Raw genomic sequence first — 144179 nt, forward strand, 5'->3', positions numbered from 1 at the left:
AAAGGAAGAGATCCTTGCTTCTCAGTTGACCCAGAACCAAGAACTGGAAAAGCCATTCACTTCCCTCTAACCTGAATGAGCTTTCACATTCTTCCTCCATTGTTTTCCTATCCCATAGGGTTGAGAAAGCAAAAAAAAAGTTTACCTTTGTACTTGAATCAAACAACTTTCAGAAATTCATAAAGAGCAACAGGAGCAACAATCATTATTCATTCACATTCTAGATCATAAAAGTCTTGCATATTTGTCACTCAGGGACTCCAAAGAGCTTAGAAGTCTGTGAATTCAATGCAATGAGATGAAATGTTGGAATTGTTTAAACAGTCCAAGCATCCAGTAGTGTCTGAATGAAGATATTAAATACACTGGAAGAACTACAATGTTGTTATTTTAGTCAGCTTTTACACTACTGTGACCAAAAAAACTGACAAGAACAATTAGAGGAAGAAAAGTTTATTTGGGGGCTCACAGTTTCAGAGGCCTCAGTCCAGAGAAGGCCAGTTCTATTCCTTAGGGCTCAAAGTGAGGCAGAATATCATGGCAGACAAGTGTGGTAGAAGAAGGTATCTCAGGACATTACCAGGCAAAAGAGAGAGGAGAGGAGAAGGCTCTGCTCAACAAGGACAAATTCCCCCAAAGGCATATCCCTAATTACCTCCTCCAGCCATACCCTACTATCCTATAGTCACCACTCAGTTAATCCCTATTAGGGATTAATTCTCATATTGGTTTATGGCTCTCATTTTACCTCTAAACCTTCTTGCCTTGTTTCAAATATCAGCTTTTGGGGGACAATTCACATCTAAACCATAACACAATTGAGCAGGAAAGAAAAGACTAAGAGGAATTTTTTCCCTCATTTTTGCCTAGCCAACTCTCCTCTGGCATTCTCACTCTCCTCAGCTTCAAATCTGAAAATATGCTCTTCCATTTTTTTCCCCACTTTTTTCACTGGTGCACTATGCTTCTGCGTATTGATGGGTTTTGTTGTTACCTATTCTTACATGCACACAATATAACTATATAATTTGGCCAATATCATTCCTCAGCATTTCCCTGCTCAGTCCCTACCTCCCACTCTTTAATCCCTTTCTTTACTGATCTCCCTTTGATTTTAGGAGCTTCACCCCTCATTTATGTTCCTTTTTTCTCTGTAGTCTTTGAATATTAGAGAAAATATCAGACCTTTAACCTTCTGAGTTTGTTTAATTTAGCTTAACAAAATGGTCTCTAATTCCATCAATTTCCCTGCTAAAACCATAATTTTATTTTCCTTTGTGGCTAAATAAAATTCCATTGTGCATATACACCACATTTTCTTATCCATTCATCCATTGATGGACACCTAGGCTGGTTCCATGGTTTAGCTATTGTGAATTGTGCTGCCAGAAACATGGGTATGCACATATCACTGTAGTAAGATGATCTTAATTCTTTAGGGGAAATACCAAGAAGCATTATAATTGGATCATATGATGGTTGCTTGCCTAGTCTTTTGAGAAGCCTCCATACTGATTTCTACAGCAGTTGAACTAATTTACAGTTCCACTAACAGTGTAAAAGTGTCCCTTTTTCTCCATATCCTCTCATTTATTATTATTTGTATTCTTGATGATTGCCATTATGACTGGTATGAGATGAAATCTCAGTGTAGTTTGATTTGCATTTCCCTGATTGCTAATAATGTTGAACAATTTTTCATGTATATGTTGGCCATTTATATTTCTTTTTTTGAGAAGTGCTTGTTTAGTTCATTGGCCCATTTATTAGTTGGGTTATTAGATTTTTTAGTGTAAAGATTTTTAAGCTCTTTGAAACCAAAATAATAAAAAGAAAACAAATCGTTATCATTATTATTATTATTATGAAAAGTTTCAAAAAAATTATCATCCTATGACACTCACTTTCACTTTTCTAAGGACAGACTACCTGGTCAGACTCCCATCTTTCCTTCTCTCGCTTCAGCCCTATTTCTCTCACATTCGAATTATAAGCAGGCCTTCCCTCTCTTGTTTACTCAGAAGTATTGTGTTGTCACAGAGCTCAGGTTATCCTTGCCCTGAATACCACACTCTTGAGTTGTCCTGAACCAATGGGTAGATGGGAGGCTACTGTGTACTTGGTGCTTTTGTAGGACTCTCTTCCTAGTTTTTCATCTGTTAGCTTCTGCAAAGTGTAGCTCAGTGAGAAAGTTTCTGTGTCTGATTTACCACCCTTTGTCTCCTCAATAGTTCTTCAGTACCTGTCCATGGATAAAAAATAATTAAATGAAATAATAGAGCAAATGTGTTTTTCCTCTTTGAATGATTACAGGGGTCAATAGGGCCCAAAATGGTGACCCCAACAGTGGAATCCAACTCTGTCACTTGGTTCATCAGACTATAGAGCAAAATCTGAAAGAGAATGTGGCTAATGCTCTCTGTGACATAAAAGGATAACTGAGCAGATATTTTTGGATAAATTTAGAAAATTCCCAAATATAACTTAATATTAATGACTTCAAAGGCAGAAGTTTGAGGTATGATGTGATATGATTTCTGATTAGGTGTTTCTGTGGGATTCTGAAAGTTGTGTTAAAGTTCACTGGAAGTTTGGAAATGTCATTCTCTAAAATGAAAATTGAGTGTCTGTGGTCATGTTTATTTGCCAAAGGCATGGTTGGTGATATAAAAATATGATTTATTTCAGCTGACTGTAGGGCCTCTTAATAAATGCTCTAACTCGTACTGAGTTTCCAGCCACTTGAGATGAGCTTTTTGGATTAAACCCTTTTCCCCTGATTCAAGCTCAGTTTTTACTTATCTTTACTAGTTTCTACAAATTTATGTCTAACAGTCAGTGCAAATGGTGGGAAGAAGATAAAGAAACCTCTTTTGCTATGTAAATTTGCATTTTGATTTCTATGATATTAAAATTGTTCAGAGATTGTTTAAAATAGGTTAAGCCTTCAAGAGGTAAGGCCTTGAGTGAAAATGAAACAGTTGGGGATATTCACTTATTTCCTCTGTAGGTATTCATTGGAATAAGAAAGAAATAAGGCAAAAAACAATTAGAAGTTTGACATACCAAAGAATTCTAAATATTGTTCAAAATAGAATTCTTTCATTCCAAAAGTTAAGAGGCATTTATCACCAGTAATTAAATATTAAATGACTGCTTGGGGAAACTAACAGATTTATAAACTATGACTTGAACTATAGCATCTACAAGGAGTGAAATGATATATTAATTAGTTAATCCATTCATTCATTCAAAAAAAAATTACAGAATGTGTTATATGACAGGCATTGGAGTTTCTGTGAGAAACTGACAAACTGGTGAAATTCAAAATAAGAATGAAACACATGAATAAACAAAATACTAAAATATTATGAAAGTTTCTCCAGGAGGTATTATTAGCAGATGTTTAGATAGAGAAAACACATATTCAAAGATAGGAAATCTACTCCAGATAGGATGGTCATGGAACATCTCTCTCAGGGTGTGACATTGGAGATCTGAAGAATGAGAAGTTCTGTGGGAAAGTGGTCCAGGCAAATGTGAGCATAGATACAAAGGATCTATACCTTGAGCAATTCATTGTCTCTAAGAAAGAACAGTGCAACTGAAGAAAAAGCCTGTGGGAAGATGATCAGTGGAAATGAAGAGCCTAATCAAATCACATAGTGTCTTGTAGACCATAAGAAGTTTCAATTTTACTCTAGCATGTCCAAAAGTGATTGAGAGGTTTTAAAAAAGAAGCTGATATGAACTGAATGGTCTTTCAAAATAATCAATATTGTAGAAAAATTAGTAAGAAGGACTGGGAATATATTCACACTATTTAGAAGGCTCTTGTGATGATCAGACAGGTTAGAAATGATTAGAACTTAAAAAGTGACAGAAAATGATTTTCTTTGTTAAAGAACAAAGATATTGATCTAAGTCCAATATCATATCCAGAATAATATGCATTTTAGAGGTAGACCTGTACAGAATTTTTTAACTGAGTAAATATAGTTTTGAGAGAAAGAGAGGAATTAAGGGTGATGTTTTGCTTGAGAAAGTGATGGTTCCATTGTAAAAATGGTTAACAGCTTAAGAGTAGAGACGTAAATCAGATGGTCTGCTTGCTTGGGGTTGTCCTTCCTCCCTCCCTCCCTCCCTCCTTCCTTCCTTCCTTCCTTCCTTCCTTCCTTCCTTCCTTTCTTCCTTCCCTCCAATTCAGGATTGTAATTTCATCTTTGAAGCATCACAAATGAGTTCTAGAAATCATGAGTATCTTGTGGTTTCTGTATTTGAACAACTCTTAGTTCTTACCACCGAACTCTGAACTCTTCCTTTTCCAGACACACAAAATGTCAGAGATCAATTTTTTTCTGATATCCTTGTTTTTAACTTCTGTGATATAATGAATAAAAGCAGCTGGATGTGATACAAGTTGAATGTAATTTTCAAGAACTAACTTATTTTTCAAGACTTAAGATACTGAATAAGCAATGTATGTTCTTATCTGAACCCATTTCACTAAGAAATTTCTTAGTGAGAATTACAAAAGACCCATCTGCTCAATAATGATGTTGGTGAGGAAGGAAGCACATACAGATCTCATCCTCTAATGAAAGACCATTGTAACATCCTGGACCATTCTGTCCATGACCACAAATGTGGCAAACAGTCGCCAGTTCTTAGATATTTCCCCACTGTTTTTCAACCCAGATCTTTTTTTTTTTTTTTTCCCAAGGAGACCAACCTCTATATTGATGTGATTGAAGTTTCTCCAGAGTTTCTCATGAATCATTGAATTTCTTCAAAATCTTTGAATTCCTTCAGTGTGATGTCAACATTTTTGGGAATGTTAACAATTTGATTGCTGTGAATGATCTTCATTCTCATAGTAGATGTGGCAAAAAGTTCAGATGATGTTTTGAACATGTTATTCTTGAATTACTATAAGGAACAAACGAAAATAATTAAATGTATGTGAATAGAGCTTAGAGATACCTAAACTGAAAATATGGTCATGATATTATGGAAGACCATCTGAAAACTTGAAAGAACAGAGGTAAACCACCTGTGTGGACAGAACCTAAAAAGTCTTTTGAAGCTAAAACCTAAAAGTTGAAACCTTTTTTGCTAAAGAAATCATTACAGAGGAGTGAGCTGCACTAAATTTAGATGTTTTTAATTAACTGAAATTCATTCCATTTAGTTTACAAAAACTTCATCATTCTTCAAAGTCCCTTTATATCTATCATTGTTTGATATTTTGAAAGAATGAATTAAAATGTTAATTATTTGAATGATTTGCATGAAAATTTCTCTGACACACTGAATTTAAAAATGACAAAAAGCTGGGTAATGTTTCTGCAAAAGTATGGCTAAAATATTGAATTACAGAAATAGCTTCCATCAGAACTCAGTAGATCTTAGAGTGATTAGCCTGGAATGTTAAAAGAAATGAAACTAGTATAAATAAATTTATACAATATTGTTGAACCAATTTGTTCAAGTAGAAGATGTAAGATACTTATATATGTAATTTTTACTTTTAAAAAATGAAAAATTTAAAAATAAAACTAAAGTTCAATTAACAGTGTAATATAGATACTTAAAATGTAAATTTTAGACATGTGATAATCTTTTTGAAATTGGATTTTTAGTGTTATATGATCACTATCAGGAATGTGAATATAGAATCTTAATGTCTATCTATGCCATTTGTCAAATTATATAATAAAATAATATAGAACATTTCTTATATTTTTATATCATAAATATTTCTTTTTGTACACTAAGATTCTCTTATTATTAAACATCATAGAAAATTATTTTAATGATTGTCCAATGGTCCATTTGCTGAAAGTTCAGAGCAATTATTTACCTCACTATTATCCTCTTGTTGAATATTTAGAATATTCTCATTTATAGTATTGCTATTACATGGTTGGTTGTGAATGTTAACCCAAGATAATTGCACAGAATTTCTACTGCATTCCCCTAGTCTACTTTCCATACTCTTATGGATGTGTGTTTACTCTCTACTCCTTTAACTCTGTCGACTCTATCCATTTACCTACAGGACAGGATCTTTTTCCCCTCATTCTGCCATTGCTTCTTCTAAAAAATAGAAGAAGAAAAAAGAAAAGAAACAAATTTTAAAAGAAGCAATTAGATGAGAATGTCCCCAGCTGCTAAACTCCTATCTATTCACTGGTTCATATATTTTGATTGAACAGTCTGTGTTCCCATTGAAAGACATCCTTTCTACTTGAGCAACTTTGCTTTAGACAGTTGTTTTTTGTTTTTTGTTTTTTTTCTCATGGTGTTTTCATTCATTTTCTGTTTCTATAACAAAATGTCTGAGGCCAGGTAATTTATAAGTAACAGAAGTTTGGGGCTTATGTTTCTGGAGGCTGTAAAGTTCAAGAGCATGGTGCTCAACATTTGGTGAGGGATTTCATACCACACTTCACATGATGGAGGGCATTGCATGGCAAGGCACAGGAACAGTGCTAGTTGAGGTTTTGTTTTGTTTTGCTTTGTTTTCCTCTTTCATAAAGCCACTAATGTCTCCCTGGGGGATCCAGCCTCAAGTTCTCAATTAATCCTGACCACTTCCCTGAGTCCCTACCTCCAAGAGCATTAACATGTGAATTGGGATTACATTTCCAACACATGAACTTTGGGGGGACATATTCAAGCCATGCTTATTAATATTTTCCCTTTTTGACTAAATTATCCCAATAGCATGTAAGTATCCTATTTCTCCCATCTTTAACAAAAGTGGGGAAAATACTTAGTGTCACGTCCTTCACCTACTTCCTCTGTCTCCTTGGGAGGAAAACTTCCCATTTTTTTTTCTTTATGATTTTTTTGCAGTTCTTTTTTTCCATTCTCTTTTGAATCCATTCCAATTAGGATTTCACTTCAGATACTATCAAAATATCCATCAAGTTTAGCAATGATTTCCACTGTGCTCAAAGTTAGTGATGAATTCTCTATTATAATCTTACCTGTATATGCAGCAGTTAACTTACTTGACTGTTGATGACTTTCTTTTTTGAGACATCAAGGATTTTATATGCTCTTACTTCCCTACCTATTTTACTAGTTGCTTCTTCTCATTTATTATTATTATTATTATTATTATTATTATTATTATTATTATTATTATTATTTTGCTAGTTTTACTTTTACCACATATACATGACCTTCAATACCTGGAAAACCCAAGCAAGAGTTCCGAACTACTTAGAACCTCTTTCCTTCTATAACATCCCACCCTTGTGTTCTCATCCATGGTTTTAAATACATCTACATGTCCCAAGTGTCCAAATTTATATCAATAATCTATACTTCTCTGCTGAAATCCAAGATCACATGTGTTTCTACCTATTAGATATAGCTGTTGGCCTTTTTTAAGGAATCTCAAAGACTGAATTTACAAACTGTATTTCCAAATCTCCAAATATACTTTTCTACAAATGCTCTCAAATAAGTAAATGACAAATTTGCTGTTCCTATTGCTCAAGCTTAAGAAGAAAAATAAAATCATTCATAATTATTACCTTTTTTTTGTACTTTCTTCTGTCAATACATTCTTTTGACTCTGTTATCAAAACATATGCAGTATCTGAATATGTCTCAACATCTCCACTATTCCTACCCTGATTCAAGCCATCATTGTGTCTCAGGTAAATTTTTGCAATGAACTTCTAAGTTCAGGGATGTACAAACATTTTTCTGTAAAGGGTTAGATAGTAAGTTTTGGAGGTAATGTGTGTAGGCCATAGGTCCTTGCTTGAACAACTTAACTCTCATGTGTGTGAAAACAGACAACACTGTGCAATTGAGTGATCATGTCATTGTTCCAATAAAATTTCATTTACAGAGCAAATAGTTCTCTAAATTTGATCTTTAAATGGCAGTTTTCCAACACCTACTAGTTTGTCTTCCTGATTCCTTTCTTCCTTTTCAACTATACATTCTCAACACGTGAACCACAGTGGTCCTTTTGAAATGAAATTCATATCACATAATATCTCTATTCAAAACTTCTTGGGCACCCCATTTCAAACACAGTAAAACCCAAAATCTTTACTATGTAATACAGAGCTTCAAAATAATATTTTCCACACTTTTTGCTCCCTCTGGTCCAGCCACAATGATTTCTTTGTCATTGTTTTGTTGTTGTTGTTTTATTATTGGGTTTTGCTTTGCTGGTTGGTTTTTGCTACAAACAAGAGGGCATTTGTCTTATCTATGCAGAAAACTTGATAGGATACATTTACTATAGAGCTATGTCTCCATCTTCCTTGGTTCCCTGATCAAATGTCACATTTTCAGTGAAGGCTTTCCTCCCTGAGAAACTACAGTCAATGTCTTCTCGATATACTTTATCCTCTTTCCTGCTTTATTTTTCTCCATGGAAAATTTCATCACATCTGTCAACATGCTAAAAGGTTATCTTCTAAATTTGTTTGCCCCCTCCTTAAAATATACCAAATTAGGATATTAGAATATACTTCAGAACAATTTTAATTTAATGTTTCCTTATTTCACTCCAGAGTTCAAATAAGTTGGTGGTATGTTATTGGGGATTAATAAATATTTGGCTAATTAAAGTATCATAGATAAACATGAGAAGGGTGAGAGATGGTCTTTGGCATAGATACATAAAAACTAAGAATTTCAATAATGTGTTTAATATAAATTAGCAGATTTTATCTGTAAAAAATTAGTTACATGAAATTTTGACATTATTTTCCCCTTGTATTCAAAATTAAATGACTTTATTTAAAATGCTTTCCATGTTATCCAACAGAACCACAGGCACATGCCCAGATGATTTTGTATTTTCTTTTTTTAATTTATTTTTTTACTTATATATGACAGCAGAATGAATTACACATATAGAGCACAATTCTTCATATCTCTGGTTGTACACAAAGTATAGTCACACCGATGTGTATCTTTATACACATACTTCGGATAATAATGATCATTACATCCCACCATCATTTATAACTTCATGCCCCCTCCCTTCCCCTCCAACCCCTCTTTCCTATCTAGAGTCCATTTATTCCTCCCATTCTCCCTCTCCCTATCCCACTATGAATCAGCTTCCTTATATCAGAGTAAACATTCGGCATTTGTTTTTTGGGGATTAGCTAACTTCACTTAGCACTATGTTCTCTAACTCTATCCATTTACCTGAAAATGCCATGATTTTATTCTCTTTTATTGCTGAGACATATTCCATTGTGTATATATGCCACATTTTTTAATCTATTCATCTTCTGAAGGGCATCTAGTTTGGTTCCCCAGTTTAGCTATTGTGAATTGTGCTGCTATAAACATTGATGTGGCTGTATCCCTATAGTATGCTGTTTTTAAGTCCTTTGGGTATAGGCCGAAGAGAGAGAGCTGGGTCAAATGGTGGTTCCATTCTCAACTTTCCAAGAAATCTCCATACTGCTTTCCACCAATTTGCAGTCCCACCATCAGTGTATGAGTGTACCTTTCCCCCCACATTCTCACCAACAATTATTGTTGTTTGTATGCATACTAGCTGCCATTCTGACTGGAGTGAGATGAAATATTAGAGTGGTTTTGATTTGCATTTATCTAATTGCTAGTGATGATGAAAATTTTTTTCATGTATTTATTGATTGATTGTACATCATATTCTGAGAAGTGTCTGTTCAGGTCCTTGGCCCATTTATTGATTGGATTATTTGGTTTTTTTGGTCTTTAGCTTTTTGAGTTCTTTATATACCCTAGAGATTAGTGCCGTATCTGATGTGTGAGGGGTAAAGATTTGCTCCCAAGATATAGGCTCTCTATTCACCTCACAGTTTGTTTCTTTTGCTGAGAAGAAACTTTTTAGTTTGAGTCCATTCCATTTATCGATTTTTTTATTTTAATTCTTGTGCCACAGGAGTCTTATTAAGGAACTTGGGGCCTAATCCCACATGATGGAGATTAGGGCCTACTTTTTCTTCTATTAGACACAGGGTCTCTGCTTTTATTCCCAAGTCTTTGATCCATTTTGAGTTTTGTGTCTGGTGAGAGACAGAGGTGTAATTTCATTTTGTTGCATATGGACTTCCAGTTTTCCTAGCACCATTTGTTGAAGAAGCTATATTTTCTCCAATGATGTTCTTGGCATCTTTGTCTAATATAAGATGATTGTAATTTTGTGGGTTAGTCTCTGTGTCCTCTATTCTGTACCATTGGTGTACCAGTCTGTTTTGGTGTCAATACCATGCTGTTTTTGTTACTATTGCTCTGTAGTATAGTTTAAAGTCTGGTATAGTGATGCCACCTGCTTCACTCTTCCTGCTAAGGATTGCTTTAGCTATTCAGGGTCTCTTCTTTTTTCAGATGAATTTTATGATTGCTTTTTATATTTCTATGAGGAACATCACTGGGATTTTGATCAGAATTGCAATAAATCTATATAGTGCTTTTAGAAGTATGGTATTTTGATAATATTAAAATATTATCTGCTTATCCAAGAGCAAGGTAGATGGTCTTCTTTGATTTCTTTCTTTAAGGTTCTGTGATTTTCATTATATAGATCTTTCACTTATTTCCTTAAGTTGATTTCCAAGTTTTGGGTTTTTTTTTTTTTGAGGCTATTGTAAATGGGGTAGTTTTTCCTCGTTTCCCTTTCTGAGGATTTGCCACTGATAGACAAAAATGCCTTTGATTTATGGTATTGATTTTATATTCTGTTACTTTGCTGAATTCACTTACTAGTTCTAGAAGTTTTCTGGTGAAACTTTTTGAGTCTTCTCAGTATAGAATCATATCATCAGCAAATAGTGCAAATTTGAGTTCTTCTTTTCCTATGTGTATCCTTTTAATTTCTTTCATCTGTCTAATTGCTCTGGCCAGTGTTTGGAGAACTATGTTAAATGAAAGTGGTGAAAGAGGGCATCCCTGTCTTTTTCCAGTTTTTAGAGGGAATGCCATCAATTTTTCTCCATTTAGAATGATTTTGGCTTAGGGAATAGCATAGATAGCCTTTATGATGTTATAGATAGCCTTTAGATATGTTCCTGTTATACCTAGTTTTTCTAACATTTTGAACATAAGGGGGTGCTGTATTTTGTCAAATGCTTTTTCTGTGTCTACTGAGATGATCATATGATTCTTATATTTAAGTCTATTGATGTGATGAATTACATTTATTGATTTCCGTATGTTGAACCAACCTTACATCCCTGGGATGAATCCAACTTGATGGTGATGTACAATCTTTTTGATATGTTTTTGTAGGCAATTTTCCAGAATTTTATTGATTTTATTGAGAATTTTTGCATCTATGTTCATTAGAGATATTGGTCTGAAGTTTTCTTTTTTTGATGTGTCTTTGCCTGGTTTTGGAGTCAGGGTGATATTGTCCTCATAGAATGAGTATGGAAGTGTTCCTTCTTTTTCTATTCCTTGAAATAAATTGAAGAGTATTGGTATTAGTTCTTCTTTAAAGGTTTTGAAGAACTCACCTGTATATCCATCTGGTCTTTGGTTTTTCTTGGTTGGTAGACATTTGATGGGTCTTCTATTTCATCACTTGAGACATGATTTGTATTCCCAGCCATTTTTGTTTATTTTTGGTATTTAATGTGAGTTGGTTTCTCCTCTGATTATATTTTCCTTTAGCATAATCCTTCCCTCTGCTGATTTTCATCATTCTTTTTCATTTCCTCTTCTTGGAATATTTTGCTGAGGATATTCTATAGTGCAGGCTTTCTTGTTATAAATTCTTTTAACTTTTGTTTATCATGGAAGATTTTTATTTCATCATCAAATCAAAAGCTTAGTTTTGCTGGATATCAGATGCTTGGTTAGCATCCATTTTCTTTCAGAAAATGTTGTTGTTCCATGATTTCCTGGCTTTGCGGCTCTCAGTTGAAAAATCTGCTGAGATACAAATTGGTCTCCCCCATATGTGATCTGATTTCTGTCTCTTGAGGTTTTTAAGATTCTATACTTATTCTGTATCATAGGCATTTTCATTATAATGTGCCTTGGTGTAGATCTGTTGTAATTTTGCACATTTGGTGTCCTATAAGCCTCTTGTATGTGGTTTTCCAATTAGTTCTTAATGCTTGGAAAATTTTCTGATATTTTTCTCATTGAAGAGATTGTGCACTCCTTTGGTTTGAACTCTGTGCCTTCCTGTAGCCTAGTAAATCTTAGATTTGGTCTTTTGATGCTGTCCCATAATCCTTGGATGTTCTGTTCATGGTCTCTTACTATCTTCACTATGTGATCAACTTTATTTTCCAGATTGTACACTTTGTCTTCATTATCTGATGTTCTTTCTTCCAAGTGTTCTAGCCTCTTGGTTATGCTTTCTAGTCAGTTTTTATTTGATTTATTGCATCCTTCATTTCAAGGATTTCTGACTATTTTTTTTTCAGAGTCTTCATCTCTCTGTTGAAGTAATCTTTTGCTACCTATATTTTCTCTCTTATCTCTTTGTTGGAGTGATCTATTTTTGCCTTTATTTGCTCATATAGGTAATTCTTTAATTCACAGAGCATTTTAATTATGAACCTTCTGAACTCCTTCTCTGATATTTCATCAACTTCTCTGTCCTTGGGTTCTGTTATTATAGTGTCCTGGTTTGTTTGGGGCACTTTTCTCCCTTGTTTTTTCATGTTGTCTATATGTCTTCTTTTCTTGCAGTTCGAATGTGAGCTATTTCAGTGTCTTCCCTATATTCTTGGCCTATCTGCACAGACTGTCTGTACCTGACCTTGATGTTGGGCTTCCAGACCCTGCTGGTATCTCTCAATGTATGCTACTACATCTAAATTTGGTGGCTGCAATAGCAGAGGTAACGGGAGATAACAGTTAAGGTACCCCAAGATGGAAGCAATGTATTACAGAGATGGGGCTGAAAGGGTGGGCCTCACACTCCCTTTGGAATGCCTGTTCTGAGATGCAGCTGCTTCTTGGCCCTGTTTGTTGTCAAAAAGTTAGGGGATACTGCGTGGGGAAGGCTATGGAGATGACTGCAGTGTCCCAAGATGGAAGTGGATTAGGCTTAGGCTCCCAGGTGGGGGAGGGTCAAACTTGGACCTACCCTGGACCTGGGTCCTGAGCAAGTTGGTGTGGAGGGATCTGGGCTGGGTCTGGACTCCTGTGGTAGTCTGCTGGTCAGAAGAGGCTGTCCTGTGCCTAAGCTCTGGCAGGTGTCTCCTCTGTGGGTAGAGGGGTGAACTCGGGCCTACTGTGAGCCTGGGTCCCACATGGGCTGGTGTGGGCAGTCTGTATTTTTTTATATGATGCCCACAAATGAAATAGGCAGGTCAACTAATTTACTCATTTTCCTTAGGATCAGAGAACTTAGTCCTATTTCTATAAAACCTAATGATTAATTCTCATTGTTGGCAATTTTCCCAGCCCTCATGCTGTTGACTAGGTCTAATTTAACTTCTAACACACAGATCCCCAGGTATGAGTAAAGCACAGAATGAATGAATGGTTCATAGAGCTAGAATCAGAACTTAAGACTTTTTTACTCAAAGAGTAGATTTTGTTCCATTTCAGCATACATTCTTTTAAGCACCATCTTTAAATAATTAAAGATATAAAAAGAATTAGGACTCAAGTTTAAAGAACAAAAACCAAAGCCCTACACACACTCAATTGTTATTCTAACCAGACAACAGAATCCATGACATGAAAAGGCTACCACAAGCCAACCCCAGAACCAGTTTCTCAAACTTAATTTAAAAACAAATGCAATAATACATTTGTCCATGACTGGGTTTGGAAAGAGAACCTGAACAAACTGGAGATGAGCTAGTAAAGAGATCTCTTTCATGAACCTACGATAATCATTCTCAAAAATATGGAGTTTAGTGCCTGGACCTCTGGCATGAATATAAGAGATTACTTTCTAGGAAATTTGAATTTGTGGGCCTGCTCTGATCTCTGAATCTCTGGAGCTAAGCCTAGAATCTGAAGTTTTAACAATTCCCCAGATTCTTATATATCTTTTAGTTTCACAACCAAAACCAAATTACTCCAGAACCAACAACAAGGTCATTCTCATGGAGTATGTTACCAATACATATCCTCAGGCCTTTAACCCAATCTACTGAATGAGAGTGAGCATTTAAGTAAAACACCTTGGAAATTTAAATGCAAGTTTAACAAGCACTACTGTTGAAAACATATTCTATAAACATGAACGAAATATCATCTCACCTATTAGCTAGTCTTTCCTTACACTCTCCCCTAATCATTCTCCTGCTACTTTGGAGATTTTGTGGAAAATGGATTGTTAGTTTAAGTAAAATGGATTATGTAATACATACAAACAGAATGTTAGAAGAGTAAAGTGCCTTAGGGAGCATCTTCTTGTTGAACTTCATTTATGGTTACAAAGAATCAAGCCCAGAGAGATCACCTAAACTCACATAGGTACCCAATGGCTTTGCCAATGATATACTTCAAGTCCCCTGCTTTTGATATTCTTGCTACTTTAACTATACACTTCTTCCCATAATTTAACCCACAATTGGAATTTTACTAAAAAATTGCTCTCATATTAGTTAGAGCTCTATAAAGGAACAGAAATAACAGGATATGCATATGTATGAGTATTATTAGATTGGATGACAAGGTAGGGGCTCTATTGTCTCAAAATGATAAACTTGCATGCTGAAAAACCAGCAGAACCAGTAGCTTCACAATCCAAGAAGCTGAAGCTTCAGAACAAGAGGAACCAATGATGCTGTCCCAGTCTAAAACTGAAGGCCTGGAAACTCCCTGGAGAATTGTTGGTAAGGATTGATGTTGGAAGCATGAAGGAGTTGAAATCTGACATCCAATGGTGAGGGCAGCAGCAATGGAGACACCCACCTAAGAAAAACTCAGCTTATACCCACAAGGAGCTCTCCTGTCTGTTGTGCCAGTTGGCTCCCAGGGTACTATATAGTGTTGCCCACCTTCAGGGCAGGTCTTCCCCCTCTCCATTTGCAGTCCCACATGTCAGTCACCCCTGGAAAAACCTGGTCAACAGATTCAGTTGTCTCTGAATTCTAGGCATCTCTTAATCCAATCAAGATGACAATCCAGATTAAAAATCACAGGCATAGTGCTGGGTTGTGGCTCAGTGATATAGCACTTGCCTGGCATGTGTGAGGCACTGGGTTGGATCCTTAGAATCACATAAAAATAAATAAACAAAATAGAGGTATTGTGTCCCTATACAATTTTAAAAAATTAAAAATCACAGGACTAATATATTTAGTTTCTTTCAAAGCAAATCAAGTAGTTAGTATGTAAGAAATCCATTGTGCTACTCTCCTATGATAGCATCATACTTTCTGTAAAGGAACTAATTACAAAGAGGGACTAGATTCTTATATAATCTGGAAGATTATTTCTTAATCTAATTCATTTTTCAAGCTAATAATTCAAAATCAATCACTGTCAGTTTGCAGCAATAATAAGAGAGAAGTTAGAGAATATTGGTGCTATTACAGGGTTTAATTTCTTCCCAAGATGGGAAGATCAAATCAATCCAGCAACTGGGAATTGCATTACAACTATTTCTAAATGGAGTTTAGCTGCATCATTTTACATTCCAGGCCCTTTGGTCTCAATGTTCATTTTTTGTGTGTGTGAAAAATATATGCACAGTGGATTTAAGATGGTATTTTAGAACTAATTACACTCCTTTCAGCTTTCCTGAAGGAGGCTTTCTTAGCTTCAGCAATGCCTTCCTTTCTTTCTTTCTTTGCTTTTTGTCTAGTCAAAAAGGAATGACAAGCAACTAAGTCTTGAATGATTCTCCTTTGAGTTTCTGAAAGGGATGAATAAGAAAAGAATGTGCCAGTAAAGCAATAAGATAGTGAATTTACATATTAATGATTTTCTACTCATATACAGAATTTGTTTCTCAAACAAACAACTTAAACTCTTCTGCCATTCTACCCTAACAAGTGTAGAGTCACTTAGCCTACTGCCTAGCATAAGGGTTCTAAATGTTATTGTTAATAGTTTTCATAAGTCTAAATCATAATATAATCATCTCCCCAATTATTAAGTCAGAATTCGAAAATTCAGTTAAATTCTTAAGAAGATAATGCATTGCATAATTCAAAATGTAACTATTTTTATTTGGAAATTGTTTAGTAATGTCAGGGTATAAACAATTTTGACAAAGAAATTCAATTGAGAATATTAAGATTGCATGTGGGGAGAAAAGGAAAAAACTATGCTGACTCATGGTCCATCTGACACTGTTTTTCTGGCCAAATGCTTCATTATATAAGAATTTCTTCTTTGGAGTGGCTACTCACTGTTGAAACTTCTGTATGTCAGTGATCACATTGACCTCAAACACCACAAGGAACAATGTAAACATAATGGGTTTCCAAGGATTAACAAAAGACAGACTAAGATGGTCTTTTGAAGAACTGATTTGAGATAGCGATTAATAGCAATTTAATGAATACATCAGCCTAATTTAAGGAGCAGTTATTTCTTTAAATTGAAGATGAAAATATTTTCCTTAGAAGGTTCCTGGAAGGGATAAATATAGTGCTGTAGGAAAGTTTCACATTTAGTACCTGACAGATGTTAGATACACACTATTACTGATTTCTTTCATCCTTTACATATGCCATGCAGCTGACTTCTTGTATACATTCTTAAAAACAGTAAAATTTATAATATTTTAGCCTTATTAAATCCGAATTAATATATATACCCCAAAGTATATCAGCTCAATAATGGGCAGAACTGCCACAAAGGATGGTTGGCAATCAAGATTTGGATTATTCCTGGCTTTGTGTACTCAAATATGTCTGGAATTCAGGCTAAAGAATATCATAAGTGTTAGGGTCTGCAAACAAGTCAAGATGGCGCCTGGCATTTTGCCAGGGGGAGTGGTTTGTGAGGTAATGCCAGCAAGCCATTAAGTGTGGAGATTCCTTATTGGTTGACTGCTGTATCTAGTTTATGTTAATGAAGATAAGCTGTGTGTAATGTATATATACCCCTCTTGTCCTACAATAAAAGGCTCCCACTCCTGCTGTATCAATGTACACAAGTTGTTCATCATCCCCCGGCTATTTTGCTGCAGCCGGACTGCAGCAATAAGAAATCTGAATTTTAAAGCTTTTATTGCAAAGATGAAAAATTATCAATGCTTATGTCTTGAACAGGGTTTTTTAATGTATGAAAATAATGATCAATTATTTGTCAATGGGCAATATCAGATTTTGAAAGTAAAAAAATACCTGCAATTTTTCAGTGATCATGAATAGCCTCAGACCAACATTAGGTAAAATAAATTACTGAAAATAAATACTCCAAGAGGGCATACAGTCATTTTTTTTTTAATTTCCTGCATGTACATTACACTTAACTGAGGTAACAAGGCACAGTATTAAACCAATATTTTTGATCAATATTTGCATTAGAATAATGGTTCAGCTAAAGGTTCATAATGGGAAACTTTGTAGTCTACTAAGTCCATGAAATATTGTTGAGATATTTGGGAATGTGTTCTTCAGCTATGCAAAAACTATGAATTTAATTCATCAAAACTTTTTCTTTTGCTAGATTTATTCTCTGCTACTGAGAGTTTCAACAAAATGAACTTGAATTTTTGGCACGCTATAAGAATCAAATCATTAGACCCCATGGCACAAAAAGTTGAAGGCTGGATTGCTAAAGAATTCAGAAATCATTAGGCCACTGCATAAATCTAGTATGTGTGATCCCTGCTCTACATTGGACACTTGGAAACATGAGAAAATTAACTCTACCATAAATAGTGGTTTGAGTATACTGTGGCACACACATGCAGAGAAATAATGTAACGCATACAAATGAAATTTAAAAAGCACTATTATGAAGGAAAAAGCTTTGGGAAGACTAGAATTCCATTAATTTATGAAGAGTATCTTAATGAAATTCTATAGACTGGGTGGATTAAACAACAGAAATTTAATTTCTCAGAGTTTCGAAGGCTAGGGCCCAAGATCCAAGTGTTGGAAAGTTTGGTTTCTCCTGGGGCCTCTTTCCTTAGGTTTCTGTGTCCTCACATGGAATTTCCTCTCTTCTTCTTTGTATGCAGGTATCTGTGGTAGGTCCTTCTCTTTTTATAAGGACATTAGTCAGAATAGATTATAGAGTCCCACCCTATGGCCTCATTTTAACTTAATCATTTTTTTAAAATTTAATTTTGAGACAGGGTCTCACTAAGTTGTTTAGGGCCTCACTCAGTTGCTGAAGCTTACTTGGAACTTGCAATCGTCCTGCCTCAGCCTGTGGAGCTACTGGGATTCATTTTTCGAAAGCTTTATTTCCACATATATTTACATGGATAACAGCCTACCCATATAACCACACTTACTCTCAGTTACTCTGTCTGCAAATAAGGGTTTCTAAGGTATTATAGATGCAGCTTCAACATATGAATTTGGGGCCCACACAATTCATACCATTTCGATAATCTATTTGCATACACCAGTTCCTTCATATTGCAATTCTACTGCAATTAACTTGATTTCCTTTTATGAACACATTGACTAAGTTTACTTGTTTATTTTGTTGTATATACATCATTGTAATATTATCCTTAAAGGTTCATAGGTTGGCTCTTCATGTGACATAAGATATTTTATGTTTATTGGACCTTTTCACTATGACTACAACTTTTCCTGAAGTCTCTTACTTGGGAGAAATTTAATGGTAGAGCATGAGACTAAACTTACATTGGGCAACTTAGTCTCCTTTAACATTTTCATTGGAACATACTAGTAGGTCCAAACAGCACTGTAATTTCCTCTTTCTTCTGAAGCAAAGGATGAATTAAAAGTGTATTTATATAAATGTAATTGCTAGGTTTACATAAATGTAGAACATTCAGGTTTCTCAAAAGAAATATTTAGTTGGTATTTCTCCACAGAGTTTACTTTGAATAAATTAGGTCAATTTTTGAAATGTAAAACTAATATATGGAATAATAAATTGACTCAGTTCTCATAATTTTGGAGCCCTAAAAGTTAAATATTTTCAATCCATTGTGCTACAAAGTGAAGAACTTTTCCAGGTTTTGATGCCACTGGAGAAAGCATAATTTGGACATCAGTTATAAGACAAATCCTTTGAAATATTTATATTGCCTTGATCAAGTGAAGCCACAAAGCCTGTTTCATATGGATTTGTTTCTCCAGTCTTCTTCCTGATACATGGACTTGTACAGCCTGACACTTAAAGCTTCCTCCTGACAATCCGCCATGGGTTTGTGCAGGTGGAAATCTGGGTTTCATTCTTTCAAAAACAAGAAGGGAATTCCTTTGCATTTTCCATGGCACTTCTTTTTTTATATCTGCTTCAATTTTGTTATATTTATCATCTGCTTTAATTTTCAATCCTCATTTTATTCTTATACAAACTATTGACAATAACTACTTCTAAAATATTTTAATATGGGAAAAACAAACTTCATATATTTATTTATTTATTTGTGTACTAGGAATTGAACCCAGGTGCATTTTACCACTGAACTGTGAACTTGGTCCTTTTAATTTTTATTTTTGAAATAGGGTCTTGCTAAGTTGCAAAGGGTCTTACTGTATTACTAACACAACCTTGAACCTGAAATCTTCTTGTCTCTTACTCCTGAGTTGCTGGGATGACAGGTGTGTGACACCTCATGGGGTAAAAAAAAAAAAAAAAAAAAAAAAAACTTTATTTCAAGAACAGACTGATTAATAGTAAAGACCAAGTTTTGGTTATATAGAAGCACTTATAAAATGATCAAAAATATTTCAAGATATATACATGCTGTGTAACTTTTGTAAACATCTAGATATTTTTTTTTTCCAGGCTTAGGGATTTTAGTTTCATGGTGGTTGTTTGTTTGTTTGTTTTTAAGGATAAGAACTATCTTTTAATTCTATTTATAACAAGTGATTATTTGCTTTAGAGCAATAGAAACCTACTCCCAAAGTGAAAATATTTGTATGAGATTACAGAAAATATACAGAATTGAAGAACCTAGAATTTGGTTCTAAGAATGAACAAGAATAAAGATAATTCTGAGGAATCTGGTTTCTTAGAAACGAAGTTGTACAGATAGTAGAAATTCTATTAAGAATTAAATTTGCAAGGAATTATGAGATGATATTAAGATATGGCAAACTTTATGGTAGAAGGATGAGAAAATAAATGCCCCTTACTTGAAATGCTGGAAAAAATTATCTATTGACTAGATCATTGGAAGCAGAAAATGGAAGAAGAGATTTGTCCCATGTAAGTATTGCCAAAATAAATATGGATCCAAAACATAGCTCAATTTTCTGATTTTCTTCTAACTTCCACATCATAGTTGGTAGAAATAAAGCTTTGGAAAAATTCATAGATACAATGGGCTAAACTACAGTTATACCAGCATGTTTTAGAAATGCATTAAAAAAGAAGAAACCATAAAGCAAAATAAATGCAGAAACAACTTTGATCTCAGCTTGATTTATGTCATTAAGATACTATATTTTATCCCTTATATAAACAAAAGAGGTTGACACAATCAATAGTAATCTAATCAGGTAGGAGCACTGAGTTAGGCAAACAGTTTTTCTAGTCAACCTACAAACTGTGTCCTTCATATTCAATTCAATATCATATAAAGTTGAGGGAATATATTACAAAGAATGTATTTTATATGAAAAAGTACATATTTGAGGTCCTTGGAAATAAAGTAAAAGAAACATGGGCCAAAATATATATTGAAATTACGACTGAAGAGAAGTTGTGAAACTAAGAATTTAAATGTGAGAATTTAAAGAAAAACATAAGAAAAATCATATATATATATATATATATATTATTTAGCCTCTTTCCAAACACTTGGCTTCAAATTACAGTGGAATAATATCTTAAAAATTCTGAAAAGATGGCACCTTAAGAAATTTACATGCAGGAAATTTATCTTTTAAGAAAAGAATAATAAAGTGACATTCTAGCAAGCTTCAGCTAGAAATACAAAACAGAAAAAAAAATTAACATGAAGATAAACAATATTAAACTAAAAAATTGATCAAAATGAAGAATTCAAGAATGGTTATGCTGAGGTGAATGTATTTTGAATTCAGGTAACTACAAAACTAATACTCAATAAAGGTAGGAATTAATATTTCAAATGCAAATAATTGGCATATATCTTTACAGTATAAAATGAAACAATACAAGTGAGCTAATTTTGTCAAGAATTCACCATGGCTTAAAATTAAAATACATTGTTAAAAGAAACACACATCATAACCTTAAGGTTCTTCATAATATTTCTTTATCACTTTCTTTAGAAACTATATCATTTCTTTAAAAAAATTATCTAAAATTTAAGCATCCTTAAATTTGACCTTATTTTTCTTTCGTAAAGTACATTTTATTTGATGCTTTAAATCTGGGTTTTGTTCTTACATTTTTATAGAGAAGTCTGAAACAAACTGAACTAATTTTTTAAAAAATGATTATATTTGTGGGACTTTTTTTCTTTTGCTTTTTTTTAACTTTCTCCTTTGCATTTTTAGACTTTTTTGACTTGTTCAAAACAGCTAAATATATGTTTAACAAGACAGAAAATCTACCATTCTTTTAAAAAGTATAATCTAAATCATTACATATCTTTGGAATATACAAAATATTAACTGCTAAGACTGTACACAGAGGAGAATAGAACAATAGTTTCTATTTTAGAGTTGACTTGAAGATCAATTATAAAAAATAAAAATAGTTTTTAGCACATAGTTAAGTGTACAATGTGTATTAACTATTCTTTCAAATAATTGCATTTGTACTAAATTGTTGCTTTTCTTAAGAGATAATTTGATAAATTAAAATACGTAAGTAGTACTACTATATTTTCCCTTGAAGGATGGAAATAACAGCATCTACTAAAGCATTAGTACAAGGGTTAAAAGAGATCTTCTTTAAATACAGATGCTGAGCAACTACTAGACTAACTAATTGATTCAGCTTACATACCTCTTCATTGTACTCAAGTTTAATTTAATACCAGTTATAGGTAAAGTATTGTGCTAGGCACTGAAGACACAGTGATGAATACAACAGATGTGCTCATGGACATCCAAGGTTTCTCATGAATACTTAAAATTTTGAATGTTAAATCTTCTAATATAAAATTTCTAATGTCTTGATTAGCATATCCAATATATTTCAATGGTTATTATGAAAGAGTTTAAACTGTTAAACTATACTTTATTGAGCTAATTTGTATCCTGTTATAAATTAATTCTGACATAATTTCAGTTATAATTTATTGAAAGCTTCAATAAATTGCTAAGATGTTAATACTGATGCAAATAAGGTTTTGACCTAAATCTTTCTGTGTTCCATACTGTTTCCTTCAGTAGCCTATGAGGCCATGCTAAAGAAAAAAATGATTGTAAGGTTAAAAGATCTTCATTAATTGCCAACTACCAGTGACTTCCCCAAAGAAATCATTGCATGCTCTTATAATTACTTAATCACATTTTGAAAAATTATCTTAGTGTTTTGTAAATCAATAAATTATTTTAATTAAGTCAATGTACTTCTTTAGTAAAAAGGCATTATAATAATTGGGTACAAAATAATAAATTACTAACTTTAAAATGTCAAACACACAAACAAAAAAATCCAATAATGGATACATTTCCTAGAAATTATCTGCTTAATAATGTGTACAAGTCATTATCTAATAGATTAAGCACATTTTTATGTTATCTTAAACATAGGTAGTGCTTTAGATATAAAGTTGAATGCTTAAGCTAAGTTTTTTTTTTTTTTGCAAATCTTCACAAATATAGTAAGAAAATGGTGTTTTAAATGTTCATCTTAAATAGTAATAACAATAATTTGTCAGCTTATTGTCACACATTGTATACATAAATGTACCAGTATATTATTAGTAATTTAGGGAAATTGCCATTTTTTATAATCACAACTCTCTACCATACCCTTAGATATTAGAGTATTATTGAATGTTTGTAAATATAAAATTTACAGACTAATTCTGAAATTGTAAATCAATAAAATAAGTTCACTATCTACAGAAACTTTATCAGAATGCCATCATGGTTCTAGCCAAGCCTTTCTGAGAAATATTTTCCTAGTCATGAAGGTGTCAGAGCTGTATAAACCAATGAAAACTGAAGTGGCATTAAGTGACAAGAGAATAAGAAATATGTAAACCAGTAGCAGAATGTCTTGTCATACCAAGTAGTAAGTACTGTAAGGATCAAAACAGCAATAAGATTGCTAAAGGGCAGCTTTTATCAAAATGTTCTAGCTGAAAAAAACAAAAAAGATAAAACAACTACAGATGAAAGCAGACAGAACAAATTGTCTTTGAAGCAACTTTACTACCACCATAAGGGAAATGTGTTCACTATTATGGACATGTTTACCAAAAGCAAACTGTCCAGACTAGAAAAGTCTTGTCACTCTCAAATGATTCTGATAGGAATACAGGTAAATATTTTCTGAACATCAAATTCACAGTACATAACAGAATATTCAAACACATTAATGCCTTATGATTTACACGCATATGAATTTGTCCTTTAGAACTTAATGTGAATATGCAAAAGAACTTTCCTCTATGAAACACTTTGAGCATGTTGATCAAATATTTTTCTAAATATAATCAACAAAATAGTCACAAAAATAATTGACTAAATTAATTATGGTAAGCTCATGAAATCATAAGAATTCTTTTGAAAGACTCAAGTCAATTGATATGTACATATGTAAGTATACATACATATGTATACTTATGAACTTATATGTACATATGTGATTGTATATGCACATATATACTTATACATGTATATGTACAGATATTTACATATTTACATATATATATAGAAAGATGGCCTCCATATATAATAAAAAGCAAGTTTTAAAGCTACATGTATAATGTGATATTTCTGAAGCAATTAAGTAATGAGACATAATAAAAAGCTTATGGTAAGCCCATGAAATCACAAGAATTATTTTGAAAGCCTCTAGTCAATTAATATGTACATATGTAAGTATACATATACATGTATACTAATATATATATTTATTATATAATAAAAATATGTCTTTATAGACTGATGAGGGAAAAGATGAGACAAACTCAATAATAGTTATTGATTATAATTTGCCAAAATTGATAAAACATAACCCATAGCAGACATTAGAAAATATTTGAACTGTATGAGTGATAAGTATATTTTAAAAATTATGATCAGGCACAATTTTACACTCTGGCAAAACTGTTATAAAACAAAGACAACAAGAAAAAGAATAGGATCAATCAAAGGAAACGATAAAAGAGATTATTTTCAAAAGAGCAACAATAAGACTGCCACCTGACTTTTCAGTAAAAATATTAAAAGCCAAAGGACAATGAAATGACTGGTTCAAATGACTAAAAATACAAAAAAAAAAATCATTTTGAATATATATTCACTAAAAACACGCTTTTAAATACAATAAATATTGGCATTTTTGGACAAGTAGTAAAAGTATTTTAAATGGACTTATAAGGATGGATGTTGTAATCTCTGAATCTAGTAATTTACTTCTAACAATTTATACAGAGTGAAATTGATACTGTATGATACCTGAACCTAGGTTATTACAGGTAATGAGTGTATCTTCCCTCTCCCTTTCTCTCTCTCTCTCTCTCTTTCTGTGGTGTGTTTATGCTTGCTTGTGTTCACCAGGCATCACACCATGATGAAGCTACACTGCCACATATATGTGTCAATAGTCAACATCTTCCTTTAAACATAACTTAATGAAGATTCACATGATTTCTGTCATCAGCCTTCAAGTTGACCCAGATAATACAGATAATACTCAGTGAATTTAGACCAGGTGTTGCAATAACTTTGCTTAAACTAGTTATGTCAGATCAAATACCAAATGTTGAAAAAAGAATGTAAAGGAACTGAAACTCTCATATATTTCTACTAAAAATATAAATTAGGACATACACTTTCAAAAATTTCAGTATGTATGTTGAAGTTTAATAAATATATAATATATGAATCAAAAGTTCAATTTAATTGTATACTCAAATGAAATACATATACACACATATATATAGAGATATTGAAAGACATACACAAGAGTATGCATAGCAAAATTTTCATATTATCTATAAAAGGAAAATAATCTAAAATGTTATAATGGATAAATAATGTGAGGTTTATTCATAGGATGCAATGTAATATAATTGACACCATAAATGTAACATTATTAAATAGTAATATAAAACAAAGAACTAAGGATTCTGTTGTAAATGGAAAAGTAAGTCCTCCTAAGAAGTTTTTTTTAATTTATTTATTTATTTTAAATTAGACATATATGATAGTAGAATGCATTTTGATTCATTGTACCCAAATGCAGCACAACTTTACATTTCTATAGTTGTACACAATATAGTGTCATACCATGTGTGTCATCATACATGTACCTTTGTAACTATGTCCATCTCATTCCACCATCTTTCCTGCACCAATTCACCCTCCCTATCCTCCCTCACCTTTGCCCAATCAAAGTTCCTCCATTTTTCCCATGCCTCCCCTCTCTTGATTATGGATCAGCATCCATTTATCAGAGAGAACATTTGGCCTTTGGTTTTTTGGGATTGGCTTACTTTGCTTAGCATGATATTCTCCAACTTCACCCATTTATCTGCAAATGCCATAATTTTATTATCTTTTAATGCTGAGTAATATTCCATTGTGTATATATACTACAGTTTTTAAAAAATATTTTTTAGTTGTTGATGGACCTTCATTTGTATGTGGTACTGAGAATCAAACCCAGTGCCTCACACATGCTAGGCAAGCACTCTTCCAATGAGCCACAACCCCAGCCCATACTACAGTTTCTTTATTCCACAGTTTAGCTATTCTGAATTGAGCTGCTATGAACATTGATGCTGCTGCATTACTATAGTATGTTGATTTTAAGTCCTTTGGGTACAGAGTGGTATACTGGGTCAAATAGTGGTTTCATTCCAAGTTTTCCAAGGAATCCTCATACTACTTTCCAGATTGGTTGCACCAATTTGCAGTCTCACCAGCAATGTATGAGTATTCCTTTCCCCCCACATCATTGCCAACATTTAACATTTATTGTTGTCTGTATTCTTGATAGCTGCCATTCCAACTGGCATGAGATGAAATCTTACAATAGTTTTAATTTGCATTTCTCTAATTACAAGAGATGTTGAACATTTTTTCACATATTTGTTGATCGAATGTATATCTTCTTCTGAAAAGTGTCCATTCAGCTCCTTAAGCCAGGTTTTAAAGATTATTTCACCATGACAGCAGAAATTAATTTGTAGAGGTATTTAAGTAAAAGGATTTATTAGATGTACAGATCCTAGAAGATGGAGGTACATATCTCACAGTGAAGAGCTGCCAATGAGTAAGCTCAACTACACAGGTGGTGAGCAATACAGCATGGGCCTATGAGGAAGTGCGAGTCCAGGGAAGGCATGAAGGTATTTGGTAATTTTGAATGCTCTCAGGTGGTAGTCAGGGGAGAAAAAGAAGGGGAATTTGTGGCAACCAATCACATTGATGCACCTGGTTGCCTGGGAGTATTTAGTCTACTTATGAGGAAGTTGAGGCACTGGGGAAATATGAAGTTTCAAAAATTTATAATACAGTGACATATTCATCAACATGACTAAGTTTTACAAACATAAAAATGGAAGCTAGATACAAAGTATATAAGAGATGATCTTAAAATATATAAAAATATTCTAGTTAACCCAAATAAAACAATTATAGGTAGTTCACGTGAAAGGGATTTAATAGTGGGAATTAGGTACAAATTATTGAAAAGGTTAAGAAAGAATTAAAAGTAAGATGAGGATGCTCAGAGAATAGTAAATGCAGGAAGGTGATCCAAGATCTTAAATAGTAAAATAAAAGGAATAATAATACAACCAGGAGTCAAAGACCTATATGATAATTTAACTGCTATAGGAATCACTACCATGGTGGATTCAGAAAAGGCCAAAACCCACAAGTAACCATTCTGATTCTGCAGAAGACACGGAGAGCACCCACTGCTGCTGTGAGTTAGGAGGTTGTGAGAACTGAGTCACTGCTGGAGTGAAGGATGTCTCTACCTTTCACAGTGTTGAAATCATGCTCGTCAAGGAGGTGGCCAGGAGCCTACCTTGCCACTTCTTATCTGATGTTGCCGAGATTTTACCAGTAAGAAGTAAAAACTGCTTTTCTGTGATTTCCAATTTTCAATGTCCTGAGGATGATTCCCGTTTGAAGATTTTAACCAGAAACTTACTGTCAGGGCAGTCTATTTAATCTTGCCTCTAACTCCCTGAGATACAGAGGAGAGGATATAAGACAGACCAATTTGCCAGCACACTTTATCTTATACTCATTCAGAGCAGGGATTTTATATCACATCAATGTCTTGAAAAAACTGGAAAACAAAAGCACATAAGAGATTATGCAGCCATTAACACTAATAACAACAACAACAAAAAAACTACTTGTCATCCTTGGATCAGGAGAAGCAAAAAGGACAGTAGTGTCACTAAGAGTCCACAATCACTGTGCTCCTCAGATCTTTGGAGCCGATGGATTACATGTGGTAGGGAGAAAAGGGAGAATTCTGATTCATCCAACCAAGAGAATGGGGGTGTTTTTCACTGAATTTAGGCAAGACAAGGAAATGTAATCATCCCTGCCTTGCAGATTTGTGTCAATTGTTGCTGTAGGAGGTGTGGAGCTTTATGATAGTAGTAAAGGGATCCATGGACAGGCTGGAATGGTAAAGAAAGCCACTGATGAACAACCTGTATAAGAAAGTAATTTTTGCGACAAATATCAAGTAGTTAAAATAAATTAGACTTACAACTGGGAAATCAATCAATGTTCTATAAAATTGCATTGATTTGAAATCTATATCTATTAAAGTTTCCAGAAAAACAAATATTAACAAGCACTTAGAATCCTTCAGTGAAAATGTACATTTAAAGCGTGATAATACCAAATTTTATGCAGGTTGATGAGACCAATGTTTAACCTAGAGATTATAAACAGAACTAACAAGGAAATTTAAATATAAACACTGCAGTTCAAGGTAGTACGAGGTACTAAGTGGTTTCCTAGTGTAACTCCTTGAGAGAGTAAATACCTCCAGATAATGCTTGATTCAAATCATACTTCTCAACAGAGAGCTCTAATTTAAATATTTACCAAACAGCAGTTTTTTTGTGTGTTCGTTTGTGTTACCCCAAAAGACTTCTCTGTGCTCATAAAAGAATCTTTGAGAGATCTTTCTGACCTTGAATATCTTCTAACATTATCCTTCTATGACACTGATACAAACGCCAAGGGGAGAAGAAATGTACCACACCAAGTACATTTTCTCCAGGAGCATTTATTGAAAATCCTATGTTACTACACTCTATGTTTTGAGGGTGGCAATAAAAAATGCATTGGTGGAACAGTAAAAAATGATAGGTCTTCCTGCTCAATAGAAATTTCAATCTAATGGGTAACAGAAACAAGTGTATTTGGAAAACTCAAAGGAAGCTAGTGGGACTGGATTTTAATGTTTGGAGAAGAAAAATGACAAATAAAGCTGGAATGACATGTAAGACCCAAATCATCTGGGATAAGAGAGCCATATCAAACAGTTCGGCCTTTATTCTTTAGAGAACTAGGATGATATGAAAGTCTATTCAACTGCATGGTGCTGAGATCAGATATCTGTTTCAAAAGCTCTCTTTAACTGCTAAGCAAAGAACAGATTGAATGATGTTATTGCAATGATTAAGTATAGAGACACTGGCTGACCTGAATTAGAAAGAGTGTTATGGAGTATTTGAGGTTGATGGATATACTAATTTTCCAATTTTCATCATTATACATTATACATATATTGAAACGTCATAATGCACCCAATAAATATGTACGATTACTGTGTCCATTAAAATAAATGCACATTGTATAAAAATAAAAACTCGGTATATAGTTAAAAAACGGAAAATTGTGATGGGAATGAGAAAGTAAAAGGGTGGACAGATTCAAGATATATTAGTGACTAAAATCAACTAAAAATTATTGAAGGACTGATTGTGGAGGGTAGTGAAAAAGGGATGCATAATCGAGCACAATGCCAAGGACTATGACCAGAGGTGATAATGAGCACTTAACACCATTCACTGAGCCTGGGAACACAAAAGCAGAGTATCTCCATATCCTTTCATGTGTGGCTTCCATATCAGTGCAGCACCAAAAAGGAGTTTTCAAAGGCCTTGGATGTTCTGCCTTTAAAAGCAGTAGTTAACTTTTTGGGTTTCCTGCTTAATCTTCAGCGCGGCTATTAATTAGTGCTCTTGGCTTCCCATACTTCTCCAATCTTCCCTAGTACCATTGAGTTCTTTTGGAGGCTTGATTCTTGGTCAATTTTTTGATAATGTCTCCATATTTCCTCTTTTTGTTGCTAGCATATGTCTTAGTTTGTTTAAGCTGTTATAATGGATTAAATAGATTGGACAGCTTCTAATTTTATTTTCTCTGAGAATTTTTCTTCTCAGAGCTCTGGAAGCTGGGAAGTTCAAGATAAAGTTGCCTGCAGATTCAGAGTCTAGTGAGGAGCTGCTTTCAGATTCATGAACTGCCAATTATTTGCCCTGTCCTTACATGGCAGAAGATGCTTGGGATCTCTTTGGCCTTTTCTTTAAGGGCATTAATCCCATGTACCATGACTTAAGTACTTCCCAAAACCTGACCTCCAAATACTATCATACTGGGAATGAGAGTTCAACACACCACTCTCAACACTGGTTTCTGTTTCAGCTATAGATGATTCTGCAGTCAGTCTGTTCTCTTTGGTGGTATAAATAGCCTGTCTTTTTATTAACCCTGCTGTTTAGATATTCTTTTGCCTTTGCTACTTCTAAGCTTCATTATAGTATGTCAAGTAGTATAATTTACATTCTCAGGGATTTGAAATTTAAAAAATTATCATCCACTAAATTTTTGCATATTGATGTTTCGCTATTTATGTGTTTCTCTTTTTCAATTCTGTAGCCTTATCTCTCCTCCCTCTTCCCACCTGTCTCTCCATTCTGGGTAAATATTTTAAATCTTTTACTTCATTTGGCTATAATCTGCCTTTAAACAACTTACTATCCTTAAAAAATTCAATTTATTATTTCTTATATTTTCTGAAAATTATATATTTTCTTTTAAAAATTTGCCCACTCTTTTTAACACTCGTTTCCTACTCATAAGCAAACTCAACATTGATAAGTTAAAATGCAACTTGTGACTTCAATGAAAAGTTGAATAAATAGAAAGATGTACCTCCTTCTGTGATATAAAAGTTAGATATCATAGATATAATTTTTAAAAAATCTATAAATTTCATGAGATCCCAACAGAATACAATAGAAGCAGGATTTTAAATTTGTCAAAGGAGCTTATTCTAAAGTTTATGTGGAAAAAGTACATTGGTGAGAATAAGGAGAACAGTACCAAGAATGTAACGACATAAGGAAAGATTATTTCTGTCATATAATACATGGTAAACCTTCATTCGTTTAACTAGTGGACATATATTACTATTAAATGAAACAGATGAGTATCTGAAAAAATGATGAACATATAGAATAATGTTTAATTATGAAAATAAAATATCAAATAGAAGAAAATATAATAGAATTGTTTCATATTCTCTAGGTAGAAGATAGTTTTTTAAGTGCTATGAATAAATTTCTTTTTTTAAAAACTAGCACGCTTTAGTACTTAAAGTCATTTCTGCCCATGGTAAATATCTTTCAAACTGGAATAGAAAATTAAATCTATATTAAAGAAAATGAGTAAATTTAATTAATATATATTATGATGTTCTAATAGTAATAAAACTTACATTCCACATTTTAATTTTTTCAAAAGATATATTTCTGTAAATACGTAATTATTTTTAGAGACTTACAAATGCTCAACCTCAATCATAATATGAGACATCCATGTTAAACTTACAAGATGCCATTTTTTACTCATTAGAATTATAATTTTCAAAAAGTTTGCTAACACACAAAGTACAAAACGTGGAAGAATATACATTTTTAGAGTACTGATAAAACTGGTTGAACCCATATGGTAGACAGGTGTACTGTATTTTCTGTTATGTTTTTTTCCTATAATAGTTATGAATTTTTAAATGCACATATGTTTTAACACAGCAATTCCACTTCCAAAAATATTTCCTGAAGACATTTTTTCATGTGTAAGAAATACTTATGAGAAATTATATTCATTGAAGCATTTTTAGTACTAGAAAAATATTAGAAATATACATAAAGTTATAATCATGCTATTATTAAACTATATTCTATAACTTTTAATACAAAGTATCACTTACAGAGATCCTGTTAGGCCTATGTCTAAAACAACATGAGATCAACTACATGTAAAAAGCAGAGTAAATGATTGTACATAATCAATAATACTTATGTTTTAAAAAGATATGTGTGTGTGTGTGTGTGTGTGTATACTGTATGAATAAGTCAGACCATTAGTTGCATCCATGAATAAAATCTGTTTGCCTTAGGAATAAGTATGAGAGACTTAGATTTTGCTATTTTATATTTTATATTTTTACCATGTAGCACATAATATTTCTTGAAAGAATATTCAAATCATCTTTCCAAAGCTAAGCCATTCCAATGGCATTTTTATTTCAAGAGGCACACTATTTAAAGATCACCATTTATCTTTCAACATTCAGATAATGAGATTATATTTAGCTTGACAAAAAATCAGGGTACCTCAAACCGAAAGATATGTGCTAAGCAGACTTGGGAACCATGTTGAAAACGTGTATTCTTTGTATTTCATAGAAATAGTCTACTTTAGAAATGTTCAAAGCAATACAATTCATTTAGATTAGTAATAAATTTTAAGCTGGACCCAAGATTTGAATTTCTATGTAATTAGTATATACTTTAAATCATGGCAATCAGCAGAGGGGAAGATTTCCATTGGCCTGTACAATTTTTTTTTTTTTCTCAGTAATTGTTTTCCTGTTTCCTGATTTCTTTTGTTTTTTTTTTTTAAGCAATATCTCAGTTTTTCTATAGAGAATCAACTATTATTTGAAAGAGTTCATGTAGTCTAAGCATAGCAGACTCTAGGCATTCCATATATGTGAAATTACCTACTGGGGTAAGCAAGACTCAATCAATGTATTTTTTCTCTCAAATTTTCCTTTTCATTACTGGCAGAGAGAATACTTAATGATGGAGATAAGTACCTCACTTCAAATTCTCTAATGAGGGAAAGAAACAGAATAAAATGATAAATACTGAATTGTCATAGTTTTGAATTTGGATACCACTCATGATACTTTTAGTTGGCTAATCTATTTGAGCTTGTTTGCTCAATAGTCTGTCAGAAGCATGATACTTTCACATATTTTCATAATTATGTTTTCTTGTAAACTTGGCCAGCCTCATTCACTACTTCAAGAATATTCTAAATTGAAATTGTTGATAGTGCACTAGTAGAAAGAAAATTTTTTTGCTGGTTTTTAAGTGATTTAGAACTCTTAATTATTGTCATTTTAAAATTTTACTATGCCCTGAAGTGTAATGAAATGTAGCAAGATTATAATAAATAGAAACATAAAATTATCTAATTATGTTATATGCTCACAAAAATGCAAAAAATGTGTTCTGCTGTTTAGATGGTATCAATACCAGAGAAGCTTGAAATAATCAATCAACGCCCCTCTTGCTTCAGGCCCCACAGAGCCACAAGGCTCTGAGGTTATATCCTTCACCTTGAAGGGAGAGAAAAAGAATGGCATGCCATCTGACCACTCCTGTTCTGACAAAGAATTCCACCCCATTTCTTCCCAGATACTTTCTACCTAAGCAAGTCTAAACCTATTTAAGTGGCTTTCTTCCTATGTATATACAATCTACAGCGTTTCTTTGCAGAAATAATTGGAACTTCTCCTAATAAAAGTATTCAAATTTCCTAAGAACTATCAAAAATATTACTGCTACTATTACATATTAGTTATTACTACCATTATTGGTATAATAAAAAAGCAACATCTGCAATAAAAAACAATAACAAAAAATATTCTTAGCTTGTATGCCAAATATTGCATAAAAGGAACCAAATTGTTTTGTTAGTTTTCAATTCTGGCCAAAAGCAGAACAAAGATGAACCAGCATTTTTTTTTTGAAACACCAGCTCTCATACCTAACACGTCTACAAAGCCCTATAGTAGATCCCATGAGTTATTTAATCTGATTCATGTCCTGCCTTATAGTTGAAGACGTGCTACTTTAACATAAGATCATATTTTATTGATATACTCAAGTTGAAACCCAAGGAGAAATGACTTCCATTTTATGAAATTTTCCAAGAAAATCAATGTCCAGATTTTTTTGACACATACAAGAATCTAAACATAGGGAGAGAACATAAAGATGGCAGTTAAAACAGACACCATTAGCATTCAAAGTTCTAAATATTTCTATTTCCTTAATGGAGTGGCATTTAACATTCAAAGAATAAGGTCTTTGATCCTACACTATGGAATTTTAAATATGTTCTATGGTATCAAGAGAACCATGTTCATTCCCTGGCTATCATCATAGACCATTTACTTACTTCAATAATTGTTACTGTATTTGTTTGTTCTACTCACACTAAAGAAATTTTACATGGTTCATAGGACAAATTCTCTTGTTAAGTATCAGTTGAATAATGGTCCAGACTTTGTCATTCTTGGTGTTTCTAATCTTATCAGCTCACTACAAGGGTGTCTGACTGGCCACTGTTGGCTTTCTAACTGATATTCAGTGGCTGAAGAGTTGGTCAATCAATTCCTTAATAAATGGTTAAAAGTCATTCACACCTGAACAGTATCAGTTGGAATGAAGATATGAGTTCATATCAGTATGGATAAGGAATCAAGCTTAGGTGAGTCACTTAAATGAGCCACAGTGATTTGAAGAAAAGTAAGTACAGTGAATTCTCCATATCCTCAAAGTTCTGCATCTTTGGATTCAAGCAACAATGGATGGGGTTATGGTTTAGATAGGATGTGTCCCCCAAAAGTTCATGTGTGCAACAAGACAAGAATGTTCAGAGATTTAATGATTAGATTATGTCAACATTAAACCTAATCAGTAGATAAATCCACTGATATGAATTAACTAAGTGGTAATGTAAGCAGACAGGATGTGGTGAGAAGAAATCACTGGGCTTGTGCCCTTACAGTTCCTACTTTTGTCCATAGCAAGCAGAGCTCTTTCTGTTTCCTGATTGCCCTCTTCATAGCTACTTCCCTTTGCCATGCCCTTCCACCATGATGTTCTCCAGCTAGAGCTATGGAGTCCACCAACCATGAAATGAACCTCTGAAACCATAAGGACGTAAATACACTTTTCATCCTTTAAGTTGTTTTTGTCAGATCTTTTGGTCATAGCAACAAAAAATCTAACTAAAACACATAGAACATATTTAAAACACAAATTGTATCCATAATGAACATGTACAGACTTCTTTGGTCATTATTACCTAAACAATAAAGTATAACACTTATTTACATAGCATTTAAATTTTCTTAACTATTATAAGCAATCTAAAGATAATTTAGTCCTATTATCTAAAGATAATATCATCCTATGCAGGACAATATGTGTAGGTTATTTAAAAATACTATGCCATTTTATATAAAAGAGTTTATCATCCACAGATTTTAGTGTCCTTAGGATATCCCGGAACCAATTCCCCACTGATACCAAGTGATGACTACATTAATTTTTGAGACTTATATGTTTGTCAATATGATGAGTAATTTTTTCAAATTTATCTCTTACCCTTAAGATAGTTATTTTATCCCCATTTTATAATTAAAGAACTGAACCTCAATTAAGAAACATGCCCATGGTGGTATATTTCTATGTGCAAAGCAGTTTCAACACAACTTCATCCAAAATCAGCACCTCTTACATCACACTGCACTGTTCTTTCTCACAGTACTAAAATTCACTGCCTGCCTAAAATTGGATGGTTGAAAGGAAGATGATGAGGAAAAATATGTCAGTATGATTCCTATTATAATAAAAAATAACAAAAGAGTTTTTAAAATTTTATGATTTAAATGTTTTACATGCATTTCCTCATTCCCTCCTAACAATTCTATGCACATACCTTAGTACTAAGGCCATTTTCAAGATGAGAAATTTACACATAAAAATGTCTAAGAAAAAAATGTATATCTTTGTTCTTTATGATAATAAAGAATATATAAGCCCTATATTATGATTTCCAAACTATTTTAATGTACCTGTGTCAATATTGTTAAAATATTTGCAGACTTGGAAACTCGGAACTTAATGGGTTAAGCTCTCCATGCTTCAGAGAAAAATGCCTGGTATATGGTAAGCACTGTGTGTTAGCTGGTATTATTTCATTCTAATCCTTTTATTGAAATTCTCTTTAACATTTTAATAAAGATTTCTATTTGTTTTTAATATTAAAAATGTCTAAGAAACTAACCAAAGCTTTCTTAGCCAGAACATTGCAACAACCCAAAGAGACAGCTGCCAACATTCATGGGTGATTTTGTGTAACTGATTGCTTTTCTACAATTCCTTCATCATAGTATATATTTTGTTAAACACTGCTTTATTGCCTCTAGTAATCCTGTGTTACTGTTTTCTCATGAAAAACAAAAATAATAAGAAGTATCTTTCTAAAATGTCCAACTGATCACAACCCAAAAATAAAACACTGTGAGATGCCACCCGTAAATTATGAGCTTATTTATCTAAGCGTCTTTGCAAAGCCTTGAGCCAGGAAGATTTAGGTTTGGCACTGCAAACTATCTCATGGCCCTTCCCAGTCAATAGATTGCACAATGCATGCTACCTCTGTCTTCCCTGGGCTAGGGAGACAGCTCCAGTAACTCTAGAGTGGGGTATAATCCCTTGGAAACTGGACAGCCCAACTACTACCTTATTTGGCAAAAGAACATTCTATGGAAAACCTTTGATGTTTCCCACACATAAATGCAGACTCTCACTCTCTCTTTTCCAGAGTGGAATCTCAACCCCTAAGGTGGAAGAGCAGTCCCATTCCCACTTTCTAAAATTACTTCCTGTGTCCTGTGGTTTCTTCACTGTTAGTTCTCTTTCTTAGCTTTATTTCATAGTCAGCCTTTGCAGCCAGTATGTTACATGCAGAGGAACCCCAAATTTTGTTGCCCGCACAGGATGTGGGCAAGAAAACATGAATACTGACTCTTTTTCTCTCAATAAAAACTATACCAGCATGACAATTAGGCAATGTAACTATGTCCAACAGTTGATCATTTCTATGTATATTGCATTCTATTGATAAAGTTTTTCCTTGACATAAATATATTGACATGCAGACAATTTAAGGGAAAACATACTAATAAGTATTGAGATCAAAACATTTATTGGCTTTGTTTAATACTTTGAGCCAAAGTATTATTTAAATGTTCATTCATAGGTTGAACACATGTACTTAGTAAAGAGGATAATAGAGATAATTATCCTAATAATTAAAAGGTATATTTTTGATGAAATTTACCTGCTCACGATATGTATTATTTTGCGTGTGCTCTGTAAAGTCTATGTTTTCTACCAGGTATAATTTTTAGTATTGTTCATTTTATTTAAATATGATCAATATATTCAAAAGTCTTGGATTATGGCATTTTTGGCTATCTTATAACTAGAAAAATTCAATGGAGAGATAAAGTAATAAAATCTAACCTAAGAAAATAATGAACTTGTAGAAATCAGGAAATAGTGACAATAATTCTGAGATTAAAGAAAACCACAAATATAAGTGAAAAGCAAATAAAATAATAACATTAATATACATACCCATTGTTTGTTATTTATGAATAAGACATAATTAACCTCATCAGCAATCCTTTGAAATTATCTAGCATTGTCAAGTCTGTGTTTGATGTATTTTTTTCTTCTTGCAAATAGATTTCTATACGCGCTTTACTGGCCAAATAAAACCTCTTTTCTTATTTATAACAAAACCCGTGTGGAAATAGGAGTTGCCTAAACCCACCGGAAAAAAAGATAATCAGAAGTCACACTCACTTTGGATTGCATTAGGAAATTATAAATCTTTGCATGGGTTGCAGCTTCAAAAGATAAGCATGTCTTGGAGGATCTGAGGAGAAATCTTTTAACCTGGATTTCTGGACTAAAGGCCTGTAAAAGAGATCAGTTGAAAGCCCGTTATACATTTTAATAATGTTTATTGGATAAAACTTTACAAATACAATGTGACACTTTGTAGTTGGCAAAAAAGCAAGGCATCACAGCCAAAAAAGAGCATTTGAAAAATAAGAACTTGTGTTCAGGGCTGCTGATACAGGGGTTCAAAGCAAGCTGCAAAAGTTGGCTTATTTACCTTTCTGACATCCCCATTATCCTGTAAGCAACTTGAGGGGAAAGACTGTCATATTCATAGTTCAAACATAGAATAGCCTGGTACACTGTATAAACCTAGTAAACATCTACAGAAAGGAAAGAATTAAGGCAACTAACCAGTGTAGGGCCTCTTATCTCCTGATAAAAAGCATAGGCTTTATTCTGCAAACAATTTATAGCAAGGTCTTTTGACAAGGGAATATATTGATCCAACTATGCCTGCAATCTGCAGAGAAACCTGTAAAAGGGAGAAGAGAAAAATAGTTGAATACTGTTGCAATGTTAAAAATAATTTATTGCAAGGCAATTGTAATAAGGTAGAAATTAAGAAAGATATTAGAGAAATACTCTCAAGGTAAATTTCATGACTATATATGAATTTAGGACAATGAGGAAAAACACAAAATGAGAATGATTTCTCAATAGAAAACCTTTATTCTGAGTTACAAATTTGTATTTCCAATTACCCACTCCTGCCCATAGTCTTTCCAACCAGGCCTGTCATCTGAACTCAAGTAAGAGTCCAGAAGACAGAAGGCAAGGGTCTTCTTTCATTAAATAGAGTAGGAATCATGTATAAATGAGCTAGATTTTTTAGTAAAAGCTTGGTTTCAAAAATGCAAAACACTTTGTGAAATATATGCAGTAAGGGTAGAGGAGGGAGGAGGTTTATAATAGCAAAGAAAAGAATAGAGAGTGTATTCAACAATGAATAAGACAATGCATTAGAGTCTTTCATAATAGTGTTACAGAATCTGTTAGTCAGCTTTTTCCTGCTGTAACAAAATACCTGAGAAAATCAACTTAAAAGAAAAAAGACTTCTTTAGGCTCAGAGTTTCACTTGGCCCTATTACTTTGGGCCTGTGATGATATAGAACATCACGTTGGGGAGTACATGGCAGAGCAGAACTGCTCATCTCATGGTGGTTGAGAAACACAGAGGGAGAGAAGGAACCAGGGACAAGATACACCCTTCCAGGTCATAACCCTAGTGAGCTACTCCCTTCAAGTAGGCCCACCTCCTACAGTCTCCAGCACTCCCAATAGTCCACCTCAATCCATTCAGGATATCAAAGTCCTCACAATCCAGTTACTAGCCAAGAGCTCCCAACTCCGAACATTGCTGCACTGTCCCCAAGCCTTCCACACATAAGCCTTTGGAGAAGATTTCAGATCCAAACTATAATACAGATAGACAATAATAAAAGAGAATTGCTGATCTCCTTTCTTTTGAGTAATTTGCTTTAAAAGAAGAAAAGACTGAGTTCTGTGATTTAACAGGGGGTATTTGAAGTCCATTTATGAAAGTGTAAATCAGAGAGTACTTTTGCTCTTAACACAGACAAAATCAGATATTGTATGGGAAGGTACTTATAGGAAGGGGTCTTCAGAAAGATCCTCAACAATTCCAGAACTGGTATTCTTGCAAGACCCTAAGTGTAAAATTGTTTTGGACCAACTATCCTCATATCTGTTAATAATTCTATGAGATATTTAAATTTCAAATAAATGTCCCAAGGAAAGAGACAAGAAGGAGGAGGAAGAGGAGGAAGAGGAGGAGGAGGAGGAGGAGGAGGAGGAGGATTCTAAGGGAAAGAAAATAAGGGAGAAAATGGCAAAGTTGGGACTTCTAGATGATTAATCATCATCATCATCATCATTATCCCAAGTAGCTCTAATGAAACTGCCAAATATCTAGAAAGCAATAAAATATGAAGAAAAAAATTTACTTATAATTGTGAATAAACATAAAACGTAGGAATAAATAAAACACAAAATATGCAAGAGCATAAAAATACTAGAAAACCATATGAGGGGGAAAAATAAGACACACAACTAGAAGACCACATGTATTTATATACCTTAAATTAAAAACTAAGTGTGGTAAAGATGTCTATTTTCTTCAAATAAAACTACAACTTTAATGAAATCCTCAAAAACAAGAAGATTTGTTTTGGGAATATGTAAAAAGTAATTTTATTGTTCCTATGACATATGAAGATACCAAAAAAAGTATAACAATTGTGGAAGGATCTGTCCTTCCTTATACACAATAAATAAGAATGAGTAAAGGTATATAGCTTCAGCATTTGGAAAAAAATGGTATGAGAAGTTCATAAGTTTATGCTTTATGTAAACATGCACAGATATATATATATATATATATATATATATATATTATATATAATATTACAGAAGCAAACAGCATCAATTTAGAATATGATTTAAATGACTTCTCAGATAAAAATTCAACATGTTATTAAGTAAAGGATGCTGAAATGATAAACGTTTACACACACAGAAAAAAACAAAATCTAGATCCTTACCACACTGTATTAGTTTTCTAGAGTTGAAATAGTGAAGTTCCATAAATTTGTTAAGCAATAAAAATGTATTTTCTTAAGATTCTGGGATCTTAAGAAAGACCTAAGATGATGGTATTAAGAGAGATTTTGTTTTGTTTTGTTTTGTTTTTTTTTGTGAGACCCATTTCTTTGCCTCATATGTGTTTGTCTTTTCCCTATATCTTCTTCACGCGGTCTTGCCTTTATAGATGTCTGAGTCCTAATCTCCTCTTATAGAAGCATAAGTCATATTTGATTAAGGCAAACCCTAATGACCTCATTTTACCTTAATTACCTTATTAAAGGCCTTATTGCCAAATGCCATCATATTCTGAGATAATGGGGTCTTCACCTTATGAGTTTTCAGAGGACACAGTTCAGACCAGAACATACATATAAAACAAATTTCAAAATAATTAAGGAAAAATATGAAAAATAAAAACTTGAATATGATCCTTTTAATTTCAATATAAAGTTTTAGAGATCCAGTATGTCCTTGAAGACTAGACTTTCTGTGTATGGGAATATATGCATGTTTTTAAGTGAAAAGCTGTATCAGTTTAAGATTTGTGAAAGAATTTGTAATTTTTTAAAGTTTTTAATACTAAATTAGAAGAAAATATAAGTGATATTTATATAATACTGAAATGGGTAAAGATTCCCTGAGTATAATAGCAAAAGGACATACCCTAAAGAAAAATATATCTGGAGTTGACTATATAAATATTAAACAATTTTTATGGAGAAAGAAATTGTTAACAAAGTTAAAAGTAAAAGCCTGAGGGAAATAATTATTTCATAGATAGGGAAGTTGCATAAAGTGGAGCTAAGTACCTGGGTTTGAAATGAGACAGTTTTAATATCAGCCTACTCATTACTAGCTGTATGCCTTCAACAAATCGCATGCATTTTCTGTTTTTATTTTTCACCTTCTTCATCTTCTAAAATGAGGATTACAATACTATGTAGTAGGAATACCAAGAAAATTATATTGGATAATATTTCCAAAAGCTAGTAAAATAAGTAGCTCATAGCATTATACCAGTAATAGTTGTTTGAGAAAGCAGAAGTTTTATAGACATACTAATATACACAATTTATAGACTTGATTTTAAAATTAATATGACACAATTTCAATGAAAAAAAATGGCACCAGACATGAACAGAAAATCCAGTAAAGTAGTGCAAATGATGAAAACTATCAGAAACAATAGGCAACCTCACACTCAGAATAATAAGCATACCAGTGTGAGTGGGCTAGAGAGGCTGTAAATTGAACCTAGTTTATAAATTATTAATGCATAATGCCTAGCAGATAGTGAGTACTGAATTAATAAGTATTAAATAAATAGTTCTTTCTTTAATAAGGTAAGTAATATACTTAATACATATTAATGATTTAGTTGTTAAAGAATAGCAAAAATCTATAAGAATCAATAAAATTAAAACAAGTAAATTAAAATAAATAAATGCATAAGGCAAATGACAAGACAGGATTGAGAAAGGACTCAAAACAAGTATAAATCAAGGCAGTAGAATGACATGTAACAATTCCAAGTAAATATAAGCTGAATATTTATAACAGAAACTAAAAATGTTAGTTTGGTAAACCATACCATAAAGAGGGATGGGGAAGATGATGGTGCAGAAAGGAAACATCAGTCCAAGTCAATTACCCATATAATTAGAAAATTAGTTTTATTTGTTATAGTCCCATGTCTTTGAAAGTCATACTGCTGAGGAATGTAGAGAATCTCACTTTATCTTCATTCTCACTCTTCCTATGACTCATGTTCTGTTCAGTGCACATTGTCATAACAGGTGAGGTGGTTCTATAATTAAAATGGGGCCAACTGAGTCACTTGGAGATGGTTCAGTCAGCCCAGTCTCTCCCCAGCATACCTTTTACCATGACAAACACCTCTGTGTGCAAAAAAAAAAAAAAAAGACTTATCTTTTTTGTTGTGAAAATGGAGGGGAGTTGTATGCAGTGAATGTAAAACTTTTACAAATACAAAAAAAAGGAATATTTTAGCATTACAAACATCTATTTTAAAGGAGTGACTTCAAACAAATAGCTGATCATTGAAGTTTGAAATTCTTATATTTAATGATTCAAACTCCTAATATTTATTGCTGTTGTTTAACATTATGATTTGTTCCATAACCGTGTGTTATCATTACACTACTTCCACATATGTGGGGAACAGAAATGCAAGCTATCTTAGTCACTTGGAATGGCTACAGCAAAATATCTTAGATGAAGTAATTTGTAACCAATGGAAATTTATTGCATATAGTACTGGAGGATGAGAAGACTATGACCAAGTTAGCAGAGATTCAATGTCTAGTGAGGGCCTATCTTTCATAGAGGGCATTTTCCATCTATGTTACATGGTGGAAGGAACAAATGCTTTATCCTCACATGGTAGACAAGAGTGCTCACTCAGACTTCTTTTATAAGGGTATTAACCCCATCTGTGAATGAAAATTCCTCATTAGGTCCCCATCTCTTAGTACTATCACATTGAGGATTAAGTTTCAAAACATAAATTTGGGGACAAGAATTCAGATCATAGCAACAGGGTTTCATAAAGAAATTGGAACTTTAGGGACCTCTGAAATCCTAGCTGACAAAGAATAATAAGACTACAAAATCCCTAATGCTTATATAAATATATACTTGTATGTACATAAGTATCACTATCTTCTATGCTTTCTATTCAATCAATTAGATAAAAAGCAAAACTTGATGTGGAGTAGAACAGACAATGGAAGAAAATAAAAGGGAAACAAAATACATAGACTCACATCACAATAGCAAGAAAGTAATGATCCAGGCCGCTGATGGAGGAGCCTGGTAATTGACAATTGCCATTCACAGTCCATCAGATGTAGAAGATGCCTTACATTGACATTGCCACTTCAGACCTTGTACCTTCAAGGCTATCACTCCAAGACCTACCACTTCCCATTAGTCCTTATGTTTGTTTAAATGTCTTACAAAGCATACAATCTCACCCAGAAATTTATAAATCAGTATTTTATAATAAGCTTGTATTACAGTAAACAGACAAGTGAAATGTGAAGCTTCAAATAACAGAGATAGCTTATTCTAAATTATCCATAAGGAATATGCCCCCAGACTAAAAAATCCCTGTGAGATGAACCCAGATCAAGCACACCTGTCTTACTCCTTATTCCCACTTTAGCTTGATGTTTAAAAACTAAAAAAAAAAAAAAAAAAAAAAAAAAAAAACTAAACTAAAAGTTTGGTAGATTGCCAATTGCTGATATTATATCATTGAAATGAGAATCACATTAGCCATGCCTGTGATGTGGCCTGCATAAAGTGAAGATGACAGACTATGTCCCTGAATATATGTAGCCTATATCTGACTGTGACAAGATACAAATTTCTTCTCTACTCTGAGTTGCAATACTTGAAGTGTTAATTTTAATGTGTTGAAAATTTTTTAACTCACCAAATTAATTTTCCCAAACACTGAAAAGTATGGTTGATAATTGTAATAATATAAAACTCTACTCATTATTTTTCAAAGTTTAATTTTTCCCTATTTACAACTTATTTAGATAAAGGAAATTAAAGAGTTCTTTCTTTTATTTTTTTCCTGCAAGACCGTACACTAGCATGTAAATGAGGAATATCTGTGCTGGGTAGGCAATTATGGTCATATGTATCTGTGACTATACATACATAAATGTATATGAACCTTATTGCCACTTTGCAAAGCATATTGGAATTTGTTCCCAAGTGGGCTCAAGAAGACTTTTTCTTTTAATTTCTCTTTGAAGTAACAAATTGTCTAGCTCTATAATGTTGCTTACCATTGATGGTTGTGGCCTTAGGGATGGTTACTTTATTACCTTTCTGAACCTTACTTCAAAGGAATTAATTAATTGATGTTCTTAGCAGCCTCACCCTGACAAGAACATATAATACTCAAATGTTAAACATGGAACCTCAGATGAAACTGTCAGGAAAAAGCTGAAAGTGGTTATTAATATGGCTTTTGATAAATATCTGTTCAGCCTCACACTGTGCCTCGTCTGTTTTCATCTTGGAAAGTAGTTAATCTGATTGATGAAGATCCTGGTTCAGATTGTCTCCCATGCTGAGTTTCATAACAGTGCTTTTTTATTTTTTTTTTTCAAAAAAAAAATTTATTTTCAAGTGGAGATATTTGTGCCTTCTTATATGACTGTTTTTTAGGAGCACATGTTTCAAATACTGTCCTTAGCATTCCCTAAAATGGTAGAAATTCCTTATTGACTCACAAGCACAAGAACAGGGACTGGTTTCCAGGCCTGAACACTCTGCAAAATGTAGATTAATGAGGATGCTGTTAAATGCTAATTCTAACCCCAAAGGCCTGTAAGAGCTAGTCCATCAGGACAAATCAGGCAGCAAGCTCCAATGGGCTACAAGTCTTGGTTCATTATTACCCACCATCTCTCATGAACTGTGACTCTATTTCATCATAATTTGATTTCATACTTTCCTTCTAGATTAAACACAATCACAGCAATAGCTGACACAATAGACAATGGCTAAGTTTTATGACATTCATGCTCTGTGATAGAGTTACTTACATTCCCTCTACCCACCTTAATTACTAAGAGTTAACACATCACTCTCTCCATATTATTGAAAGTTCAAAATCATTCTGATTGTATTAGTCAAAGATCAATTTAAAATAATTGACAATTATATTCAAGTTATAGTAATTGGCCATATGGCAAGTGAAGAAAAAAATGAAAAACTTCCTTTTTTCTGTTTAGATGAAATAAGTATGATGAAATTAGGAATCAAAGTTCAAATTAAAATGAAAAAATCTCCATTCTTTTGGTAAATAGCCTACAATTGTGCAGGCAGCTATAATCCTGTATTTCAATATTCTAAATCAAGGAGAGTAGCTAACACTTGCCATTTTCTTTGTAGATGCCGACATCAAAATCCTATGGACAATCTAGATATGTAACTTGGACTTTCATCCTCTGTAGCTCTGAACTCTCTCATCTTCAATGAGACCTTTTCTGTATCAGTTAATAATAGGTTACTAAATAAGACACTCATTTTATTTTCTTCAATTATTTTCTAAATATCCTTCTCAATGTTGTGTGAATGTGTGTTTACATTTAATCTCCAAAACAATGTGCAGCTTAGAGACATTAAAACTACTTTATATTAACTAATATTGCATAAATAAGATCAACACACACTTATTTGAAACTGGCCCCTTTCTGTAATACAGTATTTATTCATACAGGTTGTCAACTTGTTTCTCATAATATAAGGCTAATTCTGTAAACTTAATATATTTTTATAATACAAAACCTGAAGAATAGTCAATAGTCCCATTTTTAGATTCTTTCAATGCTAGGAAGATATAAAGGATCATGGATGAAGAAAAGGCTTTCTTTATGGACCTGTTTCCATGGAAAAATGACATGTAACTTCAAGTTGAAATAATAATTAGTATTTGTGAGGTGTGTCTACTATTTATGGGGAAAACAAATATGACTATGAATCAAATCAGACATGTAGTGATTTTACTAATCAGCATTAGAGAAATAATGAGATGAACAGAAGATCTCAGGATCAAGAAAGTAAGCTTCTTAACAGTATTAGTTTATAACACTAAGGAAAGTAAATTTACCTCTGTGATGGCTATAGAAAGAAACCAGATACAATTTTTGATATCTGAGTTTCAGCATTGAGAGAAACAGAACCAATGGCATGAATGTATGTATGCTTATGTTATGAGGAATTGTCTCACATGATTATAGAGCTTCAGAAATTCCACAAATAGCTACAAATTGGAGACCCTGAGAAGCCAGTGGTAAAATTCAAATTCAAGGCTGAATTCCTGAGAACCAAAAGAAATTATGGTCATAGTCCAAAGGCAGAAGAATGATGTTCCAGCTCAAGCAGGTAGGCAGAAGGCAAAAGAGACAAATTCTCCTTCATATACCTTTTAGTTTTGTTCATGTTCTTAGCTTCAGTGAATTGGGTTGAGCCCACTGATTTATTCATTTATTGATTCACTCATTCAGAAAAGCCTTTACAGACACATTTAGAAATAATGTTGAATTGGAGCACTCCATGGTACAGTCAAGTTGACACATACAAAAATAACCATCACAGCTATCTTGAAGATAAGGAAGGATGCTGAAAAGGAAATGAGGAAGCAGCTGTGGAAAGCACATTTCAAGCTCAGGAAAAATACACTAAGAGGCCTACAGTCGTGAAGCATGCTGTAGACAAAGGAAAATTTAGAATATAAGATTCCTTTGTGGAGTTTGTGCTAGGCAGCTTTCCCATGCCCACTTCATGACACTCATGGCTTTTGTAATTTCCTCATTTTTAGTGGCATCTGTATGCATTGACTCATTTTTCAAAAGTAGATTCCAGAAAAGTGATGAAATGTTACTTCTTACCCTAACTCTTTATCGTTCTGCTCCCAATCCTGATGAATCTAAGAACCCACTGAGGGTGGCATCTGATCAATCAGCAGCAAGAAAATCAGGCCCTTAGTCCAACAATCACCAGGAATTCAATCCTGAGAGCAACTTAATGAGCACAGAGGTAGATCCTTCACCAATCAAGTCTTCAGATGAGAATGCAAAGCTTGATAACATATTGATTAAATCTTCATGAGAGACTGAGGCAAAGGATCCAGTTAAACCATGCCCATATCCCTAGTCCACAGAACTTATGACATAATAAATACATGTTGAATTAAATTTGAAGGTTTGGGGGCACATTGTTGTATAGAAATAAATTAATTATACAACAACATTTATCAACCTAGGGAATTTGTTGCACCTACAGCAGGAATAACTGTTACAATTTAGATGTGAACTGTCTTCAAAAGCTTATGTGTTGGACACTACAAGAAAGTTTAGAGGTGAAATGATTGGGTTATGAGATTCTTAACCTAATCAGTGCATCTATTTGAATGCATTAACTGGGTGGTCAGTACAGGAAGGTAGGGTATAGCTGGAAGAGATGAGTCACTGGGGCATGCCTTTAAGGTATATATTTTATCTCTAGTGAGCAGATCTCTGATAACTGACTGCCATATCCTAAGTTTACTGTTCCACATCCTTTCCTTCCACCATAGTTGCTATCTTACCTTGGGCCCAGAGCACTGGAGTTAGCCATCTATAATTGGACTGAAACCTCTGAAATTGTGGATCTTCCTTTAAATTGTTTGTGTGGAGTCTTTTGGTCACAGTTTTAAAAATTTACAAAACACCCACCAAGTGGCTTGCACATAGACAATGCTTAATATATATATATATATATATTTTAGTGGAAGAAAGAAAGGATGGAAAGAAAACCTGTAAGGAGTTTGTACAACTGGGAAACACATCAATACTGACATTTGATTTTCACTTATTGTTTTTCAAAATAGTTTTAATTTTAGAAAAAAAAATGTAGATGACTTCACTTCTATATCTTTGACATGTATACTATGTGTACATAAAGTGATGTTAAGATATCTGCTGGGAAAGAGAAATCCCTGGGAGATTCAGTATTCAGTCAATGAAGAGAACAGAAAAAACTGTCCATGTTAACTTAAAGAAGTTGGTAAATTGTTCTCACCTGGAACAGACGCTCTCCAAGACACTGGTAAAAGGATAAGAGATGAGGGCAGGCATGAATCATTAGATGATTATAAATTTTTGACTTGAAAAAATAAGAATATCTAAACAAGAAACATTAAAAATTTTGGTTGGAAACAAAAAGTAAAGCCATGAAGCATAACCATGGCCTCGGGGCTTACTAGCCCCAATTTCTCTGAATAATCCTCCTAGTCCTGAGATAATGCCTATGTGAATCCTATTCCTGCTGTGCAAATGATATGTAGAAGAAATAAATGTACCATTTTCTTTATACCAAGATGAGCCTATTTTTTAGAGACAGATATGGTTAAAGCCTTGTGTTGCTGGAATGCTATTATAGCAAGTAATTCTAAGTTACCAATATTGTTTGACTTTTTATTGAAAAATTTTATTGTGCCTCCCATGTGATATACCTCATATATACCCCCAAGAGAATTGCTTCTGAAGAGAGTACACTTACTTATATCTCTGTAATTAAAGGTTAGCCCTTCCTATATGATGTAATAGGTGATACAATGGGGACGAGTGTGAATTAGGGAAAACTAAGGTCATAAATCCTAGTCAGTAAAATTCAGTTCAGTGAAGTATGGAGATTCATCAGGAAGTTTCTGTTGAAGGCATATTAGAGCTTTGGCCACTTAAAGCTCATTCTGCTTAATTCCTAGGTCCTCTAGACATAATCCTATGATTAGTTTGGGGGTCTGGTTTTATTTTTGTTTTTAGTGAAAGAAGATCTCTGACTTCTGAAACTATAAGATGTTTCATGCTCAACTAATAAACCTTCTACCCTGTTATAGTCAGTCATATCAGCAAGAGACTATTTATTGGAGACTGGTATTAGCAACCAGAATTTACAGTGAGGACTATAGGACATTTAGCTTTTGCTGGAAATTTCCATTGGAAAACAGCAAAGGCTATTTTGTATATCTCAAATGATATCATCTTCAAATAAATTGGGAGTAGGGAGCAGAGTAAAACCTTAGGGAATATTTAAATCATATGACTCAATAATATGACAACCAATTTCAATCTGTAGCAAAGCACTTACACTCCAAAAATCTCTATCTGCACCAAAATAATATTTTTGAAATATTGTCTCATTTTAGCATTTGACTGTTTCCTTAATCGAAATATTTAAATGTTACTCTGTACTTGAGTTCCAAGTTAAGGGAGAGCATGGGGAGGGGGAGTAGTAGTAAGGCAGAACGAACATTAGTGACTATCACAGAAATTAAAAATTGAATTAAGGAAACTTGGTAATGTCTTTTTAAAATTAAAATCAGTAAATTTAACTGCAGTAGGAAGATGTTAAGTTTTACAAAAAGATAATCATTTGGAAAGCTTTACTTTAAATTTAATTATCTCATAGAAAAACATACAAGATTCCATTATCTCATCAGATTCTTTTAAATCTTGAAAATTGAATGTATAAATGAGTGCACTTGGTGCCAGGCTCCTTAGTTTCAGCCTAAAAGAATACCCTTTTCTGAAATCCCATTTAAAGCCAATGCTGACAATTCAAGAACAGAAAACAAATGATACAAAGACCAGGATACTTCACTCTCAGCAATCATAGGAGTTCATTATTCATTTCACAACAATGCTATATGGCTGAGATATACAGGGAATTGCAAATAGCCAGGATCTGTGTGAAAAGTTTATTAGGAATGATTTATAAGGCATTTTACTAATTCCTAGATAAATAAATTGAGGAAAGCAGAAGAATAACTTAAGAGAGTATTCCACTGACAGAGATAAAATGCATTTTTTGATATTTCATGTGAACATTTTATTTATTTAAATAGCTTAAATTTTAGGTCATATTGCTCTATAAGTTTACTCTGATCACTTTACTCTGATACAAACACTATCAAGAACCTTATATTTGCTGATTTAATAGCGCATTGAATTGTTATTATGCTTTCTATGTCTATTTCCTCAATTAGATTTAGGTAATATCCTTCCAGTGTTATCTATGGAAAATCTACTCTATGATAGGCAGTTGAACATGAGAGTTAAGAGTGTAGGCTCTCTAATTAATGTGCTGCATTGTAACCTGAATCAACAACTAACTTTTCTGTGTCCGTGGGCAAATTATTTCACTTTGCTGAATTTTAATTTAGTTCTTTGGAAGATCTAGACAATAAATAATAGCATATATCACACAAGATTTACAGGGTCTATATGAGGAGGTTATCTATACATAAACACACACACACATACACACACACACAAGTGTGTGTGTTTATACATGTATATAATATAGAATACATAAACCCAGATTTCCTGAAACATAGCAAGAGTTTTCAATGAATAATATTTGTTTTTATCATTATAGATGTTGATTAAGAAAATTCTCCATATATACTTGGGATTCAATTCTAACAACACAGTTATGTCTTCAATGAGTTTTTGTTATAGTAGAAAGCAAATAAATAAAACCAATTTTAATTGTAAGAGATACACAAACTACTAAAAATGTAAATAAACATGCCATATAGAATTTAGGGAGTTAAGTGAAGTTGGCCCTCATTACCAGTCCCTGTGGAAGGAAAATTGGATGAGTTAATGTTCAAGGTCCCTGGCAGCTCTCTTTCAATGTTTCCCCCTACCAAAATCAAAAGTCAACTACAGACACAGTTATTGAGGTTTTGAATATCATAACCTTATAAATCACTTAGATTGTCATATCTGTACTGTTATAAAGGCCTGAAAAATTACCAAACTTTTATTGATTTTACTTTTATAAAAGCACTTATATGTCTAACATGGGAAGATAAATTCCACATGTAACATAAAATCTGTCTGCTTCTATTTTTTGAAAGAGTTTTTGAATCATTAATATTTGTTATTTCCCTTATTTAGAATTCTTCAGTGAACGCTGCTGTTTCTGTCACTATATTTGTTCTTTTCAAGGAATGCTTTTTCAGAGTATCAAGTCCCCAAACTAAACAGAGACCTTTCCTTAATCTGCTTCTATCCAAATTTTATCCATGGTGAATTTTGTATACAAATCCATTGAAACAACCCTTCCTATCCTCATTGAAGATTTGTATTCTATAGCCATCACCATATTTTACATTTTATTCCTCATGGACACCTTTTATGATTGATTTCCAGTAATCATCCACACATACTGCCCCTTCATCACTCTCACTTCCCCTTCCTTGTTCTTTAGACTACAAGTCACTAACTAAAATTAGAAAATTTATTTTATTCCTTCCTTGAGCTCCAGTACTTTAGGCTCTTTATCTGCTTGTTTATTTCTGTACACCTAGAACCTAAAAAATAAGCCCACCGACATGAACGGAAGCTTAGAAAGAGTTTAAGAACAGTGTGGCTCCAAGACAAGACAAACTGGGCTCACATACTCATTCATCTATGTACTGTCAGCAAGCTACCAAACCCATTCATGCCTTATGTTAGTCAATTATAAAACAGAGATAATAATGATATCTCTACTTTAGGATTATATCCAGAAAATGTAGGTAAAAGTCCTAGAATAGAAGTCAACAATCAATAAATGTTAATATATATACCATTATAGTAAGCAACTATTTCATATTTGTTGGATAACTTACAGAGTAAATCATTTAAGATGTAGGGGTCTTTAAAACAGAAGTCTTAACTATTACAAAACACTCTGCACCAAGGAGATGTATCCTTATAAGAGTTAAACAGAGATCTTATTACTTCAGGTTTCAGACTGGGAATTTATACAAATATTTTTAAAAAACCAAAGTACTAAAAGAACATTTTTATGATCAATTCCACAGTACATTCTGATCAGATTAAGTTGATGATATTTTGACATTTCAAGTCAATAACAATCATCAAATAATCATAAATAGGTGAGGTAAAAGTAACATGACATTTGTTGTTTATTTGTATGCCAAAAATGAAAAAAAAATATCAATAAGTGGCTTTTCCCCCCACTTTAACAAGTTGAAATAATTTGAAATATTACTTGCTTACTGAATCAGAGACATTAGGGTAAAGTTTATTCACTGACAAAAGTGCATTCTCACTGGATTTACCTTAAAATAATAAAGTTATGCCACACGTTCATTGTGGATTGGCTGCAACTCAGCTTTTTTGTCTTATTTCAGGACTTGAGCAGTCTGGAATAAAAGAGCAGTTCCTGTCTACAAAATTACCAGTTCTATAGCAGAAGAAACACACACACACACACACAAACACTCACACTCACAAACACATACACACACACATACACACACACCATGGCAGAATCACACAGTTGCTCCTAATGCATGTGCTTAGGAGTAACAGAGAAGCGTTATTCATATTCAATTGGCCCAGGCAAGTCAAGTCAAATGCAGCAGGAAATCATCACCTTATAAAAAGATATATTGCCACTTACATGTCCAAATATGACATTAAAAATACAAGAATATATGCATAGGAGAGAAAATTTTTATTTAAAACGTTTCCAACTTTAAAATTATTGGAAGTATGTTTCAAAAGGAGTCATGTGTGTATGTGTATGTGTGTTGTTTCTGTAGAGAATTTTAAAAAGTATACTCCTTTATGATTAATTCACCAGTCAGGCCAATCTTGGTGATAATATATATGTATTACTACATGAATACTTAGTAACAGAAATTAAAATTGTGAAACTGGCCAAAATAGACAATTTCCCAGTGCCACAGTCTGTTGCTACTCCTTGGAAATACACAAAAATTAGAGTTCCTTAAACATTGGATTCAAATGTTTAATCAGACTCATCTTCTTAAAATTTTCTGATAATATATATATATATATATATATATATATATATATATATATATATTCTCCTACTGCTTAATTAATAGATTATAAATAATTAGCTACACAAGAAACTGAGTTATAAGAAAGATGACTCAATCTTGTTTATATTTTCAAGGAAGATACCCAGAGACAAAGATGCAATAATTTTTGTAATTTCATGGAAATTTGCAGAGGAAAGTACTAATTTCATGGTAACATCTAGGGAAATTTGATGATTTCATGCAGTTTTAAGCCTCTGTTCCTAACCCATGCACAAACACAACTCACATGAGTGTAAAAATGGACAGGTTCCTGGGAAATTTTCCAGTATTCCATTTATGTAAATGAATAAACAGGAAGAGAATTTTGAAAGTTAGAGTAGTTGATCCTAGAAAAATTGAGGAAATGATTACATACTGTCCTGCTTCAAAGTTTTTAAAAACATGTATTTATGTAAAAAAAAATATTTCAAATTAAAAACAATTCTCCACTAACAAATTTCTAATTCAATTTTGGCACAAAATTGACAATACTTCCAAGAGTAATACAAACTCTCATCTAACAATTGATCTGAAAAAATCCAGTAAATATTGACTACTGATGTAATCCAAAAAGAGATGCTCAATTAATGTTTAAATATTTCAAGGTAACATTATACTGTTATGACAACTTGTAGGTCTGTGGATAACAGGGTGTTGCTTTGTATGATCTTCATAAGGTCATAATTGGCCAGGACTTAAATTTCAGTGCTTACCCCACATATCAGAGGTTAGTTTCACATAAATCTAGGACACTCAGATGGCCTGTAACATCTGACAGCAAATAAAACAAGGAAGCAAAGATAAAACACACACACACACACAAAAAAAAAAATTATAAAGTGTTAAACTACATTCTGAATGAGGATTTTCTTTAGGCCTCTAAAATTTACTTTACACAGTCCCAGAATGTATTGTCCACTGACTCTATTTCAACTCATTAGAAGAACTCATAAGAATTTTTCCTTTTGGGGGAAAAGATGGAGGAAACAAAGAACTGGATCAGAGACAACAGGAATTTATGAGATAAGACAGCTATTAGTATTCTTGGGTTCTCTTCTGTGTTGCAACAACTCAACCTTCCTTCTCATCTTCCTGTCTCACACATAGTGCACATATGCTTACCAATATACTGTGAGCCTTGAGTCCTGAAGTTGATGGTGAGGTAGATGAAATAACCAAGAAAAAATACCAAAAATGTATTGTAAAATCAATCTGTAAGATTGTAAAAAGTTAAGAGGACAATTTCTGCTAAAATTGTGAAAATTCTTTTTTTTTTCCAGAAACACAAGTAAATTTATCCTGAAGATAGAAACAGTCTATATAATTCCAATGTTTTCAGCTTGACTATGTTTCTATGTGTAAATTTGTCCATTTATATCTCTAGGCTCTGAAAACTTATAAATTATATAAAAAAATCATAACTCAAAATTTTCAGTTTATGATAAAATAGTGTACTAATGAAAATTCATAGTAAGAAAGATGCCCATTTTCTTTATTAATTGCAGTGTAAGTGAATTACAGTATTTATTCTCCATATAATTATTTCCTTCTCCCTTTTTAAGTTGAACAGACACATTTTTCCCCATCACTACATAAAAAACACATTTTAAGCCCTATACTTTTGATTATCGTGTGTTTCTGGAACATAGCAAGGAAGAGATAGATAGATAAAAACATCTGGGAAGGTAGGAGAATAGACAGAGCCAGATCATGCACAGTCCAAAGGCTGGATTATATTTCAGGAACAATGGGAAGCTTATAAAACTGCTTTACAAGTTTGTTGGGATATGCTCTGATTTAACTTTACATGTCCTTCTAATTTACAAGGAGAATGATTAGGAAACAGGCACAAGTAGGAGCAGAAAAAGAAGTGAGGAAGAAGTTGATGTCATGGAAAAAAAGTACATATATATGAAAATATATATATATATATATATATATATATATATATATATATATATATATATATATATATATATATATATACATGTTTTGCATAGTTATAAGGAAATAATACAAGATAGCTTGAAATAGAAAAATGTTAGTAGGAAGAAAAAAAAGAATAGAATATCAATCTGAGAAAAGGTGAAATATTTTGGTAAGTTGGATGCACAGGATGGGATGAAGGGATAGAGATAGTCATTATCAATATTTTAAACTAGTTTACAGAGGATAAAAACAATTTTGGGACAAGGAAATGTAACAGAATTTCACAGATCGACTTGCTTTAATCTTAAAGATGTTATAACAACAGTATAAAGATTTAGAAAAATTGTTGAAATCTGTGTTTAGGAGAGAGATCTAGACTTGAGAGCTATGATAACAGTTAAAATGGTAAGACTAGACAAATTCATCAAAGGGGATTTTAAAGATAAAACATAAGACAGATGGTGCTATGGTTTATGTCCTTCAAAGTTTCCTGTGCTGAAGGCTTAGTTCCCAGTGTGGCAATGTCCAGAGATGGACCTCTTGGAAAGTAATTGGATCATAAATGGTGGGTTAATAATTTGATGGCATTATTAGGAGGTGGTGGAAAATGTAGAGGTGGGGCCTCGTTGGAAAAAGTAGGTAACTGGGGGCATTCTCTGAAAAGGTATATCTCTTCTTCAGCCCCTTCCTCACTTTCTCTCTGCATCCCTGCTACAAGGATGTGAGCAGCTTTCTTTTGCCATACCCTTCTGCCATGGTGTTCTGCTGCACCTCAGGCTCAAAGCAATGAAGTCAGCCATCCAAGAGCCGAAATCTCTAAAACTGTGAACTAAAATAAATGTTTCCTCCATTAAGTTGTTTTTTCTTCTGGTATTTTGTCCCATCAACAAAATTCTGACTAACACAGAAGGTAACAAAAGCTTGAAGATGACATTTTAAGTCATGGGTGAAGGCTTTGAAGCATGATTTAGTTCTTTCTGAACAGGCTATGTTTAGTTTAGATATGAGGTTGCCCATCTCCCCACAAAAGCTCCTGTCTAAATGGAGTAATGTACAGAGTTGAAATGATTAGATTGAGAGCTACAACCTACTCACTCTACCCAACTTTGAACAGACAAAGTGGGTGGTAACAGTAAGCAGATAGGGTGTGGCTGGAGGAAGTAGGTCACTGGGGGCATGCCTTTGGAATTTATATTTTGTCCCTGTGCCTCTCTCTCTCTGCTTCCCAGGTCCCATGACCGGAGCAGTCTTTTTCCTCCACACATATCCTTCGTGATGTCCTGTCTCACTTGGGCCCAGAGCACTGGAGTCAGCTGACCACTGAAACCATGAGCCAAAATAAACTTTTCCTCCTCTAAGATGTTCTGATGAGGATTTTTAGTCATAGGAACCAAAGGCTGACTCACACTTTCTATGATAACATTCTGTGTAATTAAGTATATAAGGCATTATTTGATTTGGTGTCAATAACTCAATGTCCTAAGATTCTAAACAGCAAATTTAAAACATTTAGTTTCTTCATTATCTTAATAATATCTGATAATCAATATTCTCTTAGCAATTTTTAATTTTTCTATCTCCACTGGCCCCATCAATAATTAAGAGTATATGTTTACACTGTAGCTAATGTTTCCAATGACATTAGATGTTATGAGTGACTAGTGACAAGGTGTTTGGATCTGCAGCCCTGTGAACACAAATCTGGTAAATGCACTGAGAGTATCAATATAGAAAACCCTATCATGAAATAGCAGCTGATCATCACTGCCAATGATTGGCAGTGGAAGATTTCCTATAGTAAATTATCCTTTCATGGCCAAGTTTAAGTTATCACCGTTATCATAATAATATAGGCAGCAATACTTTAATTTCTTAACTTTGGGATCCTGGTCTTATAAATATGGTTATGGAGTTTTTATAGGTCTTTTAAGCCATTGGTAGTTAAGAAGCATATCTTGAGGTAGTGATAAATGAAACTATGGTTAAAACAAAACAAAACAAAAACCTGTTACATGATTCCAAGGCAAATTTGAGCATTGTAATTCTAGATAAAGAATCACTTCATGCACAATTTTAAAGATGATTGCAGGTGAAAGAAATCATGAATCTGTTGATGATAGTAACCATGCATTATTTTAAAGGAATGTGTTGATATCATGCAATCCCCCAGGTCTTGTTCTGTTCACCTTCCTCCCTGACACTGAATAGACTTTGTAATATTAAATCGATATATAAGTTGATAAATATATGAACACATATAATGTAATAATTTATCAGTAACACTATTGCAACTAATGCTAAAAATAAATCCCTGTCAAAAAAGTAGACAACAGAAAATTCAAAAAGCTTTAGTTCCAGTTGAAGCAATTAATTTACCTTATTTTATACACATTCCTATCAATGTCATCAAACCTCAAGTTAGGTTTCAGATTTTATGGCTTTCTAGGGAAAATGATACTAACTTGCCTGTTTCTCAAATTACTTTTACACTTAAACTAAAAACCAATTTAGAACTCTAACATCTCTTTAAGTAGATTGGTTTTAATATGTTGTTGATAACAGACATATACTTAATTGGTCTGTCGAGTTAACTGATAGTGCTAGCTAATATGATCACTGCATAGAGTTGAAATAGTCAATTATGAAACTGAGAAAGACAAAATGAAGGCTAATATTTTAGATTTCTATTGCAAAGTGAAATAAATGAATAGTCATCCTGGTGTTTGGATTCTGTTTGAAATGTTACATTTGGCATTTTCCAACAAAAGATGCAATTAACGTCATGGCTGGCACTCTCACGCTGCATCGGAAACACTTCACTGGATGTCTGTCAAAATCAAAGCAGCTGTCACAATTTAACATAAAAAACTATTTTAAAGAATTTCCTGTATACTGATGTTAAGTCAAACCAGTAATTATAGGGATAACAGACAGAAATTTAGACTAGAAAATTAATATATTTTCACCCCCTAAAGTAGTTTTGCTTTACCCTTTCTTGAGATTTCTTTTTTGAAGACATGACTTTGAAAAAGGAGTAACTCACAAAAATGGTGATACTATTATGACATTAACTCACCATTCTAAGAAGCAAAAGATACTTTTCCCAACTAAGGGCAGCCCAGATGTCTGCCAAAAAAAAAATGTTGCATTTATTTCTTATAACTTTCTATCCTTAGGACAATACATTGCCCTATTCAATCTCAAGATTACTAAATTTCTGCAAAGAATTTACTTCAGCAATTGAGAAAAGGAATCATGGATAACTCACAAGGACCTTGCAAATGATGACCAATCCTAGGTGCTGAAGTTTGTATACTTCTGATATACAAGTACACAACTTATATTTTCTTTGACCATTCTGCAAATAAAAAGTTTATGAAATGAAATCTGAGAGTAGATAAATTTATAAATCTCTTTAAAGCCTGCACTTGGAATAATAGTTCCTGCAGTGTAGTGGGCATTTTTCTGGTCTCTGTGTAGAAGTTTAAAATAAATTGTAAATGAACCTGAAAAAATAACTTTTAATATGATTTTGGAAGAGTCAATTTCATTTTTTCAATTCCACACTTTTTTACTTTAGAAATGTCTTTTCTCTCCTTGAAGTTTAGACATAGGAAAATAAAACATTATGCAAGTATTCACAATATACCATTATAAGAGATATTGCAAAAACTATCTTGAAGGTCAGATATGGATGGTAGTCTTATATATTACATCCCTGTCTCAAAGATTAAACAATTCTCATTTGATGTATCTGCCAAAGATTAAATTTTTCTTTATTTAGTGAGAGCAAAGTACCAATCACACTCTATTACACTATATATATCAGGAATAAATCATCAATGAGAGAAGCCTTCCTTGGAAGTATGGGTTGAGAGCAAGTGGTCCAATTATGTAGAAAAGGGGTTCAGAAGACTTTGGGTTTTCAGAATTTAATAATCTATCAACTACTTGAGTGAACTCAGAGAAGACTAAGTGCAGTGAGTAGAGGAGGAAGTGTTTCTGAAAATAAGAGGCCACAGTCACCCACAAGATTTTATATTCTCAGATTCAGTCTGAACAAAGAGTTACTCTGTATATTAAGGAATTGGGTGTTGTCCGTAGCTTTAGGATTCCCAATATGGAACTCCATTGGCTAAGCTGGCATTGAGGAAGGAGATCACTCTCTCACTACAGCCTCTGAGAAGATGTGAATCTACACAAAGTAATGTACAGCATGGGTCAGGCTTCATTTGTCAGGTCAGTCTCCACATGTATTTCTGTTTGGCAGTAATAGGTAATGAGTGGAATAAACCAATCACATGCCAAATGGTTTGGATCAGTCAAAATAATCTTGTTTAAACTGCAAATTATTCTGCTTATTTGACAATATAAAAATATATGCAAATTTAAATGGGAGAGTTAGTAATTTCTCTGCTAATAAGAAAAATGAGAGTTTAGGTGAATGGAAAATTCTCAACAATTTTATGTTGTGTTTTTGCCTTTGTACAAAGACATAGAATGGCATGAGAGATCTGAGAGGAATGTGACCAAATACAAACAAATACTTTAGTTTTGAATGAGTAGCTTGATTCTGTGCTTCACTTGGAATTCATTGGGCAGGGATTTATGTAAATAAATTGAGTTCATGTAATTCAATGGAGGATCCTTTGCAACAAAATCCTGAATTGTATATCCACAGTAAAAATAAAATAAAAATAAAAAAATAAGTCAACATAAAACTCATTGTACCTAAACAGAACTCAATATGGATCACAGATCCAAATATAAAACATGAAACTATAAAGCTTTAAGAAAAATATATTGAAGGGGCTGAGGTTGTGGCTCAGTGGTAGAGCACTCGCCTAGCATGTGCGCGCCCTAGGTTCGATCCTCAGCCCCACATAAAAATAAATAAAGGTCTTTTGTCCAACTACAACTAAAAAATAAATTTAAAAAAAGAAAAATACATTGAAGAAAATCCCAGCCCTTGTACTAAAAATATAATCCCACATGGAAATTTTAATAAATGGACATCATATATCAAGCATGCCATTATAATATGACCCAGAAATTATACTCCTGTTCATTTATCTCATAAAAAAAGATATGCATACACACAAAAAAAAAACAACACAAAATTGTACCAGATATTTATAGCAGCTTATGGATTATAGTGAAAACTATGGAAATCAGCCCAAATATCTTTGAATAAGTGAGTGGTTAAACAAACTATATATACATAACAGATTACTCCTTAGATATAAAAGAAGAATGAACAACTGATATATACAACAACTTAGAAAAATCAGAGTTATAATAAGTTTAAAAAAATTTCAGAATTAACCATATTATAGGTTATGGACTCAATGTTTGTGCCCCCCCCAACCCCAAGATTCACACATTGAAACCACAACCCTCAAACTGTTAGTGTTTGGAGATGGGACATTAATGTTTAGAAGATGACATTATGAGGTAGAGCCATAATGATGAAATTAGGGCCCTCGTAAGAGCCCCTGAGAGCTTGCTTATTAGCTTTTTTGGTCATGTGAGGATACAGCAAAAAGGCAGTTGTCTGCCAGCCAGGAGGAGATGCTTCACCAAGGAACAAAATTGGCCATCTCTTTGAACTTAGAATTTGAAGGATCCAGAACTGTGAGAAGGTAAATTTCTTTCTGTAAGCCACCCAGCCTCTGATATTTTGTTGATAGCACAAGCAGAGTATGTTTTTGAAGTAACAAAATTATAGAAATAGAGAACTAATTAGTGGTTTCCACAGTTTAAGAAATGGAAAAAAATGGTTATGGCTATAAAATGACAACCTCAGGGAATGTTGCAATGAGGAGAACCTTCTGGGTCTTGACTTTTTTAATGTCACTACCCTTGCTCTTTCACCGTGGATCTGTGAGCCTACAGTATCCTAACTAAAAAAGTGTAATTAAAGATGGCCATGAGTGAGAGACAAATATGGAGAGGGCGGGTAGAAAGACACACACAGAGAGAGAAAGGATATAATACTCCCAGGGAAAATCAAAAGATTTAGATGAATCAAAGCAAAATTTCTAATTAGTAAAGTATTTATAGGAAGTAGAATCCTTGTTTTTTGTACTTACTGAAGAAACATTTTGTTTGAAGAAAATCTCCTCAAAGCAAAGAATAACTTCATTTTCAAGATGATTTCCTTTTTAGAATAAATCAAGAATCTAAAATGGAGTCCTAGCCTCATAAATTTCCATAGATTTTACTGTTATTATATTTTTTTCTTTTTGCCAAGTTTTTGGATGTAACAATATTTTCTTTATGGTTGCATAAATCAAAGTAGCAATGAGAAAGAAGTTCCTACGCCCCAAATGATTTAAATCTGTAAGATAGTATTACGAAGATAAACAAAAAGGACTGTACTCTACACTTCAGAATTGAAAGTGAGTGCCAAGCTTGCTGTAACTAACTAAATAAACAGGTTGAAATTACATGGTTCCCATTGTTAGTACCATCACTTGTCAAAAGTTAGAAAGGAAGAGAAGCAACTGAACTCTTCATTAGTTTGTTTACTATTTTATTCTTTTACCAAGTAAATTTCCATTAAATCTTGGTGTTCTGGGCTGATTTCACAGCAGGATCACCCAGAAACATACTTTAGAAAGGAAAGAATTGTCTTTTTTAAAGTGTAAAAGAATCCATGCATTTATTGATTTTCTTGTCTTTCCCTTCAAATCCTTTGAAATATGATCAAAAAATTGTCTCCATTTTATACACCACAATTTTCTTTTAATAGGTTTTTCTCCACAACAGAAGCAGAGTTCTGCCTTCCTAACTAAAGAGGAAAAAGCTGTCTCAGAGGAAAAAATAACAGCCAAGCTAAGCCAACCCCAAACCACTGTTAAATGTGAGAACATTTGGAAGGTCAGAGAAAGGCCATCTGGTGGCTAAACTCTCTGCTTTAGCTACTGTGCACAGCGGGTCTCACTAGGCACAGGTCTAGAGGACATGGCTTACCCTTTTGCTCATCTTCTGGGCATTACCTACCCATCCCTTCTCCATTTTTATTTCCATTTTCCTACTTATTGCCTTTCCATCCATGAAGTACCCATACCAATCCACTGGTTCCCAGCTCTAGCAGTTAGAAAGAACAATTGAGAATTCAAACAATGTTTAGGCTCTGAAAAACATGTGTTTTACATGTGTTTTAACTACTTTCTGATATTTGAATCCCACCCACAGAACTCTTGCCAAAGGATGTCAAATCACCTGACATGGGGAAACTTCCAGATAGAGGAAATTTATTCTCTCACAAAAGCTTTTTTGAAATTATTTTCTGACAGCTCTGACAGGTACAAATAGCTTTTTTACATTTCTGGAGAAAATATGTGCCAAATGATTCCAATTCTAGTTGTTGGGGCTATTTAAGATAAGTTAATCCCTTTCTTATTTGACAGCTTATATATTATTTGAAGACAGTAAATATGCCTATAACATATTTTCTCCTTATCATGTCTATCCTAACTCTTCTTCACCCAGTTCATTCTGAAGTGGTTTTAAAGTTCTTTTAAATGCTTTCCCAATCCTGATTTCTAAATATTGGATAATCAATCATTGTACTGTAGACTTTTTAAAGCACTGTACCCTGTGCCTAGTACGTACAGTATAAGAGTTAAACATGGAATTTACTAACCCTGTGGCCTTTTTGAGTAGCTAACACTCTTATTGCCTCCATTTCTTCACTTGTGAAATAACAAAAGTGTGAATACATATATCACTGGATTTTCACGTGGATTGAATATGTTCATAAATGCAAAGAATTTAAGCATGGCAAATAAATTTGAGTTACCATCATCACCATCATGATCTCCCTTTACACAGTCTTAGAAGAGTTTGGTAATACAGGACTATCCAAATTCTCATTTTATATTTATTTTCTTTAATATGGTCTAAGTACTTGTTTTATTTTTTACTAGTTTCTGATATTTTGATACTAGTTTCTAATATTATAACCCACTAAGTATATAGGAATTCATAAAAGAGAACTAAGAACAATCAGAACACTTTATTAAAGAAGAAGGGAAGGGGAATAGGAATAGGAAAGACAGTAGGATAAATATATCATAATTTTCCTACATACTCATCTGAAATTACCTAAGTGAATCCCACCATCGTGCCCATCCAGAAGGATTGGCTAATTAAAATAAGATATGTATATCCTTTGTTTCTGTAATTTTATCATGATGGATTCTACTGTCATGTATAAGAAGATCCAATAATTAAAAAAATAAAAAAGAAGTCAGTCTTACAGTAGATGTCAAAGAACTAGTAGAATTACATTTGGACAGAGAACTGTCATCATCTTTCTACAAGGTGTATGCCATTAGACCAGTACTTAGTCCTGCCTACTTGGAGGAAACAAATAAACAAACAAACAAACAAAAAAGGTGGGGGGAACAAGGACAAAAGGGTGAGTAAAAGAACATTATTATTATAGAGAATTATTTAACTGAGGCTAATCCAATTATGGAATTCTGCTGCAGCAAGAATTCTAGGAGAGTAGGGTCTGTGATCATTCTAGGTTTCAGTAACAGGGAATTGGATATTGCTGATTGGTAGTAATGCTGAACACACTGCCTGGAGTTTTCAGTTTCAGAGTAACCTTGTTGTTTAAGTTCATTTAACTTGGATTTTCTAGTTCTTACCACTGAGAAAGGATGAGGGACCATATAGCAATGTCAACAAAAAAGCATGAGTTTGACATCAAACAGAACTGGATTATAGTCCTGATCTGCTGTTCAAAAGGCAAATTATTAAATATTGTTAATTTATTCATCTTTTCCAGTAAAAACGAAGTGAAGAGAGAATTTGGAAGAAGAGTCATTGGTTTCAAGTGGAAAGCTTGGAATGACAATATTTTTCTAAGGAGGAGATAAAAATATAGTTGTCCAATGTGAAAGGGCAATGTAGGAAATTACCTTTTATTGGTCACGTTCATCTTGGCAAACAACTTGCATTAACTATGACATATTCTCTAACCAAAAGTATAGAAATGATTATGCAGTGAGCCTATTTTTGTATCAACCACTAAGCTCCCTGAAATTATAAACATTTTGATTTCTTCAATAGAAGCTGCTTTCATTGAAGCAGTTCCTTTGCTTATAGTGGAATCTCTTTTAAAATATACTTCCATATGCAGTTCCATTTCTGCAGAAAATGCTATGCAATCACAAGTATAGTGCTATTGCAGGTTATATGCAATGTGATTCAAAGCAGCATGGACACTATCCTTTTGACAATTTTGCCTAGGGGAAACCTAAATGAACTCACTAAATCTTCTCTGGTTCAGTGGTTGAGGAAATTCTTCCCAGAGTTTGGCAATAGCAAACATAGATTAAGTAACTAAATTTCCACCTGAAGGCTTTCACCAGCATTACCTAACCATGCCCTGAAAAGAGTTTTAGGTTGAATTACAGAGTAAGCAGAACATTGGCAGTGAGAGGAATTGCACCTAGCAGCCTGGAAAGATGAGAAGAATTTCATCTGTCTCTGTATAACAACCTACTGTCTACCTTCCATAATGGAGAGAGCTAGAGTAATTCACAAATGACTTTAAAAGCTAAAACAGAACAGGGAGTTTTCCATCATTTGGGTCCTTGACAGGCTCACCCCGGCCCTGTCAAATATCCTAATGTGGAGGAGGAGAGGAAATGAGCCCTGTTGGTGAGATCATCATCCCACAAATCACTATTATTTACAGATGTGGCAACTCGTCTTTCATCCCCTGCTCAATATTTTTCCTGGCTTCACTTCCTCAGACACAGTATTATTAGGAATCATATGTTGGCACAGAAAATGCCAGTTCTCTAGTGCTGTGATGACATTTCTGGAAGTACTGTCTAAGAAATACTCTGAAATTGTGTGTTGGGAGCCAAGTCAGTGACTAAAGAATAAAAGGGGTGAATTCAAAAAAAAAATGATACTTTATTATGTGAAGAGAAATCATCATAACTAAAAACCAGAAACTGAAGTTGATAACACTATATCTACTTGTAGGAAATAATAGTTAAGATGGAAAAGAAGCCATACCCTTGTATCCTTTGTATCTCATTCTCTATCCTAGAGAAGAAAATAATTCCCCTATAAACAAGCTGTGATTATGCAGTATAAAAAGAAATAGAAATAATTCAGTAACTACATACAACATAACAAATATCAGGATCTTAATAGTCAGGCATGGTGGCATAATCAGAGTGATTCCAGAGGCTGAGGAAGAAAAAAGACAAGTTCAAGGCAGCCTCAGAAACTTAGCAATCCCTGTACCAAAACACACACACACACAAACACACACACACAAACACACACACACACACACACATGAAATTTTACTGAAATTTAGCAGTCATCAATAAAATTACAAGTCAAAGAACTGGCTTAATTGTAGGATAGTTGCAAATATACCTTCATGACAAGTGCAGACAAATTTTAGCATGAAATGTGGTGCTGCTTTCTAACACCTGATACTTCCAAGTAGACTTATATGAAGCAATTAAACAACCACAGCCCATGTTATTTTGTATTTAAAAAAAATTCTGAATGTACCTCTTCCTCATTTCCTGAGCAGTTCATGATGCTCACCAATAATACTGAATTTAATGCCATAGATTTAAATTGATTAATGTTAAAATTTAAAGCCTAATGAGATATTATCAATTTAAATAAATCATAATTCTCAGCCATTAATGAGTATTCAGAGGTAAGTAAATCATAAAAATTAAATATTAATGATGATTGAAAATGTATGATCCATTGAATTCCTTAATATAATGACTACACTTTCTCATAAAACAATCCCAAATCCACAAGATACTTGAAACTCTGAACGTAAACTGTATTCTCATTTCTCTGTCAACAATGAAGAACATTAAAAGCCTTCAAAATCAACATGAAAGTCTTTTATAATCTCTGACTATTCCTACACTTCACAGAATGATGCACCTACTACTGTATTTTACTAACCACCTCTGAAGTATACCAGACTTTTTTTTTAGAACAGTTTTAGGTCTGCAAGGAAATTAAAGCATAGACATTTCCCATATTCCTTTTGTCCCTCATCATTATCAGAGTAGCTCTATTGTTAAATTCAAGGAAATCACATTGATAAATCAAAATCATCTAAAGTCATAGTTTATATTAGGTTTCACTCTTAGAGATTCTATAGCTATGGACAAACATATAAGGTTTCATTTTAGCCAGGGTGTTTGCTTTCTTACTGTTGAATTATGAGAGTTCTTTAATATTTTGGATAATACTTCTTTATTAGATGCATCATTTGCACATACATTTTTCCAGCCTGTGGTTTATCTTCTTTATTCTCTTGACAGTGACTTATGTATAACACAATATTTTTTAAAATTTTAATATTAATATTCTTATCTTTATGTTCAATTTGTAGTTTCACATGTTAAATATAGTTATATGACTTGTTTTGTGTTCATTTTTGTGAAGTGAAAGTTCTGTGCTACATTTTTTTTTGCATAGGGATTTCATATTATCCCTTACTATTTGCTGAAAAAGATTTTCCTTGATCCATCATACAGTTTTTGCTTCCTCGTCAAAGATCAGATGAACAAATTCGTGCAGGTGTATTTCTGAGCTTCTTGTCTTATTCCTTTTATTTATTTATTTGTTATTTTGTCAATGTTACACTGTCTTGGTGATTATATCTTTATAGTAAGTCTTGAAATTCAGTAGTGTAAGTCCTCTAACTTTATTCTTCTTCGGTATTATATAACAATTCTGGGACTTGTGAGACTCTCCATATAAACATTACAATCAGTTTCTCTTTACCCACAAAATAATTTGCTGGGGTTTTAAATGAAATTGCATTGAATCTGTAGATCAATCTGGGAAAAAAATGACACCTTGAAAATATTGACTCTGCCTGTCAATGAACATAAAATCTCTCTCCAGTTGTTTGCTTCTTTGGTTTTATTAATCAGAGTTTTATAAAATTCAATACCCAGATCATGTACATATTGTTAGATTTATATGTATTTCATTTTCTCAGATGCTAATGTAATTTACATGGTATTCTTTAATTTGAAATTTCACTTATTCATTGTTGTATATAGGAATTCAATTTACTTGTATATTGACCAGTGTCCTATAATCTTGCTATAGTCCCTTATTACTTCCAGGATATTTTTTCAATTATTTCAGATTTTCTTCGGATTATCATGTCATTGTTGAACACAGATAACTTTATTTCTTCTTTCTCATTCTAGATACTTTTCCTTTTCTTGTCTTATTGCAAAAGTTAATATATCCAATAAGATGTTGAAAAGGAGTGATTTGATTAGGCATACTTACTTCATTAGTAAGTAGAAAGCTCACAGTTCCTCACAATTTAATATGCTGTTGGCTATAGGTTTTTTGAAGTTTTTGTTTTTACTAACTTGAGGAAATCCCCATCAATTTTTAGTTTACTGAGAATTTTTGTTATGAATGAGTGCTGGACTTTTCAAATGCTTTCTGTAAATATATTGATATAATCATGTGTTTTTTCTAGTCTGTCAGTATGATGAAAACTGATTTTCAAATGTTGAAACAGGTTGCACATCTGAATACACCTCACTTGTTTGTAGTGTATAATTACTTTTATACATTGTTTAATTTAATTTGATAATGTTTTATTGTGGTGTTTTCATAGAATGAGTTATTATTACCTAAGCTTCTTCATCTGAAAGATATCATGAAAAACTGGCTAAATTTTGTCCTTTAAATTGGTATAATTTATCAATAAACCCATCTAACCTAGTGCTTTCACATTATTAATTATTGATTCAGTTTCTTTAATATGAATGGGTCATACAACTTCTCTGTTTTAGTCAGCTTTTTCTTCACTGTGACAAACACACACACACACACACACACACACACACACACACACCAATATCTGACAAGAACAATTAGGGGAGGAAAAGTTTATTTGACTCATGCTTTCAGAGATCTCAGTTCATAGGTGGTCCACTCCATAGCTCTCCACCCAAGGTAAGGTAGAAAGTAATGTTGGAAGGATTCAGCAAAGGAAATTAGCTCAAGATAAGGCAACAAGGAAGCAGAGACAGATCTACTCACCAGGGACAAAATATAAACACAAAAGTAACACATCCAGTGACTGTCTACTACCTTCCTACAGTTCACACTTGGTTAATCCTTATCTGTGAATTAATCCTGTGATTAGATTAAGGCTCTCATAATCTAAGCATTTCACTTCTGGAAATCTTTGCATTGTCTCACACCTCATATCTAAACAATAACAGTGTTTATTGATTCTTGTTTGATATTTTGGCAAAATTTTTTTTCAAGGAATTGGTGCATTTCATCGGGTTAGGTGTGCAGAGAATTGTTCTTAATTTTCCTTTATTATCTTTACAGTGTCTATGAGATCTGAAGTGATATTCCTTCTTTCATGTACAATATTAGTAATATGTGTCTGATTGTATTTTCTTACCTCTATGTATTAGCCAACTTTCTGTTTGTTGCAGTGACCAAAATATCTGTCAAGAACAAGTTAGAAAAGGAAACTTTTATTTTGTGCTCACAGTTTCAGAGATTCAGTCTGTGGTTGACTGACCCCATTACTCTGGTCCTGGGGAAAGGTAGAACATCATGGCAAAAGGGGATGACAGAGTAAGGCTTCTCAGTTAGTGGTAGCAAGGAAGGAGAGAGAGAGAGAGAGAGAGAGAGAGAGAGAGAGAGAGAGAGAGAGAGAGAGAGAGAGAGAAGAGAGAGGGGTGCTTGCACCAGAGACAGATACAGGTCCCAAAGTCACACCTCCAGTCACCTACTTCACCAACCATGTTCCACCTGCCTATAATTACCATCCAGTAATCCATGAGATTACAACTCTTATAATCCAACCATTGCCTAAAAAGTCCTCCTCTGAGCTTTCTTGCACTGGGGATCATGGTTTCAAACAAGAGCTTCTCGGGGGACATTTCAGATTCAAACCCTAACATTTCACCAAAGACCTATTGATTTTATTGATCTTTTCAAAGAACCAGTTTTTAGTTTGTTACTTTCTTATATTGATTTCCTATTTTTAATTTTATTGATTTCTATTCTAATACTTATTATTCCTTTTATAAAATATTATAATTACTTTGGATTTAATTTGCTCTAGTTTTTTTTCTAATTTCCTAAATTGGAAAATTAGATTATTTATTTCAGATCCTCCTAATAGATGCATTCAATGCTATTAATTTCCTATTTTTGCTGCTTGCCACAAATTATGATGTTTTATTTTCATTCTCATTGTGTTCAAAACATTTTAAATTCTTTTGAGATTTCTCTTTTCACCTAATGTTTACTTCAGAATGTGTTGTTTAATTTCCACGTATTTTGCATTTTCCCTTTATTTTTCCCACATTGATTTCTTTAGTTTGCAAATAATATGCTTAGGTATAAACTTTTTATTTCCCATTTTTTAAAATATATACTGCTTAATGTTCCCCGAGTCTCTTGGATCTGTGATTTGGTGGCTGATATTAATTTGAGGAAATTCTGAATCATTAGTACTTCAAATGTTTTATTTTGTTATTTTGTGACTTTTTAACCTTTCTATTTTCCCATTAGGCATTGTTAAACCTTTTGAACTTAGCCTAGGTGATTTTATTTTATATTCTTTTTCTCTTTGCTTTTTCATTTTATAAAATTATATTGGTTCACCTTCAAGCTCCCAGATTCTTTTTCTTTTTATTATTGGTTCTTTTTAATTATACATGACAGTAGAGTATTTTTATATATTACACAAACAAGGAGTATATCTTATTCTATCAGGATCTCAGTCTCATGGATATACCCAATGGTGAGATTCACTGTGGTGTGTTCATTTATGTACTTAGGAAAGTTATGTCAGATTCTTTCCTTGGCTGTGTCCTGTCTACTAATGATCCCATCAAACATATCCTTCATTTATGTTAGTGTTTTTGATCTCTGGTGTTTGTTTTTGAATCTTCCTCAGAATTTCCATTTCTCTGTACATATTGTCCATCTGTTGTTACATGTGGCCTACTTTATCAATTAGAGCCCTTAGCATATTAATATAGTTGTTTTGATTTGGGAATCAAATCAAAACAGTCTAATTCAAACATTCCTTCATGTCTTGTTCTGGTGCTTTCTCTTTCTCTCGAAATTGTTTTGCTTTGCATTACTTTTTTATATGCCTTGCTATTGTGTGTGTGTTGGGGATGGTACTGGAGAATGAACCCAGGGTTGCTTTACCACTGAGATACATACCCAGTCCTTTTATTTTTTATTTTGAGATAAGGACTTGCTAACTTACTGAGGGCCTCTCTAAGCTGCTGAGGCTGGCCTTCAACTTGTGCAACTTGTGGTCCTCCTGCCTCAGCCTCCAGAGGTGCTGAGATTATAGGCATGTGCTACTGTGGCTTGCTCCTATTTTTTTTTTTTTTTTGCCATTATGTACAGGGTAAAGGAGCTTATTTAAATAGGTCTTTGTGATAAACTTGTAAGGTGTGGGGAAGGGAAATACTCTATAATGTTATGGTTAGGTCTACAGTGCGCCTGTGCCTCTTGACTGTGAACTTGACAAGAGTTCCTCAACTTTTTCTCCCCTCTTTAATTGGGACATAATTGCTAGAGTGTTAGAGTTGGTTAATTCTCTTTTCCCAGGTAGAATAGTATAGCTGAATAGCGATGAGCATATGCTTCCTTCAGGTCAGTGAGACTCTACTAATAATCCAGAAGGCAGGCTCTGGTTCACTAGTTTCTCCTAAGGAAAGCCCTTGTTAAGAACAACAATACTGTTTTCCAGAGAGTGCTCAATTTATGATGGTCCAACTTACAGATTTTCAACTTTATGAATGCAAAAGTGATGTGCTTTTAGTAAAAAACATACTTTGAACTCTGAATTTTATTTTTTTCTTGAGTTAGCAATATGCAGCATGATAATCTCACAATGTTGGACAATATCTGTGAGCCTCAGCTCCCAGATAGGCATGATTGTGAGGGTAAATAATAGACTGCAATGTATTGTGTTGCTAAATTATGATGCTTAATAGGTTAGGTGCATTAAATATAATCCCAGCTTACTATATTTTCAGCTTAAATTATCTTATTGGGATATAACCCAATCATATGTTGAGCTAATCTAGTTATTTTTCTGTTCTTCATGCTAGAGTATAAGGGGTTCTTCTTTACTTTTTTTGTTAGAGCTTTATAGTTATACATAGGAGCTGGTTTCATCCTGGCAGAATCATACATTCATGAAATTTGATTTCAGTTCACAATCCTCACCTCTGTCTTCCTTCCTTTACCTCTCAGTTTGTTCAAGATTTTTACTTGTTGATAAAGGGAAGCAGGGATTTAGAAGCTCTTTGCATGAGCAACTGGAACCACCAATTGTTTTTTTAACTGAAGTTTTATATTCCTCTAGTTTTTCTAATTATAGCAGTGTTGTTGTCAATATTAACAATATTACCATATATAAGTTTATGTACCCCTATATTTTCTTGTAACAATTGGTGAGTTTGGGTTTCCACATTTAGAAATTCTTTTTTTTTAATTTTTTCACATTTAGAAATTCTTATAGATATTCACCAAACTTAAAACTTCACAGGTGTACATTGCAACAAATATGAGAAATTCTTAAAATATACCAAAAATTGCCAAATAAGTTTTCTTCTTTCTTCAGTCTAGTGGTGAAAAAAAAAAAAAAACTTATGTTACATTTCTGAAATTTGGGAAATTAAGCAGATCTTTATATACTTAGAAGTTTTCATATTTCTTTTTTTGTGAACTGTCCCATATTCTTCCAATTTCTGTGTTTAACTAAAACTGTATTTAGAAACATGAAAAAGATACCTTATCAAATATAGTAATATGATTCCCAATCCATAAAAGGAATTGATGGTGACATCTTTTAATACCTTCTTCTTTAAATCATAATAATAATAATCATAATGCCAATGAAGTTCCTTGACTCTCACAACTTTTTCATATACTCCAAAAGTTGAGCCATTTCTCCTGCCTTGAGTTGTAGCCTTATGAGTAATATTAACATGAGTAGTAACAGAAAAAGCACATCACTCATTTGGAGTGATGACTGTTGTCTGGTTGATGTCACGTGTAAGGTGTCATTACATTTAGGACACATCATGATCTCAAAGATGTTCAAAAGGGGTAAAAAGTGATTTTTATGTAATTGACAGATTATTATGCAAATAATTATTTCAATGCTATTTATGGAACAAGTAATTTTTCCCACTGTCCTGTGGTGTCTCTTATTGTATTCCAAGTTTCATACATGCTTAGGTCTTCCGTGGGAATGCCACCCTTTCCCATTGATCTATTTCTCTACTAGTCCCTCAGTACCATGCTGTTCTATCCATCACTTATGTCTTAAAAACTAAATGAGTACATTGCAGTAACACTTATTTCTTGTTCTGTACATTTTTGAATTATTTTGTTTCTTAGAAATTTACTATTCTGCATGAACTTTAAATTCAGCTAATTGAGTTCCACATGAAAACCATATTGGCATTTTTATTGGAATTCTAGCGAATATTTGACTGGAATGGGATGAATCGATCTCTTTAAATCAAGTCTTCCTGTTCAAAAATACATTTCAGGTTGTCTTATGAATTTTTATTTCTTGAATCCTTATTGTTTTAAGGGTCCTGTGAATAGAACTTGCTCTATATTTTCTTATTGAAAATTCTAGTGAGGAAATATATTATTGTTGTCTGCTTTTCCTTCTATAAATCACAATTTCAATTAGTTCAGTGCATATGTAGCTTCTTTTAGATTTTCTGCTTAAGCACTATTAAACAAGAATCAACAATCTTACTCTTTCTGTACATCCTCTCCTCCTACCTCCAGATCTCTGTCCCTTTCATTTCTGCCTCTATCATTTTATTTAATTGTTTTTATCAGTATTTCTGTTACATTGTTGAACAGAAGAACAGAATAGGCATCCTTCTTTCATTTTTAGCTTTGTGGAGATGTTTCCAAAATTCTTTTGTTAACTTGAAATAGGATTTTGTTTGGTAGACTTCATCAGTTAAGAGCATGCTCTTCTATTCTTTGTTGGCTAAATTTATTTGTATGAATGAGTACTGAATTTTATAAAATAACTTTTATCTTTGTTTACTGAAATTATTATTGGTCTTTATCTTTTCATCTATTAATGTGGCAGCTTTCATTGAGTTTTCTGATATTGGCTTATCTCTTTATTCATGAAAAATGCTCAATTTGACCAAGATATTTTATTTTTATAAACTACTTCAAATTGCCAAGAGTTTATTTAGGAATTTTGGTTTATGTTGCTTTCTGAAGCTAAGCTATAATATTAGAATCTACAAAGATTTTGTAATATTCTCCTGTCAAGGAAATAATAACCCAGGGGACTGGAGGAATATTTCCTCTCTTACTCTCTGGAAGAGCTTGGATACTATATCTATCATGCATTTCTCTGATGTTGGGAAATAAGAACTTCTGATTTGGGGTTGTTGGAAGAAGATATTTTAAAATATTGAGTCAACTTATGTAATTATGAAAATTCAATTTAGACTTTATTGATAATAAAGACATTTTTCTCCTTAAACTACCCACTTCATCTGGATTGTCCAAGAAATTGGCTTAAAGATATATAGTATATTCTCTTAATACTTTTTAAAATGCTGTTAATGATCATTGGAAATATGGTATCTTTACTTAATTTTGTTTTTATTCCACTCTTTTCTTTGAAATTCACTAACTCCTTTCTGATATATTTTGTAATATATTCTTAGAAAAAACACTCTTTAGTTTTTATTTGTTTGAAAATGCCTTTGTTTTATCCTTAACTTTAATGATAATTTATTGGCATTCCCAAACATAATTATTTATGTTTGGGAATGCCAATAAATGGGAAAAATAAATACAAATTTTAAGAAGTTCTGTGACTGAGATAGAAAATAATGATGGGCCAAGGTAGTTTCTATTTTAAATATGCTTGAGGAAGAATTCCCTATATAGGAGATTTAAGCAAAGTGTAGGAACTTAAAATAAAAGTTATTTTATAAAATTCAGTACTCATTCATACAAATAAATTCAGCCAACACAGAATAGAAGAGCATGCTCTTAACTGATGAAGTCTATCAACTAATTTTTATAAATAGAATACATACACATGTTTTGTGTTTATTTTTTTAAATTCTCAATGAATTTTTAAATTTTTTATCTTATTTGGATTTTTTTTCCATAGGCGACAGACTGCATAAGTTGCTTCACCTTTTTTCAATCATTTTGATTATCCACCTATCCTCAAAGTATTGCCATGTGTTCTACAGAAATGACATGGGTCCTTATTAATAATTCTTGTTCTTGACTTCCTTCCCAATAGGTTCTGTGAGTTTGTAGGATTAAAAGAATTGAGAAACTAATCCTAATACTTCCAATGTCATTCTATAACATTTCCCTCTCTAGTACTCTTGTTGCCAGTTCCTTTGTCTTAAAAGTGGCATTGACAAGCATAAACAAATACCCTGCCAATATATTACATTGCTGGGTATCTTAATAGACTAATGAGGTTTTGTGTATTACTTTACTTCTCAATAGGTGCTGTATATACATGACACAAAATTCAAATGATTTAAAGAGATAAATTAATACAATAGCATAATTGGTTTCTTTTCTTTCCCCTGCCCCATAGATACCCATTTCCTTTTTTGTAGGCAACTCCTATTACACAATTTTTGTATCTCCTCTCAGAAATATTTTATGTATGTACAAATATATGGTGAATGAACGTTTGAGCATAAATACATACATACATACCCATTTGTATACTTTTATGTCTATGGGCATCAGTAAACTATTTCTATACCCTAGACCCTGCAAAAATGAGTGTCTTAAAATAACAACCATTTCCCTTACATTTGATTCTGTGCTTTAGCAATTTGGGATGGACTGGCATTACCCATGATTTCTGCTAGTGTTTTGGGGGGGTCACTCTTATGACCTATAGTCAGCCAAAGCTCAAGTGGGGCTGAAAATCAAAAATGGCCTCATATATCTAGAAGCTGGTGCTAGCAGCTGGTACTGGGCCTCTGTTTCTATATTGTCTCTCATCTTAGAAGAGTCAAGTCCAATTTCTTCACATGGTGGTCTCAGGACCAGCAAGAAAATGAAAAACGAAGATGCAAATCTTCCAGATCTTAAACATAGAATTCTAACCAAGTCAGTTTAGCTGCATGTTGTTAGTCAAAGCTAGTTGGGGAAGAGGGGTGGAGGGAAAAGGAGGGGGCAGGGGATTAGCAAGAATGGTGGAATATGACAGACATCATCATCCAAAGTACATGTATGAAGACATGCATTGGTGTCAACATACTTTATATACAGAGATATGAAAAATTGTGCTGTATACATGTAATAAGAATTGTAATGCATTCCACTGTCATTTACTTTTTTAAAAAAATCAATTATAAATAAATAAATAAATAGCTAGTCATAATGCCAGTCTAGACTCAAGAGATGGGAAAATGAAAAACACTTCATAAGAAAAAGCTGAAAAATATTGTATATATATTTTCAATGTGTGTGTGTATATATAGGCACAAACATGCATCTATATAAATAGTGAAATCTCATACAACTCTTCCATGCCTTGTGTTTTGTTTTTAGAGTATATTGGTAATATTTCAGTGAATATATACAAATCTACTTTACTCTTCAGTTGTCCATTAAAGGTTATCTGTATTCCTTCCAGCCTTTTAGTAATATAATCATGATGCAAATTATTTCCTGTTCATTGCTTTCCTACATGTGTGATCTTATCTAGAGTATAAATATGTAGAGTTGATTCCATGGTGTGTGTATTTTAAATACTAATGAATAATTGTATGTAGTTATCCTTTATGGTTTGAATTGGAATTTGGGGTTGTAATTTTTTTCCAATAGGGTAGCTGCAGATATATCTAGTTAAGATGAGTTCATATTGAGGTAGTGAGATCGTCTAATATAACATAGCTCTGTCCTTATAAAAAAATAGGGAAAAATTAGACACACACACACACACACACACACACACACACTGCTGAATGCAGACTGTTATGCTGCCACAAGTATCCGGTGGTGCTGAGGAATTACCAGAAGCCAGGACTGAGACCAGCAACATATCTTTCTCAGACACCTGCAGAATAGCATAGCCAGGCCAACACCTAGATTTTAGACTGCTGGCTTCCAGAAATGTGGGCCAATCAACTTCTATTTTTTGAGGTAATATGGAGAATTATTCAATCTAATTAGAATTACAATTTAATGAAACAAAATATAACAGATTGCTCTCACAAAGCATTAACCAGTTTCAAGAGGGGAAATCAACTCCAATTCTTGAGGGGCTTGATAAGCTTCTGGAAGAATATGTAACACAAGAAATATTACTGCAGCTAATTTTGAAAATACATTCTGCCTCATACCTCAGGTTAGTTCCTAATCTCATCCTGCACCACTTTCTACCACCATAATCCTGATATTGCTCCTCATGGAAGTAAGTAAAGTGGATGCAAAGCACTGAAATAAATTGTACTTACTTTAAATCATTCAAACGATGTCTAGATAGAATGAAGTTAGTGTGTCCAGTGGTCTGCCCCACTGTTTACTTTTTTGTGCTCCTAACTAAGTTGCTGCGATTATTTTCACATACAAATCCATTATTTTTACATTACAAACTTCTTAGCATGTGCAAATGGTTGACGCAGTGGTTCATTATAAAGAAGACAGGGCTCAAAGAGTTTTCCAGGGTTAATTAAGAAGTAGCTGGATAGAATGGCAGATTTCACTCTGGTTCCTAGCTTTTGTTTATGTCTGATTCAGCTAAAACTCAGATTCCGATTTCCTTCTGCTTCAGAAGCATGAATAGTAGGTAGTGGAGAAGATTGATTAAGAAGTTCAAATGAAAAATAAGAAACCTGTTCTGGGACTGCTCTGGGAGGGCTTTGAAGTTCATGGCTGGGGGGAGTTATGAGACTACAGATTTAAGCTATTTGTAATGAAAGGAATGGTTTTCATTTCACCAGCTAAACTAAATTCTTGCCTGTAGAAATAACTTTTCTCCAGAACTAGTGTCATGATGTAAAAACTTTACTTTTCCTTGCTATCATTTCTGGTCTCTCCTATAGTTGAAACTGAGAACCTTTTCACACACTAGAAATGCATTTTTTAAGTTACATAATTAATGTCCCTGTCAGGAAACCAACTTCTGTTAATAGAGACATGAATATAAAGGAAAGGTCACAAAGGAGCATCTATTCAATTTTAAAATAATGTATACAATTCATGTACATAAAGAAATGCTATATAGCTACGATGTGGATCCATAATAGCTTATCAGAGGAAAAAAAAAGAGCCCCCAATTTTTTTCAGAGTCCACTCAAGAGTTCCAAAACCTTCAGCCAATCATTTAACTTATTTAATTTCCCCATCTGTCAAATGAAAATGTTAACGACCTTATTTCCTTATTTACTGCATTATCTTCTTGTGAGAACACAACGGGATATTTCACTAAAACAGCTTTGAAAAATGCTAACACCAGCACGAATGTGTGGTTACACAGTTAACCCTGACTTGATGTCTTCCATTTCCCAGTCTTCCTGTTTTTGTACTGCATGATGAATGTCATCATTTACTTTGTGACTCAACCCAGAAAACTGAGGTCATACTAAATGCTGCCTCTCCTCAGTGCTCCGTCCCTGGTACCATTCTGCCTGTTCTCCCCTGGCTCCACTTTCTCTCCTTTTGGTGTTCATTAAATCGACTCATCTCTTACAACTTAATTCTGAAGCTTCTCTGAGAAACATTTTTTTTGACATCCCAGTCATAGAGGATAAGTGAAATTTTTGGTGAATTTTAAATCTTTTCCCTGGAATTCCTTTTGTAATAAGTTCACTGATTAAGGGTAAAGCCAACTTAGCAGAATTTCTAAGATGTTAATAAAACCGATACTTTAAATTTGATGGGCAAAAATAACCAAATTCTTACTCTTAACATCTTACCACCTTATAAAAGAAAATTTTAAAAATCAGACGAATGCAATGGATCCAATAGTATTCCACCATAATGCAATAAAACCTGACATTAATTTTAGTATATGAACAAAAGAACAGATATTGCTAAAGACTTCCTGAAATAAAATGATTTGAATATAAAAATACAAAATCACATAGAAATATAATAATTAAAATTCAGAACCTATATTCTAACTAAAACAGAAAACTATCTTAAATTTAAATGTATCTATTTTAATAAAGCATAAAGTTGCTATCTTAAAAATAAAGGAGTAGCTACAAGAAGATAAACCAGGTAAATTACAGTGAGAAATTGTAAATGAAAAATAATAAATGGATAGAATTGTTTTTAAATTACCAAGGCATAACTAAACCTGGGAAGTTCAGTGAATTTGATATTATTACTTTTGATTGTTGAGTTGCAGCGTTAACTAGATTAAGGATACTCCGCTGATAAAACATTATATAAAACAAAGCTTCAGGGGGGCACTGAGCCCATCTCTTTCTGCTAAAAGGGAAACTCAAGAGGTTTTTCTTTTGCTTGGAGTAATTGGGCTGCCCCAGCTGTGTCTGTAAGGGTGTTTCCAGAGGAGAGTTATGTGGGAGTAGATTGAGTGGAAAATTTTTTCTCTTAACACAGAGATGCATCATGACATTGTCTGTTGGACACCATCGGGGAAAGGATGAATTCCTCCTCTGAAAGCCACAACTCCTTTCTTATGTTGCTGTTGGACTTCTGAGGCCCATTTTCCCCAGACTTTGGACTGTAGGATTCACAAGAGTGCCCTCTTCTACCCAACCTCCACCACCTAGGCTCTCAGGCCTATTGCCTTGGATTAGAAATTGTTCCAGCAGCTTCTTTGCTTCTGAGGCCTTCTGGCTTAGACTGAAACCTTGCTATCAGCTTTCCTGTATACCAGCTTGTAGGGGTCTTATTGAAGGACTTCTCAACCTCCATAATCAAGTTAGCTAATTCCCTTAATAAATCCCTTTTCATATCTCTATACCTATCAGTTCTATCTCTCTGGTAAACCTTAACTAAAACAATATGGTACCAGAAGTGCTTCTAGAGGAACAAATCCTAAGGATGTGCTTCCTTAATTGTTTAGGGGTCTCTGGAACTGATTCTCTAATTTCATTAGACTTAAAAGTACCAAGAACTTCCAATAACAGAGAGCACTGATAGTTTATAGTTATAGAGGTACATGAAATATCTATATGAGAAATTCTTAATCAACCACTTAAAAGAACCAAGGAACTTAATGATTTTGTAAGTAACACTTTCAAATTTTTTCAGTAAATGAATGAATATAATGAAATTGGTGGGTTGCTCCCTCAGTATCTGTAGGGAACTGGATATAGGATCCATATGAATAACAAATTCTAACACCTAATCTAGTTCCTTATATGACAGTATTTGCATATAACATATGGATATACTCTCTTATCCTTTAAATCATTTCTAAATTATTTATAATACCTAACAATTTAAATGCTATCTAAATAATTATCTGTCATGAGACTTCTCTGAGTTGTCTGTGGACTGCTGCTCATAGTAAGCCTCCTGAGGGATAAGTCTGGCATTGGGAACTCCCCGTGGCACCCCCCACAGGGATTAACCACCTAAAGCATAGGAACTTCCCCCTCAAGCTCTGCCAAAGATCCCACACAGCACCTGAGAAGGGTGTGACATGCCAAGATGTCAATCAACCTGCTGACTTCAAGACATCATGAAATAAGACTCTGCCCTTGTCACTTTATCCCTGCCTTTGTGTACCCCCTTAAATAAACCACCTGGTCCATTTTGTCTTTTACCTAGTTCCAGAACCCATGTGGACTAGATCTCTCAGGGGCTTCGAATTCTGTAAATATTTCTGAGTATTTGTGCTTTGTTATTTACTAATTATTTATTAGGGTGGCTTGGACTATCTTGGGAAGGAAGAAAGACCTCTTTATGAGATGCTGGCCATTGTCTCACTGATAATTGTCATTCTGCATTGTTTAGGAAACAATGACAAGAAAAAACATCTGTACATGTTCAGTATGGACACAATTTTTAAAAAATATTTTCAGTCAATGGTTGGTTGAATCCAAGGATATAGAACCTGTGGAGGCAGAGAGAAGTAAATTATGTATGATTTCTAAGCAATATAAAGCGCCAAATTTAATGTTTCTACGGAATAAACTATCACAAGAGTCCCTGACTGGCAAATTTCTAATACAATATAGAAGTAGAATTTCTCACATAATGTAGATAGGAATGAGCTCTAAATTTTTTAAGTCAAACAACCCTCAGTTACTCTTCTATCTTTTTGGAAAACAAAACATTTTAGTAAAAAGCCTCATATTAAGTTTCCATGGGAGCCTGAAAAACCATTCTTTTAAAATAAGCATGCAATTGTCGGATGATTTTAGATAACTAATTGCCTAACACACGTTTTGATTTACCATCATTGATCAAGACAAAATATAAGAATTTAGAAAAACTTGACTCAACATATATCTATCTATTAATTGGTTAAAAAAACTTGAAATGGGGTTCTTTATATTGTACTCACTAACTCACCCATAGCTTGTATTCCCTTACCAATTAGGTATTGTAATTCAGATATAAGAAACATGAATCTGAATGTGTGAGTCAACTGGGCATGGAAATTTGTGAACTCAAGTCCTACAGAAATCAATGAATAGAGCTCAAAAGGCCAAGGAGAAAATTACACATAAAGAAATCACACTGTAAAAAACTAGCTAGGAGACATTAATATTTTCTCCTTACTATGCCATATTGCCTAAGAAGGAAGGTCAAAGATTACAGAGAGGTAAAGGTCAGAAAAATGGGGCTAAGATACTCGAGGTATCAGGCCTCTTCCATGCTTATTTCACGGGATTCAGCAGGCACACTTCCCAGGCTTTCACAATGGTTGCTAAACCAAATAAATGGTGGCTCCTGCCCTACATTTTTAAATAGCAGTAATTGCATATCATTTTATGAGCACATTCAAAACTCTTTTCTGCAAACAGTGTAGCAGCTATAGCTTTTTGATGCAAACACCTTAGTCATGAACTTGTAAATCATCAAAACTTAAATTCTAAATGTGAGCAGATTCTTACTCTCTATACTCTTTTATACTAGGCATAATCAAAAGCAGTATAATACCGGCACTTGGCAATATCTCAGCAGAAAACAATAAAGCAGACAGAAACTCAGATAGCTATATATTATTGATAAAGTAAGTGTCAAATGAAATTCCGATAGAACATGATTGTCATAATGCACAGCATTGATTTTCATCCACAGAAATGGAGAGTTCACTTAACTGTATACCATGGGATCTCACAAATACTTAGAAGCTAAAAGCTGAATATAAGATCTGAATTACTGGCTAGGGCCCGTCTCTTAGAATTCTAACACCCAGTCCTTTGTCCTTCAAACTTCATTATGTTTCAAAGTGTTCCCCTCATCTAATACTATGATCTTTTACCTTTGAAATATAGATGCTAATACTAAAAGGATGCTTTGGTTTGATTAGATAAATCATAATCATAGCCTAAATTCTATGTCTTATTATATATTGGGGGGTACTGAATAATAAACTGAAAAAAATGACATTCTATCTCTTATAAACTTTAGCAAAACTGGAGGAACCATTCCTTGTTTGTGAAGCTATCTAATTGATAATATATAATCCTTTAAATATGCTATGTTTTTGATAGATCTATTGCCAGCTGACCTAACACTGCCCCTAGCAATATTAATCCTATTATTCATATCCTCTTATAGAGTTTGAGTGAAACTATTTAATGAATTCTGAAAAGCTTACTTGCCAGACCACCAATATTAAGGATTTTTACACTTGTATTCATTATCTTTTTCTTAATTATAAAGCTTCTGATTGCATTAATTGTATTCAGTGGGGTTCAGCATTTCTTGTCTTCATAGTTATCTGTGAGCTGACACTGGGTGTTTAGATATCAGGTTTTGTAAATGTCATTACCATATATATTGTTTTGATCCTTCTCAATAGAAAATAAATTCACACAGTAAAGTGTTGTAATATATTTAGAGATTAAATCCTGTTGTAAGGTAAATAAAGTATGGGGTATGTAGAATTAAATATGGTTTATCAAAAGCAGATAAAAATATTCTAGAAAAAGTCTGAATTTTGAGTTCCTGATATATTCACAGTATCATTAATCCCCTAATAGAATGGATAAAACTGTCTTGGATGATAAGCCTACTTGTTAAAGGAAGTACATTCTCTATTGAATTAATCACTCTGTACAGAAACTGAAAGTATCATCAGCCTGAAAAACTATGATACCTTATCATCAATTTCAGTCTGATGGGTGGCTAAAGAGAAGTAATCTTTTTTTTTAACACCAATGAAATGTATTTGCAGTTATATGTGTTTTTTTTAAATCCAAATAGATTTATAGAAAAACACTAATATAGTTATTTATGGTTTTATTACACTTCATGAAAGGGCAAATAGATGGGGTTTTACAGTAATCAGGGGTTATGGGAACCAGAGCGTGTGGCTGGGTTTGGAGTTTGGAATCTGAAGAAGAGCAAATATTTGTACAAGGAAAGTCAATTCTAAGTAGCTACAGATCTTGGAAATACCTAGGATCTTGGGAGAGAGTTGATGACAAATGGACTCTTATTTGGGTTGTACTGAATTTCATTGTAACCTAATGCTAGAGAATATGACATGCAGAAATTCTAAAATCCAAAGCCATTGTTACTCTCTAATATACACTTCCTTTTGCCAAGTCCTCACTGACACTATGAGCTACATTTAAAGACCAGAGTCCTAAGTCACATTTTACTTTTTCCGTCTTCTAATTCTTGGTCATTAGAAATTTCACCACTTTTTTTCCTCCTGATTATTTGAGTGTGAAAAACAGGACAGTCAGCTAAGTTAAAGGGCTACATTTTTTTAGTAGAAGAGTGTGTTGATTGGTGCAACAGATACACAACATCAATTCTTTGTTTATTTGAAATTTAATTTTAACTTGGTTTCTTGTATTTTTATTTATTAATTTTGGCAACACTAGACAAGTGGCCTGGAAGTATGAAAATAGTAGGGAAAGCAATCCTCTATTAATATAGAATTTATTATTCAAGTAAGCTTTCTTGTACTAACTAGTCAAACAATAAGATTTCTCTGAAGGCTAGCTATGTGGATAATAATATTAAAATTATCCATTTTAGTGTTCCACCATTTTGGCGGACATTTGCTTTTTTCCTCCTTGAATTTACTTTTAATTTTCCCTTTGAAGCAGTATTATTTAACTCAGTCTTTTTGAACATGACTTTAAAGAATGACTATATATAAAAGTAAAGTAATATTGAATTAAATGAGACCTTTCTCTGTACAGGTGCAATTTTCAAAACAGCAAGAGAGAGAGATTTTACACAGTAAAGTAAAAGCATTTAGAATTGAAACTCAAACCAACTAAAATAAATTCACACTTCAATTGTGACCTTCATACCCCCTAAATGCATTTTAAACAGTAGGTTGCTTTTCTTTTTATAGTGTAGAGCTGCATGTAATCATAAAGGAAAATGGCAAATGTATACACTGAGCCAGTTATGCAGGGAACATGCCAGGTCTACGTGCTCCACCTACCAGCCCTACTTTTTTTCTGATGTTTATCTTAGAACTAGAGCTACAGTTTGATCAGCATACAAAGTTAAGGTGAAGTAGGAAAATAAATATTTGCATATTTGTTGTGCGAATAGGTTTTGGTGCATGTGGTCCATAGCTACTAAAGGCACTTGTTTCTCATAGAAAGAGCAGTGAAGTTCATTTTTAAATGGGATAGAAATAGTGAGTTTTATGGGTTTGGTTTTGTTTTTCACATAATACAGGAGTTTCACAAATCTTACTTTAATAGCATTGCCATTGAAATCACCTCAATTCCTGAATCCAGGTGAACATTCTTTTGTCTTTCTTTCACAGATAATTTTTGGAGACTTTTCACTTGGTTTACTTTCATTTATTTCCCAAGTTTCTATTATAATAATTCATTTTTCATAATAAATCATTGTCTTAATTTCATCTTATAATAAATCTTATTTGTATCTCATTATAGATATCAAATTCTACAAATTTCACAGCATTCTAAAATTAATTCTTGAACATTTAAAAATTAAATAAAAATTTAAAAAGCCATTATAGAGATTTACAGACAAAGATAAAATACCTTTTTGGTAACAAAACCAATATGTCTTGAATAAAGAGTCAACTGGTGATTTAGGAAGTCACAAAATAAAATTACTCACAGAAAATATTTTCTGAAAAAAAAACAAAATATAAACAATATATTTCATAAAGGAAAATTCATCCTTTCCTTTTAGGCCAGTGTATAAAATAAAATCAGCATTATATCTGGATTAAAAAAATGAAAAATACTGAGTGATTCAAAGTTATCTTCCCAAGTAAAATCCAAAGAATAAAGTATCTCCTACTATTATTATTATTGTTGTTGTTGCATTGCACATTTTTGATTGAGAAAACTATATAAACTTTAATATTTAGAGTTTAATTATACCATTTGAATTTTAATGTGCATATAAATTATTACAATCACACTCCAATCAAAATACCTATTTCCATTGCTCCAGAAAGTTAAGTTTGTACTCCTTTCCAATCAATTGTGAACCTCTAATAGATGATCTTTGTTCTGATTCTTTTAAAAGCAGATTAATGTTGTCTTTTTTTTGACCTTCATACAAATGGGTTCATTTGATTTGTACCTTTTCCCTTCTCACAGTCAACTTTTCCATTTCTAGAACAAAAACTCCAATAAACTTTTTTTTAATAAAATTAACATTTAATTGTATTTTCTGGATCATTTTGATAAGCATGAGGTTTGTAGAGATAAAGCAGATATGAGACATTATTTGGTGAAGAAAATGTAGACTTGGAATCATAAAATATAAGTTTATATTAAGTGATATATATATATATATATATATATATATATATATATATAGATGGATGATACACAAATAAATTTTGGATAAGTATATTGTCTCATAACCAACTGAAAATTTACTAATATTTTATTTCCCCAAATATTTTTTATAAAACATGAGCAATGAAAATATATAAATACATAGTCATTATTTAAATTGAACTTACTGTTAGTTTTATATAACTTCTATATCTGCATCAGGTCTAACACAAATGATAGAATACATGAAAACATGCAAAGCTTATCACATATTTTATATATAAATACTTGATATTACTGAAACATTATTTGTAAGGTATTTTAGGAAGATGTTTGAAAACTTTAAAACAAAATTGTTTCTGTGAAAATATATCATAAAATCAAATGTGCGTGTATTCATACCATTTACACTTAATGAGAATATTTGTTTATCCATAGGCCAGTTACTATACTCTGTAAATGGAAAGTACCAATAGAGTACTACTTGCAGTGTTATACCCACATAAGAAAAGCCGTTAATCAAGTATGGTAAGGTTGATAATAAGCTGCTCAGTGAAGCCCTCCAAAGAAGATAATGCTAGTGCTAAGCAAGCAATCCTGTGAGTACTCCTTCAGAGTTTGTGATAATGATCTGGAACTAGTTTCCTTAGCTCTCCAATGATGTGTAAATTGTTCCTTTTGTACCAACTCTGTAAAAACTGAGAGAATGATTTAACACTAAGGTTCTCTGCAATATTGCTAGTGAATAGATATACCTATTGTGTGGTCCATCTAAGGAGGTAGAAAACCATAGAGTGAAATGATGATTTAGATCTTACTTTTAGAACTTCCTTACAGTGGAAAATAAATATCAACAATGACTGCAATTTTGGTATGTGTTACGATTGATTTGTTCTTGTGTGTGGTAAGTGGAATGACTTGAATTCCTTTGCTTTCTGTGAACAAATGCCTCAGGAGAATAGAAGTAATGGTCCTTGTTTTGTGGTATGTTAAAAACATGTGTAACATCTGAATCATATAAAAATTTATTCTAAAACATAGTGAAAATAATTTATATAAAAATAAATTTTAATATATAATAAATAAAACTAACTTTATACATCTGTTTTTTATGTATACTTTATAACAAGTTTATTTAATCACCTGTAATCAATGCAAAGAACATGGTATTTTCTACCCACAACACAGTTGGATTTTTATTTTAATTAGTAAGTTACACATAATAGTTGTTTCTCTACTGCTCACACATTAATTTATTTATGACTTTGATTTGTTTGACCTGTAGCCTGACCAGCAACATAAAGACAAAGACAATTTCCTTTGGGGAAAAAGCATCCCACATTACACGATGTGACATCAAAAAGTATAATTTTCTTTCTATATATTTGTATCAGATGAAAGGAGGAAGAAAGGGGGTAATATATTTAATCCTAATAAAATATTACCTTCATTTTATACAAGAAAATAATTTAAAATTAGTTATATCAAGTGTACATTTTTCTCAAATATTGCTTTGAGTTTAAATAAATAATGTCATTTTATTCTTGACAGTCTTTCAAATAAACCATTTATTACCTCCACAAGTATTTATTGAATATTTCCTTTGAGGTAGGCACTGGAGCATAATAGCTAACAACACACACACACACACACACACACACACACACAGCAACCTTTTTCTGTAAGGGATATAAGTCCTAGTGGCAGAGGAAGAAATTTTAAAATAAAGAAATTACAAAAATTAAAATTAAAAAAATAAACTAAGGTATTCTGGATATTGATATTTCATTTGGCAAGTGCTAGATAGAAAAGGGGATCTCACTGGGTGGGTTAGGGTTGGAGGCATTTTATTAAATATTGAGAGAAAAGGAATGGTGACCCACAGTGTCCTTGGGGAGAACAAATACAAAAGGTGCTGAAGTGGAAGTGTTCAAGGAAAAGCAAGGAGATCCCTGTGCCCTTCATGGAATCATTTTGTTGGGTCTTACAGGGTATTTTCAGGGCTTTGACTTTTTCTGTAAGACAGGAAGATATTAAAGGGCTTTGAAAAGAGAATGATATAGCCTAACTTATTTTTCAAAGGTTCACTGTCATGACCATATTAAGAATAAATATTAGTGAAGCAGGAACAGAAGCACAGCAACAGGTTAGGCAGTCATTGAAATAATCTTGGTAAACGATGATCCTTATGGTGTCCATGCTGATAGCCAGGATGATTATGGTGAGATGAGAAATGTCTTAAATGTGTAGCCAACAGGATATGGTAAAAGATTGGATTAAAAGTGAAATAAGACTTTTGAGTTCCCAAGTGCTTAGACTTGGGAAAATGAAATTATCATTTAATCAAAAGACTGTGGATAAACCAAGTTTATAGGAAAGATGTGAAGCTCAGTTTTGAATGTATTACATTTGAGATATCTGTCAATTAAATATTTCAAGCAAAGATGTACAGCAGACAACCAGATACAGTAGTCTGGAGCTTAGGGAGAAGATAGTTATAGATAAGGATATAGATACGTACATACATACATACATTTGAATATACAAACACAAATATGCAATAAATGTGAAAATGTTCATAATGATGCTTATTAGTAATGTAGATAAATGAATATACTGCATATTCACAGTATACACATAAAACACAGCATAGAGGTAATTGTATCAGTTATTAAATCTATTACTTGAGCTTTAATCTTACTTTGCTTTACCCTACTTGTGATACTGGTATATTTGTCCCTGGAAAAGTGGTACTTCCTCCTGGTTGTGTGCTCCTCTTGGCAGGCCCTGGCATAGAGGCAGACTGGAACATGCAGTACCTCCCCTTGGCAGTTTCTTGGTACCTCAGAAGGGAGTTTCCAGAAGTTTCAAGTAGTTTCATCTGACATTATCTCAGGCAGCTGCCCCCTTAGTCCCTCTAACAGCATTTCAGGAATTTCTCCACCATCTACTCAGTCATAACTACATCCTTTCCATAATATCTGTACTTTATGCCTAGGGGAAAGGAGTCCAGACTAAATTTGTTTGTGACTTGGTTATTTGGCCTTATGGATGAGAGAGAGTGACATATCCTTATATTTGCATTCTTTACATTTGCATGTCTTTGGAGTACTCTTATATCCTTAATAGGTAATTACTTGTTACACATAATAATTTTTATTTAACTTTTCTGGGTTCAAATAATCTGTAGTTTTATCTCCTGATTCGACCTTGACGATTACAATGGTATTTAAATCCATGAACCTAAAAGAAATACAGTGTGCTATAAGAAAAGATCAATGAACCCTGGATTCTTCCAAATTTAGGGGTTGAAAAGGAAAGGAGGAGTAAACAATGGAGTCTGAGAGAAAGGTGACAAGTTAAAGAAAGACCAAAAAGAGATGAAAACCTAAGTGAAAAGACAGTTTGGGGGCAAAGGAGTGATCAGTTATGTCAGTTCAATTGATAAACCAACTGGGATAAGGATTGAGAATTAACTAATCCATTTCAGGTGAATCATTTCTACCTGGACTTTTGTGGTTTCCATGAATACATGGAAAGAAAGTCATGGATGTAGAGATTCAAGAAAGAATGGGGAAAAAAAGAATTAAAGATAATGTCTTAGTTTTGTGTTACTATAACAGATCACCACAGATTGAATAATTTACAAAAAAAAAAAAAGAAAAAAGAAAAGAAATTTGATTCTCACAGAACTAGAGGCTGGGAAGTCCACAATCAAGATATCAGTGTCTGGTGAGGGGCTTGTTTCTTAGTTATCCATGCTCAAAGATGAGAGGATGGGAGAGACAACTATTGAACTGGCAGCTTCAGCCCTTTAAAATCACATGGATCCATTCATGAATGTGGAATCTTCATTACCTAAACACTTCCCATGAGGTCCAATCTCCTTACACTTTTGCTTTGTGGATTAAGCGCCCAATACTTGCTTTTGGGAGAAAATATTCCAACCAGAAAAGACAAAAATCATTTAAAATGTGAGAAGACATTTTTCAATTAAGAAAAGTATTGTGATGGAGTATACAGTAAAAAGGAAAGCATACATCCAAAACAAGATTGTTGACATTGTCATGGTTTACAATAGGAGCAATAATAACACAATTCATTACCAACATGAAAAACCTTTTAGATGGAAAAATTAATGATGCAGGAATAATAGACAAGAATTATTGTTTCCCCAAATAACTTAGTTAAGATTTGAATTCATTTATAATGGTCATCCAACAGGTTAATTGTACATTTAGAATTCATACTTGAGATTCAGACAAAGACCTTTTTATTACAATAAAATCTTTGATGAATCAAATGTTATGATGTAAAGTGATAGAAATTAATATAAACAAATATAAATTATATGGAGAATTTAGGACTCAAAATTAAGGTATAACTTTCTACTTAAAAGAGTACTTCATTTTGAAAATAGTTATGAACACAAAATTACTTCAAAAGAATTTTTGAATTATTTTTTATCATTGCTGTAGACATTTGTCAGCACTTAAGGATCATTAACTTTGTGACATGTAACTATGTATATTGTATGTGTTCACAAGTGTGAAAAGAAATATGCATAATTCAAGAATGTGTATCCAAATATATAAACCAGAGTAATGAGCGATGAAACAATAATATCTGCATTTAGGATGGGCTCTTTCTACTTACTGTTAATCACTATATTTATTACATGTGCATTTTCTAAAGGAAAGAATAACAGATCATTTAAGTAGTGGAAGAATTAACAAAACTACATTAATGTGTCTACTGCTTTGTTATACTTCCTTTTATTGGAGATTGTGAAAATATTTTTTGTTTATTTTTCTGACTGTGGCATCTAAACACAAAGACATAACTATTGAAATAGGGAACTCCACAGCTGTCCTCATCACAGCCCAGTTACACAGTATCCACTTCCCCCCAGAATAGTATCATTTTATGTATTATGGACAAAGAATCAAGAGGTTTTGATTGATCCAAGCCACAATCATTGTTGATCCCCCACTGAGTTCTATGTTGATCAACCCTGGCATTTTCAAATCACTATTTTGTGAGGAAATAGCCTGTAGGACTGAGAATCAACATGAATATTGTCCTGTCAGGTCATGTGGCTGTTCCAAAAGAGTGTCTTTTTCTTTTCTATCTAGCAAATACCACCAATTAAGCTATGGGACACTGAAAAAAAAATGACAGTGATACTTCACTTCCCCAAGACAACAGTATACTGTGCACAAAGAGCATTTTAAATTTTGGGCTGTTTTTCCTTTCTGGATGATGTAAACTCTTAGATCCATCTTTTATATCCTTTGTGGACTTGGGTTATGCTTTATTGGCCACCTCAATCATTTGATTAGTATGCTACAATAACTAGTAGAATAAATTGACAAAATGTTTAGGCAAGAGTAGATGATCACTGGCATTTTCTTGCTTTTTTGTTTTTAATTGTTCAATTTTTTGCATTAATTACAAGGTATTTAGACTGATTTATAATAGCCAGTATTGGTAGTGCTCAAAGCCTCTTTTTGGATTTCTGGCATCTTCCTCAGCAATGATTCAAATGAGATCATCCATCTGAAAGTCTGGCTGCTTAGAAACCAAAATGTGTCTCCCCACACATTAATACCACTCCCAGTTCACAGAGGTACTCAGTGAGAAACACACATGGCTTACAAATGACCTTTTGTCATCTGCATTTGATTTTGTTGATATTTGTCTTTAGACTCTACATTGTACCACAGAATAATAATTTGCTTTTAGGATGTTTAATATGCAACACCTTTTGTATCCTTAAAAAATCATGATAGGTTTTATATGGAATTCAGTAATACATTAATCAATTCACCATGTATTTTTCAACATACCATAAGCTTCAGAATCATTTTTCATATTCAAATATGTTTATGAAATAAACAGTTTCAGATACATGAGTGGCTGATAAGTATAAGTTAGTATTAGTTATTAATATGCATTAAAGAGCCTCTGAAATATTTTGTATCTTTTAGATTAAAAGATGTTTGCAAATGTTTATGACTATCTGATATGGAAATTGATCGATCTAACAAGCTCAAACTGTGTTAAGTTCCACCAAAATGGTTAGAACCTTGAGGCAAAACTATCAAATAGAAACAGCAGCATTAATCACAAAATGACTCTCCACAATAATTGAAGCTTTAATAAGAGTAAGAGCATTGGAGCAGAGCAGTTGGTTAACACAGTATATTTCACTGAGTAAACCCATCTTTACATCAAGAGAGAATCTTCCTCAAGATGACAGACACTGATCCCTTCTGGGAGCCAAGTTCCACCATCAAATCAGCCTTGCTTATCTGCTGAATATTTCAGTTCAATAAGTATCCATGTGCTGGATGCTATGCTGAACTCAATCATTTATTTTTTTTTTCATTAGATGATAAAAAATCAAACAAGTAAAATTTTACTTCCATTATTAGGAAGAAATTTTTCCTGAATTCATTATCAAATGGCCAAAACTTGTAATTGCTGAGTGGTCATTGTGAAAAGGACATAATTTTTGACTAGAAAATTATGAGGTATATACACATATTAGTCAAATAAAAATAGTACTTATCTGTCAACATGTTCAACATAAATATGAATGTGCAACTATATAGAACACAGGAGAAATTAGCTATTAGACTATTACACATGACTTACATTTTAGTTATGTTTGAGGACTTTATCTAATAATATTCCAAGTGTTGCACAGTTTCAATGTGAATGCCTATATCTAGGTTTCCACTGCTCTGTTGCTACAGTGAGTCAGAACGTCTTGGGGTCCTTAGTCCCAGCCTCCTTACATTCTCCTTTACTGTCCATGTTTTCATTATTAAGCACATTTTGTCCCCTGTGTATAGTCATCTCCCACTATCTCCCCAGTCACCAGATATAGTCCTACTACCGTATACTTTGCATTGTAAAATTTAATTATGTGGTGAGATGTTCTGCAGTTAGCACAGGCCAGACTCCAACTATACAATCAATATTAAGACTAACTTTGTTTTCTCATTCTGAGTGCATGCATGTATTTTACACTTGAGTGCATCTGCATATCATACTCTTCAATAAAGAATAAACTTGGGTTAATGTAAAAATACATAAAAGAGCTATAAAGCAAATGTAGTTTTGTATCTTTATTAATAACAATATTCTATAGCATAATTCTCTAATAATGTAAGTGCATCATTGTTATATTAGAGAAATACCATGCTATGAAATATTGACCAGAATGGTCCCTTCTGTAAAAAGTAAACTTGTATTATTCACACATTTATAAAGTTTCAAGCTGATTATCCCTTACTGAGAGGGAATAATGAGAGTAATATAACAGAGAGGTCTAAATTAGAACACAGATTTTATTCTCATGACAAAGGAAATGCAAATATGATCCTAATTAATATGCATCTCTATTCATAGATATTAACTCTAGCTTGGATTAAAACATATATAACATCTTTACATTCCCTTTTCTATTGATTTATTAGGAATAGATAAGATTCCTGACGGTAGAAATGAAGTCTAATCTATATTTTATAGTTCTTTCATAAAAGGAAAATTTGTTGTTTAATAAAGAGGTGATTATGTTAATATGAATTGTTATATAACTTAAATATGATGTCAACCTTTCTTATCATGTGCTCTATTAAGTGAGAAGAAAAAAATAACCTGGAAAAACATCTTTAACATTTTCTGACATAAGGACCAGCAGGTAATTTTTAGTAACTTATAAACCCACAGTCACAAATTCAATCAATTAGCCAAGTATATAGTGTTAGAAAATTGTTAGCTTCTGAAAATGATAAACAAAGAGCTTCACTGTCCTATTTTCTCTATTTTAGTGTTTACATAAAACTATAATAAAATTGTAAAGTTAAAAAAGAATACTATTCTGGGGCTGGGGTTGTGGCTCAGTGGTAGAGCACTTTCCTAGCACACGTGAGGCTTTAGGTTCAATCCCAGCACCACATAAAAATAAACAAAATAAAGATATTGTGTCCATCTACAATGAAAAAAATTTTTTAAAAAGCATACTATTCTGCTATAAAATATGTATTATAACAACAGATCTCTTGGCACAGTTTAGATTTTTTAAAAGTATCTTAGAAAATAAGCTAATATTTCTTGTCTTGGGTTGTTATCTTACTTTAATTATGTCAGATTTTTCCATGTAAAAGAATATACAAGTATCTTCCTTGAAAATATATAGAAAGTTTTACTCTAGCTGAGAGAGTATAATTAGAACACATGGTATCCTGTTAATTCCTAAGTGAATATCTGATATCAAGTATAAAGATTATTTCAAAAACCTCTCTCTGGTAATAGAGTCCTATGCCAAGTTACCAGTTACCAGATAACAAAGCAAGGAAAGAAAAGTGGAGAAGGAAAACGACCTTCTGACAAGCAGTTAGCAAAGTAAGAAATCTAAGGATTTTATTGTTACATTACTTATGTTAATTCAGTGGTTGCAAAGTATTCTCCAATTCAAAAACAATTGGTAATAACAGAAAATATACCACTTGAGCATGACAACCAACTTAACTAGAAAATGAAGCCCTCTTCTGGTTGGAGGAATTCTAATTTCCTCATTTAAATAGTTACTATCTATTCTAATGAAGAATTCAATTACAAGCACAAGAGGAATAAAACATCAGTCTTAATAATGGATTTCAATCTGGGATGGAAGACAAAAATAGGTGCATGTATTAAAATATGTTAATTTTAGTGTTCACATAATATCATAATATGTTTTTAATGTACTTTGACAAACTGGAAACAATTAAGATTAACAAAAAATAATAGACGTGGTTAGTCTGTGTGTCCATATGCTAATTTACAAGCAATGATTATTCTACTCCTTGTCATGCATTTATAATAAAATAGCAGCCAAATAAATTAATCTAACAACAGTAAGGAGTGGGCACTGTCATTGAATTTATCAGCATTCCACAACCTAAAAGAAATAAATAGGAAACAACAAGACATCCATTTTATATATATATTCTATTACTAGCACAAAAGAGTTCAATTTAATGTGTGGAAAAGTTGCCAGAGCCTTGGGAAAAGGCATTCTATTTAACCTGTCAATAGCAAGGCCCATCAGCTTAATGGAACCAATGTTCAAATTTCCAGGTGGATTGAATGACATTGATCACTCCATTCACAAGGAACTGGTCAATGTAAAATATGATTTTCTTAATGGAAAGGGGCATAATACTGATAATTAAATAAACTTTTAATAATGAAAATGTCACAGATATGGAAGTGCTATGAATCATTCATACTTGACTTGAAATAAAAGGTAAAAAAAAAATTGTTGGACTCATTTTATACTCATTATAGACTTCCAATTTTGGAAGCTATCAATTTGATATGAGTTGAGACCACAGTTACTTTATTCTTAATTTCTACATAAATTGAATAAATAATGGCATCATGATCAAATGATGGATCAGCAGGGATGAAACTAATCTTTCAAAATGCACTTCTTACTAAATGAACATCCTTTCCAGGGATCCATGTGCACTATTTAGTCACAACAGTTACTGAAGTACTATGTATCATTTCCATTTGTTCATTATTGAACCAACCAATATGAACCACTTGTTTACCAAGTGCAAGGCAACACAGTTAAGTTCTATGTATAAAAAAAAATCTTAAAACTTTCTTCTAGGAACTTCAATAGGTTAAGAGGGGTGTTACTGATATTTTGGAGTATAGCAGAGATTTGGTCATTGTTTCTTAATAATTATGGGTAAGATTTTTTATAATATAAACATCTAAACATTGATAGTGTAACACAATTCATCCACTATTCATCTATTATTCATTTATGCTCATTAGTGGTTAAAAAGGAATATATAGCAGGGAAGTTATAAATATGAGCTCTCTTCTGCATGGAAACACTTTATAATCATCTGTCATCAAAAATAATGTTCTAAGTAAATTTAACAGAGAAACCTCAGATTTTTAGATATGAAGTATTATGTAATTTGCTACAACTTGGGAGAAGAAGTCATTTAGGTTGATTTATGTTTATCACCCTTTTCCTGAAGGAAAAGAGGAATAAGCCTACTCTGCTGTTTACTCACTATATGACTTTGAGTTGATCCCTTAATGTCTTAGTTTCTTAAATTAAAGTGGAATTCTTCCTTCAGAGGAGATTTGAGGAGCATAGTCACAAAGTATCTGACTCATAGGCAGTTTTTAATATATGGTAGTATTTTCCTACACTATTTGACACACAATCCAATTTAGAATGTCTTGAAGACCTCCACATACACTAGATATGGGTAGCAAAATTTTACATATATATATTCCATGTTTAGGTGTGGCCCTACTTGACATTACCATGTTATCTGCGTATGCAAATACAGTATGATTTAAAACTCAGATGAAGATCACAGAGAGAAGCAAGCAGAACAAAACTCTGATGGTTTCAAATGCCACATCAGAACTAGTTCCTTGCACTTAAGAGCTTTCTATCCCTCCTGATCAAGGGTATTTCAGGGAAGGGAAAGGAGTAACTTATTGTCCTCAAATTAACCCCACCAGGGCTTTCACTACTGCTCCCTCGTTTATTCTGTCCTTCTTCCGTGGATTTGGCCCAAGGCTGTTAAAACAATCTGAACTCTCCACAATCCACTCAAGAAAATGCTCATCCACGCCTGCAGTCCCACTCCAACTACTATCCAGGTTTTGTGCTTCAGACTCACACCTCAACATCCAGAAAAAGAACCTTGAATACACAGCCTATTACCATTCCTTCACCTCACATTCACTATCTTCAACATACTCTACTCTGATTAATCCCTTCCCACTAGAACTATTTGAGAAAATGTTACCAATAATCTTTTTTTTTTTTGCTAAATGTAATAGATACTAAATCTAATAAAGGCTTTTGTTTCAGCATTGATAAAAAAAAATTACCTCTCAATCCTTGAAACACTCTTGACCTTGACATCTATAACAGCAACATTCCCTACTCTTCTTTTTTATCTTTGAATTTGCTTACACTTTATTTGTTTACACATTATATCCATATCCTCCTCCATTCCATTTTGTTTAAATATTTTTAGTACTTCACAACTTCACAACTTATTATCATCTTCATATCTTCTCCCCAAATAATAATATTTCTCCATCTTTAATCCTACCCATTTGCCAATGACCCTTTAACTTATATCTCCATCTCAAATATATAGTCTGATCTACCAACTCATATATCCAACTACATTGTGTTGTGAAGTGTCACTGCCCCAATTCTCTTGATATCAATATCAAGTTCTTACCTTTTGGTTGGCATGGATTGTAGTTTCATAATGGATTCCCCAAGTCATGGATTATAGTTTCCCCCTTCCCAGATCCTTCACATAGTTTTAGATACCAATTTGAGTAACACTACATCACAATCATGAGTATCCCGGGATATATACCTTTCCATGCTCTGAAAGCAGACCTAACCACTTCATGTCTGGCCCTAGCTGCGAGGCTCAGCATTAGTCAAAGCCTTCGGCTGTTACTTGCTCAAACATGTAGCTCTTCAATAAACTTTATAACTATACTCTCTTTGCAGCACTCAGGCCCTGAAGTGATCATTAACTAGGAGAGAACTAGGTGGAAATGAGAACATACAAGTTTGGAGAACATCCGATTCCCACCTACCATGCAACTGCAAAGGTAGTAAAGAATCCAGGGGAAAAACCTGAGTTGATCTTAGGTCTGCTTGACATACATTTTATTTTATTGCATATTTATTTTATACTGCTCCTTTTTACCTATTTTTACCCAAACTAGCTGCATACAATTTCTAATGAAGAGACATGAGGATATCAAACTTTCTCAGAAAGCACCCTAAGCTTTTGAAATGAATTCATGTTTTTAAAGTGGAATTTAATTCGAAGTTAGCTTATGCTTTTTATCCCTAGAGTGGGATAAGTAAGTGTGCAATTGATTTTAATTTAATATTCATGGTGTATTACAGCTGCCAGAGAATATGTTATTTTTTAAGAAAGAAAGCATAGTTCAAACCTAACCTTACTCTTAGAATTATTATCAGAGTTGCAAGGACACTTTTGAATACTACAGAACATCAGACATATATATGTAAATATATGATGAAATAGCTGTATAAATACATTTTTAAAATGTAGTGCCTATATAAGCGATCATGTGCTAAGGAGACCTCAAATAGGGCTTTTTTCTCTATGTCACCATCTACTTACTATAAAAATAATTTTGTGACATTCCTCATACAAATTTCTACCTGGAATGTTTCCACCAAGATCTTCACTTGGATGACACCTTCGCATTATTCAATTCCTGGTTCAAATGTCATTTCATCAAGGAAAGCCTCCTAGACCACCCATTTGGCATAGACATCTCCTTCATATAGTATTTCATTCTGTGAAATTACCCTGTTTATTCATTTGCTTATTTTTTATCCTGCCACAATAATAATGCCCTCAAAGACAAGCTCCCCAAGAGTGGGGACAATGTCTACTTTCATCACTAAAACAATAATAGCTCTTCCCTAAACATATGAATATTTGACACATGCATATGGCACTGTACAACACAGAGCTACTTAACTTTCAAAGCTCAGTGTCCTCACCTAGAAAATGTGTCTAAATGTTGCTTACAAGATTATTGGAAGTTGAAATTAAAATAAAATGTATGCAAGCATTTTATATGGAGATAAAATATTTAATTTCAGAAAGAAAATACACATTGATTTCATAGTTATGTATATAAGAAAATCTTAGTCTTTTATTTCACTAAAGCTTACAGAGAACAAAGATAAGCTTGGATTGACCAGTTATCGCCTCAGACTTTATGACTCACGAGGTATGATACAAGGGCTACCTTGTGAATTTCAGGTTTTTTCTTTTATTTCTTGCACAAACCCTGCTCCATGTCTCAGATTCTCCTCCATTCCTTTCCATTGGTCTGTTAACATATACACTACTGTTGTATAATAATGAACTGGTATTGCATTCGGCTGTGGAGAATTCTTTCAGTTCATTTTATTGAAAAAGGTTTTGACACTTAAAATAACATTGCTTCTGAAATCAGGTCTAACACTTTTATGTCAACTAGCAAAAGAGTTAGTACTTTGATGCCAACTCTATTTCATTTTATGTCTTTAACCAAGAAATTTAGAGGTGAAACAAGAAAGTATATGACACAGATTTCCTTTGATCCTCAAATTGGCAGAAACTTCTCTTTACTCAAAGATAAAATAAGTTGGTTGAGGTCATTTAGAAGCAAGTAAGAAAATTATAAAAACACAAAAGAAGAGGTTCATGATGGTATATTTTGTTTTAATAATTGGTTTTTAGTCCAAAGATCCCAGGCATGTTTTACTAGTGTTTCACTGTCCTATGGGCTTTTAGAGACAGAAAGGATTCAAGGGATGTATGAAGTCTGAGAAATTTTTAGGCCATATTTAAGTGGCTTAGCTGGATAAAGAAATCACAGTTGAAGAGGAGTTTGTCGGATACATCAAGGATGACTTTTCAGCAGTCTGTCGGATCAGGACATCCTATTTGGCCCAAATATCACCTGCCCTGGAAGTCTTACCTGACCTCTCTCAGTGGGATGATGCACTTTTTTCCTGTTCCGTGGTTCATGTGAACACAAAAATCCCTCACCTTCCTAAGATGAGAGGATAATTTTCTCTCCCACTAAACTGATACTTCTAGAGGGCAGAAGGTTTACATTTTCAGTTTGGATGTTATTGCATGACCAGTTTTCATTAAACAATCCATTTTATTAATTCTTAATGTATCCTTGGGGCCTACACAGATACACATTTTATTTTCCCTAGCCTCTTCAGTATGTTTCTACTCTTTTACTTTCTGGAGCCTGATATTTGTTTTTAGATTTTTTTTTAATACCCTGCCTCTGATGTCACACTACATGTACCCCTAGCAAAACTTTTTACTCTTACATCTAGTGTAACAAGCACATAGGTAAACCACACAGGTATTCCCTAGATTAAAATAGCAGGGCTTCTGAAACACCTGCCTGGCTATGACTCTTGTGGAGGGCTTGGGCATATCTCTCTGGACTTCTTGGTGAATTTTTTTCCTGGCTGTTACTGATATGTCTCTGATTGAATTCACTCAGTCTTCTATTGCATACATATTGTTCTTAAACCTAGTATTTAGGTAAGGAAGCTTAAGTATTCCTGACAGAGACCAGACTTCCCTCTGCCTATCTCCCAACTCAGTGTTTTCCTTATCACTGATCAGAGGAAGCAAACCAACTTTCTGTCTATCAGACATTTCACATGAACATATGTATTTTACTTATGACTCTAAAATGCTTTATATTGAGACTTTTAGATATATGCACACTAATATTTTGCTTCTTCTAACGCTAAGATAAATTTTTTCATGTTGTCACAAGAAGTATATTCATAGTCACATTCATACACCCCAAAACGAAAAGCAAGATACCTTTTAAAACAACTCAAAAATATTTTTAAATACTTGAAAGATTTGGGGCTTGGAGATAAACAGTTAAACCTGAATTAAGAGATTGCTAAAAGCTCTGTTATCTGTTAAAAGCCCACTAAATATGAGCCCATTTATTAAGAATTAAGAAATAATTCTGGAGGACTTTGATGATTCAGGTTCTCTTGTAAGTTGGGGGTACAGTAGTTAAAAGAGAGAGCTTAAATTGCTTTCATAGGCTGTGTATGTTTTGTGCTTTAACCACAGTAGCTCTTCTTCTGACCCTTTAATGAGTCACTGTCTTTGCCACCACTATCTTCATGGATATTTTTGACCCTCCATCTGTGATGTTCTTTGTATTTATTTGTATATTTTACTTATTTAAAATCTATCTCTCCACGGAAATGTAAAACCCTAACAAACTGAAGTCAAATTGGTTTTTCTCACTTATTCATACCCAGAACCTACCACAGTGCCTGGCACACAGCCCCATGGTTTGATTCTCGTTTACCAAGACACTGAACCAACATGATCAAGACTTCTGGTTCTTCCTCCACCTCAAGATTAGCCACAGAAGGATAAAAGAGGGGCAAAATCAAATACAGGAAAATTTAAGTAGTACTTGTGTGTAGATAAGACAGTTTTGTGCTGGTATGAGTTTGACTGGGGGGCAGAAAGCAATCAGGACAGTTGCAGAAGTATAAATTGAAAAGAACTGTTAGAAGTTCTGGTATTTTTACACCCATACAATTTCCTTAGAATAGGCTGCAAACAGTGTCTGTCTCCTATTAGACAGAGATACAGACAATTGCCCAGGGTTTTCTACAAGTAAATCAGGGCAGTGCTAACATTCTTTGTCTTTGAGGAGCTATTAAAAAAATGAAGGTATATTTTCAGGATGCAAAGGAAATTATACCGATATTTACTGAGGATATTTTGCCTTCCCCATTCTTCTATCTACATAGAATGGCGTATGTAATACAATGTGTTGAAAGGAATAAAACATGGGGATTTGATTTTATAATTCACAAATGAGTAATTGTCCTTGGTCTGATCCTGTCATTTCAGGTGTTTAGGTTGATTAATAAATAAAATTTCTATTTCACACTGAAAATAAAAAGGAAATTCAGTGTTCCTCATTGTCCCTTCCTAAGATATTTATCCATTTTATCTTTTTTTAGAAGTATAGTCCATCTGTAATTATTGAGGTTGCCATTCACTTTTATTCACTGCCACCATATTAAGTGGTGGTGTCACTTGATCCTGGCTCAAAATCCCCAATTAATTTCAATAGCAATTCTGAATATGTGTTTAATACCAGGATCAAGGGTGACAAAATCAGTTCTCATTTCATAGAATCTTCCTGTGCTATCCTAGGAATCCTTTTCCCCCAGGACAACCACCTAGATAGGCTGAACAATTACTGTGAAGGGTTTCTTTGCATCAACTTCACTTTTAGCTACTCATCAGCAAAACCTAATTAGACGTCCTATTTTCTTATTTCTCATTTTTTGATAGTAAAGCCTTAAAAATAATTCCTTCTCACTTTTTCCAATTATCAAGTCTGATTTCAGTACAGATATAAAATTTGGGTGTTGATTTCCTTGACATCTCAAATTAAAATTTTCAGGTGAAGAAAATTATTAGAAACTTTGTTATTTGTAATAAAATCATGTTAGTGCTACTTGACTAGATTGCTTTAGAACTAAAGCTTTGAAACCTGTCACAGGTCTTAAAAATAAAATTGCTTGAGTAGCTGAGGAGAACTGTATTAAAATGCAAATTTCCAGCTGTTAATATTTCTTCAAAAACCAATAATCCCTCAAGGCTACCAATATGTCATAATACTTAATGGAAAAATATCCCTTAGGCAGAATGGCCTTTCTAAGTTGACTTTTGATTAAACTTAAAATATTATATGGAAAAAATTTTAAATAAAAAAGAACATAAATATTGGACTCAAGTGAAATGTCATCCAATATGTAACTAGGTGTGAGAGTGAGACTCATATCACTAATTTGTGAGTAATATACTTTGCTTGAAGATTAGTCCATAATGCAATATGATGTGTTTTCTTCTTTTACCACAATCAAATAATTATATATTGTGTTGATACATGTGTATGCAGACACACAATTTTGAAACTGATGAGAATTTTGACAACATATACTCATTGGACAAAATGAAAAAAACTAGATAAATGACAAAAAGAAACTACATCCAAGAATTAAATAATCATACTTTTAAAAAGATTCCTAGAATTATTAGAAGGCAGAAAATGGGGCTTTGTGAAGAGTTTATTACATGGGGTTTGTGAGAACTGAAATAATTGTTTTTAGCCAAATTTACATTTAAAACATTTCTGTGGATCTAGTAAAAAATAATAACTGAAATACTGTAAACTTATAAAAGGATGACAATCTAAAACATTCTTGGACTCTCTCATTATCTAGAGTTAAGACTTTTTTTTATTTTATTTTTTTAATCTCTTTTAAACTGCCCAATTCACTGATATGCACTCCAAAGTAGGTAAGTAAAATTTATTTCACCATCCAAAGTTCTTCCTGTCAGATTAGCTGCCATTACGTTTGTGTCAAGGCAGTAGCCATCTATCCACTGACGGCCACAAGGGGAACTTGTTACCCGTGTGTGTGTGTGTGTGTGTGTGTGTGTGTGTGTGTGTGTGTGATCATTGATGACCTCATATCTACTCTGTGCTAGTAAGTGATCCCAGATTGCAAATTAATAGCATGTTAATATCTATCAAGTAATATTTTAGGTCTGCAATACTCTGATAAATAAGGGACAAATTATGTTTTCAGTTAAAAATCAGTATAAGAAGCAAAAGTTTCATTTCACTCAATTAACTTTAAAGTTGGTCAAGTGAACATGTGTTTTCACTTACTATGAAATAAATAATTTTAAAAGGTTTTTCATTTAACAGTGCTCTTCTATTTTTTAAACAAATTTAGAGTTGTGTGTGTTTTATACAGTAAAAAAATGACAAATGTAATGGAAATAATAAATCAGAAATCATCACTTTTGATATTTATACAACCAAGAAGACAGTAAATAAAACCAGAATTCATATTTTAAAGTTTTTTAACATAGGAATATAATTTGCAAAAATGAACAGCAAATAAAATTATTTACTAACATTATTAATAATGTGATAATTACATAGTTATGATTAATGATAATTATTACTAATAATTCTTGAATCTCAACATAAAAAGTTTGGTTTATGACAACTATGCTTTCTCACTATTATACAACATGAAAAACAACTAATTTTAGTTTGAAACAAAATGAAAATAAGTTCCTGGTAAAAGATCAGAGCAAAAATACCACATACTATACTTACTTAGATAAAATCTATTCTAAATTGTTAGAGTCTGTAAACAAGTCAAAATAACACCTGGCATTTTGCCAGGGGAATGTTAGAGTTTGTAAACAAGTCTGGATGGTGCCTGGCAAAATGCCAGAGGGAGTGGTTTGAGAAGTAACAAAAGCGAGCCATTAAGTGTGGAGATTCCTTATTGGTTGACTGATGTATCTAGTTTATGCTAATTAGATAAGCTCTGTGGAATGTATAAATACTGCTCCTGTCCTGCAATAAACGGCTTCCACTCCTGCTGTATCAATCTACACAAGTTGCTCATCACCCCCGGTTATTTTGCTGCAGCCGGACTGCGGCACTAAATAATTAACAAAACTTCAACTCTCAAACTACAGTTGGTAGTCTGAATTTGGGAGAATTATGATAGTTGTCCAAAAACTCCTCATCTCTGATTACAAATTCATATTATTGCTTCCAGCAAAATTGAAAGAGCTATTTTGACTCTTCTCCCAACTTTCTCCTAAATATGCTGCTGAAACCATCTTTCCATTTCTGCTTCATCTCAATAATAAAAACAGACTCTGGAACAATATTCCTGAAAATAAGTAATTATTTCAAGGGTTTGGAGTGGGCCTTTCATCTTGTGGTTTGGTCTCTAGATTACATAGAGAAACAGTTTATTACAAAACTATGTGGTCTCCAAGAATTAGATTTTAAACATAAAGACAAGATGGGTTGCAAATAAATCATGGAAAAAGTAATAACTTGTAAACAGTAAACTTAAGGAAATAGGCAGGTCTTAATATTTAAAATACTTAAAGTATTTTATAATCCACTAAAAAAAATGTTAGGGACAAATGCCTGTTGGCATGATTTATATCAAATAATGAGGAAAGAACTAATATTAATTTATACAGACTTCTTCAGAAAATAGGGTATGATGGAGCACTTCCTAATTTATTATTTGAAATCAGAATATAACTAATATTAAAACAAGTCAAAGACATTACAAATTAGGGAAAATGTAGTCTAATATTCCATAACAAAAAAAATAATTAGCAATGTATACTGAAAGGACAATGAATTTTTATTTGGAGAGATTCAAATGGTGAATTAGAGGAACATGGCATTTCCACTTGCTCCATTGCTCAGGATTTAAGCAGTGGGAGTATTGATTGAAGGACAGTTGGGCAAAACTATCTTCAAAATAAAAGTGAAAATAAAAAGTTTCCAAGATAAGAAGAAATTAAGAGAATTCATGACTACTAAGCTGGCACTACAGATCTTACTTATAGAAATAATCCACACAAAAGAAATCAAAACCAAACCTTAGGGCTCACAAATGAAAAAATCTCATTTGAAGAGTAACTAAGCAATTGAGAAACAGGACCAAGATAAACATTAGAAATAAATCAAAATGGCAGGAATTAATAATCATCTCTGTATAATAACATTGAATGTAAATTTTCTCAACTCTCTATATAAAAGACATGGTTTTCCAGAATGTATTAAAAAACAAAACCCAACTTTATGTTGTTTGCAGGAGAATCACTTTACAGGCAAAGATGGTCACAGGCTCAAAGTGAAAGGGTGAAAATTGATAACCATGAAAATGGAATCCCTAAACAAGCAAGAGTAACATAGTAAATGTTTATGCCCAAATATTGGTGCACCTAATTACATAAAAGAGGCACTACTCAAATTAAAGCCTCAGATAGACCCCAGTGCAATGGTTGATTTCAACTCTACCTCTCACCAATAGATAGTTCATCTTGATAGAAACTCAGTAAAGACTCTTTGCATATGGCTAATTGAAGAACTCACAGGAGAAATTTAAAAATTAAAAATCAAATGAGAATATTGATACAACATCCCAGAACCTCTCAACACTATGAAGGCAGTTATGAGAGTTTATAACTATGAATGTCTACATAAAAAAAAATTGAAATATCCTAAAAAAACAACCTAAAGCTGCATCTCAAGGCTCTTTCAAAACAAGAACAAACAATTCTAAAACCAACAGAAGGAAGGAAATAATTAAGATCAGAACTAAAGTCAATGAAATGAAAGATAAAACATACAAAAAGAAATAAAATGAACAGTGGGTTCTTGGAAAAGATGGATAATATTGATAGGCCCTTAGCCAAAGTAGCCAAAGAAAAATAGGGGAGTTCCAAATTAATAAAATTAGAGATGAAAAAAGAGAAATCACCACAGATATCACAGAAATCCAGAGGATCATTAGGGACTGTTTTGAAAATTTTTACTCCAATGAATTGGAAAACCTAGAAGAAATGGATACATTTCTAGATATATATGACCTTACAAAATTGAATCAAGAGGATGTAGAAAACTTAAACAGTTTTTACCAATACTAGCAAAGTCATAGAAGCAATAATAGAAAGGCTTCCAATGAAGAAGGACCAAGGTCCAGATGGATTCTCAGGTGAATTCTACCAGAACTTTTAAAAGAACTAACTAATGCTAGTGTTCCCCAAATTATCTACAAAATAAAAAGTGCTTGGAACACTTCCAAATTCATTCTATGAAACCAGTATCACACTCATTCTAAAATTAGATAAGGACATATCAAGGAAAAAAAATTATAGATCAATACCCTTGATGAACTTAAATGAAAAATCCTTATATACTGATACAATAATATATAAACAACTTGTTAAGAACTTATTAACATTCAACAGCAATATTAACTTGTTAATATTCAACAACATTTGGGAAGATTTTACATCATGACCAAATTGCTTTTATCACATCAATAAATATAATTCATCACATAAATAGAATTAAGGGCAAAAATCACTTACTTAGTCACCTCAATGGATGCTGAGAAAGCCTTCAACAAAATTCAGCCCCATTCGAGATCAAAACAATGAAAAAACTAGGGATAGAACATCATAAAGAACATATATGAAAAACCCAGTACCAACATCATAGTGAGTGGAGAAAAACTGGAAGCATTTCCCTGCAAATCTCAAAGAAGATAAAGATGTCCACGCTAACCCGTCCTTTTTAATATTGTACTAAATTCAGTACAGCAAATGAAAATAATAGTACTAGTAATAAAAAAAGAAAAAAATCAGTTTTGTGTATTTCATTTCTTGCTCAGCTTTTCTTTTATTGTCTGCTTTAGTGTGTAAAATAGGTATTATCTAGTGTAGAATTTTAACTGACATTTTTGGTTGTTGTTTTCTTGTAATCTTTTTCATTATTTTGAGTTATTTTTATTAGTTGCTCTACAAATTATAATATGTATTTAACTCAATAAAACCCTACCTCAAATTAATACTAATTTACAAATATAAAAAATTTACTCTAATTATAATTTATCCCATTGTTATTATTTTACATATTATATCTTTTTAGGTCATAAGCTTAATAATACTGTCTTATAATTATTGTTTTGTGCTATTTGTAATCATTTAAAAAAGAATAAGTTAAAAATATATTCATATTGTATTATTTTTACTTACTACATGGGTACTTTTACTGTTGCTCGGCAGTTTTGTGTCTGGACTCAAATTCTGCTAGGTATCATTTTCCTTCGCATTTACTTCCTTTTATTCTACATTTATAGGCAAAATAACAAGTTTTGTTTTTCTGGTAAAGTTTTTGTTTTAATCTGAATTTTGAAGGACAGCATTCTTGAACACAAAATTGGTTGATTCAACTTTATATAGCCTCTGGCTTCAGTTGTTTCTGATAAAGTTACTTGTTAATCTTAGACTAAATTTTTTCTATATGTGATTGATTTTGATATGTCTAGGTGTGGATCTCATTGTGTTAATCTGCTTTGGAGTCATTGATCTTCTTGGATATATAAATTAATATTTTTCCTCAATTTTGAAAAGATAGCAGTCATCATTTCTACACTTTTCTCTCTTTCAACTTTTTCTGGGGTACCTACTATGAGTAAGCTGGAACCCTTGATGGTATGTCGTATTCATTTTTAATCTTTTCTTCTATAGTTCTGTTTGTATGCTTCATTTTTCTTTGTGATAAAATGTACTATTGGGCTTCCTCATTTTTAATTTCAGTGTTCTATCTTTCAACCCCAGAATTTTCACTTGGTTCTTTGTTATCATTTAGTTTTCTTTATTGATATTCATTGTGGTTTGAATGTGAGGTGTCCTCAAAATGCTCATGGGTGAGACAATGAAAAAAAAAGTTTAGAAATGAAATAATTTTGTTAGGAGAGTGTTAATCTAGTCAGTACATTAATCCCCTGATAGGGATTAAGTGGGTGGTGAATGTAGGCGTGTAGGGTATAGCTGGAGAGGGTGAGTTGATGGCAGCATGCCTTGGGGCCTGCACTTTGTGAGGGAACTTTCTCTTTCTCTGCTTCCTGGTACCATCTCCCCAGCTGCTTTCCCTTACCACACACTTCCACTATGATGTTCTGCCTCACCTTAAACCTCAAGGAATGGAGTCAGCTATACATTGACAGAGACCACTGAATCTGTGAGTCCACAAATAAACTTTTCCTCTTTTAAAATTGTTCTAGTCAGGTCTTTTGGTCACATCAGCAAAAAAGCTGACAAAAACAATATTCTATATTTGATGAGTCATTTTTATCATACTTTCTTTAAATGTAGATTCTTGACTTTTCCTATATATGATAGTACTTTCTTATTTGTTTGGATTTTTTTTTTGTAGATCTCTTAATTATGATGAAAACTGTACATTTTAGATTCTATATTGAGGCAATTCTGGATTCTTTCTGTGGCTGATTTGTCTTATGATTATTTATTTGTTTATTTACTCACCTAGATTAATATAGCAGAGTCTAATTCTTGTGTGGTGTTTTATTTCGAAGCCTGATTTCTTTGGAGTTGCACGTGGATCAACATAGTTTAGTGATCAGCAGTAATTGGTGAGAGATATTTAAACTCCTTGATGAAGTTAAGGCAATTAACTTTAGACCTTTGGCTAATGGATCTGTTTGTAGGGTGGGAAATGCTTTCCAACTTTGAACAGTGTACTAGTCTGCTCTGGCTTTTATTTTCTATTTCAGGAAAGTTTGATGTATATATTACATATGTGTGTGTGTCTACAAATGATAATTTGTTCAAAAAAGGAAACTGGAAAAATTAAATGCCCAAAAGGGGAGAAAAATAACCTCAAATAATTTATTTTTCCACATGCAAACTTTATGTGAAACATATCATAGAACTAAATTTAAAAACTAAAACTGATTCTTAGACCTGGTAAATATGATGTCTTTTTTCCTTCAATCCAAGGTTTGTGACTGCTTTGACTAATAGATGTGGCAGAAGGGATATTTTGTGACATCATAGACCAAATCATAAAAAAGTAATACAGTTTCTCCTTTGGAAATTGGAATAAATCACTCCTGATACTCAGAGCCATTATATAAAAAGCCCAACTATGTTGTGGCCACCACTGTACAAGACAGCAAAAACCGCATAGCTAAGTCCCAAGTTACGTTCCTAGCTGAGCCCAGGCTTTGAAACATTTCATCCGTGGTACTCTATCCCACCACTGTTCAAGTCATCCTAGGCATTTTAGACCTCTTATCTGAGGCCCTGGTGAAGACACTATGATCATCACTATGCCTTGCCTGAATGCCTGTCCTACAGAATCTATGGGTTTATATGTTTTGCTGATGTCAGTAGGCTTCAAGATGATTTGCTACTCAGCAATAGATAAATGGAAAAGGACATACAGAAACTTCATTTATAGAGAGATTTCCTTTTTCATAAATTGCAGGGAGATTTATTCTCTATACTAACCCGGAAGTAAATTGATGATAACTTCAAAATTTCATAACTTATGTAGACTGAGTTCTGTATAATTGCAGAAATTTAAACTTATTTAGATGTATGATGTCCTAAGATAAATGTATTTTAAAATATTTTTCATAAAACCAGCTAAATTATCATGATATCTTAGTTAATTACTTGTCATTTTCCTCTCATCCCTAAGAAATTAGGTTTTATGATAATAAATAGTTGAGAGGTTTGGGGTTTTCCTTCTTTACTGTGGCTTTCAAAAACCAACTGTGGCCAGGCACAGTGGTGTATGCCTATAATCCCAGCAACTCAGGAGGCTGAGACAGGAGGATTATGATTTCAAAGAAAGTCTCTGCAAAGATGAGGCTGGGGATGTAGCTCAGTTGTTGAGTGCCCCTGAATTCAATCCTAGGTACCTTCCCAAAAAATAAATAAATAGATAGATAAAATAAAACAAGGGCTGGGGTTGTGGCTTAGTAGCAGAGCACTTGCCTTGCACATCTGAGGCACTGTGTTTAGGCCTCAGCACCACATTAAAAAAAAAAAAAAAAGAAGAAACAAAACAAAGGTATTGTGTCTTTCTATAATGGAAACAAAAAATATTTTAAAAAATAATGATAAAACAACAATCAGTGATAAAGTCAATGATAATATAAGTAATAAAAGCAGCTCCAACACCTGGAGACTAAATAATATGCTACTGAATGAACACTGGGTTTCAGAAGACTTGAATCAAGGAGGAAATTAAAATAACTTTAGAGGTGAATGAGAACACAGATACAACATATCAATATCTCTGGGACACTATGAAAGCAGTTCTAAGAGGAAAGTTCATTGCATGGAGTTCATTCAACAAATAAATGATTTAACGTTATATCTCAAAGCCCTAGAAAAAGAAGAACAAATCTACACCAAAAACAATAGAAGACAGGAAATAATTAAAACCAGAGCTGAAATCAATGTATTTGAAACAATTGAAAAAAATTGACATAAAAATAAATTGGTTCTTTGAAAAAAAAATCGACAGACCCTTATCCATTCTAATGAAGAGAAAGAGAAAGAAATCTCATATTACTAACATACATAATAAAAAAGGAAATATCACCACAGACACTACTAAAATACAGAAGATAATTAGAATTAGTTTGAAAACTTGTATTCCAACAAAATAGAAAATATTGAAGGCATTGACAAATTTCTAGAGTCATATAACTTGCCCAAATTGAATCAGGATGATATACACAATTTGAACAGATCAATATCAAATGACGAAATAGAAGACGACATCAGAAGTCTACCAAACAAAAAATCCCAGGACCAGATGCACACACAGTCAAGTTCTACAAGACCTTTAAAGAAGAACTAATACCGATACTCTTCAATTTATTTTAGGAAATAGAAAAAGAGGCAACACTTCCAAACTCATTCGTTGAGGCCAATATCACTCTGATTTCAAAACCAGGCAAAGACACATCAAAGAAAGAAAACTTCAAACCAATATATCTAATGAACATAGACTCAAAAACTCTGAATAAAATTCTGGCAAATCAAATACAAATACATATCAAAAAGATCATGCACCATGATAAAGTGGGATTAATCCCAGAGATGTAAGGTTGGTTCGACATATGAAAATCAATAAATGTAATTCATCACATCAATAGACTTAAAGATAAGAATCAAATCATCATCTCAATAGATGCAGAAAAAGCATTCAGCAAAATACAGCACCCCTTCAGGTTTGAAATACTAGAAAAATTAGGGATAACAGGAACATATCTCACCATCATAAAGGCTATCTATGCTAAACTCCAGTTACACATTGGATAGAGCAGTAATCTCTAGGGTATATAAAGAACTCAAAAAGCTAAGCACCAAAAAAAAAAAAGACAATCAATAAATGGGCCAAGGACCTCAACAGACACTTCTCAGAAGATGATATACAATCAATCAACAAATATATGAAAAAGTGTTCATTATCATTAGCAATTAGAGAAATGCAAATCAAAACTACTCTAAGATATCATCTCATTCTTGTCAGAATGGCAGCTATTATGAAGACAAACAACAATAAGTGTTGACAAGGATGTGGGGGAAAAGGTACACTCATACATTACTGGTGGGACAACAAATTGGTGCAGCCAATATGGAAAGCAGTATGAAGACTGCTTAGAAAATTAGGAATGGAACCACCATTTGACCCAGCTATCCCTCTCCTTGGCCTATACCCAAAGGAATTAAAAACAGCATACTACAGGGACACAGCCACATCAATGTATATAGCAGTAAAATTACAATAGCCAAACTGTGGAACCAACCTAGATGCCCTTCAGTAGATGAATAGACTAAAAAATGTGGCATATATACATAATGGAATATTACTCAGCAATAAGAGAGAATAAAATCATGACATTAGCAGGTAAATGGATGGAGTTAGAGAAGATAATGCTAAGTGAAATTAGCCAATCCCAAAAATCCAAATGCTGAATGTCTTCTCTGATATAAGGAGGCTGATTCATAGTGGGGTAGGGAGGGGGAGTAAGGGAGGAATAGACGAACTCTAGATAGGGCAGAGGGGTGAGAGGGGAAGGGAGGAGGCATGGGGTTAGAAATGATAGTGGAATGTGATGGACATTATTATCCAAAGTACATGTATGAAGACATGAACTGGTATGAATATACTTTGTATACAATCAGAGATATAAAAAAATTTGCTCTATATGTGTAATATGAACTGTAATGCATTCCGCTGTCATATATAAATTTAAAAAATTTAAAAAAATTCTTTTACATGTATTAACACCTTAATTTCTCACACCAATACTATAAGATATCTTTGAATTTTCTAAAACTCATAGTATAAGTGAAAAAACCAGGAACTGATAAACAAAGTCTATCTGGTTCCAGAGCCTACACTTTATGTTAATTTAGCTCATCCTCTTCCTCCTCCTTTTCCTCTTCCTCCATTTTGTCTTCTTTACCTTCATCTTCTCTATTTACATAATACTAGAGAAGGCCAGTAGACCTTTCTTTCAGTCATGGGTCTTGAAGAGGTATCTGTACTCTAATAGAGTCATCAAGCCCTTCTATTTTGCAAGCTCATAAACTCCATTTTGACAGCACATTCATGTTTCAGATCCAAACAACTGAGCTTTATTCAACTAAACTCATAAAAGACTAATTTAAAAACTAGAACTGTTAATTTTGATCACATACACTGAGGACTTTCATTGCCAATAGAAATGCAATGCAGTACTCATGGCAGTTCAAACATGCTAAGATCGAAAAGTTGTTGATGACATTTTGTATGTCTTCACTGATGGAGAGAGTAAAAAGGATCAGTGGTTGCCCAGGGTTGGGGTAAAAGAGGGAAAAATAAACAAACACAGGAAAATTTTAGAGCAGTAAAAATACTCTATGGTATGATACTATAATAGTGCATTATAAATACTAAATGTATACATATATATTTAGTTTATATATGTGTGTGTGTATATATATTTGTGCCATTATACATTTGTCCAAACCTGTAGAGTGTATAATACCTAGAGTGAACCCTGGTTAAATTGTGGACTTTGGTGGTTATGATGTGTCTTCAGTTTTAGTAAATGTACCATTCTTGTGTGGGGGAGTGTAGATAATAAGGGAGGCTATTATGTATGGAAGCAGGTGATATATGAGAAATATCAGCATCTTCTTAATTTTGCTGTGAATTTAAAAGCATACTTTAAAAATTTGGTCTTTTAAAAAGAGAGAGAAAAGAGTTAAAAGCAATAGGAATTGGAGAAGTTTAGAAAATTGTATCATTTCAGAGTAGTTAGAATTAATTTCAGCCCTTAAATACAAGTGTATAAGAAAAATGACTTATGATTTAATTTCTGTTTCTAATCATCCTCTCATCAGTCTACTGGGGAACTTAACTTCCATTATTTTAGAGCCTCCCTCTCCTCCCTGTGACTTCTGAAATCCTATGCCAAGCTCTGCATGCTGGGGCGGGCGTCAAGGGTCATGTTGTATGTCATGTGGTCCTTGATTCTCCATCATCAGGCCACCTAAGTTGCCAATGAGATGCCCTCTATCCTGTTCAGCATATTGTCTGCTTCTCTGTGTCCCAGGCTGCACTTAGGACCAACTCCAAGATGGTGCTATCTGAAATGGCTCAGGGCACACTGGCTCTCTCACAGTCTCTTTCAAGACCAGGAGAACTGCTCTTCTGGAGGAGAAAACCCTGCCTTCATGGTTTTAGCCAAGACAATTTGTATGCCCAAATCCACTCCTGTTTCTGAGATTTAGCCTTGTACACCTAAATCCAAAATGACTGTTAGAATAATTTCTTCTTATACTAGCAGATCTAGATAAGTACTGTTAGCTTGTCGGTGATGTGGAAAACTAGAAATACTGAAAGATTAGATATTGATCTTATAACTCTCTCTCTCTCTCCTTCTCTCTCTACACACACACATACACTCATGCACACAAATAATATATGCATTTTCTAATTTTTCACAATTATCCTATGAGATAGGTAGAGTGTATATTTACATCCTCATTTTGCAGGTGAGTAAACTGAGGTTCAGATTGATTGAGTGACATGCTAATGTGTCACAATTGTTCACTAATTAAGACAGTATTAATTTGGGCTTCACTCCAACAACATGAAGAATATACCTTAAATAAACCTCAGTGTATTTTGTCACCTTTGTGCCCTTGCTTTGGCTATTCATTTATTACATATATGAAATTGTACAAATCAGTGTCAGAAACATCACTGTACATCATAAGATGATTGCGAGGACAGGAAGAACTAACATTCATTGAGTGCCATGTGATATGAAGTGTGTTGGGCTAATACTGTCTCCATTTGGGTATAATAAGACTTCTTTACAAGAACATATTAAACTTTAGAGGACAGAAACTCTTTTGTAATTTTCTTAATATGGGTAGTATATATACACAGTGGAGATTTAATCAACCACAAACAAGATCAAAATTAATGTCCTTTGCAGGAAAGTGAAGGGAACTGGAGAACGTTAAGTGAAATATGCTAGACTCAGAAAATCAAGGGTCATGTTTTCTCTGACAAGTGGAAACTAGAGAGAAAAATGGGGAAAATGAGCAAGGTGTATCATGAGAATAGAAGGGAAATCAGTAGTGTAGGGAGTGGATTACCAGGATGGAGGAGGGAAGGTAAAGAGGAGTTAGGAGGGAATGAAATAGACCAAATTATACTATGTGCAGGTATAAATATACCACAATGAATCTTACTATTAATAATAATAATAATTCACCAATAAATTTTTTTCTAAAAATAAACAGAATTTCAAAAATGATACCATAAGTGAACTTTAAGTTAATTCCCAAACCTCACAAAATCCAGTAACCTCCTTTTTAAGTTAAACCATCCTCTGAAAATGACCTGTTTTAGTCAGTTTCATGTGTCAGTTGGATAGGAAACAGTCCTCAGTTATTCAAACAAATAGTAATGTATGCATTACTGTGGAGTTGTTTTGTATATATATAAATCCAAGATTGGTTGAGTTTAAATAAAGGAGATTATACCAGTTCATTTGTGTAGACCTATTTCATCAAGACTGGAAAGAATTTCTTCTCTGGAGCAGTAGAAATTATGCCTGAAGATGTAGGTTCTGTTTGCTGTGTTTTAGTCTGCCTTCCCAACAGGTTCTGCACTATGGAGGTCAGAGGTGCCTAAGCAGCCCCTGCAATCCAGAAAGACAATTATTTGCAATACATTTTTAAATATAATCTGCTGGGTGTGGTTGCACATGTCTATAATTCCAGCAGCTGGGGAGGCTTTGGCAAGAAGATTGTGAATTCAAAGCCAGCCTTAGCAACCGTAAGCGCAAGGCACCAAACAACCCTGTCTGTAAATAAAATACAAAATGTTCTAAGTTTCTCTACACTAGGAAAGTTTTCTTTTTCAAGCTATGGAGGTGATCATTTGCTTGATCAGTGTTGATCTAGTCTCCAGTTAACTGATCACTGCTCTACAGTTTGCTTATTATCCAGTAACTATTATTTGCATATTTGCAGGTTAGGGAGTATATCAAAGATTTAATTTGCTCCTTTCCCCACCCTAGAAAACTAGAAGAGTATTTTTTTTATTCAAATCAAAGGAAGCAAAGAATTTCAGTAAAAAAAAAAAAAGTAGTAGAGTGTCAAATACAACCAGGATAGTCAATTTATTTGTGGTTGCAGAGTGACTACATAATTCCTAAAATCTCATAACTTTGTCATTCAACTGCCTTTTCATGCTATTTAGTAATTTTTAATTGTCTAGTGAACACACAAATTGAAAACTGATAAAAGTCTCAATCCATGTAAGCAAACTGTTGAGCTCAGAAGACATATCTTGTAGGCTTTCAGAGTAGGTAGAATGCAATCCTCTACCAAATAAGCATGGGCTTCTGATGTCTTGTAATGGCTAAAGGGACTATGTATAGAATATATAAAGAGCTAACTTCTTCAAAAGCTTTTTATCACTGTGACCAAAATACGTGACAAGAACAACTTAGAGAAGGAAGGGTTTGACTCCCAGTTTCATAGGATAGGGTGAGCTATTTCTAAACTCTTTGAGTCTGAGATGAGGCAGAGAGAGCATCAAACTGGAAAGACATATTAAGGGAAAGTTGCTTAGCTCATGGCAATCAGAGAGCAGAAAAAGAGGAAGGAGTCTGAGTGAAGATGAACCCTTCCAGAACGTGCCCAAATGACTGACTTCCTCCAACCAGGTCCACGTTCCCACTAATCCATTCAGCCACTAATGGACTAATCCACTGATGAGGTCAGAACCTCATGATCCAGTCATTTCCCAGAAGTCTCACCTTGAAACACATGAGACTTTAGAGAACATTGTAAATCCAAACCATAATAGTCAGATATAAGGGAATGAAAAAGAACAAGCAGAAAATGCAGTTGTCAAATATGTAGCTAACTAGGTAAGGATAAGGAATGTAGATAATTCAGATAAAGCTCATACTCTAGTTATTTCCTTGTGTTAAAGCTGCTAAATAATCCGAAAGATTTATTTGAGTTTTATTTTTCCTGAGTAGAATTTTTCCCCTAAATATGGTGACTCTTCATTTCTAAATAAAGGCTTGGAAAATAAAAGTCCATCTAATCAATTTTGACCAATGTCTTAATATCCACGAATATTTTCTTCATTTTAAGGTGAGAAATGGGTCAATCATGGTCCTATCTTTAATATGTGTGCAAGCAATTGATTAGATTCTTCATTAGGTATATACCTTCATAGTGAAAACCATATTCTGTAATATTTAAGTTATTTTCTAATGCCAGAAATATAGCAAATCTCCCCAAAAAGACCTCTAAAATTATAATGCAATACACTATGAAAGCTTCCTAATCCTAGTGTTACTTTCAAGCATACTTTTTTGCTGCCAGCTGAGTTGCTGATTTTTAGCCTTCTCTTATAAAATATTCCTTTCTTCCTCTTTCTGATCCTCTACCTTGCTGGGCAGCCTCATGCCTGGCAGGATTCTTTAGTCCCAAACTAATTGGCAAAATTCCTCCTGGGAAGACAGATTTCCAGCATTTTAACATCTCAAACTATGTCTGTGATCTTGCCTATATAAGGGCTGTTGGACATAAGCAACTCAGTGTTCAGTTTGTCAAATGGCATAATTAATATGAAACTAGATTTTATTATTGTATTTTTCCTAGAGGCCCCCTGGTGCTTGCATATTAACATCTGAGTGAATTTCATTATTTTTCTGAGTTTATTATTATTATGTTCAGAACACTTAATCTTTTTTATACATTCAAACTAGAATACCATTCTTTTATTTTCCAAATTGTTCTCACAGAGATTATGTACTCTCAAAGTCATATTAAATCCTAAAGCAAGGGATAAAGTTTGTTTTTTTCCTAATTAATTCAATTTGCTTATGCATATTTGCTCCTTCTGCATATTTCTTTTCTTCTTCTTTCCTGAGCTTGGTAACACATCTCTAGAAAAGAAATTAGCCTTAATAAAGGAAAAAATAAAATGTGTGTGTCTAAATAAATGTGCTCCCACACTTGTGCATGGTCAATCCTTCCCATCCTCTCTCTGTATCATTGGTTGGCATATAAATCATGCAAAACAGCTCACGGTTTTGAGGTGTCAAGAGGTTCTCAAGTATAAAGTATGATTAGAGTAATAACGCTATTCTGTCACACATCCTTCTGGACTGGAAGCAAGATGGACTTGACCTCATGATCTCATTGTTTTTAAACATTCTCTCAGTTCATATTATGGTCTTCCTTTCCCTTTAGTTTTCTACTTTTTATTCAGAGAGAATTTTACATTCTGCTTATGAAGTATTTCAAAGTGACATTCTATGTAATTGCAAACCTGTATCTGGTATAAATATGACCTGCATCTCAGTTAATTACACTAAACACCAAACAGGTCAATGATGTCAGATGTGGTAACATGTCAGAAGTAATGTGTGTTCAGAAGTAAAACGAATGCTTATTGCATAAAACTTATTGATAGATTACTAAAGCCCCAGAAATGAAATCTCAGGAAAAAAAACCTTAATTTACAATAAATAAAATGTATTTTATTGATAAATTTTCTCAACATATTCTTAGTTTGTTAAGGAATTATCACAGAGTCTCAAATGTTATTTTATATTCTGTAATCATCTGTGAAAATGATGGGGGATTTATAAAACATAAAATTCATTTTAAAATAAGTTGTCATAATTTATAATAAAATAGCATTATTCATATCTCCTAAACCATACAGAAGAGCAAATGCATTCTAAATTTCAGATAGCCTCCCAATAAAATTTTGTTTTATTTTGGTTTAATTCATAAACTATCTTTCAATGAAATACTGAGAAACAAAATACTCTAGGCCTGTAAGATAAATAGGATTTAAACATCATTTCCAACAGTATATACATTTACATATAATAAATGTGCATATATAAATGTATATATTCAACTAAATTAATAAATGTATTATATTCCTACATAAAAGGTCTATTTCTTATTCACTTTTCAAAGATGGATTGAGTTCATGCAAAAAGAACCATATAATTTCATGACATCACTGTTCCTAAAATTACTTATCCCTAGTACTTGAGTAAGGGTTATAAGGAAGAAAGAAATTTCTGTGTGGAAATAAAGCAATTTTCAGCTAGAGGAGCCTAATGTTTGTTGTAATTTAGATATATCTGGAAGAGGCTGGTAAATATTGGATATTGCCTAAATATGATTTTATTCAAAGTAATCTATCATGAAAAATGAAGAGATCATTTCATGATATGATTTTACTGGTGTGACTGTGAAGCAAACATTATAAATCATTTACCCTGGACTTAGGTCATTAAAAAGAAGAACAAAATCATTGAACTATTGTTGCTTGAGATAACACTGCTTGAAATTAAGGGATAGCTATTTCTTTCATTCTTGTCACTTTCTGGGAGCAATGCTATTTGAACAAAAAAGCATTTTTAAAAAATGCTCTTTGTGTGGCAAAGAACTACTATAATTTTAAAATTGCCATTCACTAATCTTCTGGGCATGATATTGTGCATCCAATACCAAAGGCTGGCTACCCAAGAAAAATTAAAAAAGCAACCCTGTTCTGTTTGGACATTGTGGCTGATTTATTACTTCATGAGGTTTAATCAAAGTTTCCCCCCTAGTAGCTTAATTTTTAAAAACCAAATTGCTTCTCAGTAATTGTTTGTTCTATAAAACAATTAATCAGTAGTTGTAACATCCATTTCTCAATGAAGAAAGGGAATGTTAGTAAGAAAATAAGGGTGCAATACTTTTATATAGTTGTTTGGCAAACATTGCTGGCAAGAAAATTCACTGCTAAAGCTCCTGTTGCTAATTTTCCAAGCTTTGGGAATGCAATAAGAAAAGAAGTGAAGAAAAATAGTAATGATTTATCTTGGTGAGCTGTACTCAGATTGCTTCTTGTTTCCGTGTTCTCTCCTTGAGGGCGGGAAAGACAGCATGAAATAGTGGAAGGAGCCACGGACTGGGAGTTAAGAATCTTGGCATTGTGATGATTTAGGTTTTCTTTGACATTTGTGATGTGCATAATTTGTTTGTAGGTATTTCTAGTTGGTTTTATTTTCTATTAGAAGTAAGAATTTAATAAACATTGATTGTTTAAAAAAAAAAGAATCTTGGCATTGGTTGAAATTAGATATTACAATACAGTCAAGATTATATGGGTAATGTGAGATTAGAGGAAAACTCAGAAGTGGTCTAAGGGTGGTAGAAATAAGAGACCCATTATTCTCTATAGATTTAAGTCTTTAATTCTGGAAACCTACCCTAATATTAATTTGGTCAGGATCCTGGTGATTTAATTTCACACTTTCTCATAAATATCATAATTAATAAAAATTTTCTAAAATACAACCCAAAAGTAGATATGAAAGTTGAGAATCAATGATCAGAATTAAATACAAGGGACCCCAGAACAACACAGTCCTAGCGCAATAAGCCTGTTCCCTAGAACCTTGAACAATATTGCTGGCCGCAGGCCCAGATGTTACATAACTTGAATTCCCATAAGTGATCTTTAGATCCCTTTGAATGCTTCAGTTGAGATTCATGTACTTTAACTTGTAAATAATCTAACAGCTGAACTTAAAAGTTAACATCTCATTAGCATCACAGCAACATTCTCTTTGAGAAAAAGAGACCCTTCAGTAGGTTTTCTATTCTCATGACAGAAGGGGGCCACTTGTTCATAGCTGATATGTCAATGATTTTTTTCCCCTCTCCCTTACTTTAGTGGTGCCAGTATTTTACAGGTGTGGCAATGAATAATATCAGGGAAGCTCAGCATTTCCCTAATTTATTCTCTTCTCAATCATCCTGAGCAACAAACAAACACATAAACAAAATCATCCAGAACTGACTAGAAAAAACAAAGACAAAAGGACAATGGTTTATCACAATATTAGCAAAGGTTATTTTTAAAATGCACATAGCAATTTAAGAAACACAAAGACATGAAAACTGAAAGAACAAAAGCTTCAACACCAATGTAAAGCTAAACTATCTTATCCTAGGTTAGATAAGAGGAGCCTGAGAAAGATTATCAAGATAGAATTTAGTTTTCAAACAACCTCACAGTGTCAAGAGTATCAGTTTTCACTTCCCAGAATATATAATGATTATATAATGAAATGATTATTTCTATATGTCAACTTAACTGAGCTATAGGCTACCCAGATATCTGATTAGACTTTATTTCTGGATATATCTGTGTGGGTATTTCTAAGAGATATTAGCATTTAAATTGGTGGACAGAAAAAAGCAAGATACCCTTTCTCAGTGTGGATGAACATCATCTATCCTTCTAAGGATCCAAACAGAGAAAAAAAAAAAAAAAGAAGAAGAAGGAAATTTGAATCCACATCTGCCTGACTGCATAAGGTCAACCACAGTTTTTTACTACATTTGACTTTCTTTGTACTGCAGAATCAGTGACATCTTCTACTTCCCAGCTTCCAAACCTAAAACTATAATACCACCAGCTTTCCTGGGTCTACAACTTGTTAGACTTGTCTGCTTTGGTAATCATGTGAGTCAGAACCTTATTGTGTGTGTGTGTGTGTGTGTGTGTGATGCAGAATTTAATATATGTCCTAAAAGATTATTCATTTTGTTCTTAGAAAAAAAGTAGACTATGTTCAAATTATATCCCAGAAAATTTATTTTCCAACTTTCACACACGACTTTTGTTTATAAATACTGATTTAACAAATAATTGATGTAACACACCTGATGTGACCATTTCTTGTTATATCCCTTCTTTTAAAATCTATTCAATTTTTGCAATTTCGACCATTATTGAAATATCTATCATGAAACTATTTCAAGTTTTTGCTTTGTTTACTGTTTTTTCCTTTCCCTTTTCAATTTAACTCTTTGACACTACCGTGTGCAGTTATGGAAATATTGGATAATCCCAACAATATGCACAGCAGCATTGAAAGGTCTAAAAGAAGCTATACAATGAATAGATGTGCAGTGAAATTTACAAAAATGTGCACTGACATTTTAGGAGAAGGCCAAATTGAATTTTTTTAAAGCACAATAACTAAGGAATATTAACTAATCTGAATCTTGTTCTGCCTGCCTCACACTTGAACTTCCTTCTTCATTACCTTAACTGCATTGTTGTGTGAACTTTTTGTCAGGTTCACTCAAGCTCTGCTAATGTTTTACTGATGTCTTGATTCAATGTTGCAGATATTTGATCTTTTCTCACATGTTCAAACATCTATTTGAGTCTGCGGAATTTATTTCTATTACTCTCCCCAGAATGTTTCTGAGTTTGCATAGTAAACAGCAGGTAATAGTTTATTTTTGACCATCTCATTAATGGAAAGGAGAAAAGAATACTATTAAATTATTTAAATTATAGCTATTTAAATTATGTTTAATGTCAATGCAACATGGGTGTATTTTTGTAAAGAAATTTCATAATTATGATCAAATGCAAAATGTAGCCTGTGTGAATTACTTTCAAATAAATTTACCAAATTGCATCTAATCCTACTTTTACTGACTCAGCTGACTTACCTCACAGCACTCTCCTTTATACCTTCTGCATTCACTCTTTGTAGATACAGTGTCCTCACACCTGAGGGTCTTTGAAAATATTTTTTCTTCTTCTGAAGTGTTATTCTAATTCTCTCCTCTTTCACTTGTTATTTAATTTTTCACTTTCAAAGCTCAAACTAAATATCACTTCTTCAGTATTGTCTTCCTATGATTGTGTATTAGTCAAGGTTCAACAGAGAAATAGAGCCAAAAGGATCTGCATTTATAGAGAGGAAGAGCTTTATTTTAAAGAATTTGATAACAAGATTGAAGGGGCTAGCAAGTCCGAAATTTACAGTGTAGGTCTGCAGACCGGAGATCCAGAAAAGAGTTATTTGTGGTCTTGAGTTCAAAGGCAGTCTGAAGATACGAATCCTTCTTCATTGAGAAACTATATTTTTCTCCCTAGGTTTTCAAAGGATTGGATAGGGTTCATCCACATGTCAAATATAATCTGCTTTACCCAAAGTCTACTAGTTTAAATGTAAAAAGCCAGTCTATGATATTAGAAGTCAGGATGGCTATTACATTTGGGGATTTGGGAAAGGGCTGGTGATTGAAACTGAGTGTGAAATAGCAAGAGGAACACTTCATTTCTTGCCTCCATGGTGTTAACATGCTGGATCCACTTGAAATGATTCTTTGAGCTACATGCTTATGATTAGTGTGCTTTTGTACTTTAGTAAAAATTTACGAAAGATCGAAAACAACAGCAGAAATAAAAGCTAAATATTAAAAGTTCTGGAAACAAAAATCAAGAAAATCTTCTAGAAATCTGAAAAGAAAAAGAAATTAAAAACAGATAAAAATAGACGAAGAGATAAGTATAGCAATCTGGAAGATTCAATCTACCGGGTTTCCCAACAAGAGGAGAAAGGAAAGAGGAATGCATTTTAAAAATAATATTAAAAGAAGAAAATTTCCCAGAAGTGAAGAGCAGGAAAAATCTTATCTGGCATTTAGTAAGTGAAATCAAATCTATTTCAGGTCACATCATTGTAAATCATCAGAATGAATAATAAAAAGAAGACTATAAAGAATTTCCTTGGAAAGGGAATGATTTGCATATAAGATTAGAGAGGAAAATAGTATTGTACTTCTCAATAGTAACCCAGTAAGTAGTGCTTCTCTCTTGTTTTTTGCACGTATTGAATGGGGTGTACTGGGGATTGAACTCAGGGGCATTCAACACTGAACCACATCCCCAGCCCTATTTTGTATTTATTTAGAGACAGGTTCTCACTGAATTGCTTAGCACCTTGCTTTTGCTGAGGCTGGCTTTGAACTCGTGATCCTCCTGCCTCTGAAGCCACTGGGATTACAGGCATGCACCATACTTCTCTTAGCACTGTTCACCTAGATAAAATTAGTTAAGAGTAAAATAAATATATTTTTAAACACACAATATTCCATGTTCTCTTTGTCCAGATATTAGAGAAAGATTTGCAACTAACACCTAACGTGGGCATATGCTAGCAAAGAGAAAAACCCTGAAGAGGAGACACTAACACAGGAGCTCCAACGGGGAGTACGGGAGGAAGTTCCACAAGCATCACTTTTCAGAGGACTGGAGAGAGAACATTCAACTCCAGACTAGAGCTGAAAGACAGGGGGACTCCAATGGAATATCTCTGAGAAAAGGGTGGAGGGATGATTTAAATATATTTGAATTTATATAAAATGTATCATAATTTTTATTAAAAATTGATAAAAGTGACATAGAAAGAAGCAGAGGAAATAAATAATTATTAATTTAGGGAAAACAATACAAAAGAAAAATAATCTATACTATAATTTTTTAGGAAATACATATAATATTACAAACCTATAATAATGAATGTTGAATATTGATTTAAATAGCTAGAAGGAAGAAAAATAGGATGATTATCATTATCTTCTATACCAGAAAGCCAATTTCAAATCTAAATTTGATGAATAAGAAGTATGAGTATAAATGCCATATAACATTACAAATTTGGGAAAAGGTCTTAGAAATATTAATGACTGGACCAAACATCTATTTACCTTTATAGGCCACATACTTAGACACAAATAGAACATTGTCTCTGCTCTCAAGTGGATCATAATTCTTCTTATATTTCTGACACTTCACAACATTTTAAAATCCTTTAATATGAATTATTTTAATACCATTAGTATCACGGATCATTCTAGACATTCACTTAAGAAATCAGGAACTGGCTTAATCTTTTAAATAGTGTACTTCCAATTTAGAGCAGCTATCTCCAGATGGTGACAATTCCTTGTGTTCCTTATTTATTTGAATGGATGTGGAATTAGGATTACTATACAACTGTGTATTCAGACGTCACACACAGTGGCAGTGTGAGAAGCACTGGTTTAGGAAGAGTCTCCTCCCCTTGCTGTCAGTCCTTGCCCTACCTACATTCCCTCTTTCTTTTTATCTTCTCCCTTGCTCACCTGAACTTGGAAGATAATTGCTTTCAACATTCCAAAATATCTCAAAGCAACCGAAGCTCTAATCTATTACCTGCCCTTCATTAATATCATCTTTTTTTTTAAATTTTTTATTGTTGGTTATTCAAAACATTACATAGTTCTTGATATATCATATTTCACCCTTTGATTCAAGTGGGTTATGAGCTCCCATTTTTACCCCATATACAGATTGCAGAATCACATCAGTTACACATCCATTGATTTACATATTGCCATACTAGTGTCTGTTGTGTTCTGCTGCCTTTCCTATCCTCTATTATCCCCCCTCCCCTCCCCTCCCCTCCCCTCTTCTGTCTCTTCCCCCTCAACTGTCATTCATTTGTCCCCCTTGTATTATTTTTCCCTTTCCCCTCACTTCCTCTAGTATGTACTTTTGTATAACCCTGAGGGTCTCCTTCCATTTCCATGCAATTTCCCTTCTCTCTCCCTTTCCCTCCCACCTCTCATCCCTGTTTAATGTTAATCTTCTTCTCATGCTCTTCAACCCTACTCTGTTCTTAGTTACTCTCCTTATATCAAGGAAGACATTTGGCATTTGTTTTTTAGGGATAGGCTAGCTTCACTTAGCATAATCTGCTCTAATGCCATCCATTTCCCTGCAAATTCTATGATTTTGTCATTTTTTAATGCAGAGTAATACTCCATTGTGTATAAATGCCACATTTTTTTATCCATTCATCTATTGAAGGGCATCTAGGTTGGTTCCACAGTCTTGCTATTGTGAATTGTGCTGCTATGAACATCGATGTAGCAGTGTCCCTGTAGCATTCTCTTTTTAGGTCTTTAGGGAATAGACCAAGAAGGGCAATAGCTGGGTCAAATGGTGGCTCCATTCCCAGCTTTCCAAGAAATCTCCATACTGCTTTCCAAATTGGCTGCACCAATTTGCAGTCCCACCAGCAATGTACAAGTGTACCCTTTTCCCCACATCCTCGCCAGCACTTGTTGTTGTTTGACTTCCTAATGGCTGCCAATCTTACTGGAGTGAGATGGTATCTTAGGGTGGTTTTGATTTGCATTTCTCTGACAGCTAGAGATGGTGAGCATTTTTTCATGTACTTGTTGATTCATTGTATGTCCTCCTCTGAGAAGTGTCTGTTCAGGTCCTTGGCCCATTTGTTGATTGGGTTGTTTGTTGTTTTCGAAACACTGGCCAGAGCAATTAGACAGACTAAAGAAATTAAAGGCATAAAAATAGGAAAAGAAGAACTTAAATTATCACTATTTGCTGATGACATGATTCTATACCTAGAAGACCCAAAAGGGTCTACAAAGAAACTATTAGAGCTAATAAATGAATTCAGCAAAGTGGCAGGATATAAAATCAACACGCATAAATCAAAGGCATTCCTGTATATCAGCGACAAATCCTCTGAAATGGAAATGAGGACAACCACTCCATTCACAATATCTTCAAAAAAAAATAAAATACTTGGGAATCAACCTAACAAAAGAGGTGAAAGACTTATACAGGGAAAACTACAGAACCCTAAAGAGAGAAATAGAAGAAGATCTTAGAAGATGGAAAAATATACCCTGTTCATGGATAGGCAGAACCAACATCATCAAAATGGCGATATTACCAAAAGTTCTCTATAGGTTTAATGCAATGCCAATCAAAATCCCAACGGCATTTCTTGTAGAAATAGAGAAAGCAATCATGAAATTCATATGGAAAAACAAAAGACCCAGAAGAGCAAAAACAATGCTAAGCAGGAAGTGTGAATCAGGCGGTATAGCGATACCAGACTTCAAACTATACTACAGAGCAATAGTAACAGAAACAGCATGGTACTGGTACCAAAACAGGTGGGTGGACCAATGGTACAGAATAGAGGACACAGAAACCAATCCACAAAACTACAACTATCTTATATTTGATAAAGGGGCTAAAAGCACGCAATGGAGGAAGGATAGCATCTTCAACAAATGGTGCTGGGAAAACTGGAAATCCATATGCAACAAAATGAAACTGAATCCCTTTCTCTCGCCATGCACAAAAGTGAATTCAAAATGGATCAAGGAGCTTGATATCAAATCAGAGACACGCCGTCTGATAGAAGAAAAAGTTGGCTATGATCTACATTCGGTGGGGTCGGGCTCCAAATTCCTCAAGAGGACACCCATAGCACAAAAGTTAATAACTAGAATCAACAAATGGGACTTACTCAAACTAAAAAGTTTTTTCTCAGCAAAAGAAACAATAAGAGAGGTAAATAGGGAGCCTACACCCTGGGAACAAATCTTTACTCCTCACACTTCAGATAGAGCCCTAATATCCAGAGTATACAAAGAACTCAAAAAATTAGACAATAAGAGAACAAACAACCCAATCAACAAATGGGCCAAGGAACTGAACAGACACTTCTCAGAGGAGGACATACAATGAATCAACAAGTACATGAAAAAATGCTCACCATCTCTAGCTGTCAGAGAAATGCAAATCAAAACCACCCTAAGATACCATCTCACTCCAGTAAGATTGGCAGCCATTAGGAAGTCAAACAACAACAAGTGCTGGCGAGGATGTGGGGAAAAGGGTACACTTGTACATTGCTGGTGGGACTGCAAATTGGTGCAGCCAATTTGGAAAGCAGTATGGAGATTTCTTGGAAAGCTGGGAATGGAGCCACCATTTGACCCAGCTATTCCCCTTCTCGGTCTATTCCCTAAACACCTAAAAAGAGAATGCTACAGGGACACTGCTACATTGATGTTCATAGCAGCACAATTCACAATAGCAAGACTGTGGAACCAACCTAGATGCCCTTCAATAGACGAATGGATAAAAAAAATGTGGCATTTATACACAATGGAGTATTACTCTGCATTAAAAAATGACAAAATCATAGAATTTACAGGGAAATGGATGGCATTAGAGCAGATTATGCTAAGTGAAGCTAGCCAATCCCTAAAAAACAAATGCCAAATGTCTTCTTTGATATAAGGAGAGTAACTAAGAACAGAGTAGGGATGAAGAGCATGAGAAGAAGATTAACATTTAACAGGGATGAGAGGTGGGAGGGAAAGGGAGAGAGAAGGGAAATTGCATGGAAATGGAAGGAGACCCTCAGGGTTATACAGTGGAGGGGGTAGAGAGAGAGGAGGGGAGGGGAGGGGAGAGGAGGGAAGGGGGGATGGTGGAGGATGGGAAAGGCAGCGGAGCACAACAGACACTAGTATGGCAATATGTAAATCAATGGATGTGTAACTGATGTGATTCTGCAATCTGTGTATGGGGTGAAGGTGGGAGTTCATAACCCACTTGAATCAAAGTGTGGAATATGATATGTCAAGAAATTTGTAATGTTTTGAACAACCAACAATAAAAAATTAAAAAAATAAAAAATAAAAAAAGAGGAATAAAAGTAGCACAGCATGTGCTTATTTTTAATTCTTGATGATTTACCCAATAATGAAAAATATCTGACCCAGATAATCACATAGAAATCTAGTAGTTTATTAATGTACAGAATAAGAAATTTGCTTGACAATGTTACTTCTGCTATCACTCATTCTAACTATATTGAAATATCATAAGAAAGCATAACATTTAGGAGGCCCATTTATATTTTGCTAAAATCTAAAGAGCAAGTGTATGTCTGTTTCCCTTATGGAATAAAGAAGTGTAAAATTTGCATAAGGAAATAATATATATTGCATTTTATTTCCCAAGCCTTATGGTAAACTGACAAGCAAATCAGACACATCATAAAAGTATGGCAAAACAGCATGGAGTCACACTTGAGAATCTGGGTTTGAATCCTAACTCTACCAATAATTAAATGTATGACTTTCAGAAACTATGACACTCCATTTCTTCTCAGTTTCCTTATCTATAAAAGGAGGATTCTGCAAAGCAAGATTTTCTTCTAGTATATATTTTATTTAAATGTTAGAAAAGTATAATTAAAACAATGCAAAGGATGTAAGGTTAAAAATCTTATTTTTCTTAAATATGAAAATAATAATGTATGCAATCACTGGGGATTAATGCCAAGTATCTATGATCACATCTATGTTTGAAATAATTAAGTGCTTAAAATTGAATTTTCAGGAAAGTACAAGATGGATCATGTCTTATCCTAGAGATGTTTTTATTGCCTGAACTGTGTAGACCAACAATGTGTTTTGATTTTTTTATTACTTTCTAACTCCTAAAAATATAGAAACTTCTTTTTAAAAAGCACAGATATCAGATCCAGAAACATAGGGTCTTTTTTCCTACATGGCAGCAGTGAGCTAAGAAATGGCTCTTCTCATTTGACAGTAAATGAATTTCACCATCCATCATCATCCTCACTGTTCCCTGCTGTCTCCAGATACTGAAGTGCAGTGTCAGCTGCCATTTATCATCACACTTGTACTGTCAGTTTTCTTAAAGCAGTGTTAAGATGAAAATGAAATATTTGTTGGGCCCATGTCTCTATCAAAATTTCAAAATAAGACTCGACCAAGAGGATTCCAGTTTTTAGCTGAACTGGAAGAATACACATACCCACTGAGAAGTTATCCTTCTGTATATAACTTGCAAATAAAGTGAACCAGAAAGAACTCAGTCAGCGAAGGAGCCCACTTTGAGACATTCTCCACCTATTTCACTCCTATATACTACTTGACTGGTATTTCTTGTCATATAATATTGCAAACCTGGCCTAAGAAAGAGCTATAGTTTGGACAAAAAAAAAAAATAAAGCCAGTGGATTAAACTCACTGAACTTCTTTCACATCCCATTCCCACAAGCCACAGCTGAATTTTATTTCCTAGTATTTTATATAAATTGTTAACTTTTAAATAATATGCAATCTCATACATAAACACATCAGAAGATTAGCTCTTCAAATTTCTGTGAATGTCATAAGAAGTTATATTTTAGCTACATTAAAGAAATTTCTATGAACCATATGAGATACATCTATGGAGTGTTCTGTATTTCCTTTGCTAAGTTAAGAATACCAGGACACTTGCACATGAAGGAGCTTAGTCTACAATAAGTGTAAGGAAATACAAAGAAGGAAAGCATTAGTCCTCAAAGCATTTCAGAAAATTAATCCTCAAATGTAGCAAAATGTTAAGATGCCTAAAAGGAAAGAGTATATTTGCACCAATTCAGTAAAGGCATACCGTTTCTAAAAATAAATACTTAAATCCATCAGTAGTTGACACATTCATCTGACAATCAGAAATGGTCCCTATTATTCAGCTCTGAGATATGAACTTTGTTTCTGTGTGTCTCCAAAAATTCCCCAAGTAATTTTGATCATCTTCTAATTTGGGTAACTACTGAACAATTTTATATTGCATCTATTCTCGTGATTGGGTTATAGAAATGCTGTGTATTAGGTTTGTGGACAATGGCACAGAATCATTAAGATCTTAGTAAGAATTCTTACTAAAACTGCCCCTTCCACAGAAAAAAGAAAGCTCATTGTACTGACTATAGTGAAAGAATCATTTGCAATTAAATGTGATTTATAGGAAATTTGAGCCCTGTAGAATGCTACCTTCATTTCTAGTAAATCATTGAATTCCCAAACAAAGCAAAGCAAACAATAATGATACCAATAGTAGTAGTAGTAGTAGGGATAGCCAAAACAGCAGATGAAAACAGTATGGATATCCTTTTAGACATAATGCATACTATTTAAACCTGGACAGTGCTTAATTATATTTTGTTAGTCTTCACAATAATCCATTGATATTGATATTATTTTCCCCATTTTATAGACAAGGAAACTAAGATTCAAGGAGGTGGGAAAACTTTCAAATATATAGTACAAGGAAGGCGATCGATATTCCATCCTTGTGATGCCCATTCTGTTCTCTTACCTGCTTCCCTGAGCATTTTGGGTTACAAAAGAAATGCACATCTTTGCAAGCCTAACTTAGTAACAGGGAATAAGGGAATAACATAGCACTGGGGAGAAGCAGGCTCATTAATTTCTATCCCTCTCTCCCCTCATTGACATAATTAGCCCTTCACCCGTGCTGCCTTGGGTGAGTACTTTCTCTAAGCTCTCAGACAAGGCAGTAACAAGCCATGTGTCATATGAGGGGATCCCCCATACTTGAATAAAAAGTAACCAACTTGTTAGAACTTTCTTTCTCATTTCAGTTTAAAGCCTAGGTTCATGTTAAGTTATTAAACTTTCTCCTCTTACTAGCAATATTGAAAAATACTAAGTAGCCCATGAATGACCAGATGAAAAAGAACTAAAATTCTCCTTTTCTATTGCTTTATTGTATCTTCCTCTTTGATTTGTAATGCAATGAAATTTCATCTACAATTTGAACTCTCATTTTTATAGAAGATCAATTAAAGATAACTGGACAAATGCTTGATTGCATTCTGAAAGCCAATTTTAATATCATTTCCTGATGAGACTCTAATCTTATCAAAGGTTCAATCTCTCTCATTTTCCTTTTACTTATTGGGAGTTTTAAGTGTTATAAATCAAGCAGTGGTATTTAGAATACATATGGGATTTTGTTTTTCAGTTCTCTATCATGCAAACTAAATAAATAATGAGACAATAAAGAAAATGACCCAGAAAAATGAGTTACAGAACTGGAATTCTAGTCTTTCCCTAAATTAAATCAAACCTGAATTTAATATTAGACAAAACAAAAAGCAAATTTAGCAAATGACTTTAGATAACTTGACTATTTTTTTAAAAAAATCAATTTTCAGAGATGTGTTAGTCAGCTTTTTTGCTACTTTGACTTAAAGATCTGAGCAGAACAATATTAGGGAAGAAAAAGTTTATTTGGAGGCATGTGATGTCAGGCGTCTTAGTTCATAAAAGGCTGGCAAAACATCATGGAGGAAGAGTGTGGTAGAAGGAAGCAGCTCATATAATGTTCAGGAAGCAGAGAAAGAGGTCTCCACTTGCCAGATACAAATATATACCCCAAACCCCACTTGCCCCCAGGTACTGGTTAATCCCACTGGGGATTAATTTACTGGCTAGGTTAATACTATAAATAACTATAACATTTCTCCTCCAAACCTTCTTGCATTGTATCACACATGAGCTTTTTGGGGCACCTCACATCCAAACCATAACAAGGATATCTCAAAAATAGGAAGAATCTTGACATGTCTTAGTAAGTAAAGTTTGGCACCATATTATCCAGTTATTACTGATAACCCATGGTTTTCTCTTGTATTGTAAGTTGAGAGACTTATACATGGAGGTAAGGAATAGATTTTTTTGTAGTTAAAAGATAGGTTTGGAAATGCTACTTATGCACTTTTAAAACCCAAGTACATGTGGAAGTATGCTAAAATCAATATGTGCATTCTGAAAGATTGTTTTTCTTTGTACATTAAAATTTTTAAACTGTATACCCTTTTGAATCAGAATTCTACATGTAGGGATTCTTCTAAGTAAAATTTTAAATAGCCTAATGTGTAAAATTCAAATATGACTATCGACTGTCCAACAATTGGAAGTTGGATAATTAATTATAATACATCTATATAATAGAATACAGAAACTAGATTAAAATTACGTTGCTTTTGTTAATTGTGTGAATTATAGGTAATTAATTTATCCCATATTCCATTTATTCATTGGGTGCAAGAAACCTTATATGGGTTTGGTTTTGTAAATATGGCTCTATACCCAACTAATAAACAAAACTCTTACGTTAACATACTTGGCAGTGGGGGCATTGCAACCCCTAACAATACACATCCTCCAAAAGGCTTACAAGGTTAGGAACTTCTGTTCCTTCTTCTGTTAGACCTTGTAGCTTTAGGGCCTGCCAACTGCAGCCTGAGAATCCATGACTTTGCTAGTGTAAAGTGTCAACTCGAGAAAACCCAGAATGAGCCTCTACTAGGTTCTCAAGGTCTGGGTTCACAGTTACCATGGCAACCAGAGCCATTCTAGTCCTCATCTCCAGACCTCTGTCAAAACTTCTGGACAAGTAGGCCAGACTCTGAAGCCCCCAAAACAACCACCCTTCTTTTTCACTCAGTTTGGGAAACATCTTTGGGTTAGATGTATCACTCGGATCTTTCAGTTTCTTAATGAACTTCTCTGTTCTGAGTAATGTTTTTTTTTCCCACCTACACCCCACCCCCCGACCAAGGAAGGGCTTTTACATAACAGACAGGAAGCTACAGAACATTCACTGTATCTTTCCACTGAAAGGGGCCTCACCTCCCTGGACCAGGTATGTACTCCATTCCCTCATCCCTGAGTAGGGAATGGAGGGTGGGCCATGGAGATGCCTTTGAGTCAGGAGTTTTGTGTCATTTTACAGTTAGCTTGCAGGATTGATCTTTAGTGACATCAGGCTGAATAATGTACCTTTTGTCTCCTTTTCTCCCCTTTTTCACTTCCCCTCTCCCTTATTGGTATTTGCTGCACTTCCCAAATGAATCTCTGGCACTCAAATCCTTTTCTCAGTGTCTGCTTCTGGGATTAACCTAAACAAATACAATTTTCTTTTTCCTTTTATATCTGGGCACTCCAGCCACTTCAACTTTCAAAATCTGCCTCTCTCAGTGGATAAAAACAAAGCAAATTCACTTTGTGATTATGAAATGCCAAGGTCTCCAAAGTTAATCAGAGGCATAGAGCCCAGACTCAGGGCACAGAAGGCTCAGCTACTATCTTGGAGAAATAAGGGAAATATTTATCTCTCTTCTTATTTTTCTGGTTTTCTCTATTGAAAGAAAGACAAAAACAAATATCTTGCCCTGTATGGAAAAATATTGTTCCATATTATTATTACATAATTTTATATGATTTTGTTTTTATTATCACTTATTAATATTCATATATACAGCACAGATGTTTATGGGAGAAGAGATATCTAGACTTTTGTGTGTGTATGTGTGTGTGTATGTGTGTGTGTATGTGAAAGTAAACTTTAATGGCTTAATACTATCATTTTTAATTTTCACAATTTTAACCTGGGTTGATTTATCTTATAGCTGAACTTAGATATCATACAAATCTGAGTGGCCCTGGTGTGTAGATCCCTTCATGTGGCTGGTGATTGACAGGCTGCTTTTGAAAGAGATGCCCTAGAATGTATGACTAGGGGTAGAATTTTCAGGATTACGTGTTATCTGCACCTTCAATTATGTTGGAGAATGCCAGATTGCTTTCCATTAAGGTTGTATCAATTTATATTGGTGCTATGGTTTAGATATGAGGTGTCAATCAAAAGCTCATGTGTGAGACAATGCAAGAATTTGCAGAGGAGAAATGATTAGACTATGAGAGGTGTAACTGAATCAGTGGATTAATCCACTGATAAGGATTAACTGGGCAATAACTATAGGCAGGGTCTGACTAGAGGAAGTAGGTGATTGCGGGTATGGCTTTGGGGTTTACATTTTGTCCCTGGTGAGTAAAGTGCCCTCTCTTCATCTCCCTCTCTCTCTCTCTCTTTGTCTCTCTGCTTCCTGGTTGCCATGTCCTGAGTTCTTTCCTCTGCCCACCCTTCCACCGTGGTATTCTTCCCCATCTGGGGCCCAGAGTTATTGGAATATGCTGACCAGGGACTGAATCTTTGAATCTGTGAGCTAAAGTAAACTTTTTCACCTTCAAGTTGTTCTTGTTGGATATTTTAGTCACAGGAATGAAAAGCTAATACAACTGACATAGTACATAAGAGTTTATATTATGACATGTTCATCAACATTCCATACTGTCTTTTTGTAGTATTTAAAACAGCATCTCACTGATGTCTTATTTGCACTTTCCTGTTTACTATTCATATTTGTGTGTGAATGTGTTTCATTTTATTTTTGTTCTTTTTAAATTTTTAATTTATTAATTGTCAAATTAAAATTGAATATATTTCTGGGATATAATATGATGCTTTCCTATGTACATATATTGTGAAATGATCAAATAAATTAATATTTTTATCACCATATAGTTACTTTTTTGGTAATTAGAATATTTAAAATCTATTTTCTGAGCAACTTTTAAATAAATGGTACAATATTATTAACATGCTGTACAATACATAAATATGTGAACTTTTTCCTCATATCCTTTATTGGACATACAGGTTTACATTTCTTTAGTTGACTTTTTATGTCTGTTGCTCATTTTATTTTATTTTGGACATAAGAATTTTTATATTTTCTGGATGCTGAAATTTTGAGGCTGTCTTACATTGCAAATTTATTGTTTCCTGGCTTATCTTAAATTTGTATTGCTTTTTTTGGTGCTTGCATGTATATTGTTATATCTGTTATAAAACAAGTTATTAATGTTTTTCCTTGATTTTTATTAAGATTAAAGCTAAATTAAAATGTGGAATTTCAGTCATTTCAGTATCAAAAAGGTACCCAAACTCATTTTTACAAGATAACAAATACAATAAAGTAGCTTTTGTTCTGTTATTTTAAACTTACAATGTATATATAAACTGTATTTCTTTCTTGCCTACTGTTTTGACTCAACTCTGAAAATCATAGAGTCAACCACTGAAGCTTTCTTTGGAAGAGGAATGAATAATTACTTTCCCAATAACAGCATTAGTGATTACAGAGCTATAATAGTTCTCATTTGCCAAGACCTGTACTGATCATCAACCACATGGTTATGGACAATATTCTGACTGAGGTCAGCCATGGAGAGGGAAGTTCCTCCTCTCCAAGCACCAAGGGTTTCCTAAAAGCAGCAAAGGGAAATAACTTTAAAGGAGCAAATAAAAAGTGATTTAGTTAAAAATTCTTTTTATTCTCCTACTCCAAATTTTAAGAACATCTTTAACATACCAAAGTCTAAGTAAAAATAATGAATGTTCAATAGCCTTAAAATAAATGCTCACATACTTTTTATTTTTTTCTTTTGCAATATTGGGTATTAATCCCAGGGTCATTCTACCACTAAGCTACACCTACATGCCTTTTAAATTAATTTATTTTTTAATTTTTGAAACAAGGTCTTGCTAAGTTGCTCAAGTTTTTCTTGAACTTGTGATCATCCTGCCTCAGCCTCCTGAGTTGCTGGGTTTCTGGGCATGAACCATTGTACCTGACTTCATATGCCTGTTTCTACTATGATGATATTTCTTGGGGGAAATATAGTATTGATATCCTATAAACTTTGACACATATTAGATAACTATAACTATGAAGGGGTCATTTGCATTCACTTTTATGTTGATTATAATGCTAAGCTGTATGTCTTCAACCTTGAGGCTGGGCTTTGAAGATAATCCATGTGGATCTCCTGTCAGTTTTTTCTGCCTCATGCCAGTTACTGCTACCCTAAACCAAACCCTAAACAGCTTCATATTATGATTTTTTTTTAGTGCGAATGAGAAAATGAGATATTTCAAAATAGTCCACTAATCCACAAGAAAAATTGAAGCAGAGAAATTTATGGATAAATCTCTCCCAACTGGAGAAAATATATAATATATTGAACATTATTGGATGTTAGTTTTAATGATAAGTGCTTTTTGATAGCTAGAATTAGAAATGATACAGTCTAAAGAGATCTTTTACAAACTGCATTTATTTCTTGCCTAGTTGTTAAACACATACTAATGATAGACCTTGCACTCATCCTCATGGCTCTCAAAGTCTATTAGCAAGGTGGACCACAAACAGAAAAACTGGATACTATGCAGCATCAGGTACTAGTGTTATGTGGGCGAGAGAAACAGATTAAGAGGGATGGTTACTGATGAAAGTCCAGTTAAAGTTGGGGAAAGTGTCTTATGTAGAATCTCTAATAACATAAAAACTGAGCTCAGATATTGGAAGTAAGTTTCCCATTGAATTACTTGATTCTCTGGTGACAGTTAGCATTGTTTGTCCAATAAACTTTCTCATGATTCTGAAAGTCAGAATGTGATTACCACGGGGGAGTCCTGTTATCAGTATTAGTTTTCATTGTTTAAATATTTATAAACATGTCACTTAAAGTAACAAACCAGGGCTAGGGTTGTGGCTCAGTAGTAGAGAGCTTGCCTAGCATGTGGGAGGCACTGGGTTAAATCCTCAGCATCTCAGCACTACATAAAAAAAATAAAATAAAATAAAGGTATTGCATCCATGGAGAGAGAGAGAGAGAGAGAGAGAGAGAGAGAGAGAGAGAGAGAGAGAGAGAAACAGTGTTAGTCTTAAAAAAATAAAAGAATAATAAACTAAAATCATAAAAATTAGTATTTTTGATGGAATAAAATTTAATGATTTGCAAAAATTTCAGAATATATTTAATGGGAAAAGAATTTCACAAAATGACACAAACAATATTACCTTACAGTTGTAGAAAACTTGTATAAAAAATTATAAGGAAATACATGTCAGACTATAATAGTATTAACTTTTATATAAAATAAGTGTTATTGTTTTTATTTCCTTTTGCTTTTTGACTTTCTATATTGTGATATAATAAATTTGTAGTATAAAGTAAATGAAAGAAATTATAAAATAAATCACAAAATTTATCTAAAGCCTAAATTTATTTTTATAGTTCATAAGAATACATAAGTGACATTTTAATGCTACATTGACTCAGAGATTTTCTTTTCCTCAAATGCTAACAGAATACTATATGACAAATGATTCCAAGATACTTATAGATTGTAGCTGGTTTGATGCCATCATCTTTGGTTTATTTGTTCCTTTATTTAAATATGAATAAAGCTTATGTGCTCAAAGTTTGTAGGCTTATATATAAACTTTACATAAATTTTGATTTTTATAAAAATTTTTATCATTATTTACTTTGCTACTTCTAAGATATTCTGATGAGTAAGACTGAACATCAATACATGACAATGTACAAAAATATTTAATGCAAAAGTAAAATTACACTCATGTCTTAGTATGTGTTTTCTCAGAAGCAGACATTAAGACAAATATTTTAGTGTAAGTCATTTGTTTTGGAGAAGAGCCCGAGAAATGAGTGGAAGGAGTGTGAGGGGGAAGGTAAAGTAACCCATAAAGGTGAACCACCCAGAAAATTATCACTGTGAGTAATAAGATCTTAATAAATAGGAATACAAAAGAAAGTGAATTTTAAAATGTAGAAAACTTTGGCAGCATTCTTAGCATAAAGGTTATGCTTATGACACACTTTGGCATGTGAAGAGTGGTACAGAGAAATAACTAGAAAATATAACCTAAAGGATGGCTTTCACTATTCTAGGAAATTTGCAGTTTATCCTAAAGGCAGTGAGAAGATGTAGAAAGGGTTACATCAGAATTTCATCAGCTTTAAAGAGTTGTCCCATGGGGAATCCAAAAAAAAAATGAATGAAAGAAAGAAAGAAAGAAGAAAGAAAGAAAGAAAGAAAGAAAGGAAGGAAGGAAGGAAGGAAGGAAGGAAATAAGGAAGGAAGAACGGAAGAAAGAAAGGGAAAGAGGGAGAGAGGAAGGAGGGAAACCAGCTGATTAGGATAACAAACATCATGGTTTATATAAACACTGATAGAATATATGAATATATATGAAAGGTATTTGAGAGACAGAAAAGTAAGGAAAAAGAAAAACTTTGAAATGAAAAAATACCTCCATTTGTTTGTCCTCACATACAATAAATTAAAAAAAACAAATGCCATAAGCAATGAGGAAGGCACTATGTTATGTTCTGAAAGAAGAGGTTCTGTATAGCTAATGTTGCACATTATAGTATTTTGTACACTAGATGTGTAAAAATATTATTTCTTTAGTTAACTAAATTGAAGCATGTAATTCAATTATAAAATTTAAGGAGGAAGTGGTAAAGGGAATTAACTATTCATTAGGAAGCATTTCCCATCAACCACTTGTTCATGCTTAGATCAAACAGATCTAATAATTTCTTGTTAAATTCATCACTTTTCATTAGAAGGGTAATTGTAGTTAGTAAAAGGTAATGGTTACAGTGTGTTACACAATTAACACAGTGTGAAATGAACTAAAATATGTCCTCTATAGATGATTTTCTGGAAGTCTAGATACTGGATTTAGGATAAATGTAAGACTTACTAAACATTATTTTGTTAAATCAAATTTCATTTATACATCAATTGAAAGCTAATGCTATCATTTAAACATAAATTTGATAATATTTTAAAAGATTCTTTAAACCTAAAGGAATAATGCTTAATTTTAAAAATAACTGTCTTGTCTATATATAAAAGCAGAGGCAATAGCTTATATCGATATTGACAAACCTGCCTGAAGTCAAAACCTAAAATGCATATTAACCTTAAAATTCAGCTCTTTAGTTTTTGTGGGGATTTTTTTTGCTAATATTTTGTAAAGTTTATATTAATACAGAAGAGTTATAGTATCATTTTTTTTGACATAGTGATAAATGAACATAATAAAATTTGCTCATTTCAATTCCTAGTACCTCCCTGTTTTCCTCTTTCCCCCTTCTCCTAATCACCTTGGTTTTATTTCTATGTATTTACTGATTTTTTTGTTAGTGTGTGTATATATATATATATATATATATATATATAGTGTATATATACACATATATATATATATTATATCGTTATATATAAAAGTAGAATTCATTGTAATATATTCATATGTGCACATAGCATAATTTGGTTAATTTCATTTCACAGTTCTCCCCTTTTCTGTTTTTCCTCCATCCCCTGCTATCTACTTCCTTTACTCCACGGTTTTTCCCTCTATTTTCATGAGATCCCTTTTTAAAATTTTCATGAAAGAAAATATGAAACCCTTTCCTTTCTGAGCCTGGTTTATTTCACTTAGCATGATGTTCTCCAGTTTCATCCATTTACCATTTTTCTTTAAGGCTGAGAAATACTCCATTGTGTATATACATCACATTTTCTCTATTCATTCATCTGTTGGTGGGCACCTAAGCTGGTTTCTTAACTTGCCTATTGTGATTTGCACTGCTATAAACATGGAGGTGGAAGTATCACTATGGGATGCTGATTGTAGTTTTTTTTGGATAAATATTAAGGAGTGGGGTAGCTGGGTCATATGGTCATTCTATTCTTGTCTTTTGAGGAATGTGCATATTATTTTCAAAAGTGATTGTACTAATTTCTATCCCACCAAAAATGTATAAGTGTACCTTTTCCCCCACATCCTCACTAGCAATAATCATCATTTGTATTCTTTATGATTGCATCCTAACTAGGGTGAGATGAAATCTCAGTGTATTTTTTGTTTTGCATTTCCCTGATTGATAAGTGTGTTGGACATTTTTCCATTATTTCTATTTTAACATTTTTTTTTCTCTTTTTAAAATGAACATGAGTTTGTTTGAAAAACAAAGAAAATAAAGAATAATACCAAGAAGAAAAACATATGTTAAAAATATGATCTGTAACTTTGGTTTCTTATAATAGTTTATTAAATATTATACTACAAATATTATTTTGTATTACAAGTATGTAAATGTATATTACATTGAAATATAGTGTTTTTGTATTTTATTGTACATTTTAGTATACTTCATTGAAATATAATTTAGATGCAATAGACTGCCCAGATTTGAAGTGTACAATTTGATTATTTTTATATCAGTATAACCATATCCATAACCAAAAAAAAGAACATTTCAAAACACTGAAAAGTTTCCTGTATAACCCTTTTCATAAATTACCTTTACCTAAACTCCAAGATCTTGGCAATCTCATCTGGTTTCATCACTGTAGATAAGATTTGTTGTTTTGGTTTTGTTTTCAAGATTTACATATAAATAAAAATATGCAGTATAAACTTTGTCCATAGCTTCTTTTGCACAGAATTATACTTTGGTATTCATTCATGTTGTTTCAATTATTGGTATTCTGTTTTTAATAAAATTTCTAAGTAGCATTCTATTTCATGGGTAGAACAAATTTTGCACACCCATTTTTCAGTTGAAACACTGGAGCTGTTTCAAGTTTTTTTGCTAGTATAAGTAAAGTTACAACAAATATAGGTGATCATGTTTTTTTTAATATTTTTGAGTGAATAAACAGAAGTGGAATCATTCCAGTTGTATAAGTTCATGCCTAACTTTTAAAAGATAGTAAATTAGTTTTCAAAGAGATTGTGTTATTTATATTCCCAAAAGCAACAGATGAGAGTTTCCACTTGCTAGTCTTTTTAATTTTAGCCACTCTAACACTTTTATAGTGGGATCATATGGTAGTTTCAATTTGCACATGAATAAGGATTTTGAATATGTTTAACTTGTTTGTTGCTCTTCATGTATTTTTCTGGAGAATTGTAATCAAATAATCTTTACATAATTAATTGGGATCTTTCCTGTCCCATCTTCAAGTTTATATAATCTAAATACAAGCCTATTATTATCAAATAAATGTCATGCAAACATTCATTTTTAGTCTGTGGTTTTTCATTTTCATGAAGTGCAGTTTAATGTTTTTCTCTTAATGATTATGGTTTGGTCCTATCCCAGTAATCAATGCTTGCAACATTTTTCTTCAAAATATTCTTCCATAAGGATTATAATTATAATTTTTTTCAGTTAGTTATAGGATCCGTTTGGGTTAATATATTTAAATGGGGTTAAAGTTTTTTTGTTTTTTTTCCAATAGATATCAACTTGTTCCTGTACCATGTTTGAAAAATTTATTTTTCCTAATTGAAATATTTTAACACATTTCTCAAATTTCATATATGTGTGTCTGTTACTGAATTTATAATTCTATTTCAGTGTTGTGCTTAGTATAATATCAAGCCAACCTGTGTTGATTATTACATTTTTATACTAAGTCTTGAAATCTGAAAGCATGAGTCCTCCAAATTTGTTCTTGATTAAAACTATTTTGGATAATCTGAATCCTTTGCCTTTTCCACATAAATTTTAAAATTGGCTCAATGTTTTTTTTTTTTTCTTTTCTTTTCTTTTTTAATAAAAGCATACAGGGGGACTGGGGTTGGAGCCTAGCACATGGAAGGCCCTGGGTTCAATCCTCAGCACTACATAAAAATAAATAAATAAAATAAAGGTATTGTGTACAACAGCAAGTAAAAAAAATAATTTTTTTTTTTTAAAAAGCATCCTGTGATCCAGCTATGGTTTGAGTGTGTCCTCTTAAAAACTCAGGTGTTGCCAATCTGATAGAAGTGGAACCATGAAAGTCAGAATCCTTCATGGAAGTAAGATCCATGTAAAAGAGGCATCATACAAGTGCTTGGTAGGCTAGCTTGCTCTCTGCTACCTGCCATGTGAGAACAAAGAATTCTTCTCCTCTAGAGGATGCAGTCATCACCAAACTTGCCAAAATAAATGTCTCTTCTTCATACATTTCCCAGTCTCAGTTTTGTTTTATTTTGTAAAGCACAAATGAAACAAGTTTGGGATTATATTAAATCTGTAGATCAGTTTTGTGGATAATTATCATCTTTTGATGATATTATCATCTTTTAATCATTGATCATAATGTATCTCCTTATTTACATAAATAATTCTTTTCAATTTCTTCTGATAGCCTTATAATTTAAAATATACAGGATTTATCCGATATACTTAAAATAATCATTAAGTATTTTGTGATTTTGGAGACTTTTACAAGAACATATATTAAAACTTAATTTCCTGTTCCTTTTTATCATATAAAAGCGTAATTGGCTTTTTGACATTGATATTTCTTATGTGACCTTGCTGATTTTGATTATTCCTAGAAAATCCCTTGATATTTCCATTATTTGTTTGTTTGTTTGTTTGTTTTAGGTACAAGGGATTGAATGGAAGGGCACTTAACCACTAAGTTTCATCCCCATAACTTTAAAAAAAAAATTTGAATTAGAGACAGGGTCTCACTATGTTGTTTAGGGCCTCACTAAATTATTGAGGCTGGCTTTGAACTTTCAATCCTCCTGCCTCAGCCTCCTGAGCCACATGGATTAAAGGTATGTGCCAGACTGCACCTGACATTTTCTTGGAATTTTCTATGTATATAATTGATGTGAAAATTCTGATTTCATTTTTTGAGTGTCTACTGACAGCTTTTAAGTCCAATTTCTCTTTAGTCCTCTTCTGCCCAACATCTAAGTAAACTGACAAGGAATACAGTGTTCTCTGTCCTTGGTCAGTAGGTACACACAACTTTCTACCATCTTACTCATTAACCCCCACAAAAACCACAATATGATTTATTTCACTTTCTCTCTATAGCTATTTTCATTCCAGCTTCAAAAACTACTCTGATGCCCACCAAGGCCTCATTATATGGGTGATAAGTCCTTTCATTCCCCACCCACCTGTGTGATACATCATTAAAACTGTTGGTCTCAATGTGCACACATGTTTTAGGTGAGAGGACTATCCTTTTTCTGTAGATTGACTACAAGAAGAATCATATCACCTCTTAATAAAGAGAAATGTACTTTTTGTTCCAACTGGTATTACTCTTTTCTCTTTTGTTTCTTTTTCTTGCCTGAATGTACCAATATAGTCAACTACATATTATGTATCATGGTTCATTACAGTGAGAACAGCAAGCATCCTTGTCTTGTTTTCCCATATGGGGAGGGAAGGGTAAAGTTTTTGCATTGCTCTGAACAAAAGACCCAACAAGAACAACTTAGAGGAAGAAAAGTTTATTTTGTCTCATGATTTCAGAAGTTCAGTCAGATGACTCCATTGCTCTAGGCCCAAGGTCATACAGAATATCAGGACAGAGGAGGGTGGCAAAGCTGCTCAGTTTATGACAACAAGGAAGCAGAGACAGTTCTACTCCAGAGACAAATATAAGCCCCAAAGGCACACCCTCAGTGACCTACTTCCTCCAATCATACCCTACCTCCCTATACTTAAAACCCAGTATGTCCATTCAAGTAGGTTAATCCACCAATTAACAGCTCTCATATTCATTTCACCTCTAAACATTCTTGCATTGTCTCATACATGAGCTTTTGGGGACATCACATAACTAAAGCATAACAAAGGGGAAATAATTTTTCATCAACATATTTTATATGGTTAAATATTTTCCCTCTGTTTCTAATTTTGAAATTTTTTGTCATAAATGGATGTTTTGCCAATAATGTTTTTGGTATATGCAACTTGGCGAAATTAGAAGTTCCTGATTTTCCCTTCTCCCATGGACACACCAAATAAACATATATTCACATTTTTCTTAGATCAAGTCATAGACTAGTTCAAAGTATAATTTCTGTGTGATATGTGCCATATCACAAATACAATTCATAGAATCAGTGAACCCTGAAGTCAGCAGAACATACATAAGTGGCTTATCAATGCAAGCCACTGACTATCCAGTGATAGGAATTTCAGTGGAATGTGTCATGTTTTTAAAGTTTCCATAATCTCTTTCCTGTTGATTACATTTTTTAGTATTTTAAGAAGAAAACTTCAGCAATATACTAATGCATAAAAATCCAGAGACCAAATATTGCAATGAGAATGAACACCTAAAATCAGAGGAAAATATAGAATGAGAATTAAGTACTCAAATCAATTCCAATCAAATTTTCTTAGGCACACAATAAAAAATACTTTAAAGAATTTAAGAATTTCTGTAAATTCTTCTACATCCTACACTGATTTGCGGCAGAAGTCAGGGTGAGAAAGTAGAATTCTTACCTGCCACATTAGAATGAGCCAATTCTTAATTGAAGGACCTACAGATGTTTCCGAAATTCCATTTGTAATGCTAGAAAAAAAAACTCTTTAAGTACAAAAGAATGCACTGAATTCCTTTTGTACTTTTGGACTCAGATTTGTGCTGATTGTTTGTAAAAAGGATGTCAGTTGTATATATTTGACATATGCTCAAAGCCACATTGTTTGATTTGACAGATCTACTTGCTGAAAATTGCCAAGTATGTGTTGCTTACATTTTTGGTTTCTGACCATCCATAGAGGCTCAATTTAGATATTGTCCCTAAATAATATAACTTACTTTTTTTTCTTTTTAAATATTTATAGGCTTTTTAAAAATCAGAGCATAAGTTTCAAGGCAAAGGGGTTCATATGAGAATAAATTGTCATTTAGTATACATGTTTGCATAAGTAGAACATGATATTTTAAGAGATATGTTCGTATTTAATGTTGTTTAGAAACTTGAGGGTTAATTTCTAGTTTAGATGAAGGGGGAAAAAACTGCCTTTTCATGTATTTACCAAAAGAGGGAGATGTTCATGAAGCATGCTGTTTTTATTGCTTAGTTTGGTAACATGTATGTGAAACAAAAGTAAGCTAATTGGGTATTTAAGAAGCACTTTCCAGAGACAATTGATTATACTGAGAAGTTACCTGAAACATGTTTTCTGGAACTAAGGGAATTTTTGGCTTTGATGTAATAAATATATAACTTACATAATTTCATTGCACTTAAGTATTTTCCTATCACTAAGTCAGCACTTGCTTTGCAATGGCCTTGGTAATACCTTTAGCTTGGCACATACCTCTTCTCTGATCTGTTCTCTGCCTAATTCTCCAGGTTCATCTCTCAACATGACTTTCCCCCCATTAAGCTACTGTCAGTGATAAAGTGTTTGGTCATTGTGTCATTTGGTGACAGTAGAAACTTTGGTCATTGTATCTTCTTCCTAAAATACTTTTCCTCTTCTTGTCTGCCCAATCCTAGTGAGCATCTGTTTATCATTTGTTGAATACATTTTAATATTCAAATCAAGTTTTACTCTTTCAAAGAAGCCTTTTTAAATTAGTCAATGGCCCATCTACGTAAAATAACTGTGTCCTCCTTTGTGCTTTGCTTACCGCACAATTATTTCCCCTTGAATGAATGAATAGCTATATTTTTAAAAATCATACTTTGGAAATAGCAGAAACATAAAATATTAAAATAATATTTCAGTCCCAATAGATTGGACTTTAAAATGTGAATGCCTCCTTCAAGAAAAAAAAATGGACTTATCCATTTTTTCAAGTACTTGAATATCTTTCTAATGACACATTATGATTTGCCCTGTTTAGTTCTGAATTAAATATAGGACTATACTTATACCTAAAAGAAATTCAAAATGCAATTAAGAAGATTATATTATAAACTGGGTCTGGATAATTATTATAAAATATCAACATTAAAATGGGTTTTTAAAAAACAATTCCCTATAAAAATCTGGAAGAAAATGAATTCCAGAATGTTAAAGGTTTTTCTGGGTCACAGAATTTAGTAATTTTTGTTTCTTTTTCTTTTAACCATATTTTCCTAATTTTGTAAGTCTTCTTTAGTAAGCATGATTGTATTTGTAAAATGAAAGATAAACACATATCCTTGCTGACAAATTATATGTAAAAGGAATTAGTTGGGTATATATCATCTTAGATATATACCCA

Source organism: Marmota monax, unplaced genomic scaffold (assembly GCF_021218885.2).
Source record: "Marmota monax isolate L192 unplaced genomic scaffold, Marmota_monax_Labrador192_F-V1.1 WCK01_AAM20220418_F8-fsc00144, whole genome shotgun sequence".
NCBI lineage: Eukaryota > Metazoa > Chordata > Mammalia > Rodentia > Sciuridae > Marmota > Marmota monax.